Source organism: Ambystoma mexicanum, chromosome 6p (genome assembly GCF_040938575.1).
Source record: "Ambystoma mexicanum isolate Mex_15411 chromosome 6p, UKY_AmexF1_1, whole genome shotgun sequence".
Classification (NCBI taxonomy): domain Eukaryota; kingdom Metazoa; phylum Chordata; class Amphibia; order Caudata; family Ambystomatidae; genus Ambystoma; species Ambystoma mexicanum.
In genome coordinates this window covers 833,968,950-834,113,128 of record NC_090935.1, presented here as the reverse complement: position 1 = coordinate 834,113,128, position 144,179 = coordinate 833,968,950, and positions in this window count along the sequence as shown.

Genomic DNA, 144,179 nt, shown 5'->3' with positions numbered 1-144,179 from the left:
GCCATCTCTTCAGTGGATATCCAGCATCACCTGTATGTGGACGAGAAACGTATGATGTGGAATGCCATTGCTACGTACGCACACCCCCCCCTTCCTGCCAGGTCATTGCCGAATCACATACCCCACATCATCATGCATGAAATGAGACTCACCGAGTAGCCAGGATCTGTTCCCTGCGTGTCGCTCCATGTAGCGTGGTATTGTAGAGTTCCTCAAGACCATAGAATCATGGGTTGATCCAGGGAATCGGGCACAACAATGTGTAATGATCCTGTTGGAGTCACACACCATTTGTACATTCAGGGAATGAAATTGTTTTCGGTTGCGGTACTGGGCCTCCATGGCATGTGGGACGACCAATTCCACATGGGTGCAGTCGATGGCACCAATGCAACCCGGTATTCCGGCAAGTGCATGGAATCCCACTTTTGTGTTGGTAATTTCCTGCTCCGAGCGTGGTAGAGAGATGTAGTCGTCTGCGTGCTGCAGGAGGGCATCGAGCACTTGAAATAGTGTCCGTGAGAACAGTGGCTGAGAAATGCCATGCAACTGTCCGACTGTGTGCTGGTAGGTGCCTGTGGCCAGGAAGTGGAGTACAGACACCACCTTCAGTAGGGGTGGGATGGCGGTTGGGCTATCTATCATGCTGCCAAGGTCAGCCTGTGTCATGTCCACAATGGCGGCTATGGTGTCCCGGTCCAGACGGTAGAGGGTGTGGATCTGCTCATCAGTGAGGTTGAACGGATGTGCTCGGAGGCGTGGGATTGCCGGCTGCCTGCGTGGTGGTAGTGGCTGTGCTGGTGGGCCTTGCTGGCCCTGCCTTGGCCTCCTCCTCCTCCTGCGTCTCCTCCATGCGGCTGGTTGTAGTTGGTGTTCGTCTTCTTCTTGGAGTTGGAGTACTTGCAGTGCTATCAGGTCCCCCAGGGCCAACATCGCGAGTCCTGCCGGTAGCATTTCGGTGTGGTTGTGGGAGGAGACTGGGTGTGCAATTTATGTGTTTTCAGGCTGTATGGCCTCCACCTGTGGTGATTCATTCCACCTGTGCAAACTGCTCTCCCCTTTGGCCGAGCACGTCCCGCGCACAACGCTGCAATTCGGGGAATGGCATATTGCTATTGCAATCATGTATTTGTACCCGATGGCCGTGTAAGATTGGTTGATATGTTCATTCTGCTGTGGTCCCATTGTTTCACATACTATCTGTGCAGTCGCGAACAGACTTGTGAAGGGTCAGTGGAACGTAGTACTCGAGTAACGGTGGGCCCTCATGCATCACTGTACCGAGTTGCAACGACGGGCGGGGCGTCCCATTTGTGGGTGAAGGCAGTTGCCATTTTCACACACAGCCGCACTCGATGGAATAATTAGTGATTTCAAACGGCCACAGATGCCTTTTCGACGTGATGTTGCAAATGAGGAATTCGAAGGGCGGCGCTTTCGGTTTCCAGCTAGCGGCGAGGAGATGCCCACAGGTCTGACTGCAAATATAACGTTCTATTGTTCAATGTCCTTGAGACAGGGCCCATGGCGAGGAGGCAATGATTGATATGAATAGTTTGGGATGCGCAATAGCTACGTGGGCGATGAGGCCGGCCGTTCCCAAATACATGTTACTTCACAACACTGGAATTACGGGCTGGGGCACTGTGGATTTTGCAGGCTGCATAACGCACAGACTCAATGGATGTTTCTAATGTTATGTGAGTAATTATTCAGGCGTTTTGATCCCGGGATGAGGGAATGATGAATGGATGCATGGGCAGGTGATTTGATACAGAGTTTGCCATGTACAGGGCTTCTTGGGATCTATCCGCCTCCCCTACGCTATGTGATGCAGGGCGGCCATAGTGGGACCATCGTCTATCTGGCCTTGTTGAGCCCTCCCTGTCTCGACGCGCCCTCAGACACTTGTGTCCATGCACGTTAACATTCCCATCTGATGGATTCTGTTTTGACAGACGCATGCACAGGTACACTCGTTTGTGATGGTGTTTGCACCTCCATATAGATGGTTATGAGTCGCAAGTGGTTTTGGGGTGGTGATGATCCTTTGGAGTGGGCTAGCATGCATATGGCTGTGGATTTCGTGTGATCATTGAAGTGAGTTGTTGGAATGTAGTTCTGATGGCCATTCTGTTCTTTTTCTTTTCTTTTGGTTGACAGGTATCTCCTCCCCTTTTGCCACTGCCATCTGTATGCCACTCCTGCAGATGGGTTTTACTCCCGACACCTGCTGCTTCGTGTTAATCAGTGGAGCAGCATTACGATCTTATGGGACGATCGCCAATGGCCCACATGCCCTTACGCAGTACTGGTGGCTCGGAGCAACATTTCGGCCTTTCAGCTGGACTAGTGCCTCCCCATTAGGACGGCCCTGCGGTTCTGTGCGCTTCCATGTTGCCTTTTCGTACGTGAATGTGGCTCTGTGTACCATGAGGGAACAGGGCGACACACAAGTAGTGGCTGGTCATTTCTTGCGGATGCAGCCCACAATGGTGATTAGTGTTTTGGAGTTCATGGCCTGATGGCTGTATGGGCTTGGTGACTTTGATGTGCATTAAATTTCTATTCTGATTTGGCCCGTGTAGCGTTTTTCTTTGCAAGTGATGTGGCATATGCCTATTTGGGGGGCGATGTATTGTGAGGAGATCTGCATTGGGTTCCAGCTTCGGAGTTTAGTTGCGTGGTACTGTACTGGGCGCGTTTGCCTACTAAGCCCGTGAGGTCAGGGATGGGGGCTGCCAATATGACAGTTTGAATGTTGTCATGCTCAGGGGCGGGGGATTGGGTTTTGTGTAACAGATGCCGGTCAGCCAGGTGGACTGGTGGAATGATGTGATTCTCGGAATATTGCTGGTCACAGGTGCCTGTGTTTGCGTGCGTTTCTTGGTGGGGGACTGTGGTCATGTCCATTGGGATGGCTTCTGTATTCGTGCCATCTGTGCCCTGCAGCTCCCATTGGCCCCTCTTGTGTTTCTTTTGTTCGTTGCCATGCATGGGTGACTTGTACATTTCAATGGTTGCATTGTGACTTCATTGCACCTACGGGGAGTTGTACTTTGTGGGCAGGGAGCGGTGTACAGGCACTCAGTGGGGCCGTTTACAGTTGATTCGCGATGCCGTACTTCTCACCATGGCGGAATGGTACATTACGCCATGCCTGATGGCGTTAGGTACATGTCCGCTAGGGTCGGAATTGGCGTACCCTTGCGCCATGGTGGTGTTTGCGGTTTGGCATGGCGCGCGCGCGCGTGCTTGGTGCAGTTAGCGTTGGCGTTCACTACGGTGTCGCTAATGGCTTCGTACTTTGCGGTGACGGGTCATAGTCGCACCGAGCGCTATTCGATGGCGGTATTGCATTTCCGCCATCGTTTTCCGATTTCCGCAAGGGTCGTAATGAGGCCCATTGTCTTTTTGTGTCTTCATTGATTTGTGTTGTGTTAGAAAATTCTTATAAAAAGTTAAAATACTTGTAAACTTTTTCTTATAGCCTTGGAATTAGGAAGCTTTAATATTTCTTATCTTGAGTCTCATCTTTCTTTTTCTCTCAATAATTTCAAGGTCATTTATACGTATATTCCACTGGATTGGATGGGAAATAGAGCCTGCTTTTTGATGGAAAAGGGTTAGAGTGTTAATATACGTTTTCTGAGGATTATGGGAGGTATTAGTTTCCTTAGCAGCATGGGCATCATGTAATTTATCTAGTGAAGTGTTTAATTTCAGTATTGTCCATTTAATACGGTTTCTGCCCTCTGTCAGTTGCATATTAGATACATAATATTGTTATGGAGGACACATACTAGGACACCAAATGTGTTCCGATATGTTATTTTCACTGTCTACGGTAGGGATGACAGTGAACATTGCAACTCGGTTTATGGTTTGGATGGAAATAAAAACATAGTCTAAAATAGCAGTTGATCCATTTCTTTTCAACCTTGGGCAAGGAGGAGTATCACCCACGATCGTACCATTAAGTATGGTCACATTTCTTTCAGTCATCAGATTCATCCATCAGGATGCTTTTGGTGTAAGAGGAGCATCATTGCAAGGGAAACATTGTATCTTTAAGTCCTCCACAAGTAGCATGGCATGAATATGTGTCTCACTTGCAATGATGTCAAGCATTGCTATTATATGATTCCTACATGCATCATCAGTAATAATAGCAGGGTTCCAGTAGACATTGAGAATGGCTGAGAGTGGGGCCAGAGGATGAATGGGATTTTCAAATTCTAGTTTTAATAACTGGATGCAAGGGTGTGGTGATTTCCAAGTTGATATTTTGCCCTGAGCATAAATTCTCAATGCAGCAAGTAAGCCAGCCATAGGTCTGCCTTTGGATTGTTTAATTGCTGGTATCCAGCAAACCTCATAGTTAGGCCTGTAAGGATATTTGGCGTGTTACAGTACAGAGTACAGTAATAGTGCACAAGTAGCACATTTTTTTTTTTGCAGCACCACCACAAGGGTGCAGTGCATTGCTATATGGGTTACCAGATTAACAAGGAAAGACAGGCTATTCAGTCAAAAACGATTTTAACATATAAGATGCAAATCTATTTTTACAGTTAAAAGCACACGTGCTCATTTAAAAATGCACACTATTTTTCACCTGAAATGCCTATATTGCTAGAGACACATTTGAAAATTAACAGCTAACCTATTAACAATTAACCTGACCAATAAAACCTTATTTAACATAACCCACTAATAAAATGTGTTCTCCACTGCAGAATTAGGCATACTCTGAAAACCATTTAAATGCGTGTGCAGATTTTTTTCTTCTCTTCTCTGCCTGATTCTCCGTGTTTTTGTGCACAGTAACTGCAGGGAGAAGGAAGTCAGATTTGCAACAATTGCAAATGTATAAGCAAAGCTATTGTTGAAGAGTAGGAGGATGAGATATGATGGATTTCATTGGGACACGTCATACAGAGGGCTGAGAGGAGAGTTTTAGTGGGCAGTATCAGGGAAAAAGACAGGCAGACATCTTTCTGCACTATTGGGGAGAAGACCTGGCTGTGGGGCTCCTGACTGAATGCAGATTCCTGTGTCCTGCTGCAGTCGAGATTGGGGAGAGCTGAAAGAAGGACCTTTCCACTGGCTGAGGCATTCCTATCTGCAAAAGCTGAGAATTCCAGGCAATGACCCCGGTTTGAGAAGGCAAGCGTTCCTTTTTGCTGGAGTTAATCCAAGAGAGCCACATTCACAAAGAGAACAACTAAAAAGATAAGGTAATGAGAAGTGTGGGAGCTGAGTGTGTACGGTAATATGCAGTCAGTGTAGGATTCCTGTGCGTGTCTTAATCAAGTGCTAATGTTGCAATTTGAGTTCTGTTCTCCGCCACTCTCTTTGCAGAGTGTCACAGACAATGCTTTGACTGTACCATTTTATTTCTGTAAAGAATGAGATCGTTTTTAAATACAACTTTTATAATACAGAAAAATATTTGAAAACAGACGGGTGATGTTTATTGTTTACCATTACAATGCTGATGATGTGGGGAGATTTTTAAACAGTGCAATGGTCATTTTAAGACAGATGTGTGCATGTCAAAATCAGTATGAATAATTGTGAGTGACTGTAGCATAGCTTGTTGGAGGTACATGAGCCAACGGGAAGAGAGACTCTCTGAACATAGCTCCCTACCGTATATAAGGTAGTGGAAATTACCACAAGACTACCACATATAGCTCTCTGTCGTAAATAAGTCAGTGAGTTCGCCCATGGTGGCACACCAACACTATCACTGGAAAATGTGGTATTCCTAGAATGCAGGTCTGAGGTCTTTCTAGTGATCACACGAAAAATCTAAGCAAAGATAAGGGATTCTGGACATTGGGGCCACAAATAAAACAAGGGAATTATGCTCACCAAAATACCACCAACCACGTATACCAAATATGCAGGTCTGGGTGCTGAAATAATGCATGTCCATTGTATTATTGTTGCACATGGCCAAATCTGAATACAAAGAGTGATTATTGCTAAGTTATTTTTCGGCGGTAATAAAATACCGTCAGGCCCCAAATCTCCACAAAATACCCTACATATTTATGGTGCGTTGCAGGCCGGGAAAGTGATCATAGAGTACCTACTGGGCGTGGCAAGCGTGTCTCACACTGCCATTTGCACATTAAAGGGAACCCATTTTATAATAGCAGTGTGCCACTAAAAACGAATTTCAGAATGTCACAAAGGGAAACCACATTCTCAGATCTAGTGCAATATTTAGAGGCAAAGTTATTTGCACATGGGAATTGGTCTTCGAATAGCACGTTAGAATGGAGTAACCGCATTCAGGGTGAGGTGCAGAAAGAAAAACTAGACAATATTTTTGCAGAAGGCAGCATAATTCAGGTCTGCCTTACAAGATTATTGAATGCAGCCGATAAAAGTGCAGAGAAAGACTGTTTAATACGGCTATGCGGCAAAATATGGTTTATTTTAAACAAGTCCCTGCGAATGCAAGAGAATGATACTCAGCTAATTAACAGGTTAAAGACTGAATTAGATGGGGCAAGTAAAAATCAGGAAATGTTGAGAGCAGAATTGGATGTATGCCAAAAAGACATGCAATTAAAATGCAGAGACTTTGATACTCAGTTATCCAAAAGCAAGAAACAATTTGAAGATAGTGAGCAAGAATTGACACACTTAAAAGCCTTAGTGGATCACATTAGGCAGGATAAAGATGAGGTTGTTTCAGAAATGCAGATTTTACAAAAAGAACATTGTGAAAAAGAAGGTGATCTCCAGAGTGCAGAACAAGAAATGATTAAAATGATTCAAGAAAGAGACAAAAGAAATAAAGAGTTCAATGAATGCCAAATGCAAATGTGCGACATGCAGGAGGCGATTAATAAAATGAGCGATGAAAATAATTATTTGCAGAATGAAGCAACTAGACTCCTTAAAAAGTGTAAGGACTTAGAACAGCAAATGTGCATTCCCAGGTCCCAGGAGAGGCGGCAGGGTACCACATTCAATGGAGTGGAGGTGAATTCTAGCTCTGCCCAAAGAGCTAGTGCCCCAGTGACTGGGCCGGTGACTGAACTTGGTTGCAGCGCCCTTGGGGGATTTGATACTCCCATTGGGGGCAGTCACCAATCTCATACACCTGAAAACAGGATTGACTCACAAAATAGTGCAATTCCATGTATTGCAACAAGTAGCCCCATAAAAATAATGAAATCCATTAAAGCCCTGATCAAACCATTTAAAAAGGGAGGTGAATGCTGCATTGAGGATCACTTAGAAGCGGTGCATGACATTTTTAAAGCGCTCCAGATACCTAAGGAACAGTACAGACAATATTTTCATTTAACTTTAGATGCCCCGACGGCCAGCATCATAAGGGGATTAAATGAACAGCAGAATATGACATGGCTGGAGTTTGAAAAAGAAATTAGGCATCATTTTTCTCCTTTTCAGTCATTGCAGGAGGCAAAGAAAGTCGCGTACACAATTACTGCTGGACCTAATACATCCCCTCGCCAATTTTTACAAGACTTAAGAAGAGCATTCTCTCGTTTTGATGTATCTTTTGACTCAAATTCCAATGAGTTTAAAACTGCATACTTCTATGGGCTACAGAAAGACATCATATCCCAATTGGTCCGTGAATTTGACCGTGACAAGTCCCTTGAATGGATTGTACATCAAAGCACAAAGCTATATGAGGTACTCTATTGTCAGGGTAGAGAAAGTGATAAAATGAAAGATACCAGGCATAAATCTAAAGAACCCTCAGCCACAGTAATGGAAATCAGGTCAGCCAAAATGTCCCTTGAGTCTGCTCAAAGTCAAGGTAAAAATAATGTGACACCTGAACAAAGGGGTAATCAACAAAGATCGCCATTGCCTGTACCAATGTTCCAAACACATGATCCTAGTAATAGAGAGAGCTACATCAGCCCTAGGTACTTAGGGGATAGACCCCGGGTAAGATACCGGTCTGATATGGCAGGTATGAACAATAACCAGAGACAAAATCAAGATCAAAGAAATGATGGTCCCTACCAGTCATTGGGGACACAGAGTAGGTTTGATCCCAACACCATGATATATGGTAATCAGGATAGGCCCCGATATGTGGATCGATTTACTGATAATGGAAATCAACATAGGGGCCAGTACCCACAATCTGAGAGACAGGACATGAGGCAAAACGTGAACTACAGTCCACGCCAGTACGATGATTCCCCACCAAGGGACTATAATCAAAGGATGGGTGCAACCCGCTCCCCTCCACAAATGAATCAAGAGTTCAGAAACCATCCCAACCGGTATCAATCACCTGAGAGGTATCAGAATAGATCCAATCAGGGGGAAAACAACCAATATCGACCTAGGCCACAGAAAGAGGATCCTAGAGAGATGGAAAGGTTCCAGTACCTTGAGGCCCAAGTGAAAATGTTAGCTGAGCAAATAGGAAAGCTCTATACAGCGCAAAAACAACCTTCCAAAGAGGGGGCTGATGGCCATAGCAATGACCGGGGGGCTTCCGAAAAGTGACTAAGTACTCATGATAACTGGAGTGCCAAAATGACAGATTGCTCTGATATAATTTTGCATAACGACTCTGAGATGCCTAATGGATTAAAAATGAAAGTACCAGTAAATGAAATTGTGACAGAAAGTGCAAATACTTCTAAAAAAGAGGTACGGTTTAACTTAGAGCTAAATAAAACAATAAAGATTTGCACAAATGAAAAGAAACATTAGGAATTCCAAAAGAACAAAGGAACAGATTTAAGAAAAATGACTCATGCATGGGGAATACCAGTGAACAGGGAGTAAGTGGGGATGCCATAGCTCCTTCCCTGGGCAAGCAAAACAATGACCAAACACAGACAGAAAAAGGAAATACTCACAAGGAGGGTACAAGTCAATCACCTGAAGAATTCTTTCAGCCACATATTCTTGACGAGGCTGCAAGGGCTGGTATTACACTAAATGATCACAAATGCACAGAATTAAAAAATGACAAATTGCTGAATGATGTTGTTACACATGTTCAGTTGGAAGGTTGTAATGGGGTCTCTGATGTTACCCAGATGGATGGGCGAACAGTGGCCACACTCCAAAAAACCTCTGAACATGGAGAAATGAATAAAATATCTCGCACAGAAATGGGTAAAAAGGAGGGAAAAATGTCTTTTCATTTACCAATGTGCTTAGCCAAAAGTGAAAAAGACCTGAGAAAGGTGAGCCCTGAAATCAGTAAGAATTCACATTTCTTATGTGTATTAGAGGAAGTTGAGGACAGATATTATGCACCCATCACTGTAGAAGAAAAATGCCACACCTTCGCTATGATTGACACTGGCGCACAGGCCACAATTATGTCCAAGGAGCTGGTAAAGAGTATCAATGAAGGGAGGCCTCCACAGAGTCAGATCACAGTGAAGGCAAATCAAGGCCCAGTGCATAACTTTAATGGGGAGGAGGTGCCCATCATAGGTGTAACTGAGGTTGACATAAAAATAGGAAAGCACAGAATGAAACAAGAGGTATTGATCACATCTATTTGTGAAATTCCATTTCTGATGGGGACAGATTGCCTGAAAAGATTGTCTCCTCTCATAGATGGGGTGAATGGAGTGCTGTGGTCCTTAACCAAAAAACCATTGAGGCCTAAGAAACTAAAATCACAAAACAGCAATATAAATGAATGTCACACCGTTGCCAAAACAAATGATGCTGTGGAGGTATATCTCCAGAATAGCTGCATACCTAGTGTCACTGTTATATTAATGTGTCAAGACAAAGATCAGAGCGACAATGAAAAACTACCTGTACAAATATACTTGGACCCAAGGAAAGATTGGCAGACTGCTATAGATGAGCACACATTACGTTTCTATTTAAAAGAGAATACATGCAAACAGAATATTGTTCCTAAAACAGATTCAGAAAAACACATTACCACTCTGGCAGAAATACACATGGAAGATGAGCAACCATGGGTTCACGTTGGTATAAATGATTATCTTAAAACAATAAAAGCCACTTTAGCGCTTGAACATGAAAGGAGTTTCATTAATGAGAAATTGTTGCAAAAAATTATGGAGAGGGAAGAAATCCCGAAATTTAGGATTAAAAACCAATATGTTTCTGGGTTGGACAGTCCAGACTTTGAAAACCGAATTACAGGCAGATGCATGCTTAAAATTAGCATTGGGCAGAAAACAATTTACCATAATGTATGGATAGTGAATGGAGCACAAAATGAATTTTACATGGGCGATGACATCATGCACAGAATGTGTATGGTGTTAGATTTCCTTAATCAAAAAATATGGTCACGCCTAGGTGGGCCGGCACCTGAATTTGAAGACAAAAGAAGGGCTTATCATTGTGCACAACTGGTTCCTTATGCCATCAAATTACAAATAAGGAAAGATACTATTATTCCTGCATTTACAAAACAGTTTGCAATAACACTGAAATGCAAAAATGGGCAGCAGATGAAAGGCTCTGATGCATTTGTATGCCTGAATGAATCCATAAAACAGCAAGGCCTGGATTATGAATACATTCCATTGGTAGACATTGGTGAGGGATCTGTAAAAATCATGGTAAATAATAAAGGTTGTCAGGATATTCATTTAGAGGAAAACTCCCCATTAGGAATGGCCATACAAAAATCACATTATACGGCAGATTTAAATAACATGGTGATTGGGAATATTCCTGAAAAATATGTAGATGCCAAGGGCGAGTTGCCAGAACACCTGGACTCTCAGCCCAAAGGAATATTTAAAATTCATTCTGTGTATCCTTATGATTCAAATGAGACAGTGTGCTGTCATCAAGAGGATTGCATAATATTTAATTTAAATGAAAATGAAACAGGAAATCAGCCCATTGAAGTGGAAGCTGATATGCCAAAATATTTAAAAGTGGCAGCTCTACAAAAAGACACAGCCACACAGTTAGAGGAAAGCGCTGAGATTCCTTTACCAGAAGAGTTTCCAGAATTTTCCAGAATGGTAGAAGAGCAGATCTCCTTAGCGGATGCATGTGACAGCGATGGGGATCGAAACGACCTGAGGGAAATATTTATGGAGTTTAAGGATGTATTTGCAAAAGATGCTTATGATTGTGGTTTAACTGATTTACATGTGGCCACACTACCAGAAGGTTGTAGCAGAAATCCAGTGTTTGTACGCCAGTATAGACTACCGCTGGCATGTTTAGAATCATTGGCAGAGATTATTAAAAATTTGGAATCACGGGGAATAATTAGGCCCATTCATAGCACATCCAATACGCCTATTTTAGGTGTGTTAAAGCCAAATGGTCAATGGCGGCTGTGTGCAGACTTAAGAGAGTTAAATAAAAGAGTACCAGTATCTAGATGGCCACTACCATTCATTGATCAGGGCCTAGCTCAGATACATGGTTCAAATGTATTTACCACGTTAGATCTCACCTCTGGATATTGGTGTGTGCCATTGGCAGAGGAGATACAACACTTATTTTCCTTTACATTTGACAGGACTCAATATGCCTGGCTTAGAGCTCCGTTCGGGTACATCAATAGTGGGAGTGAATTTGGCATATTTTTGAGAAAGGCCATGCCGGATGCAGCGGAAAGAGGAACAATAGTTTATGTGGATGATGTCCTGATAAAAAATGAAAACCTTAAAAGCCATTTTGATGAAATAAGACATGTGCTTGGCCAATTGCAGAAAGCAGGCGCCAAAGTATCTTTGCAAAAAGCACAATGGTGCAAGAAAAAAGTGAACTTTCTAGGGCATGAAGTGACTGAACATGGGCTAAATCCACAAAGGAAGAAAATAGAGGCCATACAAAGATTAAAAGATCCTAAAAATGTGAAAGGAGTAAAAAGTTTATTAGGGATGACAGGCTATAACAGAAAGTTCATTGAGAATTATGCAGAAATCACTCAACCATTGACTAAACTGCTTAAACTAAATACTCCCTGGAGATGGGAAAGAGAGCAGTCTGATGCAGTGGCTAGATTGAAGGAATGTCTTGTAAAGGCACCATGTTTAGCATACCCCATAAAGGACAGGGATTTCTTTATAGAAATAGGCTTTTCTGAACATTGTATGTCAGCAGTGTTATCACAAAAACACGATTTGAATCACAAAACCATTGCATATGCAAGTAAGGCATTTTCCCAAGTTGAAATGAAATTTAATGAATGTGAGAAGGCCCTATTAACCACTGTGTGGGCGCTACAACATTTTCGCCCCATTGTTCAGGGAGAAAAGGTGATTATTGAAACAAATCATCAACCTTTGCAATTTTTAGAGAGTAAAAGAATTAGATCAGGCAATCTAGCGCAATCCAGAATCACTTCATGGACGCTGGCATTACAAGGTTTTCCCGTAGAAGTAAGATATGGACAAAATAAAAAGAGCCCAATTGCTCAAGGGTTAGCTGACTTACATGACTGTGCAGCTGAACAAATACCAAATGAAATGGAAGTGGAAGCTAGTTTACAGGAATTTGAACAATCACCACACAAAGCTTTTGATGAAAAAACATGCAAGGATTTGCCAACTGTATATGTGGATGGTTGTGCTTTTCACATTGAAAATGACAGTAATAAACAATTAGTGGCAGGAATAGGAAATGTCTGGTTGAAATGTGAAGGCGTTCCTAGTATAGGGATGAGGATTGGAGATAGGAGCAGTCAGGTGGCGGAATTGGCAGCCATCTATAAAGCAATTGCTACTGCAGTTGATAAAAAGTTCAGTGAAATTGTCCTGGTGACTGATTCTGACTATGCACGGAATAGCTTTGTGGAGTATTTGCCTGGTTGGAAAGCAAGAGGCATGGTTAAATACAACAAAAAGCCACTTAAACATGGAAAAATGATACAAGCCATAGACAAATTGGTGTCAGAAAATAATTTAACAATATACTGGAGAAAAATTCGTGGGCATTTAAAAACACCAGGAGAGGATAAGGAGGGAAATGATAAGGCAGACCATCTGGCTAAGATTGGGGCTGTGATGGGAGAATTGCTACATATTGATTATTTAATGGGTGAAATACAAATTGATGCAGTGACACGTTCTAAAGCACCAAAGGAGATAGATCAACCGGTGGTGCAGTGGAGTCATGACACGCCAGACCAAGATTTGATTGAGGCACAAAAGAATGATCAAATTTTGGGAATCTATTATAATCATTTGATAGATCCTGAACAAAATCCTTTAACAGAAAAAGATTGCATGGGAAAAGAAGAGTTGAGGGTGTTATTAAAGAACAAAACACGAATCAGATTACAGGATGGACTCATGATTAGAGAGTCCATAACAGGACAAATACAGTGGGTAGTAACCCTTTCATTCAGAGGACTAATGCTACACCATGCACATGATGCCATAACTGCAGGCCATAGAGGTTCACAAAAAACATTAGAAATACTAAAAGATTATGCTTACTGGCCTCATATGTCCCAAGATGTGGAATTATATACTAGAGGATGTCTAGTATGCGCCCAATTTAAACCTGCTTCACCAATGCATAGAGCACCATTGATGAAAAGAGGCCTAACTCTCCCATGGTCAGATTTGCAAATAGACTATGTAGGTCCTTTAAAAAGGTCGAGCAGGGGACACCGTTATATTTTGAGTGTGGTATGTTTGATGTCGAAGTGGATTGAGTGCATTCCTGCACCAGATTGTAGTGCGCAAACAGCAGCCACATTACTGGTGAACCATGTGTTCTCAAGGTTTGGGTTGCCACAAAGAATTGAGTCAGACAGAGGAAGTCATTTCACAAGTACTCTAATGAGTAAGGTATGGCAAATACTAGGTGTGAAAAGGAAACTACATATCGCATATCGGGCGGCGTCTTCAGGTACAGTTGAAAGAAGCAATAGGTCTGTTGTGGATATTTTAAAGAAATTTGTGGCAGAAGCAGGTTCCATCTGGGATTTACGTTTACCGTTGGTTCTGATGGCAATCAGGTCGACTCCTGCCAAAGCAACAGGTGTTAGCCCCCATGAGGTCTTGACAGGTAGGAAAATGGTGTTACCACAACACCTACTATACAGAACACATGAGCAAACTCTAGTGAGTGCATCCACGGTTCATGAATATATTGATGAACTGAGGAGGCATTTGCAACATGCATTTGCTTTTGTGCAGAGAAATCTGGAAAGGGCTGCTGACAGTGCTAAGTCATATTATGACAAAAAGACATCAGTAAAGGAATACAATGTAGGGGATCAGGTGTACAAGTTTCATTTTGGAAAAAGTAAACAGAAAAATTCTAAATTTCTAGCAGCCTGGCAGGGGCCATTTCGAATTATAGATAAGGTTTCTCCTGTAGTGTATAAAATTTTGAAAAATGAAGGTGAAACAGCAATAGAGCAGTTTGTCCATGTAAATCAAATCAAACCATGCCATCCCAGACATGAGATCAGGCGGCTTGAGCATGTAGAAACAGATAAAATCACTTGAACACAAAAAGAGAAAATAAATGGGTACAATCAGGAGGCAGTGACAAAGAAGTTAAAAAGTTGATTGTTATGATGGCACATAAACACTGTAGTATATGTAAAATATAATATAAAATTAATATAAATAAATAAATAAATAAATAAATGCACATATAATGGAAGCTCATGGTTGGTGTGCAGAGAGAAAGTGTATTAAATATTGAATGCTGTTTTATATGTGTTTGTTTTCTTTTAACTTGTGTTTAATTTCAGAAGAAAGAAAAAAAAAACGAAATATTTTTACCAAGCATGTTTTATTTTTGGCAAAAGGATGAAGTTAGTATTGTGCTATGTACTTAATCTGTTTATTTTCTATTTTGATTTAGACAATTAACATTATTTGGTCGGAGGTTCCGGGATCAGAGGCCACGGGAGACGATGGAGTCCTGGAGTCCCCTGGATGAAGACCAAAAGATGCCTGCCTCCAGGTGGAGGTGAAGACAAAATAACCGGAATGCCAAAAGAGATGACTACTGTGGATTCAAGATTGCCAAGATGAAAGAGTACTCGAATGAACCGAATAACATCGCTGGTCGGGACATACCAAAAGAGACAAAACAAAAGTTCTGGCATATGAAGTTCCACATATTTATTATTTTAATTATTTATTTTAACTTGTTATATTACTTATTTGTTTTAGTTAGTTGTTTTATTTCATTGTTTTTAATTGACTTGGAAAATTTAAACTTAAAGTAATGCCACTTCCACTGAGAAGGCAAATGTGGAACATTTTATGAACTGATGGACTCAGATGAAATGTTGATTGCAAATTTTCATTGATGCACATGAATATTCATTTTGTTGGATTGCTATATTGTAAAAAAAATAGAACAAGTTGTTTTTAGGAATTGGCTTGGATTATAGCCAAGTTCTAAAAACAAAAGGAGGGTATATGTAAGGATATTTGGCGTGTTACAGAACAGAGTACAGTAATACTGCACAAGTAGCAAATTTTTTTTTTTTGCAGCACCACCACAAGGGTGCGGTGCATTGCTATATGGGTTACCAGATTAACAAGGAAAGACAGGCTATTCAGTCAAAAACGATTTTAACATATAAGATGCAAATCTATTTTTACAGTTAAAAGCACACGTGCTCATTTAAAAATGCACACTATTTTTCACCTGAAATGCCTATATTGCTAGAGACACATTTGAAAATTAACAGCTAACCTATTAACAATTAACCTGACTAATAAAACCTTATTTAACATAACCCACTAATAAAATGTGTTCTCCACTGCAGAATTAGGCATACTCTGAAAACCATTTAAATGCGTGTGCAGATTTTTTTCTTCTCTTCTCTGCCTGATTCTCAGTGTTTTTGTGCACAGTAACTGCAGGAAGAAGGAAGTCAGATTTGCAACAATTGCAAATGTATAAGCGAAGCTATTGTTGAAGAGTAGGAGGATGAGAGATGATGGATTTCATTGGGACACGTCATACAGAGGGCTGAGAGGATTGGAGATAGGAGCAGTCAGGTGGCGGAATTGGCAGCCATCTATAAAGCAATTGCTACTGCAGTTGATAAAAAGTTCAGTGAAATTGTCCTGGTGACTGATTCTGACTATGCACGGAATAGCTTTGTGGAGTATTTGCCTGGTTGGAAAGCAAGAGGCATGGTTAAATACAACAAAAAGCCACTTAAACATGGAAAAATGATACAAGCCATAGACAAATTGGTGTCAGAAAATAATTTAACAATATACTGGAGAAAAATTCGTGGGCATTTAAAAACACCAGGAGAGGATAAGGAGGGAAATGATAAGGCAGACCATCTGGCTAAGATTGGGGCTGTGATGGGAGAATTGCTACATATTGATTATTTAATGGGTGAAATACAAATTGATGCAGTGACACGTTCTAAAGCACCAAAGGAGATAGATCAACCGGTGGTGCAGTGGAGTCATGACACGCCAGACCAAGATTTGATTGAGGCACAAAAGAATGATCAAATTTTGGGAATCTATTATAATCATTTGATAGATCCTGAACAAAATCCTTTAACAGAAAAAGATTGCATGGGAAAAGAAGAGTTGAGGGTGTTATTAAAGAACAAAACACGAATCAGATTACAGGATGGACTCATGATTATAGAGTCCATAACAGGACAAATACAGTGGGTAGTAACCCTTTCATTCAGAGGACTAATGCTACACCATGCACATGATGCCATAACTGCAGGCCATAGAGGTTCACAAAAAACATTAGAAATACTAAAAGATTATGCTTACTGGCCTCATATGTCCCAAGATGTGGAATTATATACTAGAGGATGTCTAGTATGCGCCCAATTTAAACCTGCTTCACCAATGCATAGAGCACCATTGATGAAAAGAGGCCTAACTCTCCCATGGTCAGATTTGCAAATAGACTATGTAGGTCCTTTAAAAAGGTCGAGCAGGGGACACCGTTATATTTTGAGTGTGGTATGTTTGATGTCGAAGTGGATTGAGTGCATTCCTGCACCAGATTGTAGTGCGCAAACAGCAGCCACATTACTGGTGAACCATGTGTTCTCAAGGTTTGGGTTGCCACAAAGAATTGAGTCAGACAGAGGAAGTCATTTCACAAGTACTCTAATGAGTAAGGTATGGCAAATACTAGGTGTGAAAAGGAAACTACATATCGCATATCGGGCGGCGTCTTCAGGTACAGTTGAAAGAAGCAATAGGTCTGTTGTGGATATTTTAAAGAAATTTGTGGCAGAAGCAGGTTCCATCTGGGATTTACGTTTACCGTTGGTTCTGATGGCAATCAGGTCGACTCCTGCCAAAGCAACAGGTGTTAGCCCCCATGAGGTCTTGACAGGTAGGAAAATGGTGTTACCACAACACCTACTATACAGAACACATGAGCAAACTCTAGTGAGTGCATCCACGGTTCATGAATATATTGATGAACTGAGGAGGCATTTGCAACATGCATTTGCTTTTGTGCAGAGAAATCTGGAAAGGGCTGCTGACAGTGCTAAGTCATATTATGACAAAAAGACATCAGTAAAGGAATACAATGTAGGGGATCAGGTGTACAAGTTTCATTTTGGAAAAAGTAAACAGAAAAATTCTAAATTTCTAGCAGCCTGGCAGGGGCCATTTCGAATTATAGATAAGGTTTCTCCTGTAGTGTATAAAATTTTGAAAAATGAAGGTGAAACAGCAATAGAGCAGTTTGTCCATGTAAATCAAATCAAACCATGCCATCCCAGACATGAGATCAGGCGGCTTGAGCATGTAGAAACAGATAAAATCACTTGAACACAAAAAGAGAAAATAAATGGGTACAATCAGGAGGCAGTGACAAAGAAGTTAAAAAGTTGATTGTTATGATGGCACATAAACACTGTAGTATATGTAAAATATAATATAAAATTAATATAAATAAATAAATAAATAAATAAATGCACATATAATGGAAGCTCATGGTTGGTGTGCAGAGAGAAAGTGTATTAAATATTGAATGCTGTTTTATATGTGTTTGTTTTCTTTTAACTTGTGTTTAATTTCAGAAGAAAGAAAAAAAAAACGAAATATTTTTACCAAGCATGTTTTATTTTTGGCAAAAGGATGAAGTTAGTATTGTGCTATGTACTTAATCTGTTTATTTTCTATTTTGATTTAGACAATTAACATTATTTGGTCGGAGGTTCCGGGATCAGAGGCCACGGGAGACGATGGAGTCCTGGAGTCCCCTGGATGAAGACCAAAAGATGCCTGCCTCCAGGTGGAGGTGAAGACAAAATAACCGGAATGCCAAAAGAGATGACTACTGTGGATTCAAGATTGCCAAGATGAAAGAGTACTCGAATGAACCGAATAACATCGCTGGTCGGGACATACCAAAAGAGACAAAACAAAAGTTCTGGCATATGAAGTTCCACATATTTATTATTTTAATTATTTATTTTAACTTGTTATATTACTTATTTGTTTTAGTTAGTTGTTTTATTTCATTGTTTTTAATTGACTTGGAAAATTTAAACTTAAAGTAATGCCACTTCCACTGAGAAGGCAAATGTGGAACATTTTATGAACTGATGGACTCAGATGAAATGTTGATTGCAAATTTTCATTGATGCACATGAATATTCATTTTGTTGGATTGCTATATTGTAAAAAAAATAGAACAAGTTGTTTTTAGGAATTGGCTTGGATTATAGCCAAGTTCTAAAAACAAAAGGAGGGTATATGTAAGGATATTTGGCGTGTTACAGAACAGAGTACAGTAATACTGCACAAGTAGCAAATTTTTTTTTTTTGCAGCACCACCACAAGGGTGCGGTGCATTGCTATATGGGTTACCAGATTAACAAGGAAAGACAGGCTATTCAGTCAAAAACGATTTTAACATATAAGATGCAAATCTATTTTTACAGTTAAAAGCACACGTGCTCATTTAAAAATGCACACTATTTTTCACCTGAAATGCCTATATTGCTAGAGACACATTTGAAAATTAACAGCTAACCTATTAACAATTAACCTGACTAATAAAACCTTATTTAACATAACCCACTAATAAAATGTGTTCTCCACTGCAGAATTAGGCATACTCTGAAAACCATTTAAATGCGTGTGCAGATTTTTTTCTTCTCTTCTCTGCCTGATTCTCAGTGTTTTTGTGCACAGTAACTGCAGGAAGAAGGAAGTCAGATTTGCAACAATTGCAAATGTATAAGCGAAGCTATTGTTGAAGAGTAGGAGGATGAGAGATGATGGATTTCATTGGGACACGTCATACAGAGGGCTGAGAGGAGAGTTTTAGTGGGCAGTATCAGGGAAAAAGACAGGCAGACATCTTTCTGCACTATTGGGGAGAAGACCTGGCTGTGGGGCTCCTGACTGAATGCAGATTCCTGTGTCCTGCTGCAGTCGAGATTGGGGAGAGCTGAAAGAAGGACCTTTCCACTGGCTGAGGCATTCCTATCTGCAAAAGCTGAGAATTCCAGGCAATGACCCCGGTTTGAGAAGGCAAGCGTTCCTTTTTGCTGGAGTTAATCCAAGAGAGCCACATTCACAAAGAGAACAACTAAAAAGATAAGGTAATGAGAAGTGTGGGAGCTGAGTGTGTACGGTAATATGCAGTCAGTGTAGGATTCCTGTGCGTGTCTTAATCAAGTGCTAATGTTGCAATTTGAGTTCTGTTCTCCGCCACTCTCTTTGCAGAGTGTCACAGACAATGCTTTGACTGTACCATTTTATTTCTGTAAAGAATGAGATCGTTTTTAAATACAACTTTTATAATACAGAAAAATATTTGAAAACAGACGGGTGATGTTTATTGTTTACCATTACAATGCTGATGATGTGGGGAGATTTTTAAACAGTGCAATGGTCATTTTAAGACAGATGTGTGCATGTCAAAATCAGTATGAATAATTGTGAGTGACTGTAGCATAGCTTTTTGGAGGTACATGAGCCAACGGGAAGAGAGACTCTCTGAACATAGCTCCCTACCGTATATAAGGTAGTGGAACTTACCACAAGACTACCACATATAGCTCTCTGTCGTAAATAAGTCAGTGAGTTCGCCCATGGTGGCACACCAACACTATCACTGGAAAATGTGGTATTCCTAGAATGCAGGTCTGAGGTCTTTCTAGTGATCACACGAAAAATCTAAGCAAAGATAAGGGATTCTGGACATTGGGGCCACAAATAAAACAAGGGAATTATGCTCACCAAAATACCACCAACCAAGTATACCAAATATGCAGGTCTGGGTGCTGAAATAATGCATGTCCATTGTATTATTGTTGCACATGGCCAAATCTGAATACAAAGAGTGATTATTGCTAAGTTATTTTTCGGCGGTAATAAAATACCGTCAGGCCCCAAATCTCCAAAAAAATACCCTACAGGCCACAAGCGGTCAATAGTTATCAATGTTTCTTGAAGAAGAATAAGATCTCAAATAATGGATGATTTTTGTGTATATTCATATGATGTGAGAAACATCTGGTGTTCCACACCGCCATTCTTGTTGCCTGTGGGAGGTGGTAGTTTAAACATTAATAATTGTTCCCGTGATTAGTTTCTTTGATTGCTTTGGTTTCCTGAGGGGGTTGTGGGTTACATTAAAATACATTTTCTCATTTGAGATGGCCTTTCACACCCTTGCAGCTAAAGTTGTTTAGGGTTTTCAGAAGTTGGTGAATACGCTGATTCATGGCTTGTTCCATATGTGTTCTTTCTTAAATGTGCAACCTGTGCTTTTTTAACACTCAAGGTGAAACCTTGCTGATGTATTCTGTCTCTTTCACTCCATATCATCTGTTTCGCAGAGACGGAACCGTTAAGGGCAGAGTATCCATCTTTCGAGTGTTATTGAAGTACAAGGATTCATTTTTATAGGTTTCAATGGTCTTTTATTTTGGAATCATTTTGAAAAGGGCTAGATTTGTAGGGATCTTTATGGCGTCTATCCCTCATTGTTAGCATGAGTATGCCAGTTCGCCTTAGGTTGGTATCTCTTAATTTCGAATTTCCTCCAATAGGGGATGCTAATGGATTTAATTCCACAAGGTTTAGATTTTTCTGATCTGTCCCTAAGGTACCTCTGGTGAATGTTACTTGTGGACTTGCGGGGTCACTCGCAAGTTTATGATTTCTATTAGCGCAAGTTTTCCTTTGCTCCAAAGTTAAGAAATGTTCATTTTCACACTCGGTTTATACATGAGTGGCCTTGTTATATCAATCGATATTTGTTGATGAGCTAAATTAGAGTCACTGTCAATTGGTAGCAAGGAAATAGAGTAAGTTGAAAAATTTAGCATGTCAAGTTCCTCTTCATCTTGAGCTATATTTGTCTCTGCAGCTACATTAGCTCTGATTGAAATATTTGCGTCAGGATTTTGAAGTCCTAGGTTAGATACATGTATATTAGAAGAAATCAGATGAGTTTCAGGTCCTGAGTGACACGTGATGTCATCCTGTGTGTCATGTTTTACAGATATTTCAATGTGGAGAGGGATTCTTATATTGTTTTCCACCATAGGTAGCATACAAATGGGCATTTCAGATTCGCTCTCATTTAGGGTATTTCTGAGTATTTGTGAATATAGTACAGGTATACAAGAGTCATCTATTTTATTAATGATGGTGTGAATCATAGTTGGGGAAGTAAGTGTTTCAGACACCAATGGATTTGGAGCTTTTGGTTCAGCAATCATCTTATTTACTGGACAGATATGAGTCTGACAAGCCAGTAATTCTTCATCTGATACTTTTAGGTAGGATATGGCATTGTCAATTGGAGGGACTGTACGCGACCTAGTGGTCATTACTGATGCCGTCAAATTGGTTTGTTTGTTAATAGTAGAATTACTATGTTCCTTGAATGTTAGCTGGTTTCATCTGCAGCTCTGTCGTGCACATCAGCCAGAACAGTTTAATCTTTGCAACAATGTATTTTGAGTGTGGGACTTCAACTAATTCACTTTTGGCAAAACTCTGCCCTTCATCTGTTATCGTCCTCTTCGCTGGAAGAAGGCGGGCATCTTGTAAGAATGTTTCCGGGTCAGAGGGAGCTGTCTTTAGAGTATATGCAGCCACAGTTAAGTTGAAGTAAGGTTGACTAAAACAGGGCACCAAAACAAAACAATGGCAGGGAAGAGCGAGTGCTGTTAGCTGAGCAGCTGAACAGCTAAACAGCACTTGCCAAAGCATGCACACAATGCGCACAGGCAAAGGTGCGCGGGTCCTGATTTTTATGGGCCAGCTGGGAGCTGAAGGTCGGAGCCTAGGCAAGATCTAAAAAATAAACAGTCTAAAATTAAGTTTATGAGGGGTTTATGAGAAATGTTCAAGAGCGCTCTTTAGAATAGTATATGCAGCATACTGAAGTCAATTGAAAGAATGTCCCAGCTTGAATCTCTCATCAGTCTTTAAGGATCCAAATGTTCATCAAGGTAGCGAGGCAAATGAAACAGAGCAGTCTCTGCAGCTAAACAGCACTCGCCAAAGCACTCACACAATGCGTGTGTGCAAATGCACACAGGTCCCGATTTTTCTTGGGCAGCTCGGAGATGAAGGTAGAGCCTAGACAAGATCAAATTCAATTGAAAGAATGTCCCAGCTTGATTCTCTCAGCAGTCTTTAAGGATCCAAATGTTCATTAGTGTAGCTAGGCAAATGAAATGGAGAATTCACTGCAGCTAAACAGCACTTGTCAAGCACCTAAACAATGCGCGCAATTTCAATAATACAATTTCATTATTTCCCAACAATCAACATACAAACACACATATTCCCCTGTCGTCACACAAATCGCAGAATAAGACATTTCATAAAATACATTCAAGTAATAAAATGATCAAGCATAGAAAAATACACAAATAAATACAATGGTCACCTAAAATCCCCTTCTTACCAAAAGATTAGGTTGAAAGAATCACATCACCTCTAATCTTAACTCCAGTACTAAATACAACAATACATATATTTATATACAAAGCCCCCGTAGTGGAAATTCAGGGACCGTCTTCTTGCAAGTGCTTGTTTTAAAAAATGTTAACAGAGACCAGCAAATAATATCAGTGTGCACCAATAACTGATCAATTTGAATGGGCTGATGCTACCAGTAAGAATAACATTCTTGCCCACTTCAGAATCTGCCCACTACATTAAAGGGACATCATAGAAGATATTTTCGAAACTTACCAAATGAATCAAGCTAAAGTCTATCCATTGTGAATATGGGAATACAAGTTTGGAAGCACATTGGGCCTCATTACGACCCGGGCGGTAAGGGATTACCGGTACCGGTAAGGGCACTGGTGCCGGTAATCCCTTACCGCCCAATTCCGAGGTCCCTTTGTGGGTCTCCCTTAATGGCTGGTTTTACCAGCCGTTAAGGACGGGACCCACAAAGGGACCTTGGAGGTAATTATGGTACCGCAATTTGTGGTACCGTAATAACCACCTTCCCCATTTCCATTGAGCCCTATGGGGCCAGAATTGGGAATGGGGAAGGGCCAATGGTGAATGGGGAATTACCGCCCTGCCAACCTTGGAATGGGGCGGTAATTCTGCCATTCACCATGGCAGAATCGGTAAGGTACCAGCGTCAACCATGGCGCTAATAGCGCCTAGGTCGTAATGAGGCCCAATTATTCTTTCCTACAGAAAAAATACATGATGGCAGACCTTTCAAAATCATTGAATAAGAGTATTGTTCGCCTAGAATGTACTTTGAAGATTCGAGATACTGTTAAAATATAGACTTATATTTGACAGTGAACTAAAAATGCTATGCTACACTAAAAACTGGAACCCACTTTATCATCATCATCATCATATAGATTTTATTCAACAATTTAGTAATTTTCCAAAAACTTAGTTACAGAAAAAAGGAACAGTTCAATACTTAAGTGCATGATAAGAGCTCAATGCTAATAATGTATCCTTGTAAACTCTGTCTGGGTCCGATGCGTTTCTAAAGATTGATTAAAGGAGAAATTACCAAATGCACTTTTGTATATATATATATATATACACAGTTGACGACAGAGAATACAAAGATACACATTATTTAAATCCTCTGCTTTAAAATATAGGGTTGTACTATGCTTATATATTGCGACAAGTGCTTTCATTTGACAACTAGTGACATTCCAGTGTGCAAAAGGCAATAAAGTGCATATTTGATTATATGAAACTGATAGTGATTTCAACATCTAAGATCACATTCATTATATACTGTCTATTTATTTGTATGTTTACAAACTTAATAAAATGATGCACCATTACAAGCACAAGCACTAGAAGCTAGGAGGGATGGGTTATTATTCTGATTAGCACTTTGGGTTTAAAATCCAGGATGATAATAGCAGATAAGTGAGAGAGGGAAGCAGGTGGGGCATGTATGAGAGTAGGGCAACAGGCCAAGGGGTGGTGGGGAGAGAAAAGTACAATTTGCGAAGTGGGTGCAAACAACTTTCAGCTTGCCTGATCAGAGGGTTGGATTGTGAGATTCAACCGAAATGCAAACAACTTGATTGGCTGATGCAGCCGCCCCCCAGGTGACAATATAACACACCACTCAACTAACAACTCTCCAATTTATTCTAATGCTGATTTCTCATACAAATCCTCTAATTAGTCAACTACCTCACTCATGCTACAGGTCCTCCATTACTTCCATTCCCTCATTATTCACACAACTACAGCTTCTGCACTCCGCCACACTTAACTAACAGATAGCATTTCATTTGAAATGTCCCCTTGAAAGCATACAACACAAAACCATTGTATTCTGTAGCATCCTTATTGGATACAACAGACAATCAGCTTAGTCAAAAGATGGGGTCAATCTAATAATTGAACTACAGATTGGAAACCAATCTGTAGCTGCTTATAGCCAGCCTCCTAACAACCAAAGTACTATCCTCCTCCACTGCCCCACAACATTCCTCAATCCACCTCAAACCATCAATACCACCCTCTTTCTCCAATCCTAGAGTTTACATAAGATAACAGTTATCCTCAAACTATCAACGAAAGCCACTATCGAACTATAACTTTAAACTCCACTCAAAACCCCACCTTCCATCTCCTTAATAAACTCTCCAAATGCAATCCTGTAACAGCCACCACATTTTCATTAGCCCAACTTCACATGCTTTTTTGTACACTCCTGACACTCAATAAATGAGCACAAGAAACTATGTGCAATCAATGTTTTTTATATGCACTTTCTTAAACTTTGTATCAATTGAAAGCACACTTTTATATCTAATATATTAGCTGTTACACTATATCTACTATATTACCTGTTACATTAGATTATGGGAAATCAGGTATTACATATTTACTTACTGTAAGCATTGGAATACCACCTACAATACATAAAACAAATATTATAAGTCACCATTAGTTAAATGGCCTTAAATTAAAAAGTGAACCTTAAGCTTCACTACTGTCTTTATTAACAGAACTTCTTAGTAGTTTGCAATAGCCTCATACCACATGCTAAGGGGTGCATTATCCCATACATTATTTTATAAATATTACTGACTACTTTTAAGTGTAAAATAATCCCATACATAATACATCTCCCTTTATAAGGTTATATTTCTGCACCTTTTGTTGTTTAACCAATACCCGCAAAATGAGGTGCATTGCTACTAAGATAATGGCCCACAACCCAAGATACAGGACCAAGTGTAGCAACTACCTTGACAGATGCACCAGGCCCATCACCTGAACTTTCTTACCATTGCAACAGCAAACATATATAAATATGTAGAAGTACCCCATTAAGATTTAAAGGGTGTTCATAGTTTTTTGAGTTTAACTTATGATTATTGATCATTTGTAAAATAATATAAAAAGGACAACAATAAATGACCATCATAAACATTAACACATCAACTACTTATCAATTTTAGGGAAACAGAACAAAAGAAATAGAGAATAAAGTAGAACATAATAACAAACATACAGATTCAAGCACAAACAATGTTCCACTATGCAATAATCCAATGCACTGAACTGTGGTAGAATAGTCAATGTTCAGTTTAGTTATTAGTAAGTAGTATTGGCACAAGGGTTGTGCATCTATATGCATTGCTGGATCATTGGATAGGGTGGTGAATCCTGTCACAGAGTTTGGGCTCTCCCCACAACCTACCTGTAGGATTTCAAAGGTGATGTGTGATTGTTTGTATGACTTCTGATCAGTGCTGCCAGCAAGCATTGCCAGGTAGCTGAAACCCAACTGTCCAAGGGGCTCAAAACGTAAACAATATGTTAAAAATGACAGGCCTCATTTCAAAGATCCTAATCAGACATTACTCGCCATAATATCTCATCCCAGTTACCAATTACCAATAAAACATGTCAACACACACACACTTCACAGTAATCAATTTTAAATATGTTTTTTCTTCTATAGATACAAAAATGCCAACAAAAACCCAAATCCGTGGAAAAGAAAGAAATCATTAGGTAAAAACAAGTGAGTGTCATCCAATGACACCCACTAAAACAATTCATTAACAGTAACTCTCATTCTGCAAAGAACAGGCACAACAAGGACCAAAATCCTCCACCTCCATCAACAAAAGAAATGAAAAACATGTAGCTTCCAAAAGTATTGCAACAGACTGCAAGCAATAAAAACATGCAAACAATATCTTCTAATGTCAATGTGGCCTCCCAAATGTTTTTGAAAGGGCAACTTTTAATAAAAAAAACTGTTCAATCATAGGACTCTGGGATTCTGGTTTGATTTCTACCGGATGTAATTCTGCCAGCAGTGATTCTGACGATTTGTCCATTGTCTGGAGTTAAGGTGGTGGAATTACCTATGGCATAATGCTGGACGTTTTTCTTCTGCCACACCACAAAGGTTCTAGTATAGCTGTACATTAATGTGGCAATAATACTGTGATAACAGAGTTAACATTACATTGCTGCCATTTTTACCACTCTGCCGTACTTGTAATGAGGCAAAGGTATTATATTTTTGAAATAAATGAAACAATTAGCCAAATGACATGAAAAATTGAATCTAATAAACGTGTGCAATGTCAATGTAGAATATAACAGCAACCTTTGTGTGGGAACTGGTTTCACACCGCCTGCAGAGAACTGTACTATTATCAAGACACCTTAAATCAAGAACAGAAAAATCCTATTGCAATAGATATACACACAAGATAGTCAAAGGAATTATTCATAAAAGGTTTATTTCAGAGAAGAAAGCTTTCCATAAAAACATCAAACCAGTATAACTCAATGGGCCTCATTACGACCCGGGCGGTAAGGGATTACAGGTACCGGTAAGGGCACCGGTACTGGTAATCCCATACTGCCCTATTATGAGGTCCCTTTGCGGTTCCATTATTACCGCAGATTTGTGTGCCATTCTGCCTGAGTTTGTATGACACTCCGGGTTTTAAACGGCTCACCATATATTAGAGCAGGAATGCAAAACAAGAGAATTTGCCATGTTTATGGTGAATCTCTTTTGCTTGTGAGTACAATGATTGCATTTTGCACTTTATTTCAGCTTTGTAGGGTGTTTCAGATTTATTATCATAAATGCCCAAATATTTATATTAATGTATGATAGTGAGTATTTTTGTACTAATTGACCAGGTAAAGCCAGAGCTTTTATTTTCGCTTTAAAAATATGGATTATTAAGATGGTAGTTTTACTAGCATTAATACTTAGACTATTGTCCACAGCAAATCTCTCAAGAGCAGCAAGTTGTCTCTGAAGACCAATTGAAGTTTGATCAATCAGGATAACATCATCAGCAGAAAGTAGCCAAGTTATTGGATGCACACCCAGTTTGGGGGGAAAGGCTCTGGCAGAAGCTATGTACGTGTGAATATCTTTGATATAAAAGTTAAAAAGGGTGGCTGCAAGAATGCATCCTTATTTTAACCCACAAAATGTGTTTATCGGGCGAGATAGTAAGCCTTGTTGGTTTAGCTTCACACAAACAGATGTGTTAGTGTAGAGTTGTTGTAACAATTTTACAATACATGGAGGACAGCCAGCTAGTTTCAATTTCTGCCATGGAAGTGTGCGTGACACAGCATCAAATGCTTGTTTGAAGTCTATCATGACCGTGTATAATGGCTGGTGGGTATTATGGCTTTCTTTTTAAGGACAGCTACTTTGAGTAGTTTTGTAGCTGTACCCACACCACTGAGGAATCCTGATTGGAAAATGTGTAACATGCTTGATACTTTTAGCCATTAAGTCAGATCTCTTAAGACTAATCTTGCATATATTTTCCCCGGGATATCCAGAAGCGCAAGGGGTCTTTAATTTGTTGGTAAGCTGTGATCACCTTTTATAAAGATCGGTATTAATATAGATTGCTTCCATGAGAGTGGGAGACACCTGTGTGCAACCATTTCAAATATAGTTAGTAGGATTTGGGACCATTGATCATTGATCAGGATGGGCTTTTATACTGCTATTAGATATCCCGTCAGGGCCTGGGGCTCTGGACGAGCTTACATTTTTAATTTGCAGGAGGATGGCAGTTATATCAAAATGCAATTGGATCTATGTGATCACAGCGCCGCCCATTACTGCGACGGCCGCAATGCCGACGCCAGTTACGGCACGTAGCATATAGATCACTGTGCCCGCTTCCCCAGCCTGCTTTTCCCTTCCCACCCCCACCTTACCTTTTACGGCGGACGGCAGCACACTTTTGTGTGTGCCGCCTGCACCCTGCTATCCCTGCGGCGGCAGCTCCTCCCACTGGGTGGGTTAGAGCTGACGCCACAGGGTGCTTTTCTTTTTTTTTCTTTCATGTCCCCCACTTACCAAAATGGTAAGCGGGGGACACCCCTGCAAACCCCGACTCCCGTTACGGCGCCCAACCAGAGCAGGGGACACCCCCGTGACCCCCATAACCCCTGTTCTGCTTGGGCGCAATAAATGTCACCCTCATTTTGTGCGCCCCCAAGGTCGCAGTAACTTCGGGGCCGCACAAATGAGGGCGACATTTTTGTACGATTCCATTGCAATTCAGTTGCAAAATTGATATGCACTTCCCAATCAGTGGTAGAAGCTATAGGGTCCGCAAAGAGGTTGGAGAAATAGTTTATCCATTTCAACTCACTCACTGCGTTCAATATTAATGAAGATGTACCTGTATTTGCTCCATCGTTAAGTATGTTCCATATTTGTGCACATGATTTAGATGTAAGTGCTGCAAGCATTTTTCATTGTCTTTTTGTGTCTTCATTGATTTGTGTTGTGTTAGAAAATTCTTATAAAAAGTTAAAATACTTGTAAACTTTTTCTTATACCCTTGGAATTAGGAAGCTTTAATATTTCTTATCTTGAGTCTCATCTTTCTTTTTCTCTCAATAATTTCAAGGTCATTTATACGTATATTCCACTGGATTGGATGGGAAATAGAGCCTGCTTTTTGATGGAAAAGGGTTAGAGTGTTAATATACGTTTTCTGAGGATTATGGGGGGTATTAGTTTCCTTAGCAGCATGGGCATCATGTAATTTATCTAGTGAAGTGTTTAATTTCAGTATTGTCCATTTAATACGGTTTCTGCCCTCTGTCAGGTGCATATTAGATACATAATATTGTCATGGAGGACACATACTAGGACACCAAATGTGTTCCGATATGTTATTTTCACTGTCTACGGTAGGGATGACAGTGAACATTGCAACTCGGTTTATGGTTTGGATCGAAATAAAAACATAGTCTAAAATAGCAGTTGATCCATTTCTTTTCAACCTTGGGCAAGGAGGAGTATCACCCACGATCGTACCATTAAGTATGGTCACATTTCTTTCAGTCATCAGATTCATCCATCAGGATGCTTTTGGTGTAAGAGGAGCATCATTGCAAGGGAAACATTGTATGTTTAATTCCTCCACAAGTAGCATGGCATGAATATGTGTCTCACTTGCAATGATGTCAAGCATTGCTATTATATGATTCCTACATGCATCATCAGTAATAATAGCAGGGTTCCAGTAGACATTGAGAATGGCTGAGTGGGGCCAGAGGATGAATAGGATTTTCAAATTCTAGTTTTAATAACTGGATGCAAGGGTGTGGTGATTTCCAACTTGATATTTTGCCCTGAGCATAAATTCTCAATGCAGCAAGTAAGCCAGCCATATGTCTGCCTTTGGATTGTTTAATTGCTGGTATCCAGCAAACCTCATAGTTAGGCCACAAGCGGTCAATAGTTATCAATGTTTCTTGAAGAAGAATAAGATCTCAAATAATGGATGATTTTTGTGTATATTCATAAGATGTGAGAAACATCTGGTGTTCCACACCGCCATTCTTGTTGCCTGTGAGAGGTGGTAGTTTAAACATTAATAATTATTCCCGTGATTAGTTTCTTTGATTGCTTTGGTTTCCTGAGGAGGTTGTGGGTTACATTAAAATACATTTTCTCATTTGAGATGGCCTTTCACACCCTTGCAGCTAAAGTTGTTTAGGGTTTTCAGAAGTTGGTGAATATGCTGATTCATGGCTTGTTCCATATGTGTTCTTTCTTAAATGTGCAACCTGTGCTTTTTTAACACTCAAGGTGAAACCTTGCTGATGTATTCTGTCTCTTTCACTCCATATCATCTGTTTCACAGAGACGGAACCGTTAAGGGCAGAGTATCCATCTTTCGAGTGTTATTGAAGTACAAGGATTCATTTTTATAGGTTTCAATGGTCTTTTATTTTGGAATCATTTTGAAAAGGGCTAGATTTGTAGGGATCTTGATGGCGTCCATCCCTCATTGTTAGCATGAGTATGCCAGTTCGCCTTAGGTTGGTATCTCTTAATTTCGAATTTCCTCCAATAGGGGATGCTAATGGATTTAATTCCACAAGGTTTACATTTTTCTGATCTGTCCCTACGGTACCTCTGGTGAATGTTACTTGTGGACTTGCAGGGTCACTTGCAAGTTTATTATTTCTAAAAGCGCAAGTTTTTCTTTGCTCCAAAGTTAAGAAACGTTCATTTTCACACTCGGTTTATACATGAGGGGCCTTGTTATATCAATCGATATTTGTTGATGAGCTAAATTAGAGTCACTGTCAATTGGTAGCAAGGAAATAGAGTAAGTTGAACAATTTAGCATGTCAAGTTCCTCTTCATCTTGAGCTATTTTTGTCTCTGCAGCTACATTAGCTCTGATTGAAATATTTGCGTCAGGATTTTGAAGTCCTAGGTTAGATACATGTATATTAGAAGAAATCAGATGAGTTTCAGGTCCTGAGCGACACGTGATGTCATCCTGTGTGTCATGTTTTACAGATATTTCAATGTGGAGAGGGATTCTTATATTGTTTTCCACCATAGGTAGCATACAAATGGGCATTTCAGATTCGCTCTCATTTAGGGTATTTCTGAGTATTTGTGAATATAGTACAGGTATACAAGAGTCATCTATTTTATGAATGATGGTGTGAATCATAGTTGGGGAAGTAAGTGTTTCAGACACCAATGGATTTGGAGCTTTTGGTTCAGCAATCATCTTATTTACTGGACGGATATGAGTCTGACAAGCCAGTAATTCTTCATCTGATACTTTTAGGTAGGATATGGCATTGTCAATTGGAGGGACTGTACGCGACCTAGTGGTCATTACTGATGCCGTCAAATTGGTTTGTTTGTTAATAGTAGAATTACTATGTTCCTTGAATGTTAGCTGGTTTCATCTGCAGCTCTGTCGTGCACATCAGCCAGAACAGTTTAATCTTTGCAACAATGTATTTTGAGTGTGGGACTTCAACTAATTTACTTTTGGCAAAACTCTGCCCTTCATCTGTTATCGTCCTCTTCGCTGGAAGAAGGCGGGCATCTTCTAAGAATGTTTCCGGGTCAGAGGGAGCTGTCTTTAGAGTATATGCAGCCACAGTTAAGTTGAAGTAAGGTTGACTAAAACAGGGCACCAAAACAAAACAATGGCAGGGAAGAGCGAGTGCTGTTAGCTGAGCAGCTGAACAGCTAAACAGCACTTGCCAAAGCATGTACACAATGCGCACAGGCAAAGGTGCGCGGGTCCTGATTTTTATGGGCCAGCTGGGAGCTGAAGGTCGGAGCCTAGGCAAGATCTAAAAAATAAACAGTCTAAAATTAAGTTTATGAGGGGTTTATGAGAAATGTTCAAGAGCGCTCTTTAGAATAGTATATGCAGCATACTGAAGTCAATTGAAAGATTGTCCCAGCTTGAATCTCTCATCAGTCTTTAAGGATCCAAATGTTCATCAAGGTAGCGAGGCAAATGAAACAGAGCAGTCTCTGCAGCTAAACAGCACTCGCCAAAGCACTCACACAACGCGTGTGTGCAAATGCACACAGGTCCCGATTTTCCTGGGCAGCTCGGAGATGAAGGTAGAGCCTAGACAAGATCAAATTCAATTGAAAGAATGTCCCAGCTTGATTCTCTCAGCAGTCTTTAAGGATCCAAATGTTCATTAGTGTAGCTAGGCAAATGAAATGGAGAATTCACTGCAGCTAAACAGCACTTGTCAAGCACCTAAACAATGCGCGCAATTTCAACAATACAATTTCATTATTTCCCAACAATCAACATACAAACACACATATTCCCCTGTCGTCACACAAATCACAGAATAAGACATTTCATAAAATACATTCAAGTAATAAAATGATCAAGCATAGAAAAATACACAAATAAATACAATGGTCACCTAAAATCCCCTTCTTACCAAAAGATTAGGTTGAAAGAATCACATCACCTCTAATCTTAACTCCAGTACTAAATACAACAATGCATATATTTATATACAAAGCCCCCGTAGTGGAAATTCAGGGACCGTCTTCTTGCAAGTGCTTGTTTTAAAAAATGTTAACAGAGACCAGCAAATAATATCAGTGCGCACCAATAACTGATCAATTTGAATGGGTTGATGCTACCAGTAAGAATAACATTCTTGCCCACTTCACAATCTGCCCACTACATTAAAGGGACATCATAGAAGATATTTTCGAAACTTACCAAATGAATCAAGCTAAAGTCTATCCATTGTGAATATGGGAGGACAAGTTTAGAAGCACATTGGGCCTCATTACGACCCGGGCGGTAAGGCATTACCGGTACCGGTAAGGGCACTGGTGCCGGTAATCCCTTACCGCCCAATTCCGAGGTCCCTTTGTGGGTTCTCCCTTAATGGCTGGTTTTACCAGCTGTTAAGGATGGGAACCGCAAAGGGACCTTGGAGGTAATTATGGTACCGCAATTTGTGGTACCGTAATAACCACCTTCCCCATTTCCATTGAGCCCCATGGGGCCAAAATCGGGAATGGGGAAGGGCCAATGGTGAATGGGGAATTACCGCCCTGCCAACCTTGGAATGGGGCGGTAATTCTGCCATTCACCATGGCGGAATCGGTAAGGTACCAGCGTCAACCATGGCGCTAATAGCGCCATGGTTAACGCCTAGGTCGTAATGAGGCCCAATTATTCTTTCCTGCAGAAAAAATACATGATGGCAGACCTTTCAAAATCATTGAATAAGAGTATTGTTCGCCTAGAATGTACTTTGAAGATTCGAGATACTGTTAAAATATAGACTGCATTTTCCACCTTATATTTGATAGTGAACTAAAAATGCTATGCTACACTAAAACCTGGAACCCACTTTATCATCATCATCATCATATAGATTTTATTCAACAATTTAGTAATTTTCCAAAAACTTAGTTACAGAAAAAAGGAACAGTTCAATACTTAAGTGCATGATAAGAGCTCAATGATAATAATGTATCCTTGTAAACTCTGTCTGGGTCCGATGCGTTTCCAAAGATTGATTAAAGGAGAAATTACCAAATGCACTTTTGTATATATATATATATATATATATATATATATATATATACACACAGTTGACGACAGAGAATACAAAGATACACATTATTTAAATCCTCTGCTTTAAAATATAGGGTTGTACTATGCTTATATATTGCGACAAGTGCTTTCATTTGACAACTAGTGACATTCCAGTGTGCAAAAGGCAATAAAGTACATATTTGATTATATAAAACTGATAGTGATTTCAACATCTAAGATCACATTCATTATATAGTGTCATCCTTATTTGTTCATAAAAGTTTCAAGTTAATTCCCATCATCTACAATTTTCAGTGATTTGACTGTGTTCCACCAACCTAATAGATATGTCATTCTGCATGTGTGTTATAATAATTAAGAACAATATATATATCAGCTTCTAATAACATTGCAAGTTCTGCGTGGTGAAAAGATGCACACTTATCAATTGTGAGATTAGCACTGTAAAAGGGGAGGGGGTTCCTTTCAAACATTATGCAAGTCAAGCCCAAAATAAAAGTAACTTACATATAAAATACATAGAGGGGCACAGGTAAGTATAGCCAAACTAAGAGGTAGGCTGAAATTCAGTAAATAGGCCTAACACCATGCTTTTGCAGAAAACGTGTGTTCGCTTTTTTATTAATTTGCAACAGAGCCGCAGTGGCTGGAAACACATTGCAGGTCCCATGATCCCAGGCTGGTATGGCAAGAAGCAAGCAAGCGTTGTTATTCTTTCGAGGTGACAGATTAGATCCTGTGGGTCCTGCGACAGGCAAGAAGGGCATCACCATTTTATAATTCAAAATGATTTGCAAAACGCACATTTTTAGATGGAGTCAAAGGAACCATTGTGGTTTAAAATGCCGCTTAGTGTATTTGGCCTGGGAAGAAGGTTGAAAAGTTCTTAATATGCACCATTTGTATAACAGTATGTCTGTGGTTCACGGCTCTCACAGTGCCATGGTAGAGAGCATTTCTCATGAGAACTTAGACAGGATGACCTGGACAGATGATACAAGTTTCGCTGGTCATCTCAAATGTTTCAATGAATTGTCATTATGAGTTGGGAAGTGGGGGTTAGATTATGACATCACATATTATAATTAATGGCGGTGCAGGGAGGTTTGTGTACCCAATTACATAACATAATGTATGATTTTCTATAACGGTATACTGTGCGACCAACAATCAGCTTGGTGTGGGGAGATTTTTTAATGTTGCAAAGTTACTAATGTTAATTAGCTTGAGTGCTATAAACGTTTTAGATTTAGGGGTGTTTCTTTCACATTGCCTTTTCACACAGGTCTGTTCAACAATCTGTTTGAATATAGCAGTACCAGCTGCGTCTGGGCTATTAGCACCATGGCTGCCTCCAAACCCGGGTCCAGGTCCGGTCTGGCTGAATTCGGATTTACCGGGTCATTCTGACCTTGGAGGACCCGGTAAATCCCCATTCAGTAAACCATTCCACATTCCCATTTGAGCCCCCATAGGGCTTAATGGGAATGGTGAAGGCGCTAATTACGGGCCCGCAAATAGCGGGCCCATTATTAGCGCCCTGGTCCCTTAGCGGGACCCACAAAGGACATGTGGTCAGACCACACATCCTTTGAGCGTCCCGTTAAGGGACCTCAGAATAGGGTGGCAAGGGTTTACTGGCACCGACATCCTTACCGGTGCCGGTAAACCCTTACCGCCCAACTCGGAATGAGGCCCATGGTCATAGGGAAGTCTCTCAAAAACAAATCTAACATTAAAAGAAATTAAGCCTCCAGCTAAATATATAATTACAATCACATCAATGCATGTACGTGGAATGCTAATATGGAGATTCAATTCACTAGAGACAATTCAACTAGACAAGATATGTCACAGCCTATCTAACCAAAGCTGGGAAGACTGAGCAAAAAAATATCTGCATTTACAGTTCATCTGAAAAAAACCTTTCTCAAAAACTGTCCTCATTCGGCATTGAAATGTTCTCACAGAGGGAATGCGGATCATGAAAAGCTTCAGACAATGTCCTTCCGCAAATTGATGAAAACTTAGCTTTTCCACTAAAACCCACCCAAACTCAATCTAACTCAAACTGGATAACACCATCTCAAAGATGCCCCCAAAACACTAGATAAATATCAATGCAGTATCAAGATCCAAGCTCGAAATCACAAATCATAAACTAATAACCTCTACTGATTAGCTAAAAGGACAAACAAAATAGATAGAAAAAATGATCAAACCTGTGAAGTAAATAAAAAGAATAGTCGAAGTAAATCGAAAGACACAAAATGAACAAAAAGAATAAAATGAAGAGGATTTAATGATGAATTCAGGAGTGGGATCAGTGCACGGACAGATGGCATGGATTGTATGAGTGCATGTTATGAAGGGAAAGTAGAAAATAGACGATTCGAATAGATGCAACGGGTGTAATGCATAGGACTGATCAAGAGCAGGAAACAAATTTGAATGCGTACGACAAGTGACATGGGCTGTACCGATAATATAGGATTTATGAACTAACAGATCATATAGGTGGAGCGGATGAGTGCACTGAACAGATGAATGCGTTGTGCAGATGAGTGCGTAGAGCGGATAAGAGTGTAGAGCGGATGAGTGAGTAGAGGCAATGAGTGTGTAGAGCCGATGAGTGTGCAGAGGCGATGAATGTGTAAAATGGATGAATGTGTAAAACGGATGAATGTGTAGAGCGGATGAGTGTGTAGAGCGGATGACAGAATAGAGCGGGTGAGTTGTGTAGAATGGATAAGTTGTGTAAAGAGGAGGTGTTGTGTAGAACGGAAGAGTTGTGTAGAATGAATGAGTGTGTAAAGCGGATGAGTGTGTAGATCGGATGGGTGTGTAAAGCGGATGGGTGTGTAGAGCAGATGGGTGTGTAGAGTGGTTGAGAGCGTAGAGTGGATGAATGTCTAGAGCGGTTGGGTGCGTAGAGCAGATAAGTGCGTAGAGCAAATGAGTGCGTAGAGTGGATGAGTGCGTAGAGCGGATGATTGCGTAGAACGGATGAGTGCAATGCGCAGGTGAGTGCGTATGGCAGATGAGTGCGTGGAGGGGATGAGTGCATAGAGCAGGTGAGTGCGTAGAGCTGATGAGTGCGTAGAGCGGGTAAATGCATAGAGCGGGTGAATGCGTGGAACGGATGAGTGCCTAGAACGGATGAATACTAGAGCGGAAGAGTGCCTATAACGGATGAGTGCCTAGAACGGATGAGTGCCTAGAACGGATGAGTGCCTAGAGTGGATGAGTCTGTAGAGCAGATGAGTGCGTAGAGCGGACAAGTGTGTAAAGCAAACGAGTGCGCAGAGCAGTTGAGTGCCTAGAGCAGAGAAGTTTGTTTAGCGGATGAATGCGTAGAGCGCATGATTACATAGAACAGATGAGTGCGTAGAGCAGCTGATAGCATAGAGCAGATTAATGTGTAGAGCGGATGAGTCCCTAGAACGGATGAGTGCGCAGAGCGGATGAATGCACAGAGCAGATAAGTGCGGTGAACGGATGACTGTGTAGATCGGATGATTGCGTAGAGCGGATGAGTGCGCAGAGCATATGAGTGTGTAGAGAGGGTGAGTGCCTAGAGTGGGTGAGTGCCTAGAGTGGATGAGTGCCTAGAGCGGATGAGTACCTAGAGTGGATGAGTACCTATAGCGGATGATTACCTATAGCGGATGATTACGTAGAGCAGATTTTTGCATAGAGAGGTAAATGCCTAGAGCGAGCGGATGAGTCCCTAAGCAGATGAGTGCCCAGAGCGGATGAGTGCCTAGAGCAGATGAATGCCTAGAGTGGATGAGTGCATAGAGCAGATGAGTGCGTGAGCGGATGAGTGCATATAGCAGATGAGTGCGTAGAGCCGATGAATGTGTAGTCCGGATGAGCGTGTAGTGCGGATTAATAAAGGGCTCGATGTAGAGTGCATGGAACAAATTGGAGTGCATAGAAATATGCAACATACATGGAATGGTCTAGAGAGCATAGAACGTTTGAAGAGCATGTAAACCATCATATCACATCACCACGCTTACTCTCTACTTTACACCACCATCCAACTAGAACACAGAGATACTATGACACAATTCGGTATAGCTGTTCTCATACCAACATCAGCCTCATTCTCCACATCACTCTAACTAAAACACTGCTGGTTACACCCTTCCAGCCAGGCGTTCTCCTCAGGCCTAACGCAGCAAGAATCGGTCTGGATAAAACCTGCCAGAATGAACACATACTCCTGATCTCTCAACCACCACACCTATGCAGCTACTTCACAAATGCCACAAAAGCTGCACACATATACGGTGCTCACACATACCTTAGACTCTCTCTACTTTCTCTACTGACTTGAACTTCGGTTCCCGAGGGCGTTCAACCTAGCAGCGCCTTGAGACCATACCAATGGTACAAAAGGTGCTGTATAAATGCAAAGTAACATAACATAACATTTAAAATGCACTGCTTTGCATCGAAGATCTACACATATTCTCGAGCTAACCCATGGGCCAGCTTCAGATAACAAATCAGTACTTAATTACAACAAGGAAAAATATCTAGATGAAGAATTTTTCAACAGCTAAGACATCTTAATAATGAAACACCTTGACACATAATATCTAAACAAAGGTCTATATGAAATAGAACAATGCTACAAAAAGAAAACAAAATGTGAAACCAAATGAAACAGCTTGCAGATATGCAATTTTACATTTTGAAGGACATCTAGTAAGTCTTTTCAAACCCAGTCTAATTAAATAGGGAACATTATCACAAGAATTGTATTAGATATCTCTCCTACAGTTGTTCGGATAAGAGAAAATAAGAATTATTTGGTGACCATGATAACTTTGAAATAGCTTAGAAGCAGATGAAAGAAGCCTCACAGATGTGAAATCTTAACAATAAAAAGCAAAGTTAGAACATGTCAGTCATCAAAAAGAACAGATATAAACAGAAATTTTGAATGAAACTACAGGAGGGAGTCATCCATCTTTAGGTAGCCAAGAACCTCTCTGAGACCAACATATTCAAAATGAAGCAGAAATAGTAATAATGCAGTAGAACACCCCATGGTACCATCTAAAAACAGATTATCAGTGCTTATATCACAGTTGTATGATGACAAAATCAGCATGTGCATGAAATAAACTGAAGAAACTGAACATGTATTACACCATGACAACAAAACATGCAATTGTAAGAATTGCAAACCTACGCTCTTGTATATTTGTGGTGAAGTTGGTTCTGGCAAAATATTTCAAACTTAAAAAATATAATCATTTTTCAAAGAAAATAAGACAACAATCTTTCATGTGTTGTTGCAGCCCCCACAGATCTAGCTGCTTATTATATAGATGGTGTAGCTTTACACTGACTACTACTGCTACAGGTTGAATACAGGAACAGTCTAGAGTATCAAACATGTACTGCATTTCAATGAGGCAGATGTTTGCAACAAATGAAGGTTCTCCCAATAAACGAAATAAGCATGGTTTTGAATGTAATGCTAGCCTTAATTCACTGTAGAATCCAAGGAGGCCTTAAGGCTGGATATGAAGAATGGTTTGGAGTAAACAATATTCAAACTTCAAACTTCAAGCTTCAAAATGAAAGGCAACTCATAGTCCATATTAACTGCCTAAACAAATTAGAATTTCAGAACATGGCACTCCCTATCTGTAAACAAGTCACTGCACACCTAAACACAGATGGTTTAGATTGACTCTATTTCAACTGCAAAGTAATTGTATGACACAACCTTTACGTAGATAAAGGTTTAGTTAATGGAGCAATGGGACCGTGTATAATCATATACAAATGAAAATAATATCACATTTGTCATCATCAAATTTGACAAATCTGAAGTAACTCAAGATATTCTTAGCAAAACACAGATTCATCATTTTAAATATAGATGTGCAAGAAGAGAATAATTCTGCCTGTCTCCTGCATACTGTGATGAATCCAGGGAATATGTCCCTTTACCTCTAGGGGGAACCACCCCCTTTGGGATTAGGGAAATGAATCCACTATGCAATATATTCCCTAGGGGACAGTGAAAGCAGGATCTCAATATGGGGGGCCCAGTCCTTAGGGGAGAAGGAAGTCCCAAGTAAGGTTTTGACACACAAGTGGCTGAACTACAAGTGACCAAACCACAGGAACAAATATCATTTAGGCAGGTTAGTCTACTTCGGGACAACTGAGAAATTAGAAAGATTAAAAAACCATAGAGAGGTAGACATGTAGCCAAGACATTAAGAGGATGGAAGAGACCCAAGAGAACCAGAAGGTCTGAAGGACTAGAGAACCTAGCCGGGGGCTGAGAAACTGAGCGACCCACGGAGGGTTAAGAATCACAATCATTTGCATTTAGTGATAAAATCATAATGTCGGGCTGGTCTGAGAAAGCTAATCAGATAACAATGTGACATATTTGAGATTTATTCTCACTTGGGTTACACAAAGATCCCAAATTAAGGAAACTAAATTAAGGGAGACTGGATCGCAGTTGGGAACCCAGATGTTGTAATATATGTAAACAATATTTTCGGTTCACCTTGCCTATGCTTACAACTTATTATAATCGGAAGGTTCTTCCAGCTAATCTATACAGGATTGAAATAAACTTGTTTTCTGAGAATTTCTGAATTTGGAAGTTTAGTGGGGAAAATATGGTGGAAAGCTTTGAATCTACTGAACTGTGTCCAAGTTGAGATAATAAAATATTTGATGCATTGTTACATGGAAAGCTCTAACATTATATAGGAAATTAATATTGGCAAATTCTGACTTGAGAAGCTCATATAAATTGTTTACTAATGTATGCATGGGGAATGAAATAGAGGTACAATTCCTGGCTATTGCACCAAATGTCCAGATGGTAACCTTTTTAGAACTTTTTAAAGGATGAGACTCAATTTCATACATACACATGAAAATGTACATGTTAGAGGATTTAGCATGAACAATCTCTGCAAGTTTTGTCAACAATCTGTAGAATCCCTTACATATTCATACATTGTCCCTTTCTTCAGGAGAAAAGAGATTTTTGTTTTAAAGACTACATCCATGATGTTATTTATTTGAACACAAACTCCTTCTGGTGCAGAATGTTATTTGTTCAATGAGTTTTAAATTGCAATTGCTTCTATGAGGAACTTAGACATGCATATTTATTGATGTATTCACACTTTAAAAACTGGAAAATATTTTATTTTTACTTTTTTACATGATGAAATGTACAGTTGGAATATTACCAGTTTTAAGAATTGTGTTATCATTTCAGTGATTGGATTTTATAAGTTATTTGGTTACATGTAAAAGGTTTGTAATAAACAATGCACAAATAAAACAAAATACAATAATTGCCATGGAGGGGATGAGCAAGAGAGACTACGGAACCTGAGGTTTAACTCCTTTTGTGACACACGAGTGACTGAACTAAATGTGACTGTGCTACAAAAACAGATATTGCCACTAAAGACTGACCTTTTTGAGCTAGAACCTTGGTGAGGGGGTCAGAAGTGCCCTTCTAAAGAGAGTAGCACAGAAACTGTTTTGAACTGTACCTGCAGACTGAGACCTGAACCACAAGGAAAGAACTGGAAATACAAATGGGTGGGTGTCATGCACAAGCCAAGAGGGGAGAAGGATATTTCTATAGGGTGATTTATGTTTTTTTGTTATTAGTGGTAGGGTCAAGCAATAGGACAGAGTAGGCACATTTTAGTTTGCAAGACAACCTGGTGAGCACTATTTTTGTAATTTTGTAGGATAGGGAAACACCATCATAGAGGTAGGGACAGCCATTTATTGACTTTATTAAACCTGAACCAATTGAGCACAAGTCTTTGGGTCTATCTCCACAATACACTGTAACAAGTCACGAGTCACAAGGCCTAACCCTCCACCATGCACATTAAGACATTGGCAATACAGTTTTTAACAAATGTATGCATTATTTGTCACTCTGCATAGCACTCTCAAATATTTGTTCACTCACAGGTCTATTTTTACAAATTTCTGCTGCAAACAAATGAAAAGCAATCATCATTTGCATTTAACAGACTAAATACTTGTATACTCCACACTTGGGGAATTACCATGTACCTCAACAAAAAGAAAACCTCCAAAAAGAGAACTACTACATAATGAATCTCCATTAGACCTCCCTGCAATCCCAATGAACACAGTAAAACAATCACGTGGTCATCAATCTCATCAAATTCCACATCCATTGGTGGTATCTCAGGGGGCTGTCTCAGAGCTATTAGGGTCAGGCACATCTTTGTGTTCAAAACTGGTCTGACTGTGTATGGTTTCCCATCCCTGTCCACATGGATCTCCCGTGAGGCTGCCTACCTCTCTTTTTGTGCCTTTGTATGTTCTGAATTTATTTTTATTTTTTTCTCATAGTGAAAACCCTCTGGTATTGGTGAAATGCTAGAACAATGGTATATGCATTTTAATTTCTGGTGGAAGACACATATTTGTTTTCTTTCTCCCGGCAGAGGGAGCGACTGATACATTATGAGGTTGCACAGGCTTTCCTATTGATTTACCTTGTGCTAGGAAAAGAAAGTCACTAACCCATTGGCTGGGTTGTTCCAATATTGTCCCCGCTTGAAGTGACCCTCTCTCTTTCACATGACAGGAGATGTGTTTTGGCTACAGGAAGCTGTATGTAAATGGTGTTTTCTAACTCCTGGGTCTCTTAGTGTGCTATTTTACTGGTCAACTGAGACTGGCATACTCACTCAGAAGGACTAACACATCACACAAGGTTAATTTCAATGGAACATTCTAGACAACAATTGACATATTTGGGATATTCTACACCTCGTTGGGAGCAGGTATGCCCCTTTTCTTGGGATGGAGCATAAGCATTTGGCAGGGAGCAGAAACTGGCCTGTAATGAGCAGTGGGAATGGGCCTTGGGTGAGTAGCAGGGGTAGTCCTGGGGTATGAAAGAGGGAATGCACACTGGCGGAAAAAAAGCAATGGGCCTCAGGTGTGAAGTTGGAGTGGGTCTTCAAGGGTGAGTGGGAATGGGATTGAAGTGTGCAGCAGGGATTGGCTTCATGTCCGGTGTGAACACTTTGTCTCTGGTGAGAAGTGGGGGAAAGTCTTCCAGTGAAGAGCAGGGACAGGCCAAAGAAGAACGGTGGGTATGAATTCCTTTGGTTTAGGCATAACAGTGAAACAGTGTATCTCTTGTAGAATGTAATGATTTCAGATCTAGATCATTATTAAAGTATAACTCTGGCAATGTGCTTTAATGAGTCTCACTTGTTAAAGTTCGATGTTCGCCGGCGGTTTTCTCTCGCCTTTTTTTTCCGGCGGTCACTGAAGATCACGTATATGGAATTTGCCTGTTCAGGCTTTGGCTACATTATGGTTATGACGTATCCATGCTAGTTTCAGCATAGCCTGAATTCAGCATGGTGTAAAAGGATTGCCCCACCTCCAGATTAACAAAGAACACAGACAAGGATAAGCTTTCTCTGTCAGCTGATTGATGATTTGTATTTGTATTTTATTGAATTCATATAGCCCTTTAATCCAAACTGCTTTACATAAGAACAAGAAGAAATACAACAAGCATAAGATGGTAATTGAATTACAACTTGAAAACAATATAAGGAACAATTTACATTATTGTTGAGGTGAGGAGGGAGTGGAGAGGGACAGAGGAATAAGGGGGAGGGGCGATACAATAAACATAAGATGTTACTTGGAACACAACTCGAAAACAGTATAAGGCACAATTTACATTATTGGTGAGGAGGGAGTGATAAGGGACAAATGAATAAATCAGCGACGGTCCGGGTTGTTATGATAGTTTATTTATATAGCGCCTACACCCAATGTGTTTCAAAGTGCTTCAAGGCAAGAGAGGGAACAGGGAACATACAATGACATTCTTACAGGCCATTAACAGTAATGATGTGAAATTAAGGATTGTATTCGGCCTGACAACATTTCAGATAGTGCAAGAGCTAAGACATAGATAAGGAAGGGAGGTGGAGAGTTGGAAGGAAATGGAAACAGACAGTTGACTACTGTACTAGGCCTGATGACATTTCTGGTAGAGCCGCATAAAACAAAACATGAGGGAGTGGGATGCAGAAAGGGAGGGGAGGAACAAAAAAAGCGACTATCGTACTAGGCATGACAACTTTTCAGATAGTGCTGGAGTGGGGGGACAAGTAAGGGTGGGAGGGAGGAGACAAACGCGGTTGCTATCATACTAGGTCCAAGGTCAATTCTTATAGAGTAAGTCTATAGAAGAAAGTAAGGGGAAGAGGGGAGGAGATAGGAAAAGGAAGAACGGGAGAGGAGGAGAGAACAGAGAGTAAGCAGTCAAAAAGAGTTGAGTAGCAAGAGGGGAGAGCAAATACAATTGCAGAAGTCAGTAGTAACAGATAATGGTGCAAGCCTGGATACAAGATGAATATTAGAACAGCATGATTCAGGGCCACCATGAGAAAGGGTGACACACTGTGAATCAATGAAGTCCATAAAAGTCAAATCCAGCATTGGCCACAAGATGGTGATGGTGAAACCAGAATGTATCAGGATAGACTCCTGCAGAAGTAAGCTGGAGAGGGGAGATTAGTGATAATATACCTGTGTTGAATGAAATATATCCGGGATAATTCCCTCGTATGGTCATGTCCTGGAAGACTGACATCAATTCTAGTGATGATCTAGATGAGTACTTCGTTGAAACTAGAAATAAGGTCACGTCCATATAATGCTAAGGCGAACAATTATGAAGCAATTGTTGTTCCTCGAAACACCCTCTAGTAGACCACTGTTCAGAGTGATCGACTTTTAGCCTTAGATGTATATTTGCACAGGGAATTGTTTTGCACATGGTGATTTTGACAACACTGCTTATTTGTGTAATGTTGAATATTCTGCCTTTTGAGTTAATGATAATGATGTGTTATAATGAGTTGCAGGCAGATAAATAACACCTGCATTTATTTGCACAATGATGAGAATTTTCACATATTTGATGTTTGCACATTGCTTAATCTATGCAGTGTTATGCAATTTATCATCTGTATGTCATATTTAATGAAGTTGTTTTACAGTATTTGTCTATGTATTTCTATAATTTTTGTCTAGGTGTTGTTTTTCTAGATCGTATTAATACATGTATTGCTCATTGATTGACCCGCCTGGAATAATACATTGTTCCTTTTTAAGCCCCAGTGGATATTGAACTAGTTTTAGAGAATAATTATAACGTTACTCGTGAGGTACCACAAACACACATCCTTTTTTGTCGTTTAGAAAGACGGATTCAGCGATTGGGGGCTAGATTGGAAATGAGTTATTTCTTTAAATGATGTTAGATGTAGTTTTCCACTGAACATTAATAGTTTGCGTTGATTCTGTTAGAACAAAAGCCATTGATGTAGCATTTTCCTTCGTTCAAACGTTTTACCAGGTGGATTGCCAGACGATCCAGTATCGCTAAGAAGACACATTTATCACCAGCTATGCAAATACAAATTATAAATGCAATGTATTCCACGCATGCCACTGCTGATCTCAGTATTCATGTCTTAGAATGTGCATGCTTCCCACCTCTCACTTCATGCACTCAGAGAATCTAATTTGATGTATAATGATCATATTTATATGTAAAGAATCAACATGAATTTTCTGGCCAGCTCTGTAATGCAAAATGGTTTGTGGTGATTAAATGAGAGGTTGATGAATTGGAAAAGGTGGACATAATATGAATCTCATTATCAAAGATGAGGAATATTTTTAACAACATGTATTCTGTTGTGTGGACAACCAACGTGATTTGAAAATTAATATGCAAAATGAATATTGCTTTTTATTCTTACTTCCAGGGCTCCACTAATGTCACTGCTACAACTATGCTATGGAATGCACAATCGCCACACATTATTAAGTTTTGCATAATCCTCAAAGAATGTATGTTAATGTGTATTAGAACACATGAGTGAAAACCTGCAGGCTAACAGTCATTGATGATGTTCCGCAATGCTAGACCCAGTAGCAAAAAGATCCCTCAGATTAGCATTTAGTTCTGGCTCGATCATTTAAAGCATTGTGCAATGCCAGCAACCAGGGCTCAAGTCGGGGGTACAGGGGGCGGGGGGGGGACGGAGTCCACCCACTTTTTTCAGAGGGTGGACTCAGTCCCCCCTGAGCTAAAATGAGAAACATTGAAGTCTTCCTTGAATATATGAATTAAAGCCAACGTCAGGGATCGAACTGCAGTTCTCACGTTTGCATGTTGGACACTTCACCACTACACTATATAACCTGATAAAAGCTAACAAACTAAAGGTGAAATATCCCATGCCCGTACTGCAAGTCCCAGGGAAACATCAGTATTGGTTCTTGGAGTTTAAAACATGCACATCTTTTAAAGTTTTCAAAAACACTATTAGAAGAAAATATCCTGTCTTGGTTTTGTGTGTATGTTGATTTATGAAAAGGCAAATGTCATTCGTCCTGTTCAATTTGGGTGGTTATGCAAAGCCAATTTAATGAAATGTGTATATTTCACCTTGATATGCTCATTTCTGGCGACGTCACATTTGAACAGGGTTAAGTAGCTAGCGAGCTGCAATCCACAAATAAAGAACGCTGGCATCAAAAGGTTTACTTTTATTTCCAGATGGAGCAGAAAGATCGAGTCACTGTAAATCCTGTGCTCCTTAATTCAGCCAGGGCTGAGCACAACAGTCAAGACCTGGTGCCACAATGCGATGGATTAATTGCCATTTGCATCCTCGATTTACATTAATCACATAACTGAAAGCCACACACCCCATGCACTTTGCGCGAGGTGAACACATGATTTCATATTGGTGGGGCAGATGGGTCAAAATTGGAATAGCATGAAAGAAAATCTTCACTGCATTACCGGCAGCACCTGCAAGAATATATCAGACCCACTGATCGTGCCTAACATGGGGCATGTTTTTATGACTAAAACACACAGCTGAGGTTTCAACTAAGATGTCCTTAATGCACTCCTTGAGTGTTTGAAACCTTATTTTATATTATTTCTATTAAATTAAGGAAAAAGCATTTGGCATTGAAATAATACAACATAGAGTGTTTAGCTGCTATATAAATAAGACCCCTGTTCAAATTAATCTCCACATTCGCTTGCATTATTCATGGTTAAGAGTTAACAATACAGTTGTATAAAATGCTCACATTAGTATTATTTGTTACAATTGTAGGTCATTTGTAAGGCATTTTAGGTGATAACAGTTTGCATTTAAAAACACTGGTGGGGAGATTTGAATCTAGCTCTCAAGAATGTTTTTTTTTAAACAATTTCTATTGCTCTACACTCACAATGCTGTGATTAGGAGGCCTATATATTCAAATGCATACATTTACATTACTATGTTCAAGACACCATCTTGGGGAATGCAAGGTGTGTCTAAGTAGCAGCACACTTATTAGGGCAGCCTGTTGAGTAAGCTGAATACCTTATGCATTTGATTTTAAAGACAAAAGTGGCAGCCAATGGGGCTGTTTTGAACCCCGTCACCACAACTCTTGAGTGAAAATTTACCATCTTCAGAGATATCTATTTTATCAATGTAAAGATTAGTAGATAATCTTAGGGCCATTTACAATCAATTTGGGGCACACACATTGGAGGAAATATTTTTCAAACAATGCGATGAGGCTTTTTCAGATGTTTCTTTCCTTGACATACCACGTGTTATCCACTGCTGTTCTGAGAATGGAAGCTACAGTATAGAAATAGAAGCAGCATAACTGAGAACACTGGATTGCTTGGGAATACAAGTAAGGCAATTGACTCTGTGGGTGCATACCCACTTTGCAACAACAGTAAGGAGGATTCATTGTGATGAATAAGAGACTGGAATGCACATATGGTGGGAGGGATTCGAAAAAAGTCTCTTAGTAAATGTTTTCCTTTTTAATGACGAGTCAAGTGAATAACCGTCAGCCCTAAGAAAGACCTGTAAGAGGTCTAAACACGTGTTGGCTATTTGTATCTAACCTAGCTATGTGTATCTTACCTATATTAAACTAAACAGTTCACGAAATAATGAACAGTGATTTGTGTACAGTGTTTTATTAAAACTAGAATTGTCCTAAGACATTTCTAGATCTACTGGGAGTATAGACAATCAGAACAGAGAATGACCAGGAATTAAAGAGTGCATGTAGTATTGCTAAATTCCTTTCTTTAGTTTTCTTTGTTGGCCTTGGGTGTAGGTCCATTGCTTACAACCATGCATGCACCCTCCAACTAGATTAATCCCATATTGTATCAACAACTCAGTAGCTAGCGCAACCAGATTGCAGCCCCTTATAATTATCATGTCTGTAACATATCCACACAATCTATATCAGTCAAACAACTTTATTCGGCCAAAAAAGACCATCAAAGTGCATCCTACAGAGTTGCAAAGAATCAGCAACAAAGGCAGTACGAACAATCCACCCCCTCCAATGGAAACCCTAAACAGATGTTTGGGCCCAAAATCAGGTGCCACCATCCCCTTGCCTCCTCCAACACCCATGGCGCCTCGAGCCTAAGGCAGTGAAATTAGCACCTGAAAGGAGGCTGTTGCTAGGAAAGACCCCAGTCTTTACTATGGCAGATCTAACAGGGGCGACAGAGCTGAGAAAAGGGGCATACTGATTGAAATCCCACTCTTCGATAACTGGCCTGCCCGTCCACAACCTCCCAAAACCGTGTGCGCTGTACTATGGTCCCAAAAAGTCAATTTGATGCTGTCCAGGGAGTTTTTGCCCGTACTGGTAATTCTGCTGCACCCCGCCAAAGCCTCTCTACGTACAAACGGGCAGCCTCCAGTGGTTTTCAGCCAAAATAGGCATTTGTTGAGTAAAGCGTCCCTTGGCTCCGGCTTGTCTACTGTCAGTTTGGGCACCCCCTGAAGAAAGACTATTGAACAATTGGGTTTTCCTGGTTCCGGCAGCTTGAGCTGAACCTCCCACTTCCATAGACCCTGGGCTGTGGCTTCGGTGCAGTCGGAGTTCATGGGGGCAGAGGCCAGTGCCTGATTTTGGTCAACGGCAGTCCCTTTGGGGGTGGTCAAAACCAGGGGGACCTCTACAGGTAGACAATCCAAGGGACTTTCGAGGAGTGGGCACGTGTGCCCTTCATCTGCTGGGGTGGTGATCATGGGCTCCTCCTCTTGAACAATTCCATCTCCCTTCCTTTGGGCCTCTAGCAAAGTGTATAACAGATCCTTAATAATGGCCAGTTCCGCCAGAACTTGGATACACCCACACCCCCTATGCAAGGGCGCTTCCTCGATGTGTCGGTCAGAGGTCCAGTTCGGCTCATGGTTACTAACAGCAGGTGTTTGGTTTTGGTTAATGACCTCGACAGACCGAAGTGGGGACACACCAAAGGGGGTCTACCCCCTGAACTTGTAAATGAAGGTATATCGCTCCACGAACTATTATGGGAGCTTGAGGAGGAGTTGCCCCTTTGGGAGGTTTGGGCATTTAGTATCAATCTGTCCCCTGCAGCCAAAACAGATGAAATGGGATTGTCCAGCCGGGGCCCGGAGGGTAAAACAACCATACTCTGTGCGGGTAAGGGGGAGGGCTCTACCCTTGGACTATCCAGAAAATGACAGATCTCATTGAGCAGAAGGTGGGTATCCCCAAAATCAATGGGTGCTGTGGCCTCATGGGTGGTTCCTGGTGCGCAATGTGTTGTCAAGGCAGCTAAGGGACCCGCTATCAGATTCCTCTTTAGCTGTCTGACTTTCCTCATGGCACCGGGAGGGGGGCCCGGCCGAGCTCAGGTCCAAAAAACACAAGGGGTACAGGGGCTGGGGTCCCCCCAGTGTCTTGAGCATGGTGGTCCGGCATAAAGGCCCCAGAAAATGGACTCAAAAATAGGGCAGAAAAGGCGCCAGGAAGGAATAGTCACCTAGGTTACCTCCTTTACACACAGCATACGGCAGCAACTTCCATACGGTGAGCAGCGGCTTCAAACTCCAACCTCCAACCTCTCACTGTTCAATGTTGGTGTGTCATCTCTGCAGGCATACATGGAGTGCAACGCTTCCCCTCTGCGGCCCGCGAACACCCCTGCGGGACGCAAAAACCCCGCGCCCTTTCCCCGTGGGCTTCACCCGGCGGGCTTCGAGGTCCAGGAGATGTAGTGGAGGGGCGAGGCCAAAGTACGGAGGCCCTCCTGGGCTGAAACAAAGTCCCCCTGCGGGATGCAAACACCCCGCGCCCTTTCCCCGCTCCAATCTTTATGTAGAAGCTGAAATGGGCCGTTGGGTCTAGGAATTGCTCCTCTTATTGTTTGCATAGTGTGCCCTGCAGTACATTTCCGGCACATGATGCAATTTACAATGAACAGTGCCACATGTTCTAAAAGATTGGGCGATAACCATTCTTCTGCAATTGTAGCAGCAAGACTCTTTTCAGTCGGGTGTGCTGGGTAGTGAAGCTGCTCCGGTGCTACTCTCAATATTGCTAGAGGTATACCTGGTTTTCCAGTGCTATCAAGTCTCCAAATTACCTCAGTGGGGGATAAAGAACACCCCCACTTTCTCCATTAAACCTGTTCTTCTTGTGGGGTCTCAAATTTGTATCTCAATTAACTAGACAATAGACAGCATGTTAAAGCCCTCCTTTAACAACATGCATCATCCTGTCATTTGTTTACCATCTTCTATTTCAAGACTAGATATGCGTGTATAATAGGCTGCTTTTTTAGCCTCTACTTCTGCGGCTTCATTTCTGCAGAAAATTAACAGGCCGATTCATGGAATAAATGTGCGCTGAAAATTTCTATGCAAGCGTGCGAAAGCATGCGAATCGCAGCACAAGTGCGAAAATCGCAGCGAAACCCGCGCACAGCGATTCATGGAACTCTCAGCGCATGTAAATCCGTGGATGTGCGTTAAAATCCTGCGTGGCGCACGCTGGCACACACGTCTTCAAACAGCATGCGCTACGCGCACAGCGAAAGCACACATAGCGCAGCACACACAACAAAAGTAGGTGTAACACGGGGTGTAACACGCAGAATGGGGAACAATGCGTGAAAATGTGGGCATCACGGGGGAAGTACAGGAGGCAAATGCGCGGAACGCCCACACGCGCGCCTACAACACGTATTCATGGAATCGAACGGGGCTAATGCGTGTGCCAAAAAAGACGCGCTAATCCGGAAACACGTACGCCAGCAGGAAGCAGGCGTACGTGGACCCACGCAGCATAAAAGTGCACGCAAATAACAAACAAGCTCCGACGCTAAGATGAATATACCGTTCCTTGCAGCAGTGGTCGTGGGCCCAGAATGTTTAGACCCAGAACCAGCCTTTTTGGGATGCCTGATGACCAGGTGTATGGGAGGTACAGGTTTCCACCTCACATAATACTCGACGTGGTGAGTGAGTGGGAGGATGACCTCACATCACCCACCCTGTGCTCCCAAGCACTGAGCCCCCTGGAAAAGGTGCTTAATGTAATGCACTTCTTGGCCACTGGATCATTTCAGCGGACAAGTGCTATAGTGGGGGGGTGTCACAGGCCACGCAGTCACACTGCCTACACCAGGTGTTGGCCATCATGACTGCATGCCCATCAGTCCGCAGGCACATATACCTGCCCAGAACACCCGCAGAAAGGCAGGCTTCCGTCCAGGATTTCTACAGGGTGGCACAATTCCCTGAAGTGCTGGGTGCCATTGATTGCACCCATGTGGCTCTACATCTCCCCAGAGCAACGGAGCACATCTATAGAAAGCGCAAGCACTGGCATTTCATCAACGTGCAGGTAGTATGTGATGCCAAGAGAATCATCACCTCAGTATATGCCAACTATCCAGGATCCACCATGACAGTTTCATTTACAGAATGTCAACCCTAAACCGGGACCTAGAAGCTGCGCGGCATGGCGATACATGGCTTCTTGGTGAGTATAAATGCCACTGCACATGCATGCATGTCAGATACTGAGTAATGTCACAACCCCACTAATGATACCCATCACCACCTCCCCAGGGGACAGTACCTACCCCCTGAGCACCCACATGATGACGCCAATTCGGAACCCCACCACACCACCCGAGGTAAGATACAACACAGCCCATATTGCAACCGGGGCATAGTGGAGCGCACATTTGGAGTGCTCAAGTCACGCTTTCGCTCCCTTGACCGCTCTGGTGGGCAGCTGCTATACACTCCCCCAGTAGTGTGCAGGATCATAGTGGCAGCATGTGTCCTGCACACTGTTGCAACACGCCGGGGCCTGCCCGTGGACATGGTGGTGCCCCCACATCCCCAACCACATGCACGGCCGCTGTGCATGGGAGGGAAAAGGGCATGTGGTGAGGCAGCCCGTACGCAGCTGGTGGCTAATTACTTCACCTAAAATCACACCCTTGTGGAGTGCACACAGCCCTGGCACATACCAGCTGACAATCAATGATGATGACATAAGGGACAGTCAATTGTCACAACCATACCAGCCTGAGATTGGTCACCTGGAAGTGTTACATTGTGTGCATCCCTACCTACCGAAACACGATTAATGCTGTGTCATTATAAGACATACATCTATGCTGCTAAATTGATTACCCCCTTGCAAAATACAACATGAAAATAGCGCCAGGTCACCCAACCCCTCCCCAGCTCCGCCCCCAACACACCATGGCATGTCATGCAATGTGAAAGCAAACAAAGCAATGCACAAGACCTGACACAAGTGTTACAAAGTGCACTGTTCCAAATGGAAACTGCCCACAGACAATATGCTCCCAGTAATCAATAACAAACTGCACACATGAACAAATACTTAGCACCAACACAATACAGCAACACACCATGAAACATTACAAAAACATGACAGTACTAAGTCAAAGTAGTGGTAGTCTTACAACAATAAGCTAGCACATCGACCCCTTCCAACTGTAGAGTGTTGCTGCCACGCAAATGTGTCAGTGTTCTGCATACAACATGAACTCCATCTGCAAAGGAGATGGCCTTGTGAAGACATGAGGAAGGAACATGCAAATAAGGAGGAAGACATGGATGCACAAGCACATATCAATACACCATGCAGTGTACAATACAACAATACCCACTAGGGATGTCCACACAGTATTGACTACAGACTGCCCACACAGCTCATGGAAGCCCAATGTCACTGTGTAAGTCACTGTCACCTGGTCACTCCCTTTGCAAGCACATGGAAACGGGAAGCAGGAGGGGTGTGTGTGTCACGAACCCTAGCATCTAACCCAAACTCTGGACAAGCCTGCATGTGCCCAGCCGGAATACAATGGATGCCCACAGGAGCCACACAAGGCAACACATTGCAAAAAATAAATTGGACATGTGGAGGTGAGGGGGGGCACCCAGGAGGTTCGAGGACAGGGTGCACACCAACACCCACCTGAATGGATGTTGTGAAAAAAAAAATATCTCCATGGTCTCATGGCCTGCCCGACTATGCCATTGTGGGAGAACTGCTGTTGCTCTCTTTACCCTCTGCTGCTGCATCAGGAGGTGGTGGCACTATGGGAGGCAGCCCACGCAAAGCCCTGGTATGGTCCTCCATGGCAGCAAACATGCAGGTCTGGGAGGTCTGATTCTGGAGGATTAAAGTGCAGAGATCACACGGGGCAAGCACAGTTGGTAATCCTCCTGGGTCTGCACCATCTCCTGAACCTCACCAGCATCAAGTGCGTCGTCACCTGCAAAAACATGAAATACAAGAAATGGAAACAGGCATGAGCACCATAGCACACACATAGGCCTGACAAGACAGAGATCCTGTACATGGTTCACACATGTCCCACATGACTATAACCCTGGCATGCATGCACTGTCAATCAGTTTGAAGGGGAGTCAAAAAGGCAGACAACGAGGACACCAAGATGGAAAAGCAACACATTTGCAGTATGTTGTGTAGCACTGGCATCACACATCACCCCTTGAGTGGCATGTCCAATACACATACATGACACATGCCAGCACACAGATGTCATGTAGCATAGCCATGGTAAATTAGACAACTACAGCAATATGTCAGTGAATGAGCACTGTCACACATCCATGTCACATGGAAATGATGAGAAGATTAATGCAGAATAGTGTTGCAAAATATGCATGTGCCACACACTTCAACACATCCAGTGTACAATAATACAATGATTGTAGACAGACGTACACATCAATGGTTGGTCACTTCAACATGACAGGAAACAACTATCATGTTCCACATGCAAATAGGCCCTACTCTCTCGCCTGGAATGGTCTAATCATTCACATAACCAGGTAACTAGTGTGCCACAATGTGGGGTGTAAACAATGACAGAAGCATGTCACATATGTGGCATTATGGATGAAAACAGCATATGAAAAATGGGATGATCTAAACAATCAGCCTGAATGAACACAGAAAAAATCAGAACAATGTTGTTGCAAGATGATAGTTTAAGGGCAACAGCAGTAATGTGGGGCTAATTGGCTACTGTGGGCAGAAGGGATACTGTCATACCCAAATCAAAGGCACGTGAATGTATTGGAGGAAGCACATGGGTGACCCATAACACTCAGGAGTACAAACCCTCACCTGGCACTCAATCAGAACCCGTTACCCAAAAACATATGGATTACACACACATGCATGGGCACTCACCGGACAATGCGTCGTAATCAGGTAGGTCTCCCACGTTTTGGATCTGTTCCTCTGTGATGAAGGTCCCAGCAACAGACTCATGTTCAGTGAGTTTGTTGTCCTCTGGTGGAGACGATGGTTCGGCGTCATTAATGCTAGGCTTCCTTGACGTGCCGGAGTGTGTAGCCGTGTCTGGGGTCTCAGCCTGTAGTGCCAGAGCACCCTTCTTCCTCTTTTTCAAAGGTGGAGTGGAGCCTGAGTGGCTTACGACGCTCTGGTCAGTAGGGGCAGAAGCGCCGGTGGACTGGGTACTAGGAGTGTGCGAATGCAAAATGGTCTTGGTGCAGGCATTGGCTGAAGTGTGATGTTGGCAGGGGCAAAGTCGGTTTGATGGACCTGGACCGGCACTGTCCCGACTGGGAGACTCAGAGCTGAGGTGGATAGAGCTACAGCTGCCCCTGCAGCCTCCCCCACCCTGCCTACTTGGGGCAGCAGATGACATTGCTGCCCAAGATCCACGTGGCCTGGTAACACCAACTTGCACCACCACACTTGGCTTAGACTTGCTGACCTGGAAGTCAGCCTGGGAGTCATCCTGTACCGGTTCAGGTGCCACAATGGGCTGGTCCAACAAGGGCTGAGCTGGGATGGTGTCAGCTACGTTTCCCACAACCATGGGGGGGCATGGGTGTCCCTGATTGGTCCTCCACACATGCGGGTCTAGGGGCACTCTGCAAATCCTGGCCACTTCCCTATTGCGCCCACCACGCCCACCTTTTGGAGGTCAGCCACCTTTGCCTCCCTTACCGCTTGGTCAGCTCCCAACCATGGCACTGATGTTGTTGTGCGTATGGGAGTAGCAGGGAACGATTGTCCTGAGCAATTGGGGGTGAAAGGGGTAGGGTACTAGATGGAAATCGTACCCTAGTGCTCTAGCAAGGCTGTCTGTGACACCTGGGGGAAGATGATGGGTCGCGCAATGCACAGGCACCCCGAAAACAAAAAATAACATGCACGCAACCCCTCGTAGACCACGTGCATGGAAAAATGAACCCGCACTACGCTGTGGCACCCAGGAAGACAAAAATAAGCGTAAGCGTGTTACACGCAGCCTACAATGACCTCTGAAGGGGTAAGCGACACACGGGGCAAGCACAGTTGGTAAAAACGTGCGCGACTCACCGTCTGCCTGGAAAAGGAACATGAAAAAGACGCAGAATTCTTCACAAAAGAACAATTGTACGCTGTCTGAGGAGACAGGACAAAAGAAAAGGTGAACGCTGTTTGAGGAAACAGGCCCAACAAAAAAAATGAACGCTGTCAGAGGTAGCAGGGAGTACGAACTTGAAACGCTGTGAAGTAATCGCGTGTGAACCGACAAGAAGTACAGAATTCACCCATTCGCTCTCTAAGAAAAACACGTACAAGGAAATGGGGTCCTACACGTACCTTTTAAAGCGGCCCACACGTACAAGGTCACTTACGCGTGTACGCGCTAAGGCCCTTTCCTCCAATTACACGAGCTGACACTCGGATGTGTAGTTTTTGGACGTGTACGATGAACATGCACCCGTGTTGAGGAAAACGCCCGCGGGCATCACGTCACATACGCGTAGGCCCTTTCCTCGGTTTACATGCATTCACACGCAGACGTGCAGTTTTTTCACGCGGCATGAGCCACTATGCCCATGTCACGAGGGAAATGCCCGCGCGTGTAATGTCACAGACGCGCTTACGCGCTAAGGGCCTTTCCTCGAATTACATGTCAGGTTGACATGTTGGGGGGACATGAGTGGGGGCCTGCTGGCAGGTGCCCCTCACTGCTGGGGGGTGGGGGTGCTGGGGGACATGAGTGGGATATGAGTGGGGTCCTGCTGGCAGGTGCCCCTCACTGCCGGGGGGTGGGGGTGCAGGGGGACATGAGTGGGGGCATGCTGGCAAGTGCCCCTCACTGCTGGGGGGTGGGGGTGCAGGAGGAAATGAGTGGGGTCCTGCTGGCAGGTGCTCCTCACTGCTGGGGGTTGGGGGTGCTGGGGGACATGAGTGGGGGCTTGCTGGCAGGTGCCCTTCACTGCTGGGGGCTGGGGGTGCAGGGGGACATGAGTGGGGGCCTGCTGGCAGGTGCCCCTCACTGCTGGGGGGTGGGGGTGCAGGAGGACATGAGTGGGACATGAGTGGGGGTATGCTGGCAGGTGCCCCTCACTGCTGGGGGGTGGGGTGCAGGGGGACATGAGTGGGGGCCTGCTGGCAGGTGCCCCTCACTGCTGGGGGTTGGGGGTGCAGGGGGACATAAGTGGGGGCCTACTGGCAGGTGCCACTCACTGCTGGGGGGTGGGGGTGCAGGGGGACATGAGTGGGACATGAGTGGGGGCCTGCTGGCAGGTGCCCGTCACTGCTGGGGGGTGGGGGTTCAGGGGGACATGAGTGGGACATGAGTGGGGGCCTGCTGGCAGGTGCCCCTCACTGCTGGGGGGTGGGGGTGCAGGGGGATATGAGTGGGACATGAGTGGGGGCTTGCTGGCAGGTGCCCCTCACTGCTGGGGGTGGCGGTGCTGGGGGACATCAGTGGGGGCCTGCTGGCAGGTGCCCCTCACTGCTGGGGGGTGGGGGTGCAGGGGGACATGAGTGGGGGCCTGCTGGCAGGTGCCCCTCACTGCTGGGGGGTGGGGGTGCAGGGGGACATGAGTTAGTGATCATATTGCAAGGTGACATGTGGCTTGGCTAGGGGGCATGTCCATGGTGGATGGACTGCCTGCAGGGGCCTTGGGACATGAGTGGGGGCCTGCTGGCAGGTGCCACTCACTGCTGGGGTGTGGGGGTGCAGGGGGACATGAGTGGGACATGACTGGGGGCCTGCTGGCAGGTGCCCCTCACTGCTGGGGTGTGGGGGTGCTGGGGGCATGAGTGGGGGCCTGCTGGCAGGTGCCCTTCACTGCTAGGGGGTGGGGGTGCAGGGGACATGAGTGGGGGCCTGCTGGCAGGTGCCCCTCACTGCTGGGGTGTGGGGGTGCTGGGGGCATGAGTGGGGGCCTGCTGGCAGGTGCCCTTCACTGCTAGGGGGTGGGGTTGCAGGGGACATGAGTGGGGGCCTGCTGGCAGGTGCCCCTCACTGCTGGGGGGTGGGGGTGCAGGGGGACATGAGTTGGTGATCATATTGCAAGGTGACATGTGGCTTGGCTAGGGGGCATGCCCATGGTGGATGGGCTGCCTGCAGGGGCCTTGGAGGCGGTAGAGGGGACACCTGGGAGGACCCACACTGCCAATTCACAAGTAGGACTCCCCGTGCACCACACTGGATACACGTACCCCGCTCTGACAGCAAAATCGCATGTGAAACTTCACGCGCACCCCCGAAATACACGTACCCCGCTCGCACACGGCCAACTAGGTGTGAAGAGGGCCAACTAGGTGTGAAACTTCCCGCGAACCCCAGAAATACACGTACCCTGCTCGCACAGGGCCAATCGCGTGTGACACTTCCCACGAACCCCAGTAATATACGTACCCCGCTCACACAGGGCCAATCACGTGTGACACTTCCTGTGAACCCCAGTAATACACGTACCCCGCTCGCACAGGGCCAATAGCGTGTGACACTTCCTGTGAACCCCAGTTATACACGTACCCCGCTCGCACAGGGCCAATCGCGTGTGACACTTCCCGCAAACCCCAGTAATACACATACCCCGCTCCCACAGGGACAATCACGTGTGAAACTTTCCGCGAACCCCAGTAATACACATACCCCGCTCGCACAGGGCCAATTGCGTGTGACACTTCTTGCGAACCCCAGTAATACACATACCCCGCTCGCACAGGGCCAATCACGTGTGACACTTCCCGCGAACCCCAGTAATACACGTACCTTGCTCCCACAGGGCCAATCGCGTGTGAAACTTCCCGCGAACCCCAGTAATACACATACCCGCTCCCACAGGGACAATCACGTGTGAAACTTTCCGCGAACCCCAGTAATACACGTACCCCGCTCGCACAGGGACAATCGCGTGTGACACTTCCCGCGAACCCCAGTAATACACATACCCCGCTCGCACAGGGCCAATTGCGTGTGACACTTCTTGTGAACCCCAGTAATACACATACCCCGCTCGCACAGGGCCAATCACGTGTGACACTTCCCGCGAACCCCAGTAATACACATACCCCGCTCGCACAGGGCCAATTGCGTGTGACACTTCTTGCGAACGCCAGTAATACACATACCCCGCTCGCACAGGGCCAATCACGTGTGACACTTCCCGCGAACCCCAGTAATACACGTACCTTGCTCACACAGGGCCAGTCACGTGTGAAACTTTCCGCGAACCCCAGTAATACACGTACCCCGCTCGCACAAGGACAATCGCGTGTGACACTTCCCGCGAACCCCAGTAATACACGTACCCCACTCTCACAGTGCGCAGGGAGTTTTACTAGCGTTTTCGAGGTTGTGAGCCTGTGCGCCATGTACAGGATTTGTGCGCTGTACATGGCGCACGGGGAGGGGTTGGGGGCCTAACTGGCGCTGCTGCAGGGTTGATGCACCACTCTGCGCCACGGCTGGTTTTGGATGTTAAAATCCATGATACACTGTGCACGGAAATGGATTTTAGCACACGCAGCTGGTGCAGAAAGTCGCATGCGTACACTGTGCGCCAGCCGCGTGCAGCACTTGTGCACTGAATTCTATGAATTACCCTGTGAATCTCTTCTTTTGGAATGTGCTGCACATTTTATGACTCCTAGTGTCAATGGGAGACTTAATGCTTCTATCAGCCTATACAATAGGTCTGCATGTTGCATTGGAGTGCCATCTGTGCGGAGGAAGCCCCTCCTTTTCCTGCGTGACAAACCTGCGTATACAGTTGATGTCACATAGTTGTAGTCAGAGTGCACCGTCACTTCCTAATCCTCAAATATCCTCAGTATTTCAATGAGTGCAACTAATTCTGCAGCCTGTGCTGAACAATGCTCATACTGGTGTCCAGTCATAATATCGAATGCAATATTTTCGAAAGTCAAAATGTCGAAAAAAAAAATTCGAAAATAAAAATGTCGAATTACAAAAATGTCGAATTTTTTTTCGATATTTTTTCGAATGAATGTTTAAATAAATAATTAATTAATTATAGTTTATAAAACATAATTTTTTTAAATGGTTAAAGGTAAATCCATGGAGGGTGGGGTGGATGGGGAGGAGTGGGGGTTGGGGTAGGGGTTTGGGATGTTTTTTTTTAATAATTAATTATTTAATTAATGTTTTATTAAATACTTTTTTAAAAAAAATAAAGGTTTATCCATGGGGGGTGTTGGGGGGGATGGGGAGGAGTGGAGGGTTGGGGTAGGGGTTTGGGATTGGGGGTTTGGGTGGGGACCCCCCAATAAAAAACGTTAGTATGTGTGACATTTTACAGTTATTTTAACATTGGTTTTTCGATTTTTTTTTCGACATTTTATTTTCGATTTAATGACTTTTTACAGTTATTTTAACATTGGTTTTTAGATTTTGAATTCGACATTTTTTTTCGACATTTTTGTAATTCGACATTATTTTTTCGATATTATGACTATAAACCGCTCATACTTGTTGCTACCTCTAATTCACCAACTCGATTCAGCTGTATTACCGCTGATCCAGTATTCCTTTCCCCAGTTGTTTGGTCAATTTTTTTAGGAGCCTTCAATAAAAACAACCCCCCCCCCAAGGGCATGTTCTCTAGCCTGGGGAATATCATTACAATATTCAGTATACGTTGGGCAATCATGTACATAACCATCCTCTCCTACTCGTTCTGCTATAAACATTGCTGTATATACTGTCTTAGATCTAACAATTTTGATTGCAGGGTTGGAAATAATCACCTCCTACCCAGTTGCTCTTTGTGCAGTCAATGTACTTTTGGGTTTCTCTAAAATAATGCATGCTCTACAAATGCTGTTTTTGGTTACCACATTGATATGCTTGAAGCCTTTTCAATTGCAAATGCAGCAGCGGGCAAATATTGCTCACAGTGATAGTGTCCCTTCATAACTGGATCTAAAATCCCAATGTAATAGCCCAATGGTTTGTGTCTATCTCCTAATGTCAACTTCTGTGTGAGGACTGCAGCCATAACTTCTCCACTTGAATGGGAAAATAAATACACTATTATCTGGGACTGTATTGATTGCCCTTTTTAATTCTTCAAATCCTTCAGTCATCTTATCTGTCCATGTAACTGGGCTATTGTCCATCTGTGTTTCTTTAAGTCCTGTCAAAAGTGGTTGAATATATGTATTGTGATCGAAAACCCAGCCCTGCAGAAAACCCAGCCCTAGAAACGGTTGAATTTCCCTCACTGTTTTAGGTGCTACAGTGCTCCTGATTATTTCTGCTCTGGCATGTGGCACTTTTCTCCCTTCATGAGAAATCAACTGTCCTATGTACAAGACCTCTTCCAGACAGTATTCTAACTTATCTGTGTCTACCTTTTATCCTTTCTCTGAGAGTATAGTCATGGGTTTAACTACGTCTTCTCTACATCTTCTCACTTCACACCAAAATGTCATCCACATACTGGATTGTTGCATTAAACAGGTCCATCTGGAAGACTCTTTTAAAAATGGAATGGGGATCACAGTACACCTGGAGGCAAACAAGTATCTTTCAGATTGGTATTTCTATAGACAAAGGAAGTCAAATATTGTGAGTCTTCATGAAAGGGAACCGAAAAAAAATATTTTTTAAAAATCTATAACTGTTAAATGTTTAGCCTGGGATATTCTATTGTATTGTCGCAGGATTTGGAACTAAAGGAGCTCAGCTCAGACTGTATTGTTTAGGGGGCAAAGGTGCTGTATAAATCTCCACAACCCCACCTTTTATTTTCTCTAAGGGTACACAGTCATGTTACATGATGAATCCAATGTCATTAATATGTCTTCCTTCATTAAAGTGGAAATGGTCTTAACTATACCTTCATCCGCCTCTCTGGACATGGGATGTTGCTTTGCTTGTGGTAAAATTGCTCCTGGTGTTAGTTTAATTGTAAATGAACATATCCCTTTTAATAGACTCACATCATATGGGCTTGTGGTCTATAAAAATCTCTGGCACATTCCTGGAAGAATGACAGTCTTCTTTTTACTAACACCATTCTCTGCGCTCTTTCTATATTCTGTACTTTATTCCAATAAGTAACGCTTATAAAAAAACCCTAGTCAGAGTAGTCATCGCGAAACAACTCTTCGTCTGTCAAATCTGCCAGCCTATATCCTTCACTGAGGGCTGTCACTGTTTTCAATCCTCTTCTTTCATACTCTGTGTCATGAAGCATCACTTTTTCGTCTATGATGACTGCTGCTTCTAACTCTAAGATAATCTTCCCTTCCTCATCGTCCATGGGAATCTCTCATCTAAACGAGAATTCATCAGGTATTCTCAATATTGAATCTACCAATCTGGGTAACCATGATAATAAGATAGTCACTCCATACAAAAATACTTCTGGGTCTAAAGGAACTCCTCATAATGCCTTCTGGCCTGTAAAGGCTAATATAAACTCTCCTACATTCATATAGTTTATCCCTGGAGTAGAACACACTATTCCTTTGTCATTAAAATATATTATCATGTTAATTGGAGTGTGGCAGGGGTGTGTTACCTGTGAGATTCCAGTGTTTTTTTCAGCTCCATTGAGAAGGCAGAGCAAATTTACCAAACCTCCTTGCCGGACGCGGAGCATCGCAGAGTGTGGCGGGAGTGTGTTACCTGTGTTTCCTGGGAGCCGTGGGCAGCGTGAGTATGTCTGGAAGAACGGGCATCCCGCTGACTTGCGCACAGGTCAGACGGGTGGAATGCAGCGAGGTACTGGCTGGGAAAAAAACTCTGCCTGCGATGTATAGAGACAAGCTCTTCCTCATCCACCACGTCCCCTGGGAAGGGAGCCATCCGTGGCCGAGTGAAATCACCAAAGGCAATGGAAGTAAGGGAGAGTTTGGAGGGGGTGGCTTAGGGTGGAAATATAGCAGTGGTGGAGGCGGAGGGGGCTGAGGACCGCTGCCCCGAACCCGAACCTGAACAATATGAAGCAAATGCTTCCCAGCATATCCCGCCCCGCCCCTCTCTCACTACGGATCTCAGCGTTTGACAGGCATATCAGTGACAATCTTCGTAGGCTGAGTGCAAACAGACTGTCTCCTGTACAGTTTGATTCACAGAAATGGAGATCACGTGAGGCAAGCGAGTCAACTTTTGCACAAACAGAGCTCACAAAAATCCCCTCAGCAGAGGCAGAGACAGAGTCAGTGGCAAGTTTGGACGCACTGGCAGAGGTTGGCGGTAATGACGGCAAAGCTGACGCTGGGTGTGTGACAGTTTCAAACCAGTGGAAGTCGCCAGCAATCGGGCTGAGTGAATCCAGGGAAGAAAGATGTACCCAAATGCCGTCAGTGCCCCCCATAGCCGAGTTGACAGCAAAGAGCATGCGCGCTGCAGTAGAAGAACGCCTTAACTCACAACACATGCTAACGTGTAATATGCTGCTCCACCCTGCAGCACAGTGCACTTCGGACATAAACTCTCTGAATTTACTCGCATGGAAGGCTGTCGAAAGGTCTGATAAAAATGTACGCCAGCAAGGCTAACCTGACGACCCAAAGTTATAAAAAGACAGATGATGGGAGCCCGGTACTCACAGAGGCCACTGGAATTCAGCAGACCCATGCCAATCCATCGCTGTATTCCGGCTGGGAGATAAGAACAAAAACTCCAGCCACCTGGCTAAGTAATGATAAAGCGAAAAGTGCCCGGGAAGAGAGGAACTTAACCCGCCCTAGATAAGCCTCTACAAAACAAGCCAGTGACAAATACTTAGAGGACATAATAAGCCATACCATTTGGCTGACCACGCAAGGTGCAACAGCACATGAAGTTGGTGTCCCGGTTGGAGATACTAGATGTCTAGACATGGACCATGGCACCATCTTAATTCCAGCATATAGAAAGGATAAAGCTGAGGAAGAACTCTGGGTGCTGGCCTCCAATTTGCAGCTGAGAACTGCGGACCTAGTCATACCCAACCATGGCGCAATTCGATTGTGATAGCTGATCAAGTGATCAGAGATCTCATGCAGCTAAACGCAAAGATGGCGTCGTCCACGTTGATGGACAGATCAACATCAGTGACCCACGAAGGGAAAACTAGAGATGACAAATGGAGGGTGAAGATCCCAGGCTCAGCCAGCAAGAGCCAGCGAGCCACGATGCCGAACGACGAACGAGTCCACCTGTATTTAAAAAGGATACAAAATGAAGCAAGTTCCGAGAGCGAGTTCTTTCACTCGCAGAAACGCTTCAAAAGATCAGGTCTGGAGGACAAACCAGCCCAAAAAGACAGCAATAAGTGTCTTGAGCGTGAAATACGATCTCTCCATTAAGATATAGAAACTCCAGTGTCCTACTTTGAGTCCGAATAAGACAGCTCAACCTGCTGCAATTTGAAAGACAAAGTTACAAATCTTCCATCATGGAAGGAACGCAACGGGATGCCAGCAATCGCCGCAATTATTGAAAAAGTAGTGAATGAGTTAAGACCTAACTTAATGTCAGCAACCACAATCGCAGTAGCGCCCCTTACAAAAATATATGAACAGTTGAATATAAGGACCAAAACACCCTGATTACCTTACTCAACTCAAAAATGATAGTGAAGTGATCTGTTAGAAATGTCAGCACAAAACAAAATGATGCGTTGTGGAAATGATCTCTCGACGTCTGTCCTGAAAGAAGCCCTCAAAAATAACGCTGAAGATAAACGCCTATTAGCGGAAGTAACAAGACAAGCCTTGACAATACAAGTAGCCTCCGGTGGAATACAAGGACACAGAGGATTGAGGCAGTCTACTTACCAGCTAACTCTGACAGACCTTACAAGCTCTCAACAGAGTGAAAGTGTGACGGAAGGAGCCTGTGATCAGGCCCCCATAAAGTGCAAAAAAGGTGAAATAGGAGAGCAAAACCTAGAGGTCCAAGACTCCGAACTGGGACATGGTAACAACCCGAATAATGCGAAGGAGAGAACGCAGAGTGGATCACACAGCCCTGCACCGAGATCAAACACAGGTGAACAGGCGCCTGAAGTGAGCTGTATCCCACACAATGACTTGGCCCAGCCGGCCGCGACACCCTCTACTTCAGGAGATGGCGGGGCCATCATCATTTTGCACAATGTTTCTATCACGTCCACAAATCAAAAGATATTCCATAAGCCTGTAATGTCAAAGGATGTGGAGTGTGAAAAGGCTGAAAAATCACTCCCAAGGCCTTTACAACACAAGGACAAATTCAATGATCCAGATTGGTACGAGATATTTGAAAAACCCCAGCTCTCAAGTCAAATAACTAAGAATAAAAAGGAGAATGGAGCTGTTGCCAAACAAGGTAAATGCTAAAAAAAAAACATGATCGCTCCAAAGAACAAAAATGCAAAAAGTGCGTCAAATTTTTTCAGAAATATCAAAGCTTTGAATGTTACAATTAACAACTCGGAAACGAGTAGGGATGCGATCGCAAGAAGAAATGCAGATGAGCAAAAGAAAAACAGTTCACCGAACAAGATCGAGCCTCAAACCAAGACCGGAATGAAAAATGTGACTGTGGAAATTAGCGATGATGAATGCGGCATCGACGACATAATGAACATGTCGACATACAGCAATTCGGAGGAAACTAATAATGACCCTACAAAATGTGAGGAGGTTTCGAACCAAAAAGATGCTGAGAAAGACCCCCCAAAAGAGAATAAGAGCAACATGATGGGTAATTCCCAGACTGGAATTGTCCAAAAACGAGTAATAAGTTTAATAGCATTGCCGGAAAAATGTATTAAGGCCCATACAAATGAATTCACAAGTAATAGGCCTGAAGACAAACCCTTTTATATAATTGAAGAGAAACTAAAGCAAAGCCTTTGGAAAACTCAGTCGGCGACTCACAAGAACCCTAAAAATTCAGCCGAGTGCACCAAGCTAGCAGTGGCAAAGACTCTAAATGAAGAATGCGAACAAGATAGAACGGCTGTCTCTGCAGTACCTCTAAGTACAACAATCAAGAACCTGAGTTTCAATGATCGAACTGTTCTGGCCCAAATTACAGATTATTGATTGAAAAAATTGAGCTACAAAAAATGAACTCACCAATAAATAGAAATCTTGTGCTGCAGCTCTTTTATTTCATTCCAGCTCTAGGGGCGGTGAAAAGCACCAAAATCCAATGGGTAGAAATCTCAGATGAGTCTGGTCGAGCGAGAGCACTACTACTCATTGATTCTCTAAAAGTAACGCAGCTAGTGATGATGTGTGAAAGACAGCTACTAGAGGCAGGCTTCCAGATCTACGAGGTGGACAACGCCCTGTCAAATCCTACGGTAACAATGTCTACCTCTCAAGCCACAATACCAAATGCAATGTCGGCTAATGCACAACCAACTAACATGCAAATTGGTGAAGTAGAGAAGGAAAAAATGCAGATAGGAGGGGTAACCTTGTGTAAAGAACTCAAAATAAAAAAAAACGAAATTACAGTAGTGAATTCAAAGGCTACTACCATTGGAAACAGCCTGACAATAAACCTTAAGCACAAAGATGCAGAAGAAGGAAATTGGACCTGGCTAGCGAAGTCTCTAAATGATACACCATAAAGCTAACACCACGATGAAACTAACCAAGTGATATTTGTAACCTGGAACACCAGAGGATTCGCACATCTAGTAGATCGGCCGGCGGATGTCCTCACCACATGTGATATAATATGTTTTCAAGATACCTAGCTAACCAAATGCCCTTTTATAGAAGGATTTGAAGTTGCAATGAATACCACAGTTTCACAAATGAAAGGTCGACCAATGTCAGGACAACTAGTAAATTGAAAAAGTGGGTTCTGCATAAAAACAAGTCAAACCATTCACCTTACATCCAATATGCAAAATAAGAGGCACTTACTAGGATAAATCACATGAAAAAAGAGGTTCATATAATCAACGTTTATTGGAATCATCAAGACTTCAACCAAGGAAATCTCATGGCATAATTACTAGACCTCGTTGATAGGGTGTTGGTGGACAAAGCTGACCCACATATAGTGATATGCGGAGATCTAAACATGAAAATAATTTAAATACATTCACATAAAGGAGATATGTTGAAAGTAATGAAGAAAGACCAAAAACAGAAAAGTACTTGTTTAGAAGAAATGAACGATCGAACAATGAATATGATGAATGGAAACATTAGTGGAGACATTCCCCCTATTGAGACTTGAGAGAGAGGTAGCCAAAAGTCAATATTGGACTACTTTTTTATATCCAAAGCAATGGCATTAGAGATTATGAACCTAAGGGTCTTAAAGACACCTCAAAGCGGTCAAAACATGGTGACCCTGACTTGGAAACAATCAAATCTACAAAACAACCAATGGAAACAAGAGCTAGCCCTCAAGCCTGGCCGGAACCGCCTTCGAATGAATAATAACGACATAATGACTTTAGCTGAAGACATTAGACCAAACCCAGGGTCTGACAAAGAAAAGCTGATTGAATACCAAGAGTTCATGGAAATGTATAGGGTAAATATAACAGGACCAGGGAAACCCCTATATCAGAAACATAAATTTGATGAATTAGTTGTCCAAAAGAAAAGAGACCTAAGGAAAGATATTAGGAAACTAAGAAGAGAAAATGAAGGAAATCAGAACCAAAGATTAAGGTCTCTAAAGAATATATATTACAATTGGTTAAAAGCACATAGAATGATTCTGGAGCAAAAATGATGCAGACACTATTCTTAACGCTTTATCACAAAATAACCCCAGAGGATTCTGGTCATTAGTTAACAAATTCAAAAACCCTCAGAAGGCGCTGATGAAGAATATGGTCAATGAAGACCAATGGATAGGCCACTATACCCAAATGTTTGTGAAAAATTGGCTATCGGGTGTCCGCAATTACCAACAGTACAACCGTGGCAAATAACAACAGAACCAGAAGAAATCAAGAAATGCATCCAAAAGTGTAGCTCTTCACGGGCGGTTGGGCCAGACGGCCTATCCAACCAAATTCTGAAAAATAATGCCGAAGAGTGGGCGGAGTTTTGCGACATCATATTCAAAAACATAATACAGGAAGCAAGAATACCATCTATCTGGAAAGAAGGAATAATAGTACCTATCTTCAAAAAAGGGTGCCAAATGGATCCAGTAAACTATCGGCCGATAGCCCTGTTAGATGTGGTGGAGAAAATATTTGCAAGCCTGTTATTAGTGCAATTATCAGACTGGATAAGAACAAAAAAAGCATTGGATGTCAGATAAACAGGGTTTGTGAAAGGAGTAGGTTGCAACATGAATCTCCTCCTACTTAACCTCCTAAAAATGGATGCCATTCAAGCAGGCCAAAAAGTCTACCTGGCATTTATCGACCTAGACCACGCCTTTCATGGCGTGGATAGAGAAATCTTATGGTCGAAACTAAGAAAACAAGGATGTCCAGTTAGTCTTATACTGGCCATAAAAGAACTATACTCGGTAACTCATGTAAAGATCTGCTTAAATAATGAAGGACACCTCTCCAAGGCAATACCAACAGCCCGTGGAGTGAAACAAGGGTGCCCATTGGGTGCGACTTTATGTCATTTCTACATCTCAGAAGTTGGAGGAGCATTGGATGGAGTAATATCATCACCACCAAAGCTGAATGGAATGCAAATCAGTTGGATCCTTTATGCGGATGATATAGTTATACTAGATCTGACCCCGATGGGATTGCAATGGAAACTAAATGCGCTGAAGAACTATATCGAGGATAATGGGTTAGAAATAAACACTGCTAAATCCGAGATCCTTGTGCTTGAAAACTTAAAAGGAAGGACTGTGAAAAAGGAAAAATTCCGATGGACTCTAGGAGCAGAAAAGCTCAAAACCAGTCGATTGCTGCCGGCACTTGGGAACATATATCAACTCAAGCATAAGCGACGAACCCATGGTAAAGAAAACACTGAGAAAATGTAAACAATTGACAGCACAAGCCGCCACAATCCAAAGAAGGTATGGGAAATGTTCACACAAGCCTGTCATACATTTTTACAAGAGTAAGGTGGTGCCAGCATTTATTTTCGGTGCAGAAAGTATGTTTGGATGCTCAAACCAGATATGGTCCTGGTGCAAAGGCATGTTCTGGAAGCAAATACTGCAAATTTCTCAGGGATGCCCAACTGCCTGTGTCCTATATGAAGTGAGTATGGCGACCCTGAACGCTAGAATAACGTGGAACATGCTAACGTTATTTAGCAAAACTATTGAAATTTCGGCTCCACAATTTGAATTAATGGCTGAGCATGAAACAAGGACCCAACCGATACTACAAAAATGGAGACAAACATGTATAGAGATCTTAGATCATATAGGGACAGACAAAAAGACTCTAACGTCCAATCCGAACGCAGTAAAAAAGAAATTATTACAACTTGACTGGATTGAAACATCTGAGAAGAGACGGAACCACAAATGCATGGAAAATGCACCATTTCAATCAAAGAGCCTCAACAGCTTACCACAATACATGGAAGTGTTTCCATGCAAGTACTTAAGGAAAAACTACCTGAACTTTAGATTGAATCTCTATGAAACAAGGGAAATACAAAGACAAAGGAGGAACCCACGAGTGGATGATGGCAAATGCCGTTTTTGCCAAAAAGAGGACGAAACACTAAAACACCTAGTACTGTTTTGCCCGGAACTAAAAGCACTAAGAACTAAATACCTGGGCCCTGAGTTGAGTACCAGCGTGACGTATAGCGCCGACGAATGGTGGTCACAAATTCATAGCGGCAACTGTAAAAAGCTGACACTTGCTCTTACACTATTTCTGAAACATCTCGAAAGTAAAATGAAGGAAGCCGCTTGATGAACTGTCCGAAGGAATCAGCAAAAACATAACTAGTAACTCTGGTGAAATAGAAAACGATGATGAAACCCTTTCAAGTACAAAGTGATAGGAACTAAAGGGTTCTGTAAACTAAGTGTATTTTAAATGTGATTATAGTTTTTTCAGAATTTTCTTTCTTTTGTTCTTTTTTCAAAAGTTTGTAATAAGCTAAATGAAAATAATAAAAAAAAAATAAAAAAAATATCATGTTAAGCTCTGTCATCAGGTTACGTCCTAACATGTTAACTGGTGTCTGCCTAGAATATAGTAATGGCATTGACATATTGTGTTCTCCTATAGAGATTGACAATTTGTCTGTGAAAGGAACTAAACTCATTGCCCCAGAGAATCCCTGAGCATTTTTTTTCCCTCATGGTCACAGGAACCAGTGGCTCCAGTACCCACGAGAACTGAAAATGTCGTGCCTCCTATTCCTACACTGAACCTTGGTTCCTCTTGGTGGTCAGGTCGCTCTGTGGGCTGTCCTATTGTGGATATAAATTCATCCCCATACCTGTGAAAGGATTTCCTAGTATCATAGTCACACTCCCCAATTCAGGTGGCGGTGCTTGTTGGGCTCCTGGAGACATGTTCCATTGTGGTACTATCATCTGCTGCATTTGTTGAGGTTGCAGCGCATATGTCTGAGCCTACGTGTGATCTTGGGCTTAATATTCCTGTGGTTCTCTATTATATTGTAGAGCATTACTCATTCCCCCTCTTGGAGCTTGCCAATTATGTTACAAGCCTCCTCTGCTTATGCATGTCCTAGCTATGTGTATTATTCTTTAGCAATTACAGCATTGTTGCGGCTGTCCAACATTAAATCTGCCTCTTCCCTAAGGGTTCTGAAATCCACCTCATCCTACTCCCCTGGGCCCATTCCCTCTTCCCCTTGGCCAGATGTTGTATCCGCTCTCCTCCGTGGGTTACCCTGCATTATTTTGCTGCCTGATTGCATCTCCTGTGTCACCCCTCCTTAATTACTTGTCAATACCACTCTGTCTATGGCTATTCTTGACAACTTCTTCTCGACTAACTTTGCTTCTGCCAGCTTTCTCTTCTCAGCTTTCTTTTTTTTCTTCTCCTGCATTAATTGGCAGCGATGCATGATTGTCAATTGTATTTTTGCCCATAGCTTTGCTTCCATTCCCACCTGTTTCTTCAATTGCTGTTACACTGGCATGGGCAGCCCCTGATACACAATGTGATAAAATAAGGCTACCATTTTATCCCATGGTTCACAAGTCTCCTGATGCCATCTATCTTGAAAATCTTGAATATAAGCAACAGAGTCTTCATCCTCCCTTATTGTTCTAGTAATAATAGTATCCATGTCTGATGTGTGAGGGTATTGCACTATGTGCATCTGCGATATGCCTGTGCTGCAATTATTAAATGCACTCGATCGTGTGTTGTGTTTTGTGCAGTCACATATGCCTATCCTGCTCATTTCCAAAAGTCATCAGCTCTCTCTCTTTGATAGTTGCTAGCAAGCCTTTTACGTCACCTATAGCTAGCATCATTCAATTTTTTTACTCTTCAATTTACATCTTAAATATACACTTATGGCCACAGTATATAATGTGGATTGTCTCCCCCTTCTCCAATAATGGCAATTGTGAGGAGCCCCAGGCCATAATCATACTTGCCTACACTCTTCATCTTCCAGGTGGGGTTATATCCCCTGTACTGCGCGATCGTGCTTGTGGTCGCTCAGAATAAGGTGTCGGTTCTGGTGTTTTTTCTTTAGGGTCCTCCAGGTCTGACCATTTTACCCCTTTTTCTACACTTGATTCTTTTAAAAACCTGCATGTGCCCTCTCTTTACGTCCTCTCATTCTCCTGCCTTTCTTCGTCTAACATCATTATGTCCCAATTCACTTGGCTGTTATCCCTCTCCGCATTATCGAGATCTAATCTTTTTGAAGACAACTTTCCATACTTGTCTGTCATGAAGTCATCTAACCTACCTTCAGTTCCCCTAATAGTGATCTCTTGGGTTTTATGCCTGTCTTTATCCCTTATTTTCCTGTATACATTCCCAAGTGTTTGTGCTATATCTTCTGTGTCCTGCTCATCATCCCATGCTAATCTCAGCATTCTTTGCAGCTCCCTATATGCTGTTGTAACCCTATATCTTCCTCCACTCGCTCTTGTGCCCGGATCAGAACTATGCACCTATAACATAAATAATCTCATTATCTATTACTCCCCTACTCCTTTTCATTTCTTCTTCTCTTCTCCTCAACTCCCTTAATTTATCTTCATCTCGCCTTCTTTGCAAACTACATACTTTCATTCTTTGGCCTTCTATCTCTTCTTGTTTCTTCTCCTCTAATTTCTCCTTTTCTTTCCTTGCCTCATATCTTCTTCACTCTTCCCTTCACTTGCATTCGTTATCCCTCTCTCCTTTGTATGTCCTTTCCTCTTCATTTTCTTTCTTTTCTCAGTCTTCTCGTTCCTCTCTTTCTCAAACCCCATCAATGCCCTTATCATTTAGATTAAGTAATATGTGCCTTCCCATCCAATCATTCTGTGCTATCATTATTTCCTTAGCTTTATCCTTTATTTATTTCTGTTTCTTTGTTTATTCCTCTATTTCCATTTTTCTGTCTTGCCTGTCCTTTCTCTCATCACGTTGTTTACTTTCATCACGTGGTGATATATCTTTGTGTTCTCTGCTCTCTTCCAAATTATTCTCACTGCTATAAGTGGGGGGGGGCAAATATGTTGGATTAACATACCTCACTGCTGCTTTTAATTCCTTTAACCGGTAAAATCCCTTCTCCTCTGTATCTATGCTCTTATCTTCAGGAGGGGTAAGAGGAGACAAAGGCGTTTTATCCTCCCCTTAACGCTGATTGATCATTCACTCATTCTTGGCTGGATGATCTTTCTCACTCTGGTTCATCTTCCATAATTCTAAAATGGCCAGCCTTTTCTGTAACTTGTTTTCCTTATATGTGCCATGCAAATAAACTGTCATATGCTGCAATATGGTTTTCGACAGTGAACCCTCCTAAGGCCACGGCATGAATGTCTTATTTGCCGTGCCTCAGACCCATTCGGAATATTTCCTTATCTTGGCTGTGTATCTCAGCAATGTCCCACACATATGTAAAAGAGGAGTGTCTCCCATGATGAAGAGTCAGTTTTGACTGTCAATACTTACCCATCCTTTTATTCGATTTTTTATTTCATCAAATATACCACACTGATCAATTGGCACAGGCACCATCAATCTTAAAAAAATATATTGTAACTACTTACTTTTTTATTAAAAAATCTGTGCAATTATATTCTATTTGCTCTTTGTTTTACACTGTCTAACAAGTTTTGTTATCTTGTTCTATTATTATTAGGATTTTAAGAGTCTCTTCGTTATTTAAATATTAATTTCTTTTAATGTTTACCCTGCTGATTGACACCAATCTCCATAGCTTTTTTTTACTATTGTTTAATATGTATCAGTTTAAACACAACACAATCTTTATATTGACATATGTATAACCCCAAACGTGCACTTTTTCATTTTACTGCCTACGCCTTCCTTTACTATTTTAGTAAATGTATCCCTTCTCCATTTCACTCCATTTCGGAATTGATAAACACTTTTCTGCATTTGTTGCCTCAGGAACCCTTAACACCCCTATCTTTACTTTAGTGCATACCGTTCTGCCCCTTGGAACCAGGAATCAAGGTTTCTACTTTTCTTTATAATCTCTTAAAAAAAATCCAGTTATTTTTTATACGTATAATACCTATTTTCGCCACCGTTGTTGTTCTACTTACATCCATGACTCAGTTTGAGTCCTTTTGCATTGACTCTCCCTCCACCGACCAGTTTGCCTTCCATCCACTGGTCACCTGCGGGGACCGGACAGGAATTTCATCAAAGGGGCACCAGCTATCCAAATCTTCTTGCATGTGACTCTGCACGCTAAGATCCACAGGAAGCTCTGCAGTTTTTCGGCTAATGGTGGGTGCAGCCAAGCGTCCGGGGTCTCGATCAGGCCTAGGTTGATTAGAGCACAAACATCTGCACCACTACCAAAATGTGCTCTATCACCTTTTAGTGTCTTTCATGCTAGAGGTAATAAAAAATAAAGATCTCAGACCAAAAAATTGAACAGACTCAAGGAATATGGCAAAGTACGTGACAGACATCAAACTGATGCATGCACACTCACACCTCACCTTGATTATATAGAGGTCTTGTTCCCCAAAATGGGTAATCTATGACGTCATTCTATGTGGCAAATTATAAAACCTATTGAGGGTAAGGATTGGTTAAGAGAATATATTTATGCATAGAACATACACAAATTAATATAACATTGGCTGCCCCTTTTCTGTAGGACAAGCCTTTAATTACCTCTAAATATGTATAGTGCTGATTATAGTGGACAAAATATCAGTAGATTGTCTATGCAATATTGTATGCTTGGGTGCCCCTTAAACCCACTGATTGGTTGGCATGGTATCCCAACATTTGACATTCGGTTCTATAGCAGCACGTACATGAAATGAAACTAGTGTTAGATTTCTCTCCATTCTCCCAATTAATCCATCATTCTTCATCGGTCGGCCATAAACCAATGTCTTCTGTTAGGGAGAATTCTCTGTAAAGGCTAATTTCCCAAACTTAGTGCGTCCCCCAGCAGCTTTGCTGGATTTTTTGGGGTTTATTTTTTTCTCCTGCTGAGACTGAAACTCTTTTCCTCCCACTCTTAGACATGATTTGAGGTATACCTTTGACTTTGTATGCGTTTTATGGGCTATGGGGTCCTTCATGTGTTTTTGGTATATGGGTTACACAGCACCCTCTGTGCTGTAACCCAGGGGTGTTGTAGCGACCCCCAAACATAGACTCCATACGCTGGGACTGACTATTGTCTCCCAGGGCATGTAAAGTCACCATTGGCTTTACTAGTCTCAAATTGTGAACAGAACCAGTACAAACCATACTATTGTGGATGTGCTGGTCGGGGCAATTCGATTGCCCCGGGGTCTGTTGTTCGAGGGGACACTGTCCAGTCCCCCCCGACCGAGTTTTGGCTGGTGGCAGTGGATACTACTTTTTATATTCGACCACGAATATATTCCTATGGGAATTTCCCATTGTTCGAGGCTACCACTTTTTAAAATAGCCTCGAACATACCGCCAGTTTATTAAATTAATATAAATTCACCGGTTGGTATTTCTTGCCGAAACTTGGTTCCAAAATGGCATTTGTGTTCGTTTCGGTGACTCCAACCCAAGTCGAGCCCTTTGTTCCACTTTTTGGCGGGCTTCTCCAGAGAAGCCTCCAAAAGTGGTGCCACTCTGTCTGGGTACCACAGGGGGCGTGGGAGGAGGTTTAGGCACCCTGGACTGAGTTGCCTCAGCAACTCAAGTCGCACTCTTGTGTGATTGGCCCAAGTGGTGAGGTGCTCGGCTCACCACTTAGCATGTTTGATTGACAGCTAGGCTGAATGAATGGGGGTTTGCTGCATAAAAGCGGGGCTTTGGGGACTGGAACTTCAGAAGTCGCCACAGGACCTAAATAATCCGAGGAGGGAGAAGCCGAGCCGACCTGCAACGAAGACACCACCGGTGGAGCCCTGTTGAACTGTCTCACCACTTTTCCCCAACGACAGAGGAGATCTCCAGTCCGGAGAGTCTTCTTCCTTTGACTGGTGGGGATAACCAGTTTGCCTGTTTTTTCGCCTTCCTGGACCATCTCGTGGCTGCCTTGCCCGTGCCAAGAACCCCGGCAACTGGAATACCACGGTTTACCACTACCGCGAAGAAAAGGGTGGTACCTTGTAACCGGGAAACTCTGCGGCTGGTTTCTTCCCCGGCAGTGCAACGACCTTCAGCTTTCCTCCACGTCGAGACCTCCTCTCCCTCTGGATGAAACACCGACTTGCACCCGCTGCCAGGAACAACTGTCCCCGGTGGAGCGTTCTTCCCACTTTCAGGTACTGTGTCCCGCCTGGCTTCCCTTGCGACATATCGTTCGGGTGACAGTAAATCCTTGACTTTCTAACCTGGGTTAGGCTGGGACCTGTTAACTAACTTTTCCTGACTTGATCTCAATCTTTTGTGAACTTTCTACAAAGACTCTTTGGGCATAACCCCACTGTGTGATCCTGGACACATCTCGCTTGCTCTCTCTAAGAGTGGGCCTGGCATTTGAACTTCCTTGCTCTCCAGTAGACTTTGCCTAAACTGCCTCACTGTGGTTCTTTGAAAAGTATTGAAAGTTGTGTGCTTTCATAACTCTGCCTTTTTCCCTCCCTTTTTAATAACTTATTAGAGTGCCATCTTATGTTAAGCACTCACCTCTGTCTGAAAATAAGTGGTGTTTCTCATTAAGACTTGTCTAATAAGTAATTAGGGTTGTATATATATAATAGTGACTGTGTGTTGAATTTACTTACCTCTTTGTGCTAGTGTAATTTACAAGTGTGTCTTTCAATAAATAATTATATATTTTTACACCAAAGCTCTGGTCAGTGTTTGCTTGTACTACTGTATATCTGTACCTATTGTGTATACTCTATATACTGCCTAACTCATCTTGAGAGAAGTCTGACTGCTCAGCCACAGCTACCAGGAAAATCTGGGTGGTACAGACTGCTACCAATTGGGTGTACTGCCAACCACCTGTAGTCCTAAATCTTTTGCAGTGGTCCCTAAGGGAACTGCACATGTTTCTGCCTAAAACTGGTGTACAGCGGTGGGATTTGTATTGCGTATACATTTTAGTGTGCTTATAGATACCTTAGTGCAACTAACCACAAAGCTGAGCACTAAAGAAGTATTTTCTAAAACAGGTCAACTATGGAAAGCTATAGTCAAGAGTCCCTTGCTACAAAAACTGCTGATTGTTTAAGAGTTCTCTGTAAGCATAAGAACCTCCTGACTAAGGGCAAGAAAAAGGAGCTAATAGAAAGGTTGTTAGCAAACCAAAGTCTGGAAGGTGGTTCAGAGGAACCTACCACTCCAGCAACTGTAGATAACAGCAATGATATTGATATGAATGTTAGTATTGATAACTTTGAGTCAGAAGCAGAAGATGAGGTGGAAGATGTTAGAGTTGTCTCCCCTGGGCCTCTACCTGCCCTGCCAGCTGTACCTACTGGACCTTTACCAGGTCCCACACTTAATCCTCAATATATGGAACTAGGAAAAATGAAGCTTGAATTAGAATTCAAAAGAATTAGTGCTCAAACAGAACAACGGCACCAAGAACTAAGGCTCAGAGAAATGGAGCTCAACCATGAGTTAGAAATGAAAAAATTGTCTGTGGAAAGTGCTTCTCTCTCCGAATCCTCTAGGAGTTCCAGTCCCAAAAGACCCTGGATGCCTAAGGAGTTGGTGGGTATGTATGAGCCTAAGTTGGATGTGTTGGATTGGTTGAGTTTGTTTGAGTATAATCATGGGCTCCAGAACATTACAGGAAATAAGGTACTTTCCTGGTTGTTCTCTAGGCTCCCCCCTGTTGCAACTGATGTGGTAATGGAGTTGGGGGAGGAGGATAAGAAGGATTATGAATGTGTGAAGCTAGCTTTGATAGCTAGATTTGGGAAGACCATTTCCCAGTACCTTAAGAGGTTTCGGACCCTCAAAAAGAATGATGGTACCCCTTGGGCTACCTGGGTGAGTGAGTGTTTGAAAAACTTAGAGGGATGGATTAAGGGTTACAAGGTGAACACTTATGAGGGAATGAGAAATCTTGTAATGTTTGAGTCAATTTATGATGCCTGCTCTCCTGAGCTCAGACAGCACTTGGCTGATTCAAAGGAATTGGATCCTAAAGACTAGCTAAGGCTGCTGACTTTGGGTTGCCAACAGGGCTACTCACAAGGATTCAGGGGTCACTCAGAAAAAGGATGAGGGAAAGCAGCCACCAAAATGGAACCAAGAGATTTCTAATGCCTCCCAACCCAAAGATGGCCCCAAACAACAAAATAACCAGGGTAAGCCCCAGGGTAAACCACAACAGGCGAGTATACCTTCTGGTCACAAACCAGAAGGAGGTCAGTCCAAGCCACCCTTTCAGAGAGCATTTGGAACATGCTATCTCTGTGGGGCCACTGACCACATCAAAGGAGATCCCAGATGTAAGGGTAAACCTACAGGGATCAGCACAGTCTCCTTAGCCTTCACTCCTGAGGAGGAAGTCCAAATGGCTAGTGCTCACTTTGAAGTCTTTGCTGAAGAACCTTTGGGACTTCAAGCAAGTGTAACCGTAGAGTCCATGGGTCTGGTTGGTGATCAGAATAGAAGTGTGTACAACTCCATACCAGAAAATTCTAAAGTTTATTATATGGACAGTGTTCTTGTCAATGGCCAGGATACTCCTGCCAGGCGAGACTCTGGGGCCAGCAGAACAGTAGTGGATGAAAGCTTTTTCAGTCCTGAGGATGTTGCTTAGGCACCCAAAGGTCCCACTAAGATGTCTGGAGGCCCTGTCCAAATGGTTCCAATTCTACCAGCCCTCATTCAGTGTAATGACATGTCAGTGTTGATTCCTGTCAGTGTTCAGACTGAGGTGCCTGGGAGAGTCCTTTTGGGGAATGATCTAAGAACTCTAGGAGTAGTATCCTGTACCCCCAGGCCTCCCAGTATGGAGACCTAGAACCAAACCAAATTGGCTAGAGAGGCCACCTTAAGGAACCCCTCTAAGCCTGTGGGAACCTCTACTGAGAACCCCACTACAAGCCCTGGTGTTGTTAAGTTGACCTCTGACCCAGGCCAATTTCAGGCTAAAATGTTAGGGAAATGGGAGCCCCAACCAAGCTCCATCATTGTTCCACCAGTTTTAGAGTCTGTGACTCCCTCTGCTTATGAGGAAGAGGTAGATAGACCTACTGGAACCCTAGCTAGGCCTAAGAGAACTGGTAATTCTCAATGCTGGTGGAAAACCAGAAAAGAAAAGTCTAAGGCCAAAAACCTTCAGACTATTGGACCTTCCACAGAAGACTCCAACCCAATTCCTAGTCTTAAGGGGGAAACTCCTAAAGTAGTTGAAGGTAGATCTAAGAGGAAGTAGAAGCATGTACCTTGCTTATCTCCATCCCCTCCAACCAAGAGGCCTAAAACCCAACCTTCTCCCAACAGAGAGGTGGTGAGGACCTCTGGAGGCCCCACTAGATCTAAGGGAATCCTTTATAAGGACCCCTTGAAAAAGCCTATTACAGGTTCAGAAGTTGTACCAACTTCTGAGGGACTGGTCAACCAGATCCCCTATAACTTTAAAAAGACTGATGTTCCTCAAAGGGTTTGTAGGTCATATAGCTTACAAAAAAACCTTTGACTCTACCACTGAACATAAGTTAGGGTGTCACCACCAAAATGCTGATGGTCTCTCTAGGGTGTTTGTAACCGACTAGAGGTATGAGATTCATCCAGGAGTGGATTACATCCTCCTGTCCCTTAGTCTGGGGGCAGGGGAGGCGAGTGTTAGGGAGAATTCTCTGTAAAGGCCAATTTCCCAAACCTAGTGAGTCCCCCAGCAGCTTTGCTGGATTTTTTTAGGTTTATTTTTTTCTCCTGCTAAGAGTGAGACTCTTTTCCTCCCACTCTTAGAAATGATTTGAGGTGCAGCTTTGACTTTGTATGTGTTTTATGGGCTATGGGGTCCTTTACCCCATAGGGCTTCATGTGTTTTTGGTATATGGGTTACACAGCACCCTCTGTGCCATAACCCAGGGGTGTCGTAGCGACCCCCAAACATAGACTCCATACCCTGGGACTGACTACTGTCTCCCAGGGCATGTAAAGTCACCATTGGCTTTACTAGTCTCAAATTGTGAACAGAACCAGTACAATTGTCCTATTGTGGATGTACTGGTCGGGGCAATTCGATTGCCCTGGGGTCTGTTGTTCGAGGGGGCACTGTCCAGTCCCCCACGACCGAGTTTTGGCTGGTGGCAGTGGATACTACTTTTTATATTCGACCGCAAATATATTCCTATGGGATATATTTAAATAAATAAATAAAAAAAAATTTTTTCCCATTGTTCGAGGCTACCACTTTTTAAAATAGCCTCGAATATACCACTGGTTTATTAAATTAATATAAATTCACCGGTTGGTATTTTCTGCCGAAACTTGGTTCCAAAATGGCGTTTGTGTTCGCTTCTGTGACTCCAACCCAAGTCGAGCCCTTTTTTCCACTTTTTGGCGGGCTTCTCCACAGAAGCCTCCAAAAGTGGTGCCACTCTGTCTGGGTACCACAGGGGGTGTGGGAGGGGGTTTAGGCACACTGGACTGAGTTGCCTCAGCAACTCAAGTCACACTCTTGTGTGATTGGCCCAAGTGGTGAGTCGCCCGGCTCACCACTTAGCATGTTTGAGTGACAGCTAGGCTGAATGAATGGGGATTTGCTGCATAAAAGCAGGTCTTTGGGGACTGGCACTTCAGAGGTCGCCACAGAACCTAAAGAATCCGAGGAGGGAGAAGCCGAGCCGACCTGCAACAACGACACCACCGGTGGAGCCCTGCTGAACCGTCTCACCACTTTTCCCAACGACAGAGGAGATCTCCAGTCCGGAGAGTATTCTTCCTTTGACTGGTGGGGATAAACAGTTTGCCCGTCTTTTCGCCTTCCTGGACCATCTCGTGGCCGCCTTGCCCGCGCCAAGCACCCCGGCAACCGGAATACCATGGTTTACCACTATCGCGAAGAAAAGGGTGGTACCTTGTAACCGGGAAACTCTGCGGCTGGTTTCTTCCCTGGCAGCGCAACAACCTTCAGCTTTCCTCCACGTCGAGACCTCCTCTTCCTCTGGATGAAACACCAACTTGCACCCGCTGCCAGGAACAACTGCCCCCGCTGGAGCGTTCTTCCCACTTTCAGGTACTGTGTCCCGCCCTGGCTTCCCTTGCGACAGATTGTTCGGGGTGACAGTAAATCCTCGACTTTCTAACCTGGGTTAGCCTGGGACTTGTTAACTAACTTTTCCTGACTTGATCTCAATCTTTTGTGAACTTTCTACAAAGACTCTTTGGGCATAACCCCACTGTGTGATGCTGGACACATCTCGCTTGCTCTCTCTAAGAGTGGGCCTGGCATTTGAAGTTCCTTGCTCTCCAGTAGACTTTGCCTAACCTGCCTCACTGTGGTTCTTTGAAAAGTATTGAAATTTGTATGCTTTCATAACTCCCTGCCTTTTTAATAACTTATTATAGTGCCATCTTATTAAGCGCTCACCTCTGTCTGAAAATAAGAGTGTTTCTCATTAAGACTTGTCTAATAAGTAATTAGGGTTGTATATATATAATAGTGACTGTGTGTTGAATTTACTTACCTCTTTGTGCTAGTGTAATTTACAAGTGTGTCTTTAAATAAATAATTATATACGTTTACACCAAAGCTCTGGTCAGTGTTTGCCTGTACTACTGTGTCTCTGTACCTATTGTGTATACTTTATATACTGCCTAACTCATTTTGAGAGAGGTCTGACTGCTCAGCCACAGCTACCAGGTAAATCTGGGTGGTACAGATTGCTACCAATTGGGTTTACTGCCAACCACCTGTAGTCCTAAATCTTTTCTAGTGGTCCCTAAGGGAACTGCACAGGTTTCTGCCTAACATCTTCCATCTGTAGTTGACCTTGCCGCCTGCTCACTGTCCTGGAACATTTGAGGCAGTGTGAAAACACCACTAATCTTCATCTGAGGCTCTAATGAACAGCCCTTGTCTCTGACTTCGGAGTCACATATGAAGAGACCACAAATGCATCAATTTCAGCCTTCCTTACTGTTATTTGATTTAATTATGCAGAGTGTTGTTGCTCCTCTTGGCCTCTAGAGGCTTGCTCACTCTGCCTTACATAGACTTCATACACGTTCAATTGTCCAATAATTTGGCTGTTGCAGATGTGTTCTTCTTCTTTAATCAAAGAGAAATGTGCCTTTCGTTCATAGCGTATCCTAGTTAACTTCTTGTGTGCCTTGCAATTATTCCTTAAAATAGCCCCCTTGATCCTAGGCCAATATAGCCTTCCTGTTGTTCTTCACTCAGAGCTTTCCAGCCTTTCCTGATTCTGCCACCTTGGTCTGCCTCTGAGGTAGCTTTATTGAATTTGACTTGAGCCAGCATCCATTTTCCTATCTTGGCCATCCTTGTCACTTTATATATTACTCTATAGCAAGCCTCTATATGTTTATTTTCTACCTTGTGTTACTTTGTATTTACAGTTATTGACTAGTAAGTTACTTCATCTTCTTTGTATTCACGATTACTTTAACTTTACATACATATTTCTCTTGGTGCTTCAGTTACATCGTCACTCTTAAGTTCATATTGTCTCAGCATAGGTTCATATATCCTCTTTAGCACATCACTCTGCCCTCATCAGATTTCACTTTAACGTTCCATGATGTCCATAGGTGCGTGCTGACATCCTTCCATGAGGGATCCTTCCACACTTTCAGTGTAAGGGTACATTCAGTATGGCTGTCTGACTGTATAACACAAATAGCCCTTCTTCTGCTTTTCCAGAATGGCGGCGGTGAGGGGGCAGGAGCTAGGGTAAATGCATTCACCTGCTCCTCTACACCATTCTCACCCAACAGCCCATTTCACCACTCATTGCCACCCATGCCGCTCACCAGCAACGTCATGGACCCTGCATCACAGCAACCTCACCCATGTCACCATACAGCCCATCACCACTTCATCATCCACCATAACACAAAAATCGATGTGCACCAATGTCCGCCCAGCAATCAACCATGCAGCTGACACCACCAACCTCATCACCACACATGACTCGATGCCATTTTTAATACTCAGGCCTGGATGACATTCACCTAGACCCACATCCTAGAAGTCCTCACCCTCAACACCGCCAGAATTCTACAACAAGATCATCCAAACAAGATCAGGGGAGGCCTCACCCTCATTCAAAAGGCATTATGGCCATGCACCCAACTGGATGTCGCCACCATTGGCTCTTTCAAAAACCCATCCTGTCACTTTCCAATCTCCCCAATGGAAACAGTCACTTTTTAATTTTTGTTTCTTTTATTTAAACTTGGTTTAACTGTATTTTACCTGTTTTTACAAGTTGTTACTGTGTTCTTATTTATTTTACATTCATCTAATCATGATCCAATTAGCTTGATCAGGATACCTTCTTCTTATCAAAAATATGCAAATTAGACTCAGGTATTGGCCTACTCTGATTACTGATTTCTTGCTTGGCCCACTCATCAGATGGTTCCACCAGTGTTTTTCTTCCAGGCACTATGAGTCGCTGAACAGATGACCCATATGGATCCTTCTTTTTGTATACAGTCCCAGACAAGTAAGGAGCCAGTGCCTGATTGTTTCCACTATGTTAGCCTGATCACAAAACTGACAGGTGTTTTTACCAGAGCTGCCTCTTGTTGCCAATATTTAATTGGTTTTTAATAGGTTAAGCCGTGCCCTCAAGAAGGTCGATCTCAGTTTATTTGGAAATTTGATCAAGTAGTCCATTGGTTTGTTTATTTGTTGAGTGTTGATTGGTAGATGGGCGGTAAGTTTGTTTTTCGCTGCTATGTCAAGAGTTTTGGACCAGTCTGATTCTTTCAATCTTCTTGCAGTTTTCAGTGGATTATTTTTGAGTTCCTCCACTGAGCTTCCTATTTCTGTTAGAATAGGATAAGCTCATGTATATATATATATATATATATATATATATATATATATATATATATATATATATATATATATATATATATATATATTTGTTTTTAACTCAAATCTTTCTGAAAAGCATCAGGCCATTCAGGTCTAAGGTACCTTTCAAAGACGTCAAGCTGAGTTCTGTAGGGTATTTTGTGGAGATTTGGGGCCTGACGGTATTTTCTTACCGCCGAAATATAACTTAGCAATAATCACTCCTTGTATTCAGATTGGGCCATGTACAACAATAATACAGTGAACATGCATTATTTCAGCACCCAGGCATGCATATTTGGTATGCGTGGGTGGTAGGCGCGGTTGGTGGTATTTTGGTGAGCATAATTCCCTTGTTTTATTTGTGGCCCCAATGTCCAGAATCCCTTATCTTTGCTTAGATTTTTCGTGTGATCACTAGAGAGACCTCAGACCTACATTTCAGGAATACCACATTTTTCAGTGTTAGTGTGCCACCATGGGCGATCTCACTGACTTATTTACGACAGAGAGCTATATATGGTAATCTTGTGGTAATTTCCACTACCTTATATACGGTAGGGAGCTATATTCAGAGAGTCTCTCTTCCCGTTGGCTCATGTAGCTCCAACGAGCTATGCTACAATCACTCACAACTGTTCATACTGAATCTGACATGCACACATCTGTCTTAAAATGACCATTGCACTGTTTAAAAATCTCCCCACACCATCGGCATTGTAATGGTAAATAGTAAATACACCACCCGTCTGTTTTCAAATATTTTTATGTATTATAAAAGTTGCATTTAAACACGATCTCACTCTTTACAGAAATAAATAAAATGGTATAAAAGCATTGTCTATGACACACTGCAAAGAGAGTGGCGGAGAACAGAACACAAATTGCAACATTAGCATTTGATTAAGGCATGCACAGGAATCCTACACTGACTGCATATTACCGTACACACTCAGCTCCCACACTTCTCATTACCTTATCTTTTTAGTTGTTCTCTTTGGCTGTTCTCTTTGTGAATGTGGCTCCCTTGGATTAACTCCAGCAAAAAGGAACGCTTGCCTTCTCAAACCGGGGTCATTGCCTGGAATTCTTAGCTTTTGCCGATAGGAATGCCTCAGCCAGTGGAAAGGTCCTTCTTTCAGCTCTCCCCAATCTCGACTGCAGCAGGACGCAGGAATCTGCATTCAGTCAGGAGTCCCACAGCCAGGTCTTCTCCCCAGTAGTGCAGAAAAATGTCTGCCTGTCTTTTTCCCCGATACTGCCCACTAAAACTTTCATCTCAGCCCTCTGTATGACGTGTCCCAATGAAATCCATCATCTCTCATCCTCCTACTCTCAACAATAGCTTCGCTTATACATTTGCAATTGTTGCAAATCTGACTTCCTTCTTCCTGCAGTTACTGTGCACAAAAACACAGAGAATCAGGCAGAGAAGAGAAGAAAAAAAAATCTGCACACACATTTAAATGGCTTTCAGAGTATGCCTAATTCTGCAGTGGAGAACACATTTTATTAGTGGGTTATGTTAAAAAAGGTTTTATTAGTCAGGTTAATGGTTAATAGGTTAGCTGTTAATTTTCAAATGTGTCTCTCGCACCATAGGCATTTCAGGTGAAAAATAGTGTGCATTTTTAAATGAGCACGTGTGCTTTTAACTGTAAAAATAGATTTGCATCTTATATGTTAAAATCGTTTTTGACTGAATAGCCTGTCTTTCCTTGTTAATCTGGTAACCCATATAGCAATGCACCGCACCCTTGTGGTGGTGCTGCAAAAAAATTGTGCTACCTGTGTAGTAGTGCTGTACTCTGTGCTGTTTGCTACCTGTGTAGTAGTGCCGTACTCTGTGCTGTTTGCTACCTGTGCAGTAGTGCTGTACTCTGTACTGTAACACGCCAAATATCCTTACAGTTCTCTCCAGATTGAAGCCACTGGCATCGACGAGGGCAGTGTTAATATTTTCCTCCAGAGGTATCCCTTGAGTTTGTCCCAGATATCTGTTGGAATTGCCTGCATAGCTTTGGCCCCATATACAATTGCTGATACTACCTTGGCCTTGAAAAAGTTAAGTGACACACTCAAAGAGAAACAGACACATTTTTTATCAAGGGCCCTCGTCTGTGTTGTTAGACTTTTGATTTTGGTAAAGAGAGATTCTTGCATCAATGATTCTTGTTGGTTTACGTTGTTACCCCTAAGTACCTGAAATACTTTACTTTTTCAAGTGGTTCGCCCGCTAAATGGCAGGATGATGTTTCCTTTCTGTTAGGATTTTTCGCTATAATCATAGCTTTGGTTTTACTTGTGTTGATTTCTAGGTCATTTGATTGCAAGTAGGCATGAAGACCATCCAATTTTCGTTGAAGGCCTACTGCAGTTTGGTCGATCAAGATAATATTGTCTGCATACAACATTCTGCTTATTTTTTCTTTTCCCACACTTGGCGGGAAGGCTCTGGTTGTTTTTTCTGAGAACTGATAGTCTCTGATGTATGCATTGTACAAGGCTGGTGCCATTGGTCAGCCTTGTTTGACTCCTCTTAATGTGGCTATATTTTCAGACAGTTGGCCCGCACCACTGGGGCACACTCTCATGGATATGCCAGTATATAACTCTTTGATCTGACCAAGAATTGCAGAGGGGCATTTCCAGTTTTTTAGCTTCGCCCATAATTTCTCCTGATTGACCTTGTCAAAAGCTTGGTAAAGATCGACGAAAGCCCGAAATATATTAGGGCTTCCTGCCATAACTTCGGCTTTTAGTATGCTCAAGAGCATTATATTAGCCGATGTGCCCATGTTCTTAGTGAATCCAGTTTGAAATGGATCGTGTCCTTCTGAAAAGGTCACTCAGGTTTTGAATTTGTCTAGAAGAAAAGACCCAAAGATTTTTCCAATGGTGTCCAAAAGGGCTATTGGGCGGTAGTTGTTTGGATCCCCTATGTTCCCCTTTTGGTGGATTTGGATCATGTTGGCTGTTTTCCAAGAGTTGGGGATCGAGTAGGAGGTGGCACAAGTCTTGAATATTTCTGCAATCAGGATGGCCCAGGCGTCAAAGTTTTTCTTTAGGTCTGAGTTCGAGATCCCATCAGGGCCCAGAGCTCGGGAGTTTTTTTAATTTGGCGATTTTTAGGCAGATCAACATTTTGTCCTGCTCAACATCCAAATATTCTGGAGGTGTTGAAGGGCTAAAAGTTGTAGGTGTTAGTGGTCCGAAAAAGTTGGAGAAATAAGTCACCCATTTTTTCTCCCCAATGCTGTTTAACAATGCATCTTTTGTGGCGCTCCCATCCGGGGCTATTAGCATTTTTTCCGAGTCTCTTGGTAAAGAATGATTTTGTTTGATTTTAGCCAGTTTTTGTAATTCTTTGAGGCTTTTTTGCCCGCCTCTATGTTTTCCACTGTGGGCAATTTGTTGGCTCTCATTTCCTTTTGCATTTCTTTCCTTTTTACAATCAAGAGCTGTTCTTTTTTATGGAAATGAGTCTTGTTAAAATTGCTGTTATTCCATAATTTCTGGTAAGGACCCAGCAGAGGACAGTAATCTGTCTTGGACATTCCTACAGTATCCAGATTGTTTGCTTTTGTTTTTAAGTATTGTTTTGTGATTTCTCTAATAGAAGTGGAATTGAGTCTCAGACGTGTGCCTCTGTTGTTTGTTTCCAGCTTTGATTACATGCTTTTTATTCTGGAAAGATCCTCGTTTGGTTGAATTTCCCAGACAGCCCTCAGGAGAATGTGGTCACTATGTATTGTTCTAGTCACCTCAAAAGATGTTACCTTAGCCAAAAGGTCTCTGGAAATGTATAAATGATCCATGGTAGCTTTATGGCCTTCTTGTTCTCAAGTAGGGTGGTCAGGCAGATTGGAGGATTTTAAGCAGTGCAGGTTGTGCAAGTGTCTGGCATCCATACATGATGACCACATTTTCCCTCTACGGGTTCAATTGGGAGGGGTCAACCCTTTGCCTCCAGACTTGCTCTTGAGTAATCGCTGGCTTACGTGCTTCCTCTGATCTAAGTTTGCTACAGTGGCATTCAGATCGCAACATATGATAATGTAGTACATTTTGTTTTCTTGCATGGCGTCGTCTATAAGTGTTTCATTCTTGGTCACGAAGAGTTCATCCGTTAGAGCCCTGGGGTTCCAATATGCATTGATCACTAAATACAACTTACATTTCGTTGATTCCTTGCAGGAAGGATTTGGTTTCCATGAGATTAGAGTAGCTAGTATGAAGGCATCGTTCAATAGGGCTTTTTCCGTATGAAGGCCACTACCTGCACAAATAGCTGAATGCAGGCCTGCGCAAGGTGCCCCTAATAAACCTTGTAGAGCGGTGAAAGGCGATGTCAAAGCCATCTATTGAAGGTTTTTTTGTAAGCCAGGTCTCCTGAAGGTACAGCAGGTCAAATGATCCAAGATTGACTTTGGCTATGGTTGTTAAATGAGTAAAGCCTTGCGTGTTCCACGATCCCATAATCACTTGATTTGGTGCTAGACTGTTAGGACTTGGCAGCAATTTCGAATGCTAGGATATGTTGTGGCTTGCCAGTTATTCCGTAGCCAAGCCTATCTCCTTTGCTCTTTTTCTTTTAGACTTAGAAGCAGAGCATTATTTGCCTCCAGATGTCTTGCTCTTGGTTTATCTTGGACTATTGTGATTGTCCAATTCAGCAGAGGGCCATGTAGCACTCGTTCAACATCAAAAGAGGTATCAAGATCCTAATGTGCAAAGCATGTGGGTAAGGTGTCCCCTTTGTCTTATCTTTTAGGAGGGGACAGTTCTTGCCTGCTCAATGTTTTCTGTTTATTCTTCCCTTGTCTGGAACTGTTGATCACTTTTAATCTCATCTACAGACCACCCAAGCCCAACACGTCCTTCATCGAAGACTTCACAGACGTGGTCACCACCATGCCTCTCACACATGCCAACATCTTCCTTGGTGACTTCAACATACCTGCCAAGCCAGAAACCAAGTCAATGAAGGAAGTACTCCACTGCCTACTCAACACACCGAACCTCACACAGAAAACAAAAGAACCAACTGAGACAAAAAGGAATATGCTCATCTTCATCATAACTGCACTGCCCACCCTCCATCACAGCTCTCCTATTTCGCTCGACAGGTCAGACCATCTGGCAATCCCCTTTGAGATCAGTCACACCATACCTCTCAAGCAAACTCATTGCAAACCAAGCAATCAAGCCTTCAGATCCTTCAAGAACTTCCGACTAGATGCTCTCACAGATGACCTCACCAAACTCCACCTCATATGGGCTAAAGTATCTCTGATTAACTAGGACACCAACTCACTTCTTCAACTCAACACCACCCTCACAAACAACATCAACCACCATGCCCCAGTGAAACATCGCACCTTTGAGCCCTCAACCTTCAGCTCCCTAATACACTCAAGAACTCAACCTCAACAAATGAACCATCAGAAAACAGGAAAAGAACTGAAGAAAATCCTGCAGAGCATCAGACCTCGCCCTGCTTAAGGAATTCTGTGCTACATGCAAGCGATTGATCAACACTTCCAACGCCACCTACTACCAAAACAAAATAGCCAAGGCCAACAATGAAATCAGAGCCACTTCAAAGCCATCAATCTCGGCACCAACCCTCTTCACAACCCACCGGTAGCACACTCCATATAAAAATCCACTGCCATCAACACTTTTTTCGTCAACAAGATCAACATGATCCGCCAACCCATGGACACCAACGCCACAACTGATAGCACACTACACATCCCATCTCATAAAACCACAACTACCTGGACAACTTTCAAGACACTAACTAGGGAAGATCTCACTGTCACCTTAGCATCCTTCAAGGCCACATCGTATCAGACAACATCTTTCTGGTCTCCGTACTCAAGACACATCCAACTGAAGCACTCCTCCTTTATCTGACAATTGTCAACAGCTTGCTAACTTGAGGTACCTTCCCCTCAAACCTCAAGACCGGTCAAATCCTCCCATTCTTAAGAAACCATCACTGTACCCTGAGGATCTCAGCAACATCCACCCTAGCACCCATCTTCTCGTCCTAGATAAGATCCTTATGAAAACAGTAGTCATACAACCCCTCCAACACATTGAATCCAATAACCTCCTTCAGTTCTGGATTCAGACACAGATGAAGCACAGAAATGGCTACCATCAAGGTGATCTATGATGCCCTTAAAATCCTTGATGCTGGCCATCCTTGCCTTCTTGTTCTTATTGACCTCTCAGCAATATTTGACAAAGTACACCACCAGACACTTATTGACAATATACTTTGTCTCTTTTAGATCAGCAAGATCGTCTTCAGCTGGTTCAAATGCTACCTTGCAAATCACCAACAGTTCATACTCATGGAATCTTTCTGATCACCAACTCTCAAAATCACCTGTGGAGTCCCACAAGGATCCATCCTGTCCCACGTGATCTTCAGTTTTTACATGGAACCGCTCTGAACCCTCCTCGCTCCACACAACATTCAAATTCACCAATACACAGGTGACATGCAGATTTACATAACAATTTCCTCAATAGTAGACATCCACAGGGTCTCCCGTTATTTATACAAAGTGAATTACTTTGTGATGATTTACTGTGTGGCAATTACTTCAAAAATACACTTGTAAATGTATATATGTTTGTGGGTTAGTGAGTAAAAGTAGATGGGGAGGGGTTTGAGGTAGGGGGTTTAATAAAGGGAGAAGGGGAGTTTAGGGGGACTCCCATAAAAAACTATTCCAAAGTAACATTTCAACGTAATATCCATGAAGTAAATGATCACAAAGTATTGTACCTCTTGGAAATAACATGGAACCATCCACAAGCTCAAGGCCTGCCTCACATTGATTCAGTCCTGGATGTCCAGTGCTTACCTGATGCTCAAGCACTCCAAGACTGAATTCCTACTGCTGACCAACAACACTAAACACCCTGATATCCAAACCTGGCTCTCTGTTGTGAACCTTGAGGGATTCACACCGCAGATGGCCAACTGTGAAGCATGCCTTAGGTTCAACATTGTCAGACACCTCAAGTTCAAACAGCACATAGCAAGGATGACTCAAACAGACTGGTACTCACTTTCTGTCCTTCATAAAATCAAGCCCTTCATCCCCGAAAACAAATTCAGATCTGCTGCCCTAGCCGTGATCGCCACCCCCACATGGATGGTGCCAATGCCCTTACAGTGACTACCCTAGCACCCCTGAAATGTGTCCTGCATGCTGCAGCAAGACTCATTAAAGGACTACGCAAATTCAACCACATCACCCCGACAATCATCAAACTGCACTGGCTCCCACTGCAAGCCCATATCATCTTCAAATCCTGTTGCATCATCTACAAGGAAGTCCCCAAGCTACCGCACTGAGAAACTCAGCCTCTCCAGAGGCCTGTGATCCACCAGAAATAAGGAAATGTGCAGACTTGAATTATGATGGTGGACGAAGGAAAGAACAACAAGACAGGCCTTCTCTGGCTGTTCTCCAAGACTCTGGATTCTCCTCCCTATCAACATCAGACTTGCCCTATCACTTCTTCAGTTCAGGAAAGAGCTCACCTCCTTAACAACTAGGTCCACACACCTTGCACACCCCAACCTACCTGACACTTGGTTATCTTCTCCCCTTCTGCCGCAGTTGCTTGTAGACCCCTTGCTGCCAATTGCCCACCCTCGCCCTCCCCTGTTAGCTCTCTGCGTCCCTCACTTTGTTCTTAACCCTATGATTGTAAAGCTCTCTCTGTTGTTTCCCGAAGGTAGGCCCCTGCTCAATAAATAACCTATTAATAATAATGACAAAGGATCTTTCATAAAAGGACTCAGGGTATTGATGGAGCCCAGCAGATGCTCATGTACTTTACTGTGTGGGATACACTAAACTGTAGCACATATATTTGAGAGAGGGACCATCCCTAGCCTGCCTCCTGGTGTGGATCACTGTCCTATGTCTCACTCGTGTTAGGGTCACTGCCGCCCTCATTCTGAACTTCAATGCAAATAGACCTTCACTGCTGGCAAGGTCTGACTTATTGAGGCCACACAGCCTGTTGTTCAACATGTGCCCCCATCTTAATTTCACATTGGGGAGGTAGATCTGTGCATCAGCTAGCCACACATTTAGGGAGCGTGTGAATTATCAAGAGAACTGCAGAATTGGGGTGAATTATGATAAAATTAAAGGAACTGCTGGAATGTGTGACATAGTATTTTTTTTTCAAATCTCTTTATTAGCATGTCGTTAAAGTAAATCACAGAATAGTCAAATACAGAAAGGAATAGTTAACCAGAGAACACAAATCAAAACCTCATAATGAAATAACATATCAATAAGCAAACAACATAATCAAATAATCCCCCGACATACCAAGAAACTTTTCATTTATGTAAACAATAAAAGAGCAAAATACAACAGTTAATTAAAGTCATCCAACATAGAACACATACACACACACAAACACCAACAACACATAAACATCAAACAAAACTCCCAAAAGGAAAAAAAAGACCCCCCTTTTATTAGTTATTTGTCTTCCTTTTTTCACTTCATACCCCATTTTCTTTTTCCTTCCATACCCCCTACCTCTGTATCATCTCTACCCACAACTCATACAAATCTATAACCTACATAGTTAATCATACACGGCATTGAATGTACCCCAAATGAGACTGTATACCTCTTGTTTGTCTTTCGCTCTAAAGGAAAGCTTTTCAAAATGTGATAAGGTGTGCAAATCAACTAACCAATCCTCCACTGTAGGCTTCTTCCTAGTTTTCCAAACCCAAAGGATCAGTCTCATGGCCACCAATAAAGCCTTATTTATCCAACCACCAAATTTCAAAGAACGCCTACACCTACCTCGACATAAAAATAAGATTAGGTTCCCACCCGATCTCTGTAAAACTACATCTAAAATTAAATCAATCCTATCAATAACATCAACCCAGAAATCTCGAACTGTAGAGCAATCCCAGAGAAGGTGTATCAGGGTACCAACTTCCTTTCCACATCCCCAACATAGATTATCAGCTTGTAGCCCTAGTTTAAACATTTTAACTGGTGTCCAGTATACCTTACCCACCACTTTCTGCCTAATCAGACGCAAGTTCAAACCCATAATCACATTGGCACTTACCCTAAGAATATCCTTCCATTCCCTGTCTGAAAAAAATATATATTTAGATCATCCGACCACACCAATCTCAACTTATCCCATGCCTCAACATGTTTATTTTCCAATTGCATTAAATTCATATATGTACGTACTGAATACTCTTGGCCTGTAAGCAATTGACACAGTGCAGGTTTGGTTTCTAATGAAACACCAATCATTCTTTGCCTAAGACAAATCAGGGAGCTCAGGTCGTCATATTTTTGAATCTCTCGTTCATGCAACCCATATTTCCTCTGTATGTCTTCAAATGTCAAAAGATGCTCACCATCTAACATATCACCTACTGTTAAAATCCCTTCCAAAACCAAGTCTGCCAAATCAAACATCTGTCGTTCAATTGCAAGACCTCATTATGCCAAAGACACAGTATTTAAGGTACAACATACGTGATTAACAGCAGTTTTTTGGGAAAGGAAATTTAAAATATCCTCATGTTAACATGTGTTGTTAATCAGAAAGAGAATAAAACATGATTTTATTAATATTATTACGGGCATTGTTGGTGCTGAAATAATTTGCTGTGTCAATTAAAAGTGATACAAGATTACCATTACAATAATGTGTTTGGTGGAGAATGGAAAGATGGAGATCTCTGTTCAAAACAATGTGCACAGTTTGTATCTAGATTCTCAGGTACCCACTGTTAAGTTCTCTTTTCAGTTGTTTTCCCAATGATTGACCAAAGGTTACCAAATTTAGGACATATTTACACAATCCCCTCCTACAGTGCAACACCCCTGTAAATATTGGTCAGTAGAAGTGTTTAAACCGTGGACACTTTTGAATGTGTCAAAAATTACTGAGTACAGTACACACATTCTTGTCTTAGTATGTTTTTAAAGGGCTGAAATTAAAAACTTATGAAATTCAGTGAAAAAACTTTGTCAAAGGGATGTTATGGTTCCAAGTAAAACCGAAAAACCCTTGAAATTCGCCAGTTATGGTAAGCTAAGCAACCATAACTCGCGCCACCACCGTGCACTGCTAAGACTAACACCCAGGACATCAAAGATGACATCACAAATGTCATTGATGACATCACTGATGACATCACATGTCTGGCTCACTCGTTTTTCTTTTGCTGACATATCTAGGCCACATGGTTTTCTTCAGTAACAGTCAGAAACTAAACATTTTATTTTATTTGTAGACGTATCCTTCAAGTAGGTTCTTAGAGTCCAGTCACATCATATGAAACATATACATACGGGAAGACACAAGCTTGAAAGACAGCAATCCTTTTTGTGCATAAAGATAATCAATAGACTTATCAGCACTTTCTGATAGTTCTGTTGTTATTTTTTTATGGCTGTACTTTCCCTGTATATGGTCAGATTTGTATACATTGTACTCACACTACTTTCCTTATGGTCCAATCACATCAAGTGATACATATGCCTAGGGTAAATAGCAGCTTTGAAACAGAGCAATCATTTATTTGCATGAAAATAATCAGTTAAATTATGAATTGTTTCTGCTACTAATTGTGTTTTTTTGCTAACTTCACTTTCCCTGTATATACCCATATTGGTATGTGTTCTTGTGTCTTTGTGTTTTGTCTATAGTAATGCAATTATGTAATACATGTGTTTTATTTGCTACTTATTACATATTTCACAGTACACAAAAATCTATTAAGAAAACAATTATTTCATTATTCAACATATTAACATTACGAATATTATACCTTCATCTTGTACACTGCACACAATGTTATGTTTCTGTATGAGTAGCTTAGTATACTAGATAGAACCCCATAATAGAATGCTATTTATATCAATGCATCGTTCAATGCACTAATTAGGGTATGATATTTATTGCAATGATCCTTGACACTTGTTTCGCAACATTATAATAAGAATCCCTTGTACACATATTCATGAAAAATACATACAAATGTGATGTCATCAATGACATTTGTGATGTCATCTTTGATGTCCTGGGTGTTAGTCTTAGCAGTGCACAGTGGTGGCGTGAGTTATGGTTGCTTAGCTTACCATAACTGGCGAATTTCAAGGTTTTTTCGGTTTTACTTGGAACCATAACATCCCTTTGACAAAGTTTTTTCACTGAATTTTATAGGTTTTTATCAGCGTAACTTAACCATAATGTCTCTTTAACAAAGTTTTTTCACTGAATTTGAAAGGTTTTTAGCAGCGCAACTTAACCATAACGTCCCTTTAACAAATTTTTGTCAATGAATTTCATTGGTTTTTAGCAGCGCAACTTAACCATAACGTTCCTTTAACAAAGTTTTTTCACTGAATTTCATAGGTTTTTAGTAGTGCAACTTAACAATAATGACTTTGACTTTATATACATATCATATGGAACTGACTGAATCTCTTCTACTGTACTTGATGTCCGCGGACTCATTTAATGTTCGCGGACATGTTCGAAGAACAGTACCACTACCTAAAAACGCTGGTGGGGTATGTTTGATTGTTATATCATAACATAGGAACATTTAACAAATTCAAAAAGAAGCGCACACACACACATTATATGTCCTAATACATAAGACATGTAACTCATATATACAACACACTAACCATTCATTTAAATGCACCATGTTCTAAAATGGAATATACCACAAGAAAATAAATTGGCTTCCAACATAATTACCTCACAAACACGACAGAACTGAGAACATGAGCAGACCCACTGAGTACATAGGACATATCTTACCTGAAATAGTAAGTGTATTTAATTTTATTCATATATTTATAAACTTTCTGTATTAGATAAAAAAAAAACATATATCTTTTTTTTTCTCTCACAGAAATGTCTAGTACTCTGGAATGGCTAGAGGAGCATTTCCCACATGAAGAAATGTCACAAGATAGTGAAACTAATGGTAAACACTTTATAATATAAACCATTTAATTATTATTATTTTGTATACATTTAACATATATATATTTTATTTTGTACAGAGCATACCAAAATAGAAAATACTTCAGAAAAACCTGTTATGGATAACACTTTTCACAGTATAGAAGAAAAAATGGATTTATTGTTGACTAATTTTAATAATTTGAAAACTTTTGTGGAAGATCATTTTAAACCAAAAACCTCGTACCATTGCCCCACATGTACTTGTCCCTCCTCACCATATCCCAGTCAATCATCCCCAAACCCTCTCCATAACCCAAAATGTTTTGATGAGACTTCCATCGCTTCTTCACCTAATAACAATCATGTTGAAACCCCTAATTCTCCTGTTTTTGTTTCTGTTTCTGCCTCACCTTCTCTGTCATAAATTATTAATATATGTTAAATAAAGTTTAATTTTTATATTGTGTTGTAAATAGTTTTTTTAATTTTTTTTTAAAACAATGTAGGTATCCATGGACAGTGCAGGTGTTCTGAAATGTTCATAAATAAACGAAAATGGAGGTGTCCTGAAGAACAGTATACCTGTCCGTACTGTTCGCTAGCAAGATTAAACTATTCTAAGAACACACGCTGTGTCCTGAAATGTTCATTAAAAAAAAATTAAAGTGTCCTAAAGAACACTATATCTGTCCGTAGTGTTCGCTATCAAGTTTAAACTGTTCTAAGAACACAATTGGTGTCCTGAAATGTTCGTACGTAAACGAAAATGGAGGTGTCCTGAAGAACACTATACCTGTTCGTAGTGTTTGCTAGCAAGTTCAAACTGTTCTAAGAACACACGCGGTGTCCTGAATTGTTCGTAATTAAACTAAAATGGAGGTGTCTTAAAGAACACTATACCTGTCCGTACTGTTCGCTAGCAAGTTGAAAATGTTCTAAGAACGCAATTGGTGTCCTGAAATGTTCGTACATAAACGAAATTGGACGTGTCCTGAAGAACACTATATCTATCCTTACTGTTCGCTAGCAAGTTTAAATTGTTCTAAGAACACATGCAGTGTCCTGAAATGTTCGTTTCACGTGTGACGCAATTTTAATTAGTTCAGGACCCGAACAGTGTCCGTAGAACATCAATGCACATGCGCTAGCCAATCTCCATGCATTTGGTGTCCTGGGGACATGCGCTTCCTTTGCGGACTTGTTCGCGAACGGATCATATGACCGCGCCCACGCTGATCGCGTGTGCTGAATGCAGACACTGTTCGTGTCCCCGAACAAATTAAAAGTACATTTTCAATTAATCCATAATATTTTTCAATAAAATCTCACCATGGCACAAGTCCCACATAGTAATCCTGAGTTTCTACATACCTTTTGAAACTTTTCAAACTTTTTTTTGTGTTCGATCTGTCCCCGGACAGCGCGCATGTCCGCGGACCGCGCACAAGCACCCCTATAAAAGACCACGCCCTAGAGCTTAGTCTCATTGTGTTTCTGGCTATTCTTCAGAACACAGCAATTTTTGCTGCCACCTGCAGATTACACCATCATCGAGATGGCATCCCTGGCTGCGGAACTACCACCTGGTGCTGCACCTGCTTCAGCACCACCCCCACCCCCTCCACCACCGCCACCTCCCCAAGGCCCTGAAGAGGGGAACAGGAGTGAGGATGCAGAGGAGGAAGAAGAGGATGATGAGAATGAGGTAGAGGAAAACCCTACTACCCGCACTAGGCGTGAGTCTTGGGTGTGGCATTTATTTACCATTCATGGGAATGTTCCTAAGGCTCGTGCGAACCGTTTTACCTGCAATGAGTGCAAAATGATACTCAGTCACGGGAAGCACGGTAAGTACAGCTTTGGGACCACTACTATGAAGCGACACCTGAGGTCATTTCACTCTGGGGCTATTCGCAGGGTTGTACCTTGCGAAGAACATAGCAGGTTGATTTCCTCTACTTCATCCTCTGTTTCTGATCCTGTCACCACAAGGACCACCTCTGTGGGACAGTGTCTTCCTCAAGCTGCCTCACAGGCCATACAGAATGCTGATGACCCTTACCTTTCAAAGGTCACAGTTGTATGTATGTACTGTGACACAGTACTCTGCAGGGGGAGCGACTTTGTAGTGCTTTTGAGACTATCGTCTCAGAGCACGAGAAGATCTGCTCACTATGCAAATAAAACCCACTCTACATCTTCCTCTCTCAGCTCGCCCTTTCTTATCCCTATGGTTGGTGTCCCCCCCTTTACCTTCCTTTCACCTCCTCTTCTAGTGTGTTGTGTATAAAAAAACCAAAAAAAATACAAAATATCAAAAATAAAAAAAAATAAGACTCTTTTCAGAGCCGCCTTTCACAGTTAAAAAATAGAAGTGAAAATAAATGAAGCAGGGCCCTTTGTATTTTTTAGAAGTCCGCGGACAGTTCGCGAACATTTAAAAAATTGGGTTGCTACCCTATTACAAACATTGCAATTTTCTCTGGGAGGAATTGGTGGCTCTGAAAAGAGCCTTTGGGAGGTGTGTGTAAGTAAAAAATGATAAATGCTTAACACCTACTTCAAAATGGATGTTGTAATTCCAAAAAAGGTTGCAATGCATTTTGTACATTTCTCTGAAAAATCTGATTGCCACCATAAGTAAGTTGGACTCCATCTTTGCAAAAAAATGTTTGTACTACGAAACAGAATATTTTCATTGTGAAAAGAAGACATGCCAAAATCTTTTAGAAAGGCACAAACACCTTTATTAACATTGCGCCTTGCTTTTTCCATTTGTGGACCAAATGAAGAAGAAGCCATATTTGTCTCTGCGCAATCCGTGAAAATATCACTTGAGAATTAGGAAACATGTCCATAACCTTCCCAAGTCCTTCTTTTATAGCAAATTGCAAAAAAATTCCAGTCACATGTCCTAAACTGTTCCCTCCACAATGAATTACAATTATGTCTGGATGTTGCTCTGTCTCCAAAGTAGCACAGAGAGGTAGCAAGTCCAACCACTTCATTCCACGTACTCCATGCCAGTGTACTTCCACATGTGGGAATCCAAGATCTACAGCTACTCCACAGCTTTCTGCATGCACCTTCAACCAATATATCCATGAATCTCCCAAAATCCATACAATCTTTTTCCTAAAATACACAGACATAGCTATCTGTTGTTCTCTCAGCAAAAACAGTATATGAGAAACTCTCTTCTGGCACAACACACCCACTAAACTTTTCTGACCAATCCCTTTTAGTACTCATTCTCATTTGCATGACATCTGAACCCAAAAATCCCCGGATGTAACTCCCGATGTCCGCGAACTACCGCCATGTCCGCGGACATATCGTAACATGAACAGCCTTTCTACCATTTCCACTTCACTCTCTCTGCCATTCCCTCATTGGATGTAGCTAAGAAATCACATGATCATGCACCAGTCACATTCAAGACCTCTACATCTAACTGCATCATCATAGATCAGCACTGCAAATGTACTGTGAATCTCTCTGAGTACAAGTGTCATATCATTGGTAAGCATCATCTACCAGAAATACTGTACAAGTCTCCAAGATTTCTACTTGCAGCTCCATGCATATCCATATGCATGAACACAAACTTCAGGTCTGCATATTTTCTGTACAGTAGATGAACACATTTTCAAACAGACTTTTAGCTTGTGTAATCTGTAAAATGAATTTACTGTATTTTTTTCAATTTAAAATGAACTATCACTTATAAACCTTTATATTATTTACTTTCTTTATACACACACACTCAAATCATGTTAAACTAACATTTTTAAATGAAATATATAGACTACATATATTCAAACAAAATTACATGCAAGCACAATCTATGTTTAAATCTTTAAAAAAATACTTATACAATTTCATATTTTTTTGTTTTTATTTATTTATTTACTTAATTTACTTTAATTTAGACATGACATTGAGGCACTATTACCTAGAACAGCTTAGTTACAGAAATAGTGGTATTCACTGGCATATTATAAATTTCACAAGACATAGTATAGATATTCTTTTTGCTACAGTTAGTCATTCAATACAATTTGTTCATTAAGAACATATCATATGTACTGAACTGATGCAATGTATCTTATGTAAATAAATTAGTTTAATGGTTTTAAAGAAGGCACTGAGGATTTCAATTAATAAAATCAATATCTAAATTAAAACCAGTGCAATATACAAACAAAGTTACTAATTTGAAGCTTTTACAATTGCAGTGAAGACTAGTCTCCTGAAAAGAAGCAGCCAAATTCGAAGAACAAAGAACTAAGAAGTTACCTGTTAATTTAAGAAAAAAAGTAAGTAGAATATCACCATAATATTTGTATTATTACTCAAACATAGTATCACGTTAATACAAGCTATTTCTGTGCCTAAAAATAGAGATTGTGTACCATTTTGTCGAAAAATCTCCATGTCTTAAACAGCGATTTACAGACAGAATGGCCCACAAATTCCTTTTTTTGGACACACAAATTACCCAACTGAACCGCTACAATTTTCATATTATAGAACAAACAACTGTTTAAATTGTATACATTAGATTTACTATTTGTACTTTTCCACACCACTAGCTTCCTTTTTTTTGTCATCTGAACCCCAGTTTAGGTACACATAAATTCAAGAATACCTATCCCTACTAGTTGTAGTTCCCAATGCAGAATCACACACCATTACATACATCTTTATCATCTTACTCAAACACTCATGCACACAGCACACATACATTCCAAAACACCCCAACCCATACCTTCTTTATTTGTTTCAACAGACCCTAAAGAATGCCTACCAAAAGTCAAGTCCGTAGAAAGCAACACAAAAGTAGAGCAAATGAAAATAAAAGTGTCCAACATAAGCATCCATCTCTAGCAGAATTTGTAAAAAAAAGTTGAAACAAACAGCTAATACAGTCATTTATTGAAGCACAAGAAGTTTCAAGTACAAAAACTTTGCCTCCTCTATCAAAATGTAAAACAAACCAAAAAACAATTAACAGAAAATCAGCTATCACTACTTCTTCAAATTTTAATATAGTGCAAAGTAAGCATACCAAGAAAAGTATTTTAGCCAAAATGTACCGTCACAAAGTACTTCAAAATCTTATAAAAACAGGAGAGAAATCAGGTTCAATGCTTAAAAGCTATCGTAGGAAATTAATCTTAGAAGCGTTGATGGACAGTGCAATTCCTCTCAAAAGAAAGTTATTTATTTTACTGTTAAACAAAATGAAACCATTAACAAAACTAATAACTAAATTACAAAAAAGATTTCTCAATAAGCGAAATGTCAACAGAAAGAACTTCTTAAGTATCTGCAGAGGTGAATGGAATCACACTACGAGCACAGAACCATATTTCATTTTAATGAAGAAGAGTACAAACAAAAGCAAACAAATACAATTGCCATACATAGCAGTGGTCGAGGTTATGAAAAATTGAATAATACCATAATGGAACAAAAAGTACTCCTTACAAAAATATGCCCTGAAAACTTAGAATTACTCCTCCATTCAACTGAATCAGAACATCTAGTGTACACATGGCCATGCACGTCAATGTGTAACATTCCCAAACAATGTTTCAAATCTTCACGCCAATTCCTCAATAAATATGTAAAAAGCAAAGACTAAATCAATATTAAATTACTGCAAAATATGGATACCTGTCCAGTGCGCAAGTACACAGGACTACAAGGACATTCATTGGCCTGCATTACAGGACCGACTTGTAAAACCACTTTCCATGATATCAAAAGGATATCAACACATCATTCAACTATAAGAAATCTAGTCTATAAACTGTACTATGCTAAAAGTCCTGCTTTAGCACTAGCAAAGTTAAATAACATCCTTCTACATGGTACAGCAAAAGACCTACTTGAAGAAATTCACTATATCCAGAAAAAATATTTTGGAAGTGAAAGCCATTTACAGAATGAAATAGCTTTAAACCAATTAAGCAACAATTCTACACATGGCAACCTTTTGCTAAACACATACAAAAAAGAAATACTAAGATTTAAAAGTACATCAGCTGAAGTACCAAACCATGTATGTGTATGTTGCCGTAGAACTTTTTATAAAAGTAACACAAAAACTGTAGACCTATCATACAAAATAGAAGACAATGAAGATTCTAAATGGTTTGAATTAGCTCTCTACCTTGTAGCAGAAAACAAATACGAAATAACTGAGCCCTTAATACTTTGCAGTTACTGCACTACAAAACTTGACAACAACCAAACTCCTTCACGTGCTATCACAAATAATTTGGAATTATACCCAGTACCAAAACCCCTACAACAACTTAATTTATATGAGAGCATCATAATTCAAACAGTACACCCATTTCAAGTAATAATACGCCTTCAACCAAAAACAGCAAAATTACCTCCCTCTGAATTGGTAAAAGGCATTCGTAGAAAAGTAATTTATTTACCATTAGATCTAAAAAAAAAAAATGTGCATACTCTAGGAGTGCAACATCCAATGGAGCAATCTTTAATTATCTTAGTAAATGGCGTACCTACAAAAGACAAAAAAATATGGCAACTGCTGGTAGATTTATAAAAAGTTAGACAAGCCTTACAATATCTTAAAGGGAATAATGAATATTACAAAGAAATTAATATTGAAGAAAACTTGAAAGATACAACTGATTTAATTCAAGAAATACAAGAAGCTAGTCAATTTGAGCTACTAGATCCTGCTACAATATCAAATACTTTACACCATTATACAATTCATCCTTTGCACTGTAATGACACCGTAGAAGATGTACTGGAAACGTACCAAATGCGTCAAACAAAAGGATCGCCAATCAACATATGGCAAAAAAGTATAGAAGCACGTGCTTTTCCTCTACTCTTTCCTACTGGCAAAGGAGGAAGGTATGATGATAGACCTATTAAAATATCAGCTTCAGAATACCGCTCATTACGGATGTATTCTGAAGATCCCAGATTTAGACAAAATGTGGAATACATATTCCACCTACTCTTTGAAAGTGAACTAGCAACTTTATGTTACGGAGTTGCATACATATTAAAATCAGGATCACACTTTCAAAATATGACAGCTACACAATTATTAGGAAAAGTGCAACAAAAGGATGAGGTTTTACAATCAAATATTACAAATCTATTAGCAAATATGCGTGGTACTAAAGAGTACTGGTTTCGACGTCATGGAGATGTACGTTGTATGATCAGAAACCTTGGCCCACCCACTTCATTGTTACATTAAGTTGTACAGAATATGCATGGGAAGATTTACATGATTTCCTACGCATATCAAATAAAAACAAAACAACCATAGATATACTAACACCTGAAGAACTTTGTTCTTTGGATCCTGTTAATGTTTCAATATATTTTCACCATCGCTTCATTGCTGTGCTACATTTTATTTGTAATAAAACTGTTCCTCCCCCTTGGAGAAGTGCAACACTTCTTTTGGAGAAAAGAATACAAAGCCAGAGGAGCACCACATATCCACATGCTTTTATGGATTAAAGATGCTCCTATATTTGGTCAAGACAGTGATGCCACTGTTTTACAGTTTATTGAAAAATATGTCACTTGTGAAATTCCATCAGAAGCCACAAATAGTGATCTTCATGCACAAATTTTACAATTTCAAAGACACAAATGTGGAAAATATTGTCGTCGCAAATAAAAAAACAAAGGAAAATACTACACCAAATGCCGATTTGGTTTCCCTAGACCAGTTACAAATGAAGGTAAAGTGAACAACCTCATGTCTTCAGTTAGACATAGTGTTAAAGGTAAGTCACCTAAAAATACATATTACATAAAAAGAAAAGAAGAAGAAAAATATATCAATGATTATAATGCAATCATTGCCCACTTATGGAATGCAAACATAGATGTGCTGTACATTGCAGACAATTCTACTGCAGTTGCACGATATGTCACAGCATACTTAACTAAAGCAGAAAAGACAGAGCTCCATGACCTCTGGAATGACCTGTCATCAGATAAAACAGTGTCTCAGAAATTATACAGCTTGGGTAAAAAAATGCTCACCCATAGAAAATGTGGATCATGTGAAGCAGCTGATCGTTTAACTGGTACTGCATTGTATGGTAAATCTGAAAATATAGTATGGCTAAGTCTTGGTCCAGCTAAATCTAGAGTTCTAAAATCATATGAAGATATAGAAACAAAAGCCAAACATGATCCCAACAGCCAAGACATTTTACAAAACAATGTATTGGACACATACTACCCAAACAGAAGTAATACTTTGGAAAACATGTGTCTATACCACATAGCCCAAAACTACACATACAAAAATAATATGAAACCTGATGAAAAAAAGGTAAATATAGAGTGACAAACTGTGAAGGCAGCTTAGTTAAACTCACTAAACCAAATTTAATTAATCATATCAAATTGTCATTAAAGACTCCTCAACATAAAGAAGTATATTACATGTCCCTGCTACAACTCTTCAAACCAGGGAGAAAAGAAGAACAATTACTAGATAGCTATGACTCATATGAGGATGCTTTCAAAGCAAATGAAAGCACTATATCTGATGTAAACTTTACACAGTACAAAACAATGTTGCACAATGAACAGCAACACGAAGAAGAACTACAAGCCCAACTAGATAAGGACACTCCTGATAGTAGTCAACCTTCTGTAACAGGAATCCAAGAACCACTGGGAGAACAACTAATAATAAATGAGGCAGAATTAGCTATGATAGTAGAAAACACCATGTGTCAGTATGAAGATAAAGAAGACTTAACTATACTACAATCAAAACTAAACAATGAGCAAAGTAGCATTTTTCAATAAACAACAAAACAAATTGCACATGGTGTAAAACATGAAAATAAAGAATGTTCCTGCCATAATTATAAACCTATACTACTGTACGTCAGTGGTGAAGCTGGTTCTGGCAAAACATTCCTAATCAAAATCATTAGTAAGTTCCTTCAACAATTGACAAACAACAAACTGACAGCTGTTGTCACTGCCCCCACAGGTTTAGCTGCCTACAACATAGGTGGTGTTACATTACACCGATTACTACTATTACTAGTAGAACACCAGAACAAATTAGACTATTACAAACTTTCTGCAGAAGCTGCAATGGAATTACGCAGAGTATTGAAACAAATGAAAATGCTACTAATAGATGAAGTGAGCATGGTCTCCAACCTGATGTTAGCTTTGATTCACCTCAGATTACAAGAAGTACTCAAAACAGACTATGAAGAGCTCTTTGCAGGAAAACACATTATTGTTTTTGGACATCTGCTTCAATTAACAGCAGTAAAATGTGAGCCTATATTTAAAATATTAGGACACAAACTCTGCCATAAAACTGTTGGCAGCATTGGAAATGTCAACCTTTGGCAACATTTCCAATACAGAGAATTAACAGAAAACATGCAGCAATCTGCAGATCTCACTTATGCCAACATTTTAAAAAGTATCAGAGTTGGTATACTTTCTAAAGAAGCAGAAGCAATATTGAAAACCCAGAACATTAATGCACTTTATGGCGATAATGCATGTGCTACAGATGTTATGGAACAATTAGCCCACAAAAATGTCAATTGTATGGCCTTAATGCCAACTCTTGCAAGCTGTTTCAAATTCAATGAAATCATGCCAAGTAAAGAAATGCAACCAATCATGGAAATTAGCGCCAGAGACAAACTAGATGTACATGGTATGACACTACCCATGTGTGACCAAGCCACAACAAGACTAACTAGTTTAGAAAAATCAATCTCAAACACAGCAGGCTTAGAAAATATATTAAAATTATCCTTAAATTGCAGAGTAATGCTTAAACGTAACCTTGACGTGGACCAAGGACTAGTTAATGGAGCACTGGGTACAGTTGTTGGCTTTCAAACATACCCACGCGACAACAAAATTCAGTTTGTCAATATACTCTTTGACAAACTTTCAGAAGTAAAAAGGATAGGACGCTCAACAGCTAGATTCCTTCTCTTCAAAGATATGTATGTACGCAGAGAACAATTTTCTCTAACTCTTGCATACACAGTCACGATTCATAAATCACAAGGTCTTACCCTAGACAAAGCAATGATAGATATTGGTAAAATAGTCTTTAAAGAAGGCATGAGCTACATAGCACTATCACACTTATGTACACTTGACGGTCTATTTCTAATCAACTTTGATGCAAGTAAAATAAACGCTGATATTCCTTGCATTTTAGAATACAATAGACTTCGCTCACTATACACCCCCACCTAAACACATATTCTGTTCCACAAAAAGTAAAACGTTATAAAAGAAAAATAAATCAAACAGAAATGCAACAGGATGGCACTGCAAATCCTCCAAAGAGAGTAATAGAAACTAATACTTCATCAAGTACCACAAGCAAAAAAGAATCAATTAGGGAAAGTAAACCAGGTACTTCTTTAAAGAAGGAAGACAAACTCCAAAAAAAGCAGTTAGATACAGAACTACCTGGACCATTTAAATTCTCAAATATAGTTGGTGTAAATTGCTACGCAAATGTAGCAATGAATATTCTATTTCAATTACCACCAATTGTTGACAACATTTACTTACACAGTACAGACCCATTGTGTTTGCAAATGTTAGTACTTCACAGAAATGCAGCAAACAATCCTGACAACACGTATAGTGTTTATGGAATAAGACAACAATTGGACTACTGTGCTGGAATGGTGAAATTCACCATAAACTCACAGGAAGATCCACAAGAATGTCTAATGTACGTACTACAAGTACTGGAAAACAAAAACATACCTATAAATGAAATCTTTCAGATTTCATACATGTGGAAACATACATGCACTCTCTGCAACAATGTGACACAAGAAGAAATCCCCAATGAACGCTTCATATATATATCAATACCAAATTGTGAATCCATTCCATTTCAGCGACTTGTACAAAATGCAAACCATGGTAGATTATGCTCCACCTGCAATTCAGATAATTGCTCCACGTTAGTAATACAAACACATAGTAAATACATAATACTAATGCTTCTACGTTACAATGCAGATGGTACCAAAAACAACTGCAAGCTGACTAGATTCACACATGGTCAAATATCACTTGGTAAGAAAACCTTCACAACAATAGGTATAATCTACCACGCAGGAACCACAACCAATTCAGGGCACTACACTGCATATATAAAAAAGAAATGTGGATGGTTTGAATGTAATGATAGTACCATTACTAAAGCAGAGATTACCAGGAAATCTTACAAACGCTTATTTGATGTTCTTAAAACCAAAATTTGATAACTAAACTATATTTAAACCCTAAGGAAACTTGTATTAAAAAAATATATACTTTTAGAATACTCCAAAAGCTATCTAACTGCTCAAAGATTCTACAACAACTAATCAGATAAATGGATACCACTAAATTAGACCAAAATATACACAGTTAGAATACGCCAATTGGTATCTAACTGTCCCAAAATTTAACAATATCCAAATAGATAAATCAATACCACTAAAATATATCAAAAAAATAGACAGTTAGAATACGCCAATTGGTATCTAACTGCTCCAAAATTTTATAATATCCAAACAAATAAATAACATGTTACTACTAAAATGCAACAACCCAAAGTATAAAGCATTAGCCAGAAACAACAAGTGAACACTGAAAACAAACAAACAAATAAACTGCAGCATAACAGAAAAAGTTTTTTTTTAATCCAACATGGATTTTTTTTTCTCCCACAGACGCAATGATTTTAGAAACAAATACAGAAACGGAGCAAATTGCACAGTACTCTGATTTGTAATCTACTAAATATGAGGGTCCAAAAAAAATAAATACGTATGTTGATTATGCAATGTAATAAGTCATTACAAAATACTAATACTAACATGCTATTTTCTTTTATCGCGGAAATTAACAAGAAATACATTTACTCCGGTTACTAGACCAAACAGTAAGTATACAATAATAAGGAGAACCATAGCAGCATATCACATCCATAGTATCTAATACCTTTGTTCCTTATACATTTATTTTTCACCCAAAGTTATAAGCAAATATGAATGTGATATGCTGCGGTGGTTGTTGCCAGGGCATAGAGTCTTGGGTGCATGGCCAAATGGCCATGCACCCAAGACTCTATGCCCTGGCAACAAACACCGCAGCATTTCACATACATAGAGTCAAACATTTCAACTATGGTCTATGGAAACTTTTAATGTCCGTGGACATTATGAGTGTTCTTAGAACACTTTCAACTTGCCAGCGAACAATACGGACAGCGTTTTCAGGACACCCCCTATGAACATTTCAGAACAACGAGATAGTTCTTAGAACACTTTCAACTTGACAACGAACAGTACGGACAGTGTCCTCAGAACACCCCCATTTAATTTATTTGCGAACATTTCAGGACACCGCGAGAGTTCTTAGAACACATTCAACTTGCCAGCCACAACCCCCATTCATATTTGCGAACATTTCAGGACACAGCGATTGTTCGACAACGTCTTCAGAACACCCCCATTTTGTGTATTTGCAAAAATTTCAGGACACCACGAGTGTTCTTAGAACACATTCAACTTGACAGAGAACAATACGGACAGCGTCCTCAGGACACCCCCTACGAACATTCCCCGGACACCGCAAGTGTTCTTAGAAACGTCTTCAGAACACCCCCATTTTGTTTATTTGCAAACATTTCAGGACACCGCGAGTGTTCTTAGAACACATTCAACTTGCCAGCCACAACCCCCATTCATATTGCGAACATTTCAGGACACAGCAAGTGTTCGACAACGTCTTCAGAACACCCCCATTTTGTGTATTTGCGAACATTTCAGGACACCACGAGTGTTCTTAGAACACATTCAACTTGCCAGAGAACAATACGGACAGCGTCCTCAGGACACCCCCTATGAACATTCCCCGGACACCGCAAGTGTTCTTAGAAGCGTCTTCAGAACACCACCATCTTGTTTATTTGCGAACATTTCAGGACACCGCGAGTGTTCTTAGAACACATTCAACTTGACAGAGAACAATACGGATTGCGTCCTCAGGACACCCCATTTTGTTTATTGGCGAAAATTTCAGAACAACCCCATTTTGTGTATTTGCGAACATTTCAGGACACCGCGAGTGTTCTTAGAACACATTCAACTTGACAACGAACAATACGGACAGTGTCCTCAGGATACCCCCATTTTGTTTATTTGCGAACATTTCAGGACACCGCGAGTGTTCTTAGAACAGTTTCAGTTTGCTTGCGAACAAAACGGACACATATTGTGTACTCAGAACACCCCCCATTCAGTTTATTTAGAACATTTCAGAACACCCGTGATGTCCGCAGACAAATCGAACACAAAAAGAACATCTAACACATAAAATAATATCTCATACACTCCCACCCTCCCCAAACGCTCCTACACACCAACACACTCTACTAAATACAAATTTTGAACAAAGTTTCACCGCGCTGTCCGCGGACGACCGCAAATCCAAGATGGCGGGCGCTAATGAAAATCTGACGCGCTTCACGCTCCACGCCGTCCAATCAGCGAATGCGTTGCATGTCCGCGGACATCACGCAAGCCAATTGGCCAATCAGGACACTGTCCGCGGAGCGAACAGGGAAGTGTGTCCGCGGACCGAACACAGATATCACAACTTTTTTTTTACCTACTTTTTAGTCATTTAAAAAAAAACTACTGGACGGATTTTCACCAAATTTGCAAAAGCACGCTTTCGGGACCAAGCTGCTGCTCCTGGTCCAAATTTGGTGAAAATCCGTCCAGCGGTTTGGGCTGTAGAGGCGAGCAACATTTTTTTCCCATTCAGTCTATGGGGAAAAAAAAAAGTTTTGGGACCCCCCCTATAACTTTGCCCCCCCTGGACGAATCCTCACCAAACTTTGCAAATAAATTCAGAGTGACCCAAATACGAAGTTATAAGCCACCCAAAAAGTGCTCTTCCTATGGAATCACCAACTTAACCATAACTACATGGCCACTACCATATATATTCAGTAAAAAAAACTTTGTTGAAGGGACGTTATAGTTAAGTTGTGCTACTAACAACCTATGAAATTCAGTAAAAAAACATTGTTAAAGGGACGTTATGGTTCGAAATAAAACTGAAAAACCCCTGAAATTCGCCAGTTATGGTAAGCTAAGCAACTATAACTCGTGCCACCACCGTGCATTGCTAAGACTAACACACAGGACATCAAAGACGACTTCACAAATGTCATTGAGCCCACTCATCCCTTTCCACATCACTCTCGGTGCCATTCACTCATTGGATACAGCTAAGCAGTCACACAACCATCCACCAATCACATCCAAGACCTCTACATCTAACTCCATCATCAGAGTTCCGCACTTCAAATGTACTGTTAATCACTCTGAGTACAAGTCTCATACCATTGGAAAGCACCTACTACAAAAACTACTGTACAAGTCTCCAAGATTTCTACTTACAGCTCCATGCATATCCACATACACGAATACATACTACAGGTGTGCATATTTTATTCAGAGTACGTGTACAACTCTTATGAATGCATATAAACAGAGTAATGCCACTAAACCTGTATAGCCTATACATACATGCCAACCCTCCCGATTTAGGCGCAAGACTCCTGATTTTTCATTGAAAAATTGCACTATTTTTTACTGTCTCCCGCCTAAACTAATGCTAATCCCAGTGCAATACTATGGGAAAAATAAATGTTCCCGATTGCTGTGGTGAAATCTCCCTCTCAGGGGCTCCCGATTGGTGGCATTTCTACCTATAAAATGAACTTATTGAAATATTTCCCATCTACTATAATCAACTGTTACTTACAAACCTGTCTGCTATCTACAACACACATTTAAAAAACAAGTGAATTTCATGCACTTAAAATTCTACTCCTTTGAAAAGCATGTTGAACTAACATATTGTAAATAAAATATAAAGGCTGCACATAGTCAAATGAAATGCATGCATACATTATGTTCAGATATCAAACAAGAATACTATCACAAAAACATAAAAATCAATGTCTACATTAACATCAGTGCTAAAAACACACAAAATTACTAACTTCTTTCTTTTACAATTGCAGTGAAGATCACTCTCCTGAAAATCAGTAGCATCTGAACCGCAAACAACATATCCGAAGAAACCTGCTCATTCCACAAAAAAAGCGTAAGTATTCTTACTGTTCCTCAAACACACTGGGCCTGATCACGACTTTGGCGGTAACCCTTAAATCCAGCGCTAGCGCTAATACCGCCGGATTTAAGGGTCCGCCAAATCAGGGCTTCGACGGATTTCACCACTGCTATTAGCTGGGGGGAAATCTGCTGAAAATTTGCGCTATTACTGCCGGCGGGAAATCCGCCGGCAGTGAGAGCGCAAACTTTCCCCATTGAGCCCAATGGGGAATGGGGCATTCCTGAATGGGCTCAATGGGGAATGGGGAATTACTTTACCGCCAAACTCGTGATCCGGCGCTATTAGCGCCGGCGATAATAGCCCTACGGTAATACCGCAGGCGGTAACGCCCAAGTAGTGATCAGGCCCACTGTGTGGTTCATTCATGTAATTTGCGCACCAAAAAAAACAGTGATTTCTGAACTATTCTGCCCACAAATCTCGATTTATTAAACAGAGATTAGCAGGCAGAATGGCACACAAATCCCTGTTTTTTTGGAACACAAATAACATACGCAACCCTTAGAATGTTAGTACTACAAAACAAAGAACTGTTTTAATTTTATACCATTACATTTACTATTAATGCTTCTCCTCGCCACTAGCTCACTTTCTACTCTCATCTGAACCGCAGTTTAGTAACACACAAATAGAAGAATAGCCTTCCCAACTAATTGTAACTGCCCAATGAACAATCACACACCACCACATACATCTTTCCCATCATACTAAGACACTCATGCACACAGCACACATACATTGCAGATCGGCCCAACCCATACCTTCTTTTTTTTCCAACAGACCCCAAAGAATGCCTACCAAAAAGCAAGTCCGTAGAAAGCAACACAGAAATAGAGCAAATGAAAATAAAAGTGTCCAAAATAAGCATCCATCTCTACCAGAGTTTGAACAAAACGTTCAAACAAAACAGCTAATACAGTCATTTAGCGCAATAAAACAAGCTTCTAGTACAGAATCTTTTCCTCATCTGTCAAAATGTAAAACGAAACAAAAAATGCTTAACAAGTATTCAGCTACCACTACTGCTAAAACTGCTCCTATAAATCTTGATATACTAGCAAGTAACCATACCAAAAAAAATGTTTTAGCTAAAATGTTCCGCCACAAAGTCCTTCAGAATCTTATGAAAACGGGAGACAAATCATGCACAACCCTTCAAACCTAGCTTATCTTAGAAGCTTTAATAGACAATACAGTCCTTCTCAAAAGAAAGTTATTCATGTTTGTGTTAAACAGAAAGAAAGCACTAACAAAACTCACTACTAAATTACAAAAAAAACTTCTCAATAAATGGAATGTCAACAAAAATAACTTCTTAAATATCTGTGGAGGTGAAAGTCACACCACAAGCACAGAACCATATTCTAATGAAGAAGAATACAAACAAAACCAAACAAACACAATTGCCATCCATAGCAGTGGAAGAGGTTATGAAAAAATTAATAAAACCATAATGGAACAAGAAATACTGCTTATATAATATCCCCAGAAAACTCAGTATTACCTCTCCATTCGACTGAACCAGAACGTCCAGTATACAAATGGCCATGCACGTCAATGTGTAACATTACCAAAAAATCTTTCAAATCTTTACGCCAATTCCTCAATCAGTATGTGAAAGGCAAAGACAAAATCAAAATGAAAGTGCTGCAAAATATGGATACCTGTCCAGTGCGCAAATACACAGGACTACAAGGACATTCATTAGCCTGCATTTCAGGACCTATTTGCAAAATCACCTTCCATCATATCAAAAATGATATCAACACATCATTCAACTATAAGAAATCTAGTCTATAAACTGTACTATGCCAAAAGTCCTGCTTTAGCAGTAGCCAATTTAAATAACACTTGTATACATGGTACACCTAAAGACCTACTCGAAGAAATCGACCATATCCAGAGAAAATATTTTGGAAGTGAAAGCCACTTACAAAATGCAATAGTTTTACAACAGACTAGCAACAATTCTGCACATGGCAACCTTCTACTACACACATACAAAAAAGAAATTCTAAAATTTAAAAGTACATCCGCTGAAATACCAAACCATGTGTGTGTGTGTTTTGCCGCAGAACTTTTTATAAAAGTAACACAAAAACTATAGACATAACATCCAAAATAGAAGACAATGAAGATTCCAAATGGTTTGAATTAGTTCTCTACCTTGTAGCAGACTGACCCCTTAATACTTTGCAGTTACTGCACTACTAAAATTGACAACAACCAAACTCCTTCACATGCTATCACAAATAACTTGGAATTATTCCCACTACCAAAACCCCTACAACAACTCAATTTATATTAGAGCATCATAATTCAAACAGTGCACCCATTTCAAGCAATAATACGCCTTCAACCAAAAACAGCAAAATGACCTCCCTCTGAATAGGTCAAAGGGATTTGTGGCAAAGTAGTTTATTTACCATTAAATCTGAAAGAAAATATGCACACTCTGGGAGTGCAACGTCCAAAACAGCAATCTTTAATTGTCTTAGTAAATGGTGTACCAACAAAAGACAAAAATAATTGGCAACAACTCGTGGACTTACATAAAGTTAGACAAGCCTTGCAATATCTAAAAGACAATAATGAATACTACAAAGAAATAAATATTGAAGAAAACTTAAGGGAAACAACTGAAATAATTCAAGAGTCACCAGATACTGGTCAATTTGAACTTCTAGATCCTGCTACAGTATCCAATATTTTAGACCATTACACAATTCATCCATTACACTGTAATGACACCATAGATGATGCACTAGAAACGTACCAAATGCGACAAACCAAAGGATCTCCAATCAGCATATGGGAAAAGAGTATAGAAGCATGTGCCTTTCCTCTACTCTTTCCTACTGGCAAAGGTGGAAGGTACGATGATAGACCCACTCAGATAACAGCATCAGAATACCGCTCATTACGAATGTTTTCTGAAGATCCCAAATTTAGACAAAATGTGAAATAGATATTCCACCTACTCTTTGAAAGTGAACTAGCAACTCTATGTTACGGAGTTGCACACATATTGAAATCAGGGACCCACTATCAAAATATGTCAGATACGCAATTAATACAAAAAGTGCAAGAAAAAGATGAGGTTTTAAAATCAAGCATTACAAATCTGTTAGAAAACAGGTGTGGTACGAAAGAGTACTGGTTCCGACGTCACAGAGATGTACGTTGTATGATAAGAAACCTTGGCCCACCCACTTGGTTTGTTACATTAAGTTGTGCAGAATATGCATGGGAAGATTTACATGATTTCCTACGCATATCAAACAAAAACAAAACAAACATAGATATACTAACACCTGGAGAACTTTGCTCTCTAGATCCTGTTAATGTTTCAAGATATTTAAATCATCGTTTCATTGCTATGCTACACTTTATTTGTAATAAAACTGTTCCTCCCCTTGGAGAAGTGCAACACTTCTTTTGGATAAAAGAATACCAAGCTAGAGGAGCACCACATATCCACATGCTTTTATGGATTAAAGATGCTCCTAAATTTGGTCAAGACAGTGATTCTACTATTTTTCTGTTTATCGAAAAATATGTCACTTGTGAAATTCCATCGAAAGCAACAGATAGTGATCTTCATGCACAAAATGAACAATTTCAAAGACACAAATGTGGCAAATATTGTTGTTGCAAATACAAAAACAAAGGGAAATACTACACCAAATGCTGCTTTGGTTTCCCTAGACCAGTTACAGAAACAGGTGAAGTGAACAACTTCATGTCTTCAGTAAGACATAGGGCCTCACTACGACCCGGTGGTGGAAAGTGAACTAGCAACTCTATGTTACGGAGTTGCACACATATTGAAATCAGGGACCTACTATCAAAATATGTCAGATACGCAATTAATACAAAAAGTGCAAGAAAAAGATGAGGTTTTAAAATCAAGCATTACAAATCTGTTAGAAAACAGGCGTGGTACGAAAGAGTACTGGTTCCGACGTCACAGAGATGTACGTTGTATGATAAGAAACCTTGGCCCACCCACTTGGTTTGTTACATTAAGTTGTGCAGAATATGCATGGGAAGATTTACATGATTTCCTACGCATATCAAACAAAAACAAAACAAACATAGATATACTAACACCTGGAGAACTTTGCTCTCTAGATCCTGTTAATGTTTCAAGATATTTAAATCATCGTTTCATTGCTATGCTACACTTTATTTGTAATAAAACTGTTCCTCCCCTTGGAGAAGTGCAACACTTCTTTTGGATAAAAGAATACCAAGCTAGAGGAGCACCACATATCCACATGTTTTTATGGATTAAAGATGCTCCTAAATTTGGTCAAGATAGTGATTCTACTATTTTTCTGTTTATCGAAAAATATGTCACTTGTGAAATTCCATCGAAAGCAACAGATAGTGATCTTCATGCACAAAATGAACAATTTCAAAGACACAAATGTGGCAAATATTGTTGTTGCAAATACAAAAACAAAGGGAAATACTACACCAAATGCTGCTTTGGTTTCCCTAGACCAGTTACAGAAACAGGTGAAGTGAACAACTTCCTGTCTTCAGTAAGACATAGGGCCTCACTACGACCCGGGTGGTAAGGGATTACCGGTACCGGTAAGGGTACCAGTACCGGTAATCCCTTACCGCCCTATTACAAGTTCTCTTTCCGGGTTTTACCAGGCGTTAAGGACGGTACCCGCAAAGGGACTTTGGTGCTAATAACGGTACCGAAATTTGCGGCACCGTTATTAGTGCCTTTCCCATTCCCATTGAGCCCTATGGGGCTGAAATGGGAATGGGGAAGGGCCCTGGTGAATGGGGAATTACCTCCCCCGCCAACCTTGGAATGGGGCGGTAATAGCTCCATTCACCAGGGCGGAGTCTGTAAGGATTTAGAGGCAGCCATGGCGCTAACAGCGCCATGGTTACCTCCAAACTCCTATTGAGGCCCATAGTGTTAAAGGTAAATCACCTAAGAACACATATTACATAAAACGAACAGAAGAATCAAAATATATCAATGAATACAATACAAACATTGCCACCTTATGGAATGCAAACATAGATGTGCATTACATTGCAGACAATTCCACTGCAGTTCCACGATATGTTACAGCCTACTTAACAGAAGCAGAAAAAACAGAGCTTCAAGACCTCTGGAATGACTTATCATCAGACAAAACACTATCTCAGAAATTGTACAGCTTAGGCATAAAAATGCTCTCTCATAGAGAATGTTGCTCCTATGATGCTGCAGATCGTACTGCTTTGTATGGAAAATCTGAAAATATAGTATGACTAAGTCTTGGTTCTGCTAAATCTAGAAAGAAGAGTTCTCAAATCATATGAGGACATAGAAACAATAGCCAAAAATGATCCCAACAGCCAAGACATTTTGAAAAACAATTTACTAGACACATACTACCCGAACAGGAGTACCACTTTGGAAACCATGTGTCTATACCACATAGCCCAAAACTTCACATACAAAAATAATATAAAACCCGATGAAAAAAAAAGGTAGATACAGAGTGACAAATTGTGAAGGCAGCTTAGTAAAACTTACCAAACCAAGTATAATTAATCATATCAAATTGTCATTAAAAACTCCTCAACATAAAGAACTGTATTACATGTCCCTGCTACAACTCTTTAAACCATGGGGAAAAGAAGAAGAAATACTAGATAACTATGATTCCTATGAAGACGATTTCAAAGCAAATTAAAGCACTATCACCGATGTAAATGTTGCACAGTACAAAACAATGTTGCACAATGAACAGCAACACGAAGAAGAACTCAAGGCTCAACTAGATAAGGACACTCCTGACAGTAGTCAACCTTCTGTAACAGGAAGCCAAGAACCACTGGGACAGCCACTAATAGCAATTGACGCAGAATTAGCTATGACAGAAGTAGAAAATGCCATGTGTCAGTAAGAAGATTCAGAAGACTTAAGTACACTACAATCAAAACTAAACAATGAGCAGTGTAGCATTTTTCAAGAAGTAACAAAAGAAATTGCACATGGTGTACAACATGAAAATAAATAATGTACCTGCCAAAATTACAATGCATGGCCGAAGGACAAGACTCACCCAAGACCCTAGGCCCTGGCCACCACCACTGCAGCATATCATATCCATAGATCACACCCATAGAATCAAGCATTTTAACCATAGCCTTTTTAATGTCCGTGGACACCATGCATGTTCTTAGAACAGTTTCAACTTGCCTGCGAACAGTACGGACAGGTACAATGTCCTTAGGACACCTCCATATTTCTTTTTTTTTATGGACATCCCGGACACCATGTTTGTTCTTAGAACAGTTTCAACTTGCCTGCAAACAGTACGGACAGGTATAGTGTCCTTAGGACATCTCCATTTTTGTTAATTTATGGACTCCACGGACTCCATGTGTGTTCTTAGAACAGTTTCACGTTGCCTGCGAACAGTAAGGACAGGTATAGTGTCCTTAGGACACCTCCATTTTCATTTAATTACGGACATCCCGGACACCGTGTGTGTTCATAGAACAGTATCACCTTATCTGCGAACAGTATGGACAGGTATAGTGTCCTTAGGACATCCCCATCTGGGTTGATTGCGGACATCAAGGACAGCGTGGCTGTCCATGGACACAATGAACACAACAGCGGTTCCTACCACCTAAATAGATACAATATTTGAACCATCTCTTAGCCCCCCCACCATCCCCAAACAGTCTTACAGACCAACACACTTGCCAAAATTGTATTTCCCCACCATTTGTCACTGCGCTGTCCGCAGATGTCCGCGGATACAAGATGGAGGGCGTTTCCAAAATTCTGACGCATGCCACGCTCTCCACCATCCAATTGGCGAACACGCTGCATGTCCGCAGACATGACGCAAGTCGATTAGCCAATCATGAAATGTATGGCCATACACCTACAATGTTAGGCCCTGCGAACAAACAGTGCTGCATTTCAGAGCTACAGAGTCGCCCCTAGTATTGAACATCAGTCAGGTGGCTGTGGAGAGAGTCTGCAGTCATGAGTGCATGGGTGCAGGCCATGCACCCAACAGCACAGTTATATGTAGTGTACTTACAAGGCACAATGGGTACGATATGGTGTGGTAGTGCATCACTCTGGCGGCTGTGGGGAGGGGCCGCAATCATGGGTGCATGGCTGAAGGCCATGCCCCCAAAAGTACATTTGTTCGTAGTATACTTATATGCCACAATGGATGTCATATGGTCTGGTAGTAGTGGCCAGGATGCAGAGTATTTGAACAAAGTAATAAGCACTTCAGTTGTAAGAAACTATGCATTTTAAATACTGTCTACCCATACATTCATAATGCTATGGCCTCAAACTCACCTCTGTAGCCTGTGGCTACAAACTATCATATCACAGCTCTTGGCACACTTGTACTATGCAACATCATTAAGATGGTTGTGGGGAGGGTGTAGCATTTTGGGAGCATGGTCAAAGGCCATGCTCCCAAAACCAAGTTTGTACATAGTACAATGACAAGGGGCAATGGTTCCGATATGCTGTGGTGTTTCTAGACAGGACCCAGACTCTTTATTCCTTGCCCAAAGGCCATGCACCCAAGACTGAAGTCATAAGCACTGGAGTTACAAGTGAATATGGGTGGTGTAAAGCGCTTGTTGTGTGGACGCCCTAGTGTCTTGCCTGCATGGCTACAGACGATGGTCCGAAAAGTAAATTTATAAGTAGCTAATTTACAAGGACCATGGTTTTGATATGCAGCCATGGTTGTAGATAGGACGTATACTCCTTCGAAGATGCAAGGGCCAGCCTACAGGCACTGCAGCATATTAGTACCAGAGATTAGACGTGTAGATTTGCATGTGTAGAAAATGATTGCCAATATACTTACTCCTTACTTTGTTCAGAATCCACATACAATTTTTAAATGGTTATCGTACTTGGCGGAAGTATCCCTTTTTCCATTTCTGTGATAAAAGAAACATGTATGTTAGTCTTTGCATTTTTTGAAAATGTACTACATTGCTTAATAGAGAGTTTACCTTTTTTTTTTACCCACATATTTAGTTTACAAACCAGTGTACTGTGCATTGCACTCGGTTTCTGTTTTTGCTTTTCTAATCCTTGGGTCTGGGGGAAAAAAATCCTTGTCGGATTAAAAAAACCCTTCATTTACTATGGTACTAACTACTTCCTTGTTTCCTTTGAGTGTTTCGTTCATCTTTCCGAATAATGTTATTTTTGTTGACTTCCTTGGGCAAAAATCTTGAAGTACACATTATTTCGTACATTTTGGCTTTAAGAACATTAAATACGCTTTTGTAAGATTAGCTGGCAATCTCTGCTTTAGAGTAATGGTGCTATCATTACATTCGAACCATCCACAATTCGTTTTACTGTATGCAATGTAGTGACCTGCATTGGTTGTCGCTCCTGCATGGTAGATTATACCTACTGTTGTAAAGGTTTTCTTTCCAAGTGACCCTTGATCATGTGTGAATCCAGTCAGTTTGCAGTAGTTTTTGGTGCCATCTGCCTTATAACGTAGAAGCATAAGTATTATGTAGGCACTATGTGATTGCATCAGTAAGGTGGAGCGATTGTCTGAATTGCAAATAGCACATAATCTGCCATGGTTTGCATTGTGTACAAGTTTCTGAAATGCAATGCTCTCACAATTTGCTATGGAAACATACACAAATCGCTCATTTGGGATTTCTTCCTGTATCACTTTGCTACAGAGAGTGCATGTATGTTTCCACATGTATGAAATCTGGAAGATTTCATTTACAGGTATGCTTTTGTTTTCCAATACTAATAGTATGTACATTAGAAATTATTATGGATCTTCTTGTGAGTTCATAGTGAATCTCACCATTCCAGCACAGTCGTCCAATTGTTGCCTTACTCCATGAACACTGTATGTTTTGTCAGGATTGCTTGTTGCATTTCTATGCAGCACTAACATTTGCAAACACAATTGTTCTGTACCGTGGAGGTAAATATTGTTAATAATTGGCGGCAATTGAAATAGAATATTCATTGCTACATTTGCATAGCAATTTACCCCATGTTCATTTGCAAATTTGAATGGTGCCGCAAGTTCTGTATCTGAGTGCATTTTTCAGAATTTATGTTGCTTCTTTGCCGACGTCCCTGATTTACATTCCCTAGTAGGTTCTTCTATGTTTGCGGTAATTGATGAAACTTTAGCTTCTTTTCTTTTCTTTCCGGAATTTGCTGTTGGATTCTGTTGCATTTCTGTTTCATTTAGTTTTCTTTTACCACGTTTTACTTTATCTGGAACAGGGTATTGTTTCAGATGAGGGGTGTAAAGTGAACGCAATCTATTGTATTCTAGAATGCAAGGAATATCAGCTTTGACTTTACTTGCAACAAAGTTCATTTGCAATAGACAGTCAAGTTTACGTAAGCGTGATAATACTACGTAGCTCATGCCTTCCTTAAAGACTGTGTTTCCTATATCTATCAATGTTTTGTCTAGGGTAAGACCTTGGGATTTATGAATGGTAACTGCATATGCAAGACTTAGAGAAAATTGCTCTCTACGTACATACATGTCGTTGAAGAGAAGGAATCGAGCAATTGAGCATCCTATCCTTTTCACTTCTGAAAGTTTATCAAAGCGAAATATTGACAAACTGAATGTTGCTATCATGTGGGTATGATTGAAAGCCAACAACTGTGCCCAGTGCTCCATTAACTAGCTCTTGCTCTACGTCAAGGTTATGTTTAAGCATTACTCTACAATTTAAGGATAATTTCAATATTTATTCCAACCCAGCTGTGTTGGAGATTGAATTTTCTAAACTATTTAGTCTTGTTGTGGCTTGCTCACACATGGGTACTGTCATACCATGTACGTCTAGTTTCTCTGTGGCGCTTATTTCCAGTATTAGTTGCATTTCTTTACTTAACATTGTTTCATGGAATTTGAAATAGCTTGCAAGAGTTGGCATTAAGCCCATACAATTGACATTTTTGTGCGCTATTTGTTCCATAACATCAGTTGCACATGCATTGTCGCCAAAAAAAGTGTATGTATGTGCCGGTTTTCCAATACAACTTGTGCTTCTTGCGATAATAAACCAACTCTAATACTTTTTAAGAATTTGGCATAAGTGAGATCTGCAGATTGCCGCATGTTCTCCGTTAATTCTCTATATTGGAAATATTGCCAAAGGTTAACATTACCTATGCTACCAACAGTTTTCGGGCAGAGTTTGTGGCCTAAGGTTATAAAAATCGGTTCACCTTTCACTGGTGTCAATTGTAGAAGATCTCCGAAAACAATAATGTGTTTCCCTGCGAAGAATTCTTTGTTGTTACTTTTAAGTACTTCTTGCAATCTGGGCTGAATCAAAGCCAACATTAGGTTGGAGACCATGCTCACGTCATCTATTAGTAGCATTTTCATTTGTTTCAATACTCTGCGTAATTCCATTGCAGCTTCTGCAGAAAGTTTGCAGTAGTCTAATTCATTTTGATGCTCTACTGCGAGCAGTAGTAATCAGTGTAAAGTGACACCGCCTATGTTGTAGGCAGCTAGACCTGTGGGGGCTGTAACAACAGCTGACAGTTTGTTGTTTGTCAATTGTTGAAGGAACTTGCTGATGATTTTGATTAAGAATGTTTTCCCTGGTACAGCTTCACCACTGACGTACAGCAGTATAGGTTTGTAATTTTGGCAGGTACATTCTTTATTTTCGTGTAGTACACCATGTACAATTTGTTTTGTTATGTCTTCAAAAATGCTGCGCTGATCGTTGTTAAGATTTGCTTATTGTACAGTTAAGTCTTCTGTATCTTCTTGATACTGATACATGGTGTTTTCTACTTCTGCCATAGCTACTTCAGCCTTAGTTGCTATTAGTGGTTGTCCTAGTGATTCTTGACTTCCTGTTACAGAAGGTTTACTACTGTCGGAAGAGTCCTTATCTAGTTGGACCTGAAGTTCTTCTTCCTGTTGGTGCTCATTGTGTAACATTGTTTTGTACTGCGTAAAGTTCACATCGGTAATAGCGCTTTCATTTGTTTTGAAAGCATCTTCATAGCAGTCTTAGTTATCTAGTATGCGTTCCTCTTTTCTCCATGGTTTGAAAAGTTGTGACAGAGACATGTAATATAGTTCTTTCTGTTGAGGACTTTTTAATGACAGTTTTACATGATTAATTAAGCTTCGTTTGGTTAGTTTCACTAAGCTCCCTTCACAATCGGTCACTCTATATCTACATTTACTTTCATCGGGTTTTACATTATTTTTGTATGCAAAGTTTTGAGCTATGTGGTATAGACACATGCTTTCCAGAGTGCTACTCCTGTTTGGATAGTATGTGTCCAGTAAATTGTTTTTCAGAATGTCTTGGCTGTTGGATCATTTCTGGCAATTGTTTCTATGTCCTCATATGATTTTAGCACTGTTTTTCTAGATTTTGCAGGACCAAGACTGAGCCATACTATGTTGTATGATTTCCATACAAAGCAGTACCGGGTGAACGATCTGCTGCTTCATAGGCACCACATTCTCTATGAGAGAGCATTTTTATGCCTAGGCTGTACAATCTCTGTGATAATGTTTTGTCTGATGCTAGGTCATCTCAGATGTCTTGAAGCTCTGTTTTTTCTGCTCTTGTTAAGTAGACTGTAACATATTGTGCAACAGCAGTGGAATTGTCTGCAATGTACTGTCCATCTATGTTTGCATTCCATAAGAGGGCAATGATTGCATTGTAATCATTGATATATTTTGATTCTTCCCTTCTTTTTATGTAATACGTGTTCTTAGGTGATTTACCTTTAACACTATGTCGAACTGAAGACATGAAGTTGTTTACTTCACCTGTTTCTGTAACTGGTCTAGGGAAACCAAAGCGGCATTTGGTGTATTATTCACCTTTGTTTTTATATTTGTGGCGACAATATTTGCCACATTTGTGTCTTTGAAATTGTACAATCTCCCCATGCAGCTCACTATGTGTCTGTTCAGAAGATATTTCACAAGTGACATATTTTTGGATAAACTGCAAAACATTGCTGTCACTGCCGTGACCAAATATCGGTGCACCTTTGATCCATAACAACATGTGAATATGTGGTGCTCTTCTCGCTTGATATTCTTTTCTCTAAAAGAATTGCTGCACTTCTCCAAGGGAAGGAACAATTTTATTGCAAATAAAGTGTAGCATGGCAATGAAACAATGATGGAAATATCTTGACACATTAACTGGATCTAGAGAGCAAAGTTTGCCAGGTGTTAATATATCTGTGTTGTTTTTGTTGCTGTTTGCTATGCGTAGGACCTCATGTAAATCTTCCCATGCATATTCGGCACAACTTAGCGTTACAAACCAAGTCAGTGGTCCTAGGTTTCTTATCGTACAACGCACGTCTCCGTGCCATCGGAACCAGTATTCCTTTGTACCACGCATGTTTGCAAACAAATTTGTTATACTTGATTGTAAAACCTCATCTTTTTCCTGTACTTATTGTATTAACTGCGTACCTGACATATTTTGAAAGTGGGTACCAGATTTAAGAATGTGTGCAACTCCGTAACATAGTGTTGCTAATTCACTTTCATAGAGTAGATGGAATATGTATTCCACATTTTGTCTAAATCTGGGATCTTGCAAATACATTTGTAATGAACAGAATTCTGATGCCCCAATCTGAGTGGTTCTATCATAGTATCTTCCACCTTTGCCAGTAATTTATAGCAGTGGAAAAGCACGTGCTTCTATACTTTTTTCCAATATACTCATTGGTGACCCTTTGGTTTGTCGCATTTGGTAAGTTTCTAGTGCATCATCTATGCTTTCATTGGAATGCAATCGATGAATTGTGTAATGGTCCAAAAGAGTGGATACTGTAGCAGGATCCAGAAGTTCGAATTGTCCAGTTTCTGATGGCTCTTGAAGTATTTCAGTTGTTTTCCCTAAGCTTTCATCAATATTTATTTCCTCGTAGTACTGATTATTGTCTTTTAGATATTGCAATGCTTGTCTAACTTTGTGTAAGTCCACTAATTGTTGCCAAATTTTTTTGTCCTTTGTTGGTACTCCATTTACCAAGACTATTAAAGAATGCTCTATTGAACGTTCCACTCCTAGAGTGTGTACATTTTCCATTAGATCTAATGGCAAATAAACTACTTTGCCACAAATGCCTTTCACCAATTCAGAGGAAAGTAACTTTGCTGTTTTTGGATGAAGACGTATAATTGCTTGAAATGGGTGAACTGTTTGAATTATTATGCTCTCATACAAATTGAGCTGCTGCTGGATTTTTGGTAATGGAAACAATTCCAAATTATTTGTAATAGCACGTGAGTGTGGTTGTTGTCTAATTTTGTAGTACAGTCACTGCGACATATTAGGTGTTCAGTTAGTTCATATTTGTTTTCTGCTAAAAGGTAGAGAGCTAATTCAAACCATTTAGAATCTTCATTGTCTTCTATTTTGTATGCTATGTCCACATTTTTTGTGTTCCTTTTGTAAAATGTTCTGCGGCAACACACACACACATGGTTTGGTACTTCAGCCGATGACCTTTTAAATTTTACTATTTCTTTTCTGTATGTGTGTAGTAGAAGGCTGCTATATGCAGAATTGTTGCTACTATGTTTGTACTACTGTTGCATTTTGTAAGTGGCTCTCACTTCCAAAATACTTTCTCTGAATATGGTCAATTTCTTCTTGTAAGTATTTGGGTGTACCATGCAGAAGAGTGGTATTTAAGTTGCCTAATTCTGAAGCTGGACTTTTTGCATGGTATGTTTTATACACTAGATTTCTTACATTGGAATGATGTATTGATATACTTTTGATAACATGGAAAGTGCTTTTGCAAATAGGCCCAGAAATGCAGGCTAATGAATGTCCTTCTAGTCGTGTGTATTTCCGCACTGGACAAACCATATTTTGCAGCACTTTCATTTTACTTTTCTCTTTACCTTTTACATATTGATTAAGGAACTGACGTAAAGTTTGAATGCTTTGTTTGGAATGGTACACATTGATGTGCACTGCCATTTGTATACTGCACGGTGTGGTTCTGCTGAATCGAGAGATAATTCTGAGTTTTCAGGGAATACATTTGTAAGCAGTGTTTCTTGCTCCATGATGGTAGTATTGATTTTCTCATACCCTCGTCCACTGCTATGGATGGCAATTGTGTTTGTTTGATTTTGTTTGTATGCTTCTTCATTAAAATATGGTTCTGTGGTTGTTGTGTGACTCCATTCACCTCCACAAACATGTAAGAAATTATTTTTGTTCACATTCCGTTTATTGCTCAGTTTCTTTTGTAGTTTAGTACTTAGTTTTTGTTAGTGCTTTCATCCTATTTAACGCTAATATAAACAACTTCCTTTTGAGAAGGATTGCACTGTCCACGAAACCTTGTAGAATTAACTTTCTACTGTAGGTTTTAAGTGGTGAGGATGATTTCGGTCCTCTTCTTAGTAGATTCTGAAGGACTCTGTGACGAAACATTTTTGATAAAATACTTTTTTTACTATGCGTTCTTGTTACACTTTCAGGATTATTAGGAGCATTGTTAGCTGTACTGGTAGTCGTTTGTTTGACAACATTTTTGTGTTTTCTGACACATTTTGTTGGAGGAGGTAAAGTTTTGGTAGTTGAGACTTCCTTTGTTTTGCTAACCAACTGCATTAGCTGGTTTGTTCTAACATTCTCTGCAAACTCTTCAACAGGTGGATGCTTACATTGGGCACTTTTATTTTTATTTGCTCTACTTTTGCGTTCCTTTCTACAGAGTTGCTTTTGGTAGGCATTCTTTGGTATCTGTTGAAAAAAAGGTATACATTGGTCTGTTGTCCATTGTCTGTGTGCTGTGTGCATGTGTGCATGAGTCTGATGGGAAGGTCTTTGTCATGGTGTGTCGATGTGCAATGATTTGGTAAGGCTACTTTATTGTTTCTATACTACTACAATGTGCTTCAGATGAGAGTGCAAAGTGGCCTACTTGTGACGAAAACCATTATTAATGAACGAAATGCCATAAACTTGCCACAGCAACTTCTTTTCTAAATCTAACCTTCTAAGGATAAAGTATGTTATTTGAGTTCCAAACACACAGGGATTTGTGAGCCATTCTGCCTGTTATTCCTTTTTCAATAAATGGATATTTGTAGGTAGAATGGTTTAGAAATCAATGTTTGCTTTGGTACCCAAAATAAACAAATAACCCACACAGCCACTTTGAGGAGAAGTTACAATATAAAGGTAGTACTGTACTTACTTTTTTTCGCAAAATAACCAGGTTTCTTCGGGTATGTCGTTTGCAGTGTAGATGCTGTTGATTGTCAGGAGAGTAGCTTCACTGTGGTGCAAAAAAACTAAATCAATGACTTAGTGTGTTTACAGCAGTGATGATACTGCACACATTAATTGTGCTTCTTTCGTCACAGCATTCTACTTTCATATTTCAACCCAGTGCATGTGTGCATTTCACTTCACTCAGTGCAGTCTTTCCATGGCATTTGCAATATGGTACTTGAAAGTCCTTCAAAATTGCTAACAATTTTAAGTTTATCGAAAAACCTTGTTTTTTATACGGTGTACTATGTATAGACGAGAGGTTTGTAAGCGATAGGGCACAGTAGTAGATGGGGAAAAATGTTCTACTTACAAATTAAAAGCATGATGCAGAAAAATCTGGAAACCCTCACAGGGAGATGTCACCACAGCAATCGGGAGCGCTTACTTTTCTCATACGATTACATTGCAAGTTGCATTACTGTAGCCCGTACACAGTACACAACTCCAACATTTTCACATGCAAAATTGAGTTCCTCCCTAAATATGCATGCTTGCAACGTATGTATAGGTTATGCGGAAGACAGTAAGCAGTTGTGCGGTTTGTCAATCATAAATCGGACATCTTGCACTTAAAAGGGGGGACGTTGGTATGTATTGCCTGTGCAGATTTAGCGCCATTAATTTGTATAAATTAAATCATGAGGGTTGCACATGTTCTGTGATTACAATATACATACCTGTATGATATACTCATGCATGTGCGCATGCATGGAGCTGTACGTAGAAATTCATAATACTTGCACAGTAGCTTATGCAGTAGGTGCTTTGCAATGATATGCGACTTCCATTCACAATCAACAACAGTAATTTTGAAGTGCGCAATGTTGATGACGGAGTTAGAATTAGCGATGTTCAATGTGATTGGTGGATGGTTGTGTGACTGCTTAGTTGCGTGCAATGAGGGACTTGACTTGCTACCGCTGTGGAAAGGGTGGAAGGACTGGGTAAGAGTTATGTGCCGCACGTAAGCAACGCTTGTCCGCAGGTAGGGCATGTCACATACGGGTTTCTACAGCAAATCCTGCATGGAAAGGGGACTGTAGGCATCAGCCAATCTGATGTTGACATTACTCTTTTGTGTGGAAAGACAGTGCATACAGTGAAGATGGCAGAGGTGCAGAGGGTCAGGGTTTTGGTGATTGGAGACAAGTTTGTGCATGGATTACAAACAATACATCATGTTTAAAGGGTCACTTGCTTCCCCACTATCCCTTCTTGGTTATTCCTCTCTTATATGTTTTATGATCATTATATTGTCATATATCACACCAGCTTTTTATCAAAAATAGCAATTTATTTATTTTTCTTAAAACACATCATGTAAAACATTTTTCAACACTCTTCTTTTTTTCTTTTTGTTCAATTGTGAGAAAAATCAATACAATTGGTTACAAACAAACATATATGTCAATACTTTTCAATTTCATTGTGCACATCCAACAATTTGTAGTAATGCATTTTTTGACAATTTTTTCAAGATAAAAATATCATAAGGATCTGTTGTTTGCTCCCCTCTGTCATAGAGAGGTGCCTCCCTGTCCCAAAACCACTTTACTCCGTATTACTATCACCCATGCTTACTTTCATACTGTATTCAAACCATACCCGACATGTTTCATTCCTTACACACTTTCATACCACTAACAAGGAAATTCTTCAGGGGTAAAAACATCTTTCTACCACATTTCATTCAGATGTGCAATTTTGTTTGTCTTCTTTTTTAGAGTTCTTTCTATGGATCCACTATGAAGGTTCCATTTGCCATTCACTGAGGTCCAACCATCAAACGGATAGCTTGATCCTGTTAGATGTTACTTTGTCTATCTTCTTTGTGTATCACCTTCAACTCCAGGATACTTTGCTATATCCACCTGGATAGCTAGTTCCCGAATACCATCTGGGACATTCCTCCCCGTTCTTCCACTACTTTATTGGTGTATTAATCCGATTCTCAATGCTGTGTTGGGCTCAAGACTTCTGGGCTCTTACTGCCTACTGTTCGACCAGCACTGTGTTAGCCAATCCTTCTTTTGTCACGTATGCTTCAGCTTCTATTTGTCTGTAGCTATTCTCCTCTGTCTTACTCCATTCGGGGTCCTTGATTTCGGTTTCACCTTCGTTTGTCCGGGGCTTTCCCTCGTTCACAGATGCTGCTCTCATCTCTTCCCATGTCCTGCCGTTTGTGTTCTCCTCTGTGTGCATGGATTACAACACTATGCCGAGCACACCATTTCGATGTTAGAGGAGTAGAGGTGGTGTGGAGCGCTGACACTGATGGCAATGCTGCGGCAATTCTGTAAGTTTGCAGAGACATGCGTACAATGACCACTCCTCATGTGGTAATTTTGCACTACGGTGCTTCCCATTTGGGATATGTGAGTCATGTACTTTGTTGGCACATTTGGTTGAAGCACTCATGACCATCTTCCCAACAACGAAAGTCATTTTTTCTGCTTTGCTGCCTAGAATAAAATGGGACAACAATTCTGTTTTCTGTCCAGATCAAAGTATTAGGAGGTGTATCATCAATTGCAGCATGCGTGCATTCATGATACGAGCTGGTATGTTTTTCTGCAGCCACGATAACATTACTTCAAGCAATGCAGATTATTTTGAAGCAGATGGTGTTTTTGGGAAATGTGATGTTCTTTTGGAACGTACGGCTTGCTTTAGAGAAGGTTCTGTAATGGTTGTAGGAGTAAAGCAAGGATAAAAAATACATAAAAATAAATAAAATAACAGATGTCTGTACGGTATCTGGCCAAAAATAAAAATAAAATGGCTCTTTTCAGAGCCCATCTTAAAGGGGAAAAAGGGGAATGACACTTTAATGTACCTTCATCACGTTCTGATCCTATACATGTCTGCGAACATGGCGGTACTTCGCAGCCAGCACGTATCACCAACGGGGATTTAGGGGTGGAGACGCATGCAAATAAGAATGAGCTAGAGATTGGTCCATAAAGTTCAGTAGGTGTGTTCTGAACTCGCACTTTAGTAAGATCATCTTCTCCCTGACAGGACACCACACAGCGATGGCTTTCCATGCTCGAAAACAGATGATCTGGATTTTGGGAGACTCATGCATACATTGGTTGAAGGTGCATGCAGAAAGCTGCAGTTTATCTGCAGATCTCAGATTTCCTCATGTGGAGGTGCACTAGCATGGCGTGGGTGGCATGAGGTGGCTGGACTTGGTACCTCTCTGTGTTACTTTACTGACAGAGCGTCCTCCAGATATACTTATCATTCACTGTGGAGGAAACAGTTTGGGCCATGTCTCTGGAATTTCTTTGAAATTTGCAATGAAGGAAGGACTTGCGAAGCTCATGGACATGTTTCCAAATTGTCACATACTTTTTCCCGTATTGCACAAAGACAAATATGACTGCGCTCTTCTGCTTTTGGTCCACAAATGGAGAAAGCAGGACACAATGTGAATAAGGCAGTTTGTGCCTTTTTAAGAGATGTTGGCATGTCCTCCTTCCACAATGAAAATATTTTGTTTCGCAGCTCTTTCATTTTCCGCAGAGATGGAGTCCACCTCACATATCCTGGCAATCAGATTTTTCTTCGCAATGTACAAAATGCATTGAGACCTCTTCTGAATTCACACTAACCTATCTGACAATCCGTTTTCTCCAATCCAGCGTTTTTGACCCACATAACACACCGCCGAAAGGCTCTTTTCAGAGCCACCACTTACTCTCAGCGTCCACTTCATTGTGTTTGCTCCGCTTGCACCCTCCCTTTTTCCCCTACGACTGTCCGCAAACTTTTCCACCACTCTGCGGGGGTTTACGACCGTCACTTCATAGTTCTATCTTTAAACTGAGAAAGGCGGCTCTGAAAAGAGCCTTTGCGGTAATTTTTGTTGTTTTCACGTTTATTGCTTCACAGCACATGACACACTAGGAGAAGAGGCCAAAGGAGGGTAAGGAAGGGACACCAGCCATGGGGATAAGAAAGGGCAAGTGAACAGAGAAAGATATAGTGTGAGCTTTATTTAGGTAAGGAGCAGATATTCTGGTGCTCTGTGACCGTAGCCTCAAAAACACTTTGAAAACTCTCCTCCCTGCAGAGTACTGCATCACAATAATTACACACTATTGTCACCTTTGAAAGGTAAGGGTCAACAACATTGTGAATGGCTTGTGAGGCAGATGAAGGGAGGCACTCCCCCACAGGAGTTTCTCTTGTGGTGGGAGGATCAGACACGGAGGATGCTGTGGAGGAACTCAAGCGACTACGCTCTTCACATGGCACCACCTTGCGAATGTCTGCAGTGTGGAACGAAGTGAGGTGTCGCTTCATGGTTGTCATACCAAAGCTGTACGAACCAACTCTCCCGCGACTCAGCACCACCTCGCACAGGTTACACTTCACCAGGTTTGCACGTGCTTTTGGTACGTTCCCATAAACGGAAAACAACCACCACACCCACAACTCCCGGCAAGTGCTCCTATTGCTGAGTTCCTCCACTTCATTCTGTTCCTCTTCTTCATCCTCGCTCTCTACATCCTCACCCATATATCTCTCTGCAGGCTCTTGGGGAGGTGGTGGTGGTGGCGGATTTGGGGTTGGTGCAGAGGCTAATGAACCAACAGCAGCCACGGAAGCCATACTGATTAGTTTCTTTTTGGTAACTACAGCAGTAAAGGCACTACACCTCAATCTGCTATAGCTAGAAGGAGAATGAAGATGCACTCGGGGGTGTGGCCATTTGTAGGGGTGGAAGGGTGTGCCTCGTGACCATCTTCATCACTGCAAAGAGGTACAAACATTTTACACATTAAGTCCTCAGGTCAACTATTGTCTGGGATATGTGAAATTATATTTTTACACTCTACAATACTTTGCCTTGTGTCTACAATTTATTTTGGACTGTTGCGGAAGCACACAAACTGCGCAAATTAGTCCACACGCTCAGCGTGGGTGCAATCACAAGATTACGTCCTGAACACATCCGCGCCAGCAATGATAGTCCGCTGTATAGCAAATGCAGAGTACCAAACGTGCACATGCGCGCAAATATCCTATGGACAGTGTTCTGGTTCTCAAACAATTTCAAAGTGCGACACAAGTGAGACGGTCAGCTAGGGACAGGCTCGATGTTCGCTATACTTACGGTTGTACTGTGCATGTGCATACATGATATGTTCACTGTACAGACAGTTCCAGTGTCCTTAGGACAACTCCATTTTGTTTGCCTATGAACTTGCCGGCCACCGCGCTTGTTCTACGGACGGCACCATTTTGGCTGCGCCCGATAAGTACAGGTATACTGTCCTTCACACACTCCCATTTTGCTTATTTACAGCCATCCTGGACATCTGGTGTGTTCTACGAACATGTTTCATCTCATTTACAAGCGGTACAGCGAGGTATAATGTTCTTAGTTAATGTTTCTGCTTATGTACGCACAACTTCGACAGATGGTGCGGTCAAACTTCAAGTCGATCTTGACATTAGTAAGGGTGGGTGTACTGCCTTTACAGCACCCACATTCCATTCCTTACGGATAGGTCGAACAGGCATGCTGTTCGCGAACATTTTACCTCTTTTAAAAAAAAATTAAAATCCTCACTCTCTTTCTCTACAACTACTGCACAAAAACATTCCAAACACACACACACACACACTTCAGTCCAAAGAAATAGTGGGGGAAGCCGACACTGATACAAATATGGGGGAATCAGGATTCAACACGGGCTGGTTATGAGGAGATTTGTGAGGGGAAGAAGGGATGGATATTTCGTCAAAACGTCTATTTTCATCTTCAAGGTTTGGGGATGGTTCACTAGGGAATGGAGAAGCGGGCAGGTGCAGGTGGGGCAATGGTAACAAACTTTTCCTCTCACACAGTCCTCCACAAACTCCCGTAAACTTTTAAAATTCTCGTTCAATATGTCAATTTTCTGCTCAGTCCATTTTATCCTATCTTCTTCTATTTCGTTTGTTGCCCTTTCTTCTTTTCTTTCCTGGTCTGGTAAAAAAAAATATACATATGTTAAATGCTTATAAAATACTGGTCATTATTTTGTATATGCAGAGCAATGTGTACCATTATTGTCGCTGTCTTCAGACATTTCCCCATCCGGAAAATACTCCTCCAGCCACTCCAAAGTACTAGCCATTTCTGAGTTAAAAGAACAGAAAGAAATTATTATTTCTGCACCACATACCAAAAAAAACACACACATACAAAAAATGGCCTCCACTCACTCTTTTGATGTAATGTGCCTTCTTCCTACTGCGTCCGTCCACTGTCGTTCCAGGCTGCCGACTTTCTGTGAAGTGATTACGATGGAGGCATCCTTTTTTTTATGGTACCATCCATTTCATTCTACATGCTTATTAAATGTGTCCTTTTCTTTTCACATCTTCAGGTTTCCATATTTACTTATTACTACTTACAATATATTTATGTCCTTTTTCTAGGTTGTACACTTTTTGTGTAAGACAATAGTATATTTTCAGATACCCCCCGCCTCTTTGGGTAATGTTGATCCTGTCCGTCCGCAAACAGGCGCTCAGTCCGTCCCTTTCTAGTATCAATACGGAGGGGGTTCTGTATACTCTAAGTTAAATGTATATCAAGTACGTACATTATGCTGCATATCTCCCAAAATCACATCATCACAGTGTACATTCCACACAACACCTTCTTTGACACACTGTCATGATTAAGTTCCCATTCCAAAATCCTGTACAATTCACTACAAAAAAAATTTTGTTGAGGGGACGTTATGGTTAAGTTGCCCTCCCAAAAACCTGTAAAATTCACTACAAAAAAACTTTGTTGAGGGGACATTATGGTTAAGTTACCCTACCAAAAACCTGTGCAGTTCACAAAAAAAATAATTTCAACCTCCTCTTTCTGGTTCAAATTAAAACTGAAAAACCCCTGAAATCCGACAGTTATGGTAAACCAAGGTCCCCAAGCCTGCCACCGCCCCTGTGTACTGCTACCACTAACACCCAGACCATGAAAGATGTCATCTAAAATGTCACTGATGACATCACTGACAACGTCACATGTTTAGTCCCTTTGTTTTCTTTCCCTGCCATATATATATATGTACATTCAGTAAAAAAACTTTGTTAAAGGAATGTTATACTTCACAGCGAAACCAAAAAACACTGCTCATTCCCCCATTATGTTAAGCTAAGCAATCATAACTCGCACCATCTACTCGCATTGCTAAGACTAACTCCCAGGACATCAAAGATGACATCACAAACATCATTGATGACATCACTCATGACATCACATGTCTGCCTCACTTATTTTTGTGCATTGAAAAATGTAGCCCTGATGTTTTTATTCACTGAATTGAAAGGGTGCTCTATATTGTTTGTTTGTTTGTTTGTTTGTTTGTTTGTTTGTTTATTTATTTATAATGTGCTCCAGACCCTTAGGTTACCGGGCGCAGCAACAAGTATATGCGAGACTTACAATGTTACAATGTTATATGAATGCATTTACAATATTACAAAATTACTTGAATGTACAAATTAACAGTTGCCGTATTTACATGAATGTACAGTTAATAATATACAGAGTTAGCAGTTATAAACATAAGGGTTACTGTTGCATCAGGGTGCATTGAGTAGGGCTACACTTGTGAAGGTTCAGGTGTCTAATCGTTGTTAGCGTTAATATGTTTGATGAAGTTCCTTCTGAAGTGAGGGAAGGGTTGGTGAACTCTTAGGTTGGGTGGCAAGGTGTTCCACAAGTTAGCAGCTCTCACAGGGAAGCTTGCACCACCAATTTTGGCAAGTCTAAATCTGGGTACTACCAAGAAATTGGAGTTGGCGAGTCTCATGGGTCTATTAGAAGTTTTTCTTTTTATTTTGTCCGTCAAGTAACTAGGAGCAGCATTGTTTAAGGCCTTATGGGTCAATGAGATCATTTTTAGGTGGATTTTATTATCCGTGCAGAGCCATTTATGTTGCAGCCCAATCGAGGAGATATGCTCCCTCTTCTTTATGCCTAATGCGGCTCTAAGAGCATTATTTTGTAGAGTTTGGAGTCTTTGGGTAGTGGCTTTATTGGTACCACTGTATAGGGCATTACAATAGTCGAGTCAGGATAGAATTAAGGCTCTAGCCAAGATTAGACAACTGGTATTGTACAGGAAGGGCTTGCCTGCTCTTATCAATTTACAGGTGTAGGCAGTAGTGGAAGCTAGGGAGATGACCTGTTTAGTGAAAGAGAGGGTAGAGTCGAGGTAAAAACTGAGTGTTTTTACTTCCCTCGAGACTTTGATGACATTTTCCATCTATGCTGAAAGCTGAGTAGTCCGGGCCCAATTTGTTAATATTGGCTTGTGTGCCCAGAATGATCAACTCTGTCTTATCATCATTCAGGCAGAGACCGTGAGTAGCCATCCATGCCTGAATGATGAGATACACTCTGTTCACCAACTCCCTGTCCTTGCTATGATCCCCAGAAAGTGGGAAGAGAATCTGTGTATCATCTGCATAGTTGGTGTAGGTGATACCGAGATTGTCCAAATCATCGAACAGAGGTTTGGTGAATATATTGTAAAGAGTCGGGGAGACGCAGGATCCCTGAGGGACTCCACAAGTGATGGGTATGGGGTCTGCTGCTGCCTCAAACAAATCTGGCCAATGCTGACTGCACCCGATTGTGCTTCTATTGCCAGGGCCATCATAGGCACCAAGCTGGACTAATGACAACAGAATCTATTCAGGTATAAATAAACATCATATTAACCACCTTAAAGGCTACAACATATGGTTCTGCCTATTGTTTGAAACAGTAGCCAGTCCGATAACATAACTCCTTTATGCCAAAGGTGACACTGGCTCCCAATCCAGGCCAGAATACATTCGAAGATTCTAACATTGATGATCAAAATGTGATGGCGTGGCCCCCTCACATCTAAAAAAAATGCGTGCCTGGTACAATGCAGAGAGATTGCTTATAGCAGCACTGCTGCTGTCAATCAAGATCTCCAGGTTCCGTAAAACCAGAATGTTTAGGAGATCTGGTATAGTGATGGGATGTAAACTTTGGAACTGCCTGCCTAGAAATATTAAAGAAATCTCAAACCTGCAACAATTTAGAAAGATGCAGACAACTCACCTGTTTGAGCGCTTTTAGTAACTCTGGGTCCCTAAAATTCTTTTTCTATTGAGGTCTCCCTTCCTGATTCCTCCCTCCTCTTCTTTTGAGGCTTCCCATGAGCACATTGAAACCAGTTTGGTAATAGTGCCTAATGGTTCTATTAAATACGAAATAAGAATAAGCATTGGTTTGGATAAAATGGTTTGCCAGCACATGTGGAACAGGTGTGATGATACTCCTCACTTGACTGGTTCTGATGACCTAGACAACGACAGGGCAGGGGGAAGATGTTATGAAATATTGAAAGGCAAGTGGGGAAGATGGAGAGAAGGAAAGAAATGGCAACCAGGGAAAGGGATGTAAAGCACAATGCTGTAATCATTTATGATTGATGAAAAATGTAGTACTAACGTTTACATTGTGAAGAGATGTGGTAATCAATGCAAGCACATTATTAATAGTTTGGGAAACCATATGAAGCAACAACGAATTTAGTTTACCTTCAAGACACACACACACCGTGGTCAAAATGAGGATTAAAGAGATTAAATCAAATATCTTTTTTTGAAATACAAAAGGCTGAGGATGGGGCCTGGCCTTTCAATGAGTCCTATGAATACCCATTGCCAGAACAAAACCAGATAGTCAAAATGGTCCAAAAAACAATATGACCATAAATGTGGGACACCAATGGCTAATAAAGGGAAAATAATGTGGCAGCTGTGCCCTTCTTGTGGCAAAATGTGACTGACATGAGTGTATTCACGCTAGGTTCTGTGCTCTAAAAACACTCACTATTGTTGTTTTCTTATCTGTGGTTGAATAGATTATTTATTTTTTTGCTTTATGACTCCCAAAAATGTAAAACTGAAATTGCCTTGTGTTGCCTAAAGCTTTCTCTTCTTTGGGAGTGTTCTTGCCATCGGACTACACTTCCCAGCAGCCCTTGGGTATTTATCCCCTGATCCAGGTGTATCTGTGCTTGTTCGTCCAAACCGATTTGTGCCGTTCGCATCAGGATCACTGGGGTGTTAAGCAAAATTATATGCAGTACCCTTTGGGAACACCACACACAATTAGGACTACAAGTGACAGTACAAATTCACCTTTGGTACAAACCCGTACTACACAGTAAAAGTGGTAGCGATGGCTGAGCAGCCAGACTCATCTCAAGGGCAAGTGAGCAGTATCAATAGTTACATAAAGGGCAGCAATTACTATGATTCAAAGAAACACTAACTCAAGATGTCTGAGTAAAAGAATATACATTTATTTACACATCAGTTGTATAACATTTCACTAAAGTAAAGCAGTTTAAAAATCACACTCTTAATACACCACAACACCCCCAATAGGTTCCAGACAAGTTAAGCTCACAAATGAAGTGGGAGCAAAATGGCAGTCCAGAAATTTAAAAGGGATGGAAAGACAAAGTTAGGCAGAAATTGACCAGCACCAACAGGTAAGTAAGCAGGGCAATCTCGAAAGAGTAACTACAGTGATGGAATCAAATCAAAAAGGCTTAGGGCCAAAGTCAATAGGACAAAAGTCTTTTGCTCAATATCACACAGTTCATGGTAGTTCGCGGTTAAGTCTTTGCCAAGAGTTCCGGATGAAGTTGGTCAGCAGAAACGTTAGTTTAAAGAGTGGAGAAGGAAAAGCCCTTGGATTGGAGAATGATTACACACATTTTCACCACGGTTGAACGAAACGAACAACTGGATTTGCACAGTACCTTTAAATGGAGAAGAAGCTATAGCTGAGGTGGACGTTCCTGGCAGGTCCTGCAGGCTCACAGTTCCTGAAGCAACTGTCGGACTGACATGAAGTAGGAAGACTGGAGGGTCCTGCACTGCCCAAGGAAGAAACCAGCAGCAGAGCAAAGCAACAAATAAAAGGTGTGCTCCTTAAAACCCAAGCAGGGTCCGACCTTCCTGGCTATCCGGCCAACTGTAGTGAATTTGACCAGAGGAGGGAGTACTGGCTTGCAGTTTGGATGGACTGTTTGGTCCCACCAGCTCAGGGGAAGAAGATTCCTGGAGGATATTCTTTGTCGTTGGAGTTCGAGGATTCAGACCTGCAGCAGGGCTTCACCGGGCAGTTCAGTCATGGTAGGGGTCCTGTTCCGTCAGCTCCTCATCGGTTCTTTCGTTCCAGTGGTGCCTTTCCAGACCCAGAGACCTGCTTTTATGCAGTTTTCCCCCATTCACACAGCCTGGCGGTGAATCACACAGCAGGGTAAGGTTATTTAAGATAACCGCGGTAGGAAAAATAGGGTAGTTACCACTGCCACCAGCCATTTCTTGATGAAAAGGGAGCTAAACAATGCTCCAAGAGAAACAGACAAAAAGGGATAATTATTAACCCTTTCCAGTACTCCATGTAGGATGATTTGTATTGGGTCTGTGGTTTTACAGAGGCTAATAAAGTTAATGGTAACTTTATATGTTCTGGGAGACATTAATCAGTCCCAAATAATTGAGTCTGAGTAGTAGGTCTAAAAGACAACCGTGTGTCACTGCACTAAAGGTGCTGTGTAACACACAGTAAAAAGATGATGCCTGTGGAGTAGGTGAGGCTCCACAGTATATGAACACAAAAATGTTAAACACACACAGCAAAACACATGTAAGAGTGGGAAAAAGGGCTCACACTCTTACCAGGTGAAAAAAATAAATCCTAGAAATCCAGCAAAGCTGCTGAAGGACTCAGCAGGTAACGGAAACTAGCAATTCTGGAGAATTCTCCCTAAAATGGGGTCGCAGGCATCCATCATCTTATCCAAGGTTTGTCCTACTTTTGTTCACTTGCTCTACCTTTCGACTCTAATTTGGTTGGATAACCGATATGACATGTGCTCTCCATTTCCCATTCCCACGTGGGTTCTGTGAACGTGTTGCACGCCCTGTTATACAGTCTGCGTAAGAGATTGGCCTGTGTGTTGTGCTACAGATTCCTCTCAAAAGAGCAGAGATTCTTGCAAGATACTTAGCCATGAATTAGGTGATTGTTGAAATCCCAACATCTTCTTGGAAAATACATTACCCTGGTAGGTCACCGACTCTCCCAATGCAACATAGCGTAATTCCGGGCTAGGATCAGACGGTCAACCAGTGATATTTCAACCAGTCCAAAATGTTTGTACTAATTCAATGCCTCTGCATAATGGGATGACTGGCCCCTCTCCTGCAGAAGTAGATTCCATCCCCTACTACAATGATGAGCCTTCTATTAAGGGGTATGTGTCCATACACCCTTTCAATGCAGGGGATGATGATATCTGTTAGGGAGATTATTTGTATGCTTCCTCCCCTCTCCTAGTGAGAACCCCAGCACTTTTCGCTGGACCTCTGGACCTTTTTCTCCATATCCTGAATAAGTGGAGCCTTTTTCCACTCATTCATTCTTATGTGCTGTGTCTGTTGGAACTCTGTTCTCTGTGTTTTACCTTGACTATGGAGTCTACTTTCCTCCATGTCTCTTTTAAGTCATCTGTGTTTTACTTATGCAGCACACAGCTCCTTATGGACAGTGTTGCTAGCTACCCTTTGGGTTCTCCTTTGACGTCCTTTATCCTTACTACTGTTCTTAAGGGTAGAGGGATACTTTGTGCTATTCTTTTTTACCGCAAACTGTATTCATAGTCTCGGTTGTGCACAATGGTGTCACTATGTACTAAAATGGTGAATCCTTTCTTTTTTTACCAATTCTACCATGTTTTTTCTTTGTTATCCCTTCATCCTAGGAGGGGGAGGTCTGTGTGTGTGTGTTTTGCCTTTAGTGGGATCCTTTGGGTATCCCCGCCTAGGTTCCAGTGTGTCTGGGCAGTAAGAAAGTGGGGTAGAAGTTTTTAACTCCCTTGCTCTTTTTCTGCCTGAGTGCCTCAATGGAACCAGCTCCCCCTGGGGGTCTGGCTGTCCTGATTGAACAGCCCCCCTCCCCTTTCTGTAAACTGCTGAGAGAGATTGCAGAGGAGTGTGATCTGAAACTGAATAAAAGGTTGGGTTCCTGAGGAGAAATGGAAGTCGACCACTGAAACCTGAAGTAACCAAAGAAGAAGATGACCAGAGGCACCTGCAGACCCGTTGCAACACTGTAAAGCGGCAGTGCTGGCAAGACCCCCCTTTTCTACACAACTTCAACTCCTCACTTTTCTACGACACCTGTGCAACTTCTCTTCCATCTCTCACACACTTCTCTACTCTCTCAGCGGACAAACCAACGTCCACTCTCCCTTCATCTCACGCTTCCAGTCTTGATCAACGTTATCCTCTTTCTTCCTTCCAGTCCACTCACAAACCAACCTTGGCTCTCTTCCCATCTCTCTTTTATGCACCGTTTTCTTTGCTGCCTTGAAAGGCGCTGCCGCAAACTCTGTTCTCCCACTAATCATGCTATCTATTTTTCCTACCATGCTCTCTATGACAACCGTATTAAATCTGCCAAGTGTACATATTTCTCTGATTTTCTCCATAGTCAATCTCCTCACCCTCATCGTATCTTTCAAACTTGAACTCACCTTCTTTCTCCTCCTACACCTGATCCTTCAGTTACATCATCCATATCTGCATCTGGTCTCGCTAATTTCTTCTCCCCTACAGTACCCTCTTTACGCCAGGACATCCTATCACCACCTTCATATAATTCCTCTCCTCTATCCTTTCCTTCACTATCTAATACTGTGTCTAATTTTGCTCCTGTTTCAGACTCAGAAATGGCCCTTCTTTTGGACAAAGCTCACCCCACAGCTGCCCCCACTGATCCAGTCCCTTCTTTACTTATTCCTAAAATGTACCCACTCTTGGTACCTATTTTTGCCTCCTTTTTTAACATCTGTATTACCACCTCGACTTTTCCCTCTGCTTTCAAATATGCAATTATTATTCCTATCTTAAAGAAACCCACGGCTAAACCCCTTCTTGTCTGAATCTTTTGTCCTATATCTCTCGAACGTCTTTTATCTAAGCTTCTTGTTTATTCACAAATTTCAACATTCGTGTCTCATCTATCTCTTCTTCCCCCCACTCAGTCTGGTTTTTGTCCCCGCCACTCTACCGAAACAGCCTTGACTTGCGTACTTAACTCTCTCCTCTCAGCTTGTTATTCAAAACACTCCTCTGTTCTCATTCTTCTTGACCTATTGGCTGCCTTTGACCCGGTGGATAGTTCTTTACTTATGGACTCTCTCTCTTCTTTTGGTTTTCATGGGTCTGTCTTATCCTGGTTTTCATCCTACCTATCTAATCGTGCTTTTACTGTCTCCTGGGGTGACAACACCTCTTCTTCCTTTTCCCTTGATCATGGTGTTCCTCAAGGGTCAGTCCTTTGTCCCTTCCTTTTTTCTTTATACACTTCCTTCCTTGCCCCTATTGTTTCATCCTTTGGAGTATCAAACCACTTTTATGCAGATGATACTCAGCTTTTTCTTTCCTTCTCATCTTTCACACCGGATGTCCAGCACACTCTTTCTTCTTGCCTCTCTGCTATTAAATCTTGGATAACCTCCCACTTTCTTACTTTAAATGCGGAAAGACGTATGCCATATGCCTTCTTGCCAACACTCACTCTTCTCTGTCTCTTCCTTCTTCTATCTCTGTTCCTCCCTCTGGTCTTTCCATTTCACTCACTGGCCATAATCTTGGTCTTTACTTCTACTCTAATCTTGTCTTCGCTCATCACCTCTCTCTAGCATCGCGTGCCTATCAATTTCATCTTTACAACATATGCAAAATGTGCCCATTTCTCACCTTTCATGCTACAAAGCTTCTTGTTTCCTCGCTAGTCTTCTCTCAACTCTTTTACTGCTCTGTACTATTTTCTGGTCTTTTCTGCTCACCTTGTGCTCCTCTTAAATCAATCCATTATTCTTCAATTAGCTCACTTTGTCTTGTCTCTAGTCAGAATTCAATCTCTTCTTCTCTTATCTCACTTGAATGGCTGTTCTTCTACTCTCAGCTCAAATATAATTTTCTTTGCCTAGTTTTCAAATCTCTCTATGGTCTTGCCCCTGACTATCTCGCATCTCTCCTCTCATTCTATTCTCCTTCTCATCCTCTCCGCTCTGCTGGTCTTTTATACTTAATGTTCCCCATCGCCCTTGTGCTCAATCTCGCTTTCGCTCCTTCCAGTTTCTTGCTCCACTCCATTGGAACCTCCTTCCTCTTTCTCTTTGTTCTATTATTTCCTACTCTCTCTTCTGTTCCTCTTTAAAAACCCATTTGCTTCACTCATCTGGTTGATGGATACAGGCTGATCCTGAACACTGTTTTACATTGCTGATTTTAATGTACCGTTGACTGTTATATGTAAAGCGCTTTGGTTAAAGGCTCTATATAAAGTATAATAAAAGTACAAAAATACTAATACAAATTCTATGCGATAGAGGAGCTCTGAAGAGAATGACTCCTTTCCTTTGGCTGGTAGGACCAACCAGCCTTGAGACAAACTACAATATGAGCCAACTCCTGAGGTGCAGACTGCAAATACAAGGAGGTCTCTGGCACAATCATAGTGGATCATCTTGAGGAACCTCCATAGACACAATCCAACTCATCCAAGTCCCCTTACAAGAGTGCAGGACTCCAGGAATCAAAGAAGATTGACCGGATGAATCGTGTCCATTGTTGGTGCTGCAGAAAAGGTTCCAAAACTGTAGGCTGACCAGAGAACCTGAAGAGATCTGTGCCAGAGGTCCACTCTTGAGCCTGCTGCTTACCTTAAGCCAAGAAGTCAGTCCAGAATGTTGGAGTGCACATAGAGGTGTCCAGGGTGTCCACTCTTACCTCTGACCAAAGCTTTTGGCTTGTGACCTTTGAAAAGTTGGTTGAGTGATATGAGTATTATATGACAATTCTTGGGTAAATAATAAATAGATATTTTAATTTACATTTACAAGTGTAAATGTTTCTTTGGACTACTGTACTAAGTGGGTTTAGCGTACTTACTTTATTTTATGTATATGAATGTGTTCACTAGTTCCAATGAACTTTTCACATTTACATACAAAAGCCAATACAATACACAAAAAGAGAGATAGAAAATGATCAACACTTCCCATCACAATTAATAAACTCAAGGAGTCAATAAAACATAGAAAAACATTTAAAAGTAATACATCCAATGGTTTATATAAGTCTTTCAATGTTTTCACCCAACCTTCCCATATATCAAATAAGGCAATCATTAAACTTCCATTGCATGAATGCATGCAATATTGCCAAAAACCTTCCTCTGTCAATGAACAAAGCATGCTCAAAATGTAATCGGTAACTCCTTCATTCCCAAGCAAACATTGAGAACATGCCTGGCCGTTTCGATCTCAATGGGTATTCAATCTTCTCTAGGGATTCCTTGACGAGAGCCCAAAACAGAGAGCGTGGGTAACAATTTGCATCTAAGCCATATGTAAAATCTACAAACAGAGATTGAACAGCATTTCAATAAATATGGTTGTGGCAACATGAACCTATACATGACTTGATAATGGGCATCAATTATGACCATGCCAGTCCAGTAACAATGGTGCTGGTAAGCCTACTGGCACCATTGTTACTGGACCGGCATATTACGCCTCTGCGGGTGGGTGCCATCCCGCCCGGCAGAGTCAGACCTTGCAGGCGGAACAGCACCCACCCGAAGAGTTACACAGATACACCTGCACAAATATTAACGGTGCCGGTGCTTCCATGTTCCCCACTCCCATAGATTCCTATGGGAATGTGGATTAACATTTTACTGGCGCCTGACTTCCCGGACCACTGGAGATGTAAGCACCCTGGCTTGCCGGTAAAAATTGCAAGTCCGGCGGCAACCTGATGGTTTTACTGGCACGGTTGCCGCCGGACTTGTAATGAGGCCCAATGACTCTGTAAGCTATGCAGCCCTTCCAAATATGAAAAATGTGTGATCCAATCACAGTATTCAACCTTACTGACTAGCTCATCCTTAAATTTCAACAAGTCGAGTGACCATTCAGGTTTCCACTCAACCAAATCAAAGAAAGCCAAGGACATGTTTTTACCATTTGTAACAAACCTTACCCAATACGTCCTTGCGCATTGCCTGCCCTAACAAATTAAGCAATGGGTATCGCGGCTCCTTCCAGAATTTAAGGAGAAGAATACCTCTTCTCATCTTAACCTCTGACTCCAATGAAAGCAACCCCATTTCCAAATGTATTCTTTCATTCGGGATTGAATTGGATAAAACTCAAAGAACAAGTCAAAATGTAGCTTCAATTCTCTTGAGCCATTTATAATCACTCATGTGGGTTGCCTCCAAGCCATAAAGAACAGCCGGACAGAAACTCTGTTTTTGTATATCTTGGCAATACCTGCATAGATAAAAGCTGCTGTATTTGTCGCATATTTTTTTAGGAGCAATGTTTGCACCCAATCCTTAAGCCTCTTTTCTATCTTCAGAGCTACATATTGTGCCTTATCAATTTCTAGCCCCCAATATCTACAGGTCAATAATCGATCTACAGTGCTAAGGAGATGTCACAAGGGGATCTAGTCTACCTTTCTCAAAGCACATAAACTGGGTCTTATCAAAGTTAATCACCAGATTGTTTGTTTCCATGTAGTTTATTAACCCAGTGTCTGCCCTACGCAGACCAACCTAAGTGTGATCAAAGATCTCGATGCCATCCGCGAAGGACAGCCAATTCACATGCTCACCTTCAATTATGGGAGGATGTCTATTAATATTAGCCAATAAGCCTGGGAGGACTGCCAAATATAAGTTGAAAAGAAGGGGTGCAAGCACACATCCTTGCTTTACCCCACAATTAGTCGGGACAGCTTCTGTGCTCAATCCAACTGTACATGCACATTGTTGTATTCATGTAACTGCTGAATTGCAGCAAGAAGCCAAAGAGGAGACCACATGCCCTCCAACTTCACCCATAACCTACTCCTATCCACTGTGTCGAAGGTGGCACATAGATCAACAAACAGCTGATAAAGCAGCAAGGCATACTTTGTTGTAGCATTTTGGATCAAAAGATCAACCAGATAAATATTATGCATGGTTGCCAACCCTGGCCTAAAGCCCGTTTGAAACATACCAAGGATTCTAGCACGATCAACCCATTCCTGTAGGGCCTTAAGAAGTAGTAAGACAAAAATGTTCCCGGTGACATCGACCATGGACAGAAGGCGGTATAAAATAGTATCAGTCGTACCACCTTTTTTATAAATCGGATCAATCAAGCAACAATGCCACGAACTGGGAATTATGCCTAGATCACATATCATATTAAACATTTCAAAAAGTATAGGAGCTCAGTGCTTGAGCATATCTTTAAGTGCAATGTTTGCTAGGCCATTATGGCCA